This window comes from Desmodus rotundus, chromosome 3, assembly GCF_022682495.2.
Source record: "Desmodus rotundus isolate HL8 chromosome 3, HLdesRot8A.1, whole genome shotgun sequence".
Classification (NCBI taxonomy): domain Eukaryota; kingdom Metazoa; phylum Chordata; class Mammalia; order Chiroptera; family Phyllostomidae; genus Desmodus; species Desmodus rotundus.
In genome coordinates this window covers 187,362,726-187,506,904 of record NC_071389.1, presented here as the reverse complement: position 1 = coordinate 187,506,904, position 144,179 = coordinate 187,362,726, and the positions used below count along the sequence as shown (strand labels likewise).

The window sequence follows — 144,179 nt, the reverse complement described above, 5'->3', positions numbered from 1 at the left end:
CTTCTCTCATTCCCTACCTTATCCTCAACATTTTTCTTCCTCCCTCCATCCATTCTGTCCTCTCTGTCCCTTCTTTCCCCTTCTTCCCAAATCTTTTTCTCTCCCTCATCTCTCTCTTCCCCACTTCCCCTCTCACCTCCTACCTCTTCCTTCTTTTCACACCACTCCCCTCCAGGGCCGGTGCCCACGCCTCCTCCCACTACCCTCGCGCCACCCCTGCGGTCAGGTAGCTCGCCGAGGCCCGGCGAGACGCGCGCAGCTGACAGCGGACGCATGCCTGCAGCCAATCAACGCTGGGATGCGCTGCAGCTTGAATAAATCATTAAACCTGACACGCGCTCCAGGCCCGCGTCTGCGCCGCAACTTGCTTCCTGCCATTAACCTATACACCCTCTTTTGTGACAACCTAATCTTGCATACAAAGGAAGAAAGGATATAACTTGGACCCGTGCTAGAACCCAACCCTTTGCCTTGGCAGACGCAAGAGAACTTTAGTGTCAACGAATCCACTTCCCTCCCTACCTTTGACCCCGGACAACCTGGAGTTTCTGGGGAAACACGAAAATGAATCATTTCTCGGCCCAGGAGTGAAGAGAGAGAGGGAAAAAAGTTCAGACTTCTCAACAGTAGGATAAGGGAAACAGGAATGAGGATATTAGTACATCAGAGAAGTATCCGCAGTGTTTTTAAAAGAGGTTGCAATAAAACAAGCTTCTTGGAGCTCACTCTAGAAGATACAAATGAAGACAATTAGATCCTAGAAATGTTGAGTAACTTTCAGCATGTTCCCTCCCTTTTTAAAATGAGTGCATAGACGGCTGAGTGAACGAATGAATGAAGGCGTCAATGACTTCTCAGCAGCAGCATGGTCTTTGTTTATCTTGGTGGCAAGTCCCCAGCACCACCTCTTATCTGGTTCTGGAAGGTCGTGAGAAGCAATTACCTCTTGCACTGATATAGTCATTGACAGCTCTAAGGCTCTTTCCTCTTCAATTTATCAGTGGACCTATAAAAGGGAAGCTAATCCTCATTTTCCAGAAGAGAAAAACGTAACTGACTTCTTTTGCAAACGTGCAGGTAAGTCATTCTCTGCTCAAAAAGATGGAAGTGATTTTCCAGAGCTAGGTTTTGAACAGAACTAGGTTCCCCTCTGCCCTAGGAAATTTCTTCCTGCCACGAGTCCCTGAAAATCTTAGCCAAAGCTAATACATCCCTGAGCACCTGGGGGAGAATAGCCTGTGTACCAGCCAGGGTCAGCAGGAGCAGATGGCACACTTGAAATGGTCGATGAAGAGAGGTTCACAGAGAGACAGATGTGCGTGGGGCTAAGGGCATCAGAATGATGAAGCAGCCAGAGACGGAATGAGGCAGAGCCCTTGCTACCTCTGGAATTGAAGGAACAGGAAGAGGAAGCTGTTGCTGCATCTGTAGCAGCTGCAGTAACAAGAGCTGGTGCCATGGGAGAGAAGCCTCCTGACCAAGCTGTGGCCTTACACTAAGGAGCAGAGCCACAGCCAAAGCAACTGAGCCCAAGCAATGAGGAGCAGGGATATAAAGGTCCCACCTACCTCCCCTCCTACCTCACAATCTCCTATTGGTGGCTTCCAGTGGCCAAACTCAACAGAAATCCAGAAGGCAAGGAAGCCCTAGTGATGAAGTGCATGGGGATCAACCTTGGAGATGCAGAGCAGAGCAGAGAGGGCAGATAGTGGATCTGGAGAGAGAAAGGAAGGACAGGGAACACAGCTACCAATGCATCAGGGCAGACCACCCATTCAGTTAACAAATACCTATCTCCCCAAGGGCTAGGGAGATACCAGTGAACAAGACAGGTAAGGCCACAGTCCCCATGTAGTTTATCACCTAGTAGGGGCTACTGACAGCAACTGCAATGTCTTTTTCAGATAGGGGTAAATGCCAAGAAGGAGAAAGCACATAACGGATGGAGAGTGACTGTGGCCTATATAGAGCTCTGCTTTAGACAGAGTGGACAAGTAAAGCTTCTTGGAGAAGGTGGAGTTTGAAGTACGGTGACCTGGGCTTCCCAGGAAAGTCTAACTTGACTCCACTTCTACTCCCAGACTTCTATGTGGTTTGTGGGAAAACCTCAAAGCTAGTCTGTGATTTAGAGGCATCAACTCTCCAGTTCCCTGGAAAATGAGAGATAGAACTGTAAGAATACAGATAAGGAGACAGATAAGAATAACAATGGGCACTCACATTTACATATAGCTTGTAACCTCCCCCACAAGGCCATGTGCTAACTCCTTTACATTGTCTCCCCTTGCTGCTGTGGGTACCATCGAGCCCATGTTACAAACAAGAATACTGAAGGTCAGGAGGAATCAGGCCCTTGATTCTGTGTTCTAACATCCCCAGCCCTGGAAGAACTGCAAAGCAGAAAAGCACCTTCTACTCCCTCTTCCTTGCTACATCTCAGTCCTATTCTTTTGATGCCCAATGTGGAGAGCAGATGGGCTTCTTCTCTCTTCCTTGGTGGGCCCCGCCTGATGTGAACAGGAGAGAGATTCTTCTCCATACACACCCTCTTACTTCCAATTTAAAAAAACACTGAAGGCTGTAAGGCTGACAGGGAGGTGCTACGTGTGTCCCAGTAGCTCCTGCCCAGCCTCAGATAATACTCGCATTCAATGGTTCTGCGGTCTGTTTATTCTTTTTCTTCTGCACTCCCCCGCTCCTCCTCGTCAATTTCATGCGTGTCTCCAGTCTTAACTCGGTGGTCTTCGGGTCATTTGTTGAATAGGTAAGATTTCTCAGTCAATAAAGTCAGGGCAGTTTTCTTCCCCAGCACCCCCCCCCAAGAAAGTGGGGTGGGGGTAGACCGGGAAGAGGCCATGATTGCTAGCCGCTGGGGTCTACATTTTGTATTTCGCTGACAGCCCAGGGCCGCTGCAAAGCCCGCCGCGCAGCCAATGGGCAGCGGTGATTTATGGAGCTGACTAATGCTGGCTGAATGCGGCCTGTCACAGCGCCGTGAATGGCTTCCCTTTGCCGCACAAGCCCCGGCTTTGTGTTGCTAAGCGATTAGAGCAGATGTAATGAGATTTTGCCCAATCCCCGCTTTGCCCTTTCCTAGCTTCGGCAAAATTGTGTGTGTTTTTGTGAATTTTTAGAGTTTGCCTTCGCATTGTGGCAAACAACGGCTAACTTTGCCTCGAGTTTAACGAGACTGGGTATTTCCCATTCAGAAGGGAGTAAAAGAACACCTGTCTTCACAAGGAGAAGGGGGGTAAAATCCCCTTTGTGGGGGCTGAAACATTATCCTAATGTTATATTCATAGCAATAAACTTGCTACACTTTCTTTACCTGCCTTACCTGAAAACTTGCAAAGGAGCTCAGTTAAAAGAAAAAGAAATGAGCGGGGGAGCCCAGCTCTGGTCCTTTAAATGAGAAGATAAAAATAAAAGCAGGCATCACAAAAGCATTACTTCCCTCAAGTAAGCTCTAAATTGGCCCACTGCTGGCAGAAAGTCCGATTATTTATGGCGATGAGGAATTTACTGATTTTTTTCCCCTTAATTACGCTCATCTCTTTGAAAGGGACTGAAGCCTCAATGTGCATTCTATAGAGGGTCATTTAGCAAAATGACATGAGACGCTGTGGCGTGCTCCGCGCATCGCAGCTTTAAAAAATGATTATTCTGTGCCTCTAAATGGTATAGATGTACCAACACAGACTAGATTTTTAACTCTGGAAGACGTGCTGGCTCCCCGTTCTTTGTTGGGTTTTGTAAGACGCATTTTGCGCTCGGCTTTCCGCTTGGCTGGAGACACGCAAACTGAATGTGCAAGGAACGCAGGAGGCGAGCGAGGCGCCGGCGAGAGGCGGAGTGGCATTCTGATCACGTCCTTGCTAACTGACAAGAAGCAAGCCAGCCAAAAACCCCACCAATTTCTTTTTGAATCTTGGTAATTGGGTACTTTTACACGCAGCTCACGCTATCGGGATAGAGTCACCAGCTTAGATGGGCCAGTGTCTCTGAAGCAACCACACATTTCTAAGGCTTTTATTTCTTTCCATCTAATTCCTTCCTCAAGGAATTCATCTCATACGTGCCCTTCACTTAAAATCAATATGGAAAGTGTGCATCCTGGGGAAAAGAAGTAGAAAGTGTGTGCCTGGAAATGAAGGGGGAACACGCCCGTCACTGGGAGTGCGGAGAGGGCTACTTCTGCTGGCCAGCCCTGCATAACCCAGCACCACCATCCTTCCTCCCACCCCTGAGCCTGTCATTTCATCCAGCCCGTCTGCAATCTCACAGTAAGCAACTCAGAGATGCTGGTAAGGGCTAGAACGTGGAGTGAGGGCCCTCTTTTTGCCAGTTCACTTTTGGGGGCATTTTTAAAAATATAAGTCATTTTATCAAAAGACAATGCAGCCATCAATCACCACCTCTTCTCTTGGTGTATGAGTATATCTGCACCTTAAAAGGGGAAGAAAACATTCGTCATAGAGCCACCTCAGGTAGGACGGGTCTTAGCTCTCATCCTTGTCATGCCTTCCAGTTACCATGCTTTGTACTCCCCTCTCCTCCCTCACCCACCCCTTCCCTTTGGCATTTCGATAACTTGGACAAGGCAGGGGAGTCAAAGAAGACTTTTTCACTTGTTTTAAAAAAAAAGAAACATGTTTTATTACGAAACTAGTTTGTATAAAACAGGGTTATACATGTTTTTTTGTAAGTTTGTAATAAAACAGTAAGAAAAAAAAGGCAGTGATAGAAATTTCCCAAAAGGCAACCTATCAAAAACACTGGCTGCCACTTTGCGTTTGGACAGTAGCTGCATAAACTTTGTTCTGGAACAGTATTTAATAACATCATTAATACATTAACAAAGTTTCTATAAAGTAAGACACATTGGTGCTTAAGTACATCTGGTGGCCTTTTGATCTCACCTATGAGGAGAGTTCTTTACAAAACCACATAGGGAAAATGGCAGTTGTAAGGTGAGCTACACATCTAAAATATGAAGAGGTAATATCATTACATGTTAAAGTATCAAGATATACACATTTTAAACCATTTGTACAAAACTCTATAAATTTTTTCTTTCTCTCTTATATACAAAAATATTTTAATATATCCCCAAACTGGTTAGGATAGATACAAATAGATTTTTTATAATAAAAAAAATTCACAAAGATTGGAAGCATCCTATGATGAAAATGGTAGGAAAGGTGGAGTGAGGGAGCGGGGCTTGGGGCAGGGGCCCGAGGATGGGGTGTCAAAGGACTGAGCATAGAGCATAGTTTCACTGCAGACAAATGTCCACAGCTTATTGAGATGGAGGATACTGAGAGGAAAGACACCAACCCATTGCTAGAGGGTTAAGCATTGCGCTTTCAAAGAGGGCGGGGAGGTGAGGACACCCAGCAAGCGCTCTCAGCTCTGCTTGTTAGTTTGGGTGGGAGTTCCTAGGGGAAGTGTGCTGCTCTCTTCTGCCGGGAGCCCACTGCTTTTGCACACAAGCAGCATTTTGCACATTGACTCAGGTCCTAGTCACTCTTCTTATCTCCATGAATGACTGGAGTGCAAAGATACGGTTCTGAACGCATCCCTGTTTTGTGAGAGCCTCGCTTAGCAGGCCAGGGTCGGTTGGTTGGTATTGAAGTTGGTTGCCTTTTTTTTTTTTCCCTTCTCTTTTTTCGTTTTCCTCCCTTCCAGCATCACTGGCGAGAAAGCACTAAAGATGCAGGTTGTGCAGTCACCCTATAACATAAGGAGAAGAACGGGAGAGGTTAAAGTGAACTTGGTAGCCAGCGTTAGGGGGAATGGGGGGTTAGGGAGTGGGGGTACAGCTCCTCTTTTGACAGGTCTTAGGACTCGGTTCTTCAGCGTCTGCCCACCTCACCCCTATCTCCAGTCCTTGCAGACCTGGGCAAAGCCACTCTCAGAGGTCAATGCTGAAAGTAACAGACCGGGATTTCAAATCGACTAACTTGAGCAAGTCCTTGAAATCAATCCCTGCCCCCCCCTCCCCCGTCTCCGTGGAGACAGTCCCCCTCCTACAGACACTAAGGGGAAGGAAAAAAGATGAAGACAAGGAAACCCCTTTCACCCCCTTCACTCCAAATTGCAACCTACCTGCTTCGAAAGTCCATCGCACCAGGGCCTGAGCAGGCCAAGCCCCTCAGAACCAGTTGGTGAAATCGAGCAGCTCTTGCTCCTCGGGACTGAGGGGGTCGTAAGAGCCCTCGTCCGACGAGTAGGATGAGACCGGCGAGCCGGCCATGGAGTTCATGTCGTTGGAGTAGTTGGGGGAGATGGTGGGTGACAGGACGCCAGCCTGGAAGGCAGCGCTCACCGCGTCGTGCTCGTCCAGCAACTGCTGCAGCGCGCGGATGTACTCGACCGCGGAGCGCAGCGTCTCCACCTTGCTCATCTTCTTGTTGGCGGCGCCGTTGGGGACGTGCTCCCGAAGGGTGGCAAAGCCCAGGTTGACCAGCTTAACGCGGTTGCGCTCGCGCTCGTTGCGGCGCGCTACCGCGGCCGGCTGCTGCTGCGGCAGGCTGTAGCCAAAGCCGCTGAAGTTGAGCCGGCGTTTGCAGCGCATCAGTTCGGGCGAGGACGAGCGCTGTCGCTTGACCTGCTTGGGCACGGACTTGTGACCGCCCCCTGAGGGCTGGCCGTCCGCCGCCGGGCTCAGCTGCGGCGCCTGCGGCTGCTGCTGCGCGCTGTGCGCCGCGGCCGCCGCCGCCGCTGCCGCCGCCGCGGCCGTGGCGAAGAAGCAGGCTGCGGGCGGCAGGAAGGGCTGCTGGGGCTGCGGCTGGGGCTGCTGGCCGGCGCCGCCGCTCTCCATCTTGGCAGAGCTCTCCATGCGCAGCGGCTGCCAAGGAGTCGCGGGATCGGAGCGAGCGGGGGCGCGAGGTGCGGGGCGCGTGAGGGAGACGCAGACAGGACTGGGGTGCACGAACAGAGAAGGAAAGGAGAGGTGAAGAGGGGGTCCGCAGGGGCGTTTAAAATATTACAGAATCCCCGGGAGACTTCGTAGGATGGGAGCAAAGAAAGTGCAAATGCTTTTCCTCCTCCCTCCACTCCTCCTCACTCCCCTCCTCCCTTCGCGGGTTGGCTTCGGGAGCCTCGCGTGGCGCTCGCGTGTGAGGCTGCCGCTAGCGCCTTCTTGTTTTAAAAGAAAAAAGCAGAAGAAGCAAAAGTCAGTGATGAGCGCGCTCTGCGGAGTCTCCCGTTCCTCTCCCCCTAGGGCTGCGCTTTCTTGCGCCGGGTCTCGATCTCTCCAGCCGTGGGGCAGGCAGTTTTTATTATTTTGTTAACCTCCTTTCTTTCTTATTTCCTTCTTTCGCTCGCCCTCCCTGGCCGGCTCCCTGTCGGTGCGCCGTCCACGTTCCCTGGCCAGAAGTGAGAATGCTGGGCGGCCGGAGTGCGGCTCCCTTTTCAATGGGACACCCAGCCCCACGCGCAGCCCTGGCCCCGCCTTGCCCCCCACTCCCCGCTGCTGCGGCGAGCGGCTGCAGCCCCCACTCCCCCCCCTCTTACCTCCTCCTCCCACCCACTCCCTAACCCCCCCCTCCTCCCCTTCCCTCCCCCCCTCCCGTTCCCTGCGGCCGCTCCTTGCAAACTCTCCATTCAGCAGGGTTTGTTGTTGCAGTGCGTGCGCCTGGCGCGTGCCGGACTCCCGGCTGAATAAACAGGCAGCGCGCTCGGGGCGGGCCGCAGCCGGGGGTGGCTCTAGAAAGGGGGGGGGGCGGCGTCACAGGAGGGGCAAAAATGCTCTGGGAGTTGGGGTGTAAGGGTTGACAGTTTGGGGTGAGGTGCCCTGGGATCCTCCTAAAACTTGGAGCTAAGCACAGGGGAGGATTTGGGCGGAAAAAGCGGCACGGGCTGTGTGAAAGTTAGAGAGGAGTGGGGCTTCATGTTTCCTGTTTTCTTCTACCCACTGCTCTTCGGGGCGGGGGGCTCTTCACTGTCTTTGGGAGCTAATGCGAATTTGCGATTGAAGTTCAGAAAGATGGGGGCAACACCTCCCGAAGTACTGGACTCTTAAAACCAAAAGTACTCCTAAGACTTCTGTTCCAGTCCCAAAGCGCTCTCACTAGCTCTGTGGCCCTCGGTAAGTGGCATCCTCTCTGAGCCTCAGTGTTCTTGTCTAACGACAGAGGTTGGATTAGATGGTCTGTAATGTGCCATCCAGGTCTAAAAACTGGGAGGTGCTCCCCACAACTGAGCCGTTGTGGAAGCCTCCGAGGAGAAGGAAGTGATGGCACTGCGGGCTGGTTGTTGCCAGCGCCCCTGGGTAGGTGTGTACACATCAAGGATGCCCGCCCCCCGCCCCCAGGATGACCTCCGGCTGCATGTATCATTGCCCCTCCGAAGGATAATTTCCGATCCGGTTGGGGTGGTGGTGCATAAAGGGGGTTCTCTGGGATATTCGCGGCTGGATCTGATGGAAAAGATGTGGGGCACGGGGTGCAGGGGAGGGCAATGAACCTCATTGAGGGGCTGGAGGAGCTTCCTTCGTTGTTCGGTGCCGCCGCAGGCACCTCGGCGGCCTTGGCGCAGCCTCCATCCCGCCCCAGGCGTGTGCCGGGCGGGCTGGTGGCAGGCGACTGGGAGCTGAGCCCGGGTGAGCCGCGTGTTGGCCCCGCGAGGGAGGGGGAGGCGCTTGCAGCAGTCTCTCGGCCGCTTGGACAGCGCCCGCCCAGGCGCCCTTCCTGGGCCCTCGGCCCTGTGGCGCTCTGGCCGGAGCCTGGTCCAACTTCGGGGCGCCTTGGGACAAGGCGCTTCGGGGAAAAGCGGACCGAGCAACGGGTCCCATCTCCTACCGCTCTGCCGTGGAAGGAGGCTGGGGCGCGTCTCAAGTCGCGTCTACGTAGGCAGAAGGAAGCAGAGGGTAACCATCTGGGTGCAGGGGTGATTGCGGTGAATTATTTAGATAATGACTTCTCATTGGACTTCCCTTTGTGGAGTTGGGCCTTTCTAAAGGATGCGTGGGGGTGCCTCAGATTGCCGCCCTTGGTATGTGTGGCTGGCTCTGAGTGTCGGGGGAACAAGAATGGTGGCGATGCGATGGGCGGCAAGGACGGATGGCTCCCGAGGTGAATCACCTCCGGTCCCTGCTACAGTTTTCTCTTTTAAAATAGATGGGTTTGGGGTCTGTAGCACTGAATCATGCCCAAAGACTTCAGTTCTGTAAATCTCCCCACCCACACAGCCCCTTCCCATACGGTTACTTGCTTGCTGACCCCACAGGACTTTGCTGACCCAGTGGGATTTACACCCCCACGCCCCACCCCAGGAAAGGAGCTAAGGGGTCTCCAAATTCACATTGTCTCCATTTCCGGGAACAGTAGGAGGCGTTAAGGCCTAAAGTAGAACTACACCACCTGCTTTCCAACCTGAGAAAGGCTCACCACCTGGCGAAACAGGGTATTCAGGCACTTCCTGCGGCTCAGCTCTGATCTCTGGGTGCTGGCCGCTAGGAGGCGCCCAGGAAAGGCCTCCCGTGTCCCATCCACTCCTCTAGCAAAACTGTGTGTTGGGGTGGGGGGAGGCACTAACATCGAGGCATCTAAGTGCGTTTTCTTTCACATTGGGCTGAACCACGCGCCCTGAGCTCTCTTCCAACTCACACTCTAAGCATTCCATACTTAACGGTCCATAGTTCTGGCTCCGACCCCTATTTTGAGTTGTGACCATGAACAAGTCCCTCTTCCTCTGCTGCCCTTAATTTTCGGATATGTGCCTGAGGGGCGTACACCCGCTAATTTCGAAATGTATCTGGGAGCAGGGAAAATCTTCAGATAGCCTCCAAGTGTTCTCAGTTTCCTTTTTGGGTGCAGACTCTTGTGCATGGAGGCCCTAATTATCGTGGACTTCAAGGCCAGAACCTACTTGCAACCACCACCAGCAACACACACACACACACACACACACACACACACACACACACACACACACACACACACACACACCGGCCGTGCCATGTAACCCGCAGTCAAATAAAAGTGCCAAGCAATGAAGCTGCGCACTGTAGCGGCCCTAGGCGTTGGCCTCCGCCCAGGAGAAAAGACAGCGGACGCTGGGATCCTTCCGGCCAAAGCCACCGAAACATTTGTCCCTATTCTCCCCGCTCCAGCTCCGAGCCAAAATTCTGGCCTCACGCTCCGGATTCCCGCATCCTAAGCTTACTTCCTTATATGTTTGCAAAGCTCTCCAAGAACCCAGGCGTTCTCCTCCGACCCGAGTAAACAAAAGCAAAGAACGTTCCCCAGCACCATCCCAGCCCAGCACTGTGGGCTCCACCTTGTCCTCCAACCAGAAAGTCGAGCGTTCTAGAATCTCTTTTGGGGAGTTTGCACCTCTGCCTTTAGGATTGTGTATTACCAAGGGGAGTTTTCCACTGAAATTGACTTTCTGGTTGTTTTCACTGGTTTGGAGCAAAGGACTGAGGCTCAAGAGCCAATTAGAGCCCTGCCTCAGATCCTGTGACCTAGAGTATGACATCTACCCGCCCCCCCCCTACACACCTGAGAGAATTACCACAGGCTCTCTTGTGCCCAAGGAGCTCCAGATCTTGGGGGAGGGGGTACGTGAAGTAGTTGGGCTTGATTTGACATCCAGGCTTTTTAAACAGCAGTGTGACCCTGAACAGACAGCCTGCACTCTGAACCTGTTTCCTCACCTGCCATGCCCACAGGTAGAACATCTACTTCCAGCTTCTGTGAGATTTCAGAGAGGTATGTGGAGCACTACAAATCATGTCTAGATAGGAAGGGGTTAATAAGAATAGCCTTTCTAAAACAACAAGGAAGCCTGCTGCTGCTCACACAGCCCCCCCAGTAAAGGGTTCACAGGAGGTGGAGGACCAGTTCTTTGCCTTTCCTGGAACCACACTGATAGTTGCTATAGCCATTGGGGATCCAGTGTCCCCTGTCTCACTGTCCCAGGACCTGGGCATGGCTAATTCCCGTCAGTTTTGAGGAATGGTGGTGATGCTTTCAAGTCGAGGTGATGGGAGAGAGCAACCAAGTTTTTAACAGAAACAGTAGAGGGCCAGATGAAATGCAGACATGCACCACGGCTGGCACATGGAACGGACTTCAGCAGAGTCCCTGGTTCTGACCTCCCTTGCCACCAGTGGGCCTGACTCTGAGCAAGACCCCAGGATGTACTTGACCAGGACACTCAAGGTTCCATTTATCTAGACGCGAAGGGAAAAAGAATAACTCACAAAGGAGTGTTGGATGGCCTCATCCCTGATGGAGTAGTGGTACTCTCTCTGTTCACCCGTCAAGGCTGTCAGGAGAATTAAATCGGATGTTGTTGGATGTTGTTTGCGAATTTGCTTTGCAAATCCCTCCATACACATCAGGGACTGTCTCTCTTGTGAAGAGGAGGCAGGGCACTGCCCCCCTTTGGTATGTTCCATTACCTGGAACATAGACATCCTAGAAAACTGGGAAGGGTTCTCATTCTCCTGCAATACAATAAGGGCCTTAATTTCTGTACCTGCAGGCCCCTCTTCTATTTAGGGAATCCTGGAGCTACACCACACTTTAGACAAAACCTTATCTACATTCAACATCAAGATCTAAATGGAGAATTGGCTTTCCTGGTGATGCATAGGGCTCTCGCCTTGGAGACACGAGAGTCTGGTGTCCTGAGTCTCCTGCCACCCTAATTTCCACTCATAATGGAAGGCCAGGCCAGGGCCACCTCTGCTCACACACTCTCCTCATGCTCCAGAATTGCAGCGCTCCTCTCTGCAGAAAGGAGATACGCTTCACTCTTGTTTATAAGTTTCCTCTGTGCTTTTTTTTTTTAAAGGAAAGTGAAGTTAATATAAAAAGTGAAATAAGGTTTTTCATTGAACAAGTAAAATTATATTTATAGTGGATCCTGAATAAGAGGCAAGGAGAGTACAAAGCTGAACACAGGCCTTAGATTTTTGAGTGGACACAAGAGTTTTAGTGCAGCCCTCAATTTTGGTGAGTTTGAAACCCCAGCATCCATGGGTGCTTCAAGAAAAATGAGTGTGCTGGGTATTCTGGTATTTGGGTTCCAGTAGCTATAGCACAGGGCCTCTGCTCTGGATGTATGCTGCTCTAAGCCTGTGCTTGATTGACACTGTCCTACCCAAGGAAATGAAAAGCACATTACTGTACAATCTACTGGCTCCAGGGCACCCTTCCCAAGGTAACTTCAGAAACAGCTGCTGCCCAGCCTGAGTTCAGTCTGATTAGGCTGGGATGGCCTGTTCACGGGGGCAGAACAGCACAAAGTACAGATTTGGCTCAGCTTCTTGGTCACAGCAGCCAGGCCTGCACCTGCATTAAGGAATCCAGGCTTCTAACAAATATATTTACTTTTTTTCAATACGCCTGAAAAAGAAAAAAAAAGCTGGAAAACAAAACAAAAAAAAGCACAAAGTATTATTTTACTGTGGCTTTTTGGTTAGGGAGTGGAGGTAGGGGCAGAGGGAGGGGGTAATATGCAGCCACCCTCCCCAGTCCTTTTGAAGTTCTCCAAATAAGGAGAAGTAACGCGAAGTCTTTATTTTTTTCTAAAGCCCCATTTACATTATGATTAAATACCTTCCTCGGTTAAGCATAAAGAAAGTCGTTAATCTATATAGCTCTCCAAAGAATCAATACATTCTAAACTTTTGTAGGATTTGTTACACTCTATTTTGTTACAGTAGGCCAGCTCCTCTCTGTCTAGGCACATGGCTTCCCTTCCCTCCCTCCTCCCCACCTCCTCCAAGAATGAAAATAAAGTAAAGGTCTTTCACGGTAAACAAAACCAGCTGATTCTTCACAGAGATCCCATGAATAGCTGGGGAAGAAAAAAAAAAACTTACAATAAATGGTGCATTTTTTTCTCTGCTGGGTATAGTATTCAAGGATCAGGGCAGTATTCAAACAGAGGTCCATTTTTTGCTCACAAGAGAGTTTAGAAAAGAAGCGTGGGGTCCATTCAGCGCTTTCCCCCTTCACAATCGCGGGGCTCTATGAAACCTATCTTCCATGCCTTGTCGGAGTGTTTCTGGGGACCAATTAGTGCTTTGTTGCACGGCTTCTTTGCTGAATCTTTGAGCAGCAAGAAAAAGCGCTCTCGAGTCTCCCCTTATTTTGACCATTTCAGTCATTACTCAGTGTAATAATTAATATGACAACTGGACGCTCGAGTTTGTATAGAAACACCTCAGCTACAGGAGCGAGTGTGCAGTGGGTGGTAAGGAGCCGCGTATCAGCCGGAGAAGCCACACACACAAAAAGGAATGAATGGCCAGAGAGAAAGAGAAGGAATAAAGATAAAATAGTTGGCACAACGCAGAGGAACATAAAACAGACTCGAATGGAGAGAGGGAGGGGAAGGGGGACAATTAGAAGGGGAGGGAAAAACACGCTACAGAGGTTAACTTATTTTGAAACTGTTTTCTGAAAAGACCCGTGGGCGTGATTGGCCGGCTTTCAGCCCAGGGCGGTCCGCAATCTCCCCCCAGCCCCAACTTTATGAACTCTCTTGGAACGCGGCGTGGCGGTGGGGGAGGGGGAGGGAAGGCAGCCCTAAGGTTCTCCCCAGGGTCTCCCGGGATGGTGCACTCAGCATGCAGCCCAGCCCAAGTTCTCAGCTCCTTGTTTGGCTTCCATTTTTGCATTTTCGCAAAAATCCTGGTCCTGTTTGCTCCAACTTCGGAGCTGGCGATAGGGAAGATCGGCACAAATGTAGACCATGGAGATGAGTACTGCACTACCTCCCTGGGGGTGAGTGTTGGGGAGAGGGCGCGTCTCATGCACCCCAACAACTCTGCAACCTTGCCTTGAGGAATAGGGTTCTGCCTCGCTCGGGGCGGAAAGGTCTCCCCTGGCAGCGGGCAGCCTGACTGGGCGCTGCGCCCCAGCCCCCCGCGCTGTGCCGGCTTCTGCCTTTCCTCGCCAGTGCGCCCGGGGGTGGTGACCCGCTCCGTGACGGCATAATAAATAATTAGAGAGTTTAAGCGCGTTAGCCACAGCTCATGCTAATGAGCTAGATAAGGGCTCACGCTAACCCGAAGTGACAGTTTGCATATAGGAGGGAAGGAAAAAAAACAACAACACAGCCTTCTATTTTCCCTCAACTTGATTGCTCCTTCTCGAATTCCCTTCCCCCATTCCTCTGGATTTCCCTCTTTTCATATTCCTCTACCTCCCACCTCACACACACACACACACACACACACACACACACACACACACACGCCCGCACACTTCTTTGACCCTTCTTCCTCAGTCTGTCCCCCTGCCCACTGCGCTGTGACGTCACAGTCCCGGGTGCCTACGTGTGACCTTCAGCAATGTTCACTGCGGGTGCGTCCTGGACTGTCTCAGCGCCCAGGCGGTTCCTGTGCCTTTCTTTACACAGTGTGCAGCGCACCAAGGCCCCATTCTTCGGAAATAACTTTGAAGCTCAGGTCAGGGGCCTCTGAGAGCTCCAGGGCCCCGCCGCGCCCTCGGGTGCTCTCGGTGTGCTCACCGCGGAGAGCAGAGCTGATCCCTGGGGCGAGGACCGCAGTCCCCGGAGCCCAGGAGCTCCTAAAACGCTCCTGCCGCCTGCCGAAGGCAGGGGCAGTTTGCCGAAGTGACTGAGGTCAGTCGTGTGTCCCCATTGTGTGGCCACGTGTCCCGTGTCCATCATCACCTCCCCGAAATCCGAGCTCAGCCCGACTCCTGGCGGCGCGGCCTGGGAATGCTCTGGCCTGTAAATCAGCCGGCGGCTGGCGGCCAGTTCTCCCTCCGCCTCGGGGCAGACCTGAGCGCGGGCTGCGGGGCGGACGAGGAAGTTTGCGGGAACCAAGTTAGGAGGGAGCAGCCTGCCACGGCTTGTTGTCGAAGTGGAAAACTGCGCGCCTCGGGGTCGTCGCATTAGTTCCCGCCCCTTCCCCAGGTCTAGTGTGCACCACCGTTGGGGGCTTTTTTTTTTTTTTTGAAAAGTAGGGGAAGGAAGAAGGTGATTGCTCATACATGGATATTTCTTGACATGGAATCTTAAAGAAACAGCAACAAACCCAAAATTAAATGCTTTGATATTTGTAAGATGCGGAGAACAGTGTCTAGCGCACAGTAAACACTGTATTTGTGTTCGTTAATAAATGCAAGAGAACTGAGTGCATGAAAGGAGGTATATGCTGTCCATGTCAGTCAGCAATTTTCAACCCATGCGCCACAAGAATTTTAAACATGCAATACCTGACTATTAAGTCAGGGGCATGACTGACCTCTTTCCCTTTAGACTGTCAAAAAAATTGACAACAGCCCTGACTGGGGGGGCTCAGTGGGGTGGGCGTCCTCCCTCCAACCGAAAGGCAGATAGTTACAGATTCCCTGGCAGGGCGCACGCCTGGGTTTGGGGCCAGGTCCCTGGGTGGTGGCCAGCGAGAGGCAGCCACTCCTTGTTTCTCCCGCACATGGGTTTCTTTCCTCTCTTTCTCCCTCCTTTCCCCTTTCTCTAAAACAAAATATTATTTTTTAAATGACAACAGCTAACACAACAATAGTCATCTGGTATGAATGATAAAAAGTTATGCCCATTTTTTGTCAGATTGGCAAAAAATTTTTGGAGGGAGGGTGCCACAGAATTTTAGTAATTAGTTTATGTGTGCCATAAGATGGAAAAGATTGAAAATTGCTGATGTACGATGTTAGAAAACACCAATTAGATGTTAAATGATCAAGGTTGATAATGCTCATTGATTCACCCAAAACTATTGAGTATAATCTGACGTAAACAAGGTAACTGTTGCCTTTGACAGGTTTGCAGGGCAGAAAAGGAAGTGTGTAAGAAAAGAAGGTCCATGAACACACAGCAGGGGGCAACTGTGTGTTAGTCCTTGGACTCCCACTTTCCCCCATCTGCCAGGTCACCCCCAAATAAATATACAACCTACATTAAAAGGTAGACTTCTTACACAGACACATCCTAAAGTCATCCAGCCCCTCTTCCCCAACCACATGGTCCTCCCTAAGCTTCTGCTATATGACAATTCCTGAGCAAACACTAATGAGCTACACACACTTTAAACACCTATTAGTGTTAGGTGCCGTGAAAAGGCAGGCCATTTGAAATTAAGACAGACTCCATGTCTGAGAACTCTCTCGCTATGTGTCTCAGGGCAAACTGCTCACTTCTCCCAGGCTCTCTGTCTACAAAATGAGGGGCTGTAGTCTCCAGCTCTGACTACACAGATAATACAGACACAACCACATGACCCTCTAGTGGCTACGGTTTTCCCTCTTCAAGCAAACATCTTATGTTCTCTGCTTCTCCTGCCCCCACCCACCCCCCATCCCAAGAACCGTTAGCAGGTAACATCTACAGACGGCTTCCCGAGGTAGACCAGTCCTTGCTGGTGCCAGGATTTGGGCTCCTGACGGCCCGAAGGCGGTGTTAGGGTTCAGCATGGATTTAGCCTCAGGGGACTGGGGTAAGAGGTGGGCCATTGGCTCATCGGAATTCACATGCCAGGGAAGACACTCACTACTCTTGCTAACAACTTTGCTTGGGAAACAGGATTCCTCACTACTGACCTGAGCAGTTTTAAATTTGAGATTTGGGGCCATAAATGCTTGAAAATTCTCCTCTGCTCATTGTGTGAGTCGCTTGCCACCTGCCGGTCGTTCCTCAAACTGCTGTGGGATTTGTGCAAACACCTAATACTTAACACAAGTTAGTTACCTATTCCACACAATTCAGTTCGACTGTGAAGCACCGGGCTGCCCTTATCACACATCCTACAAAATACCCACAGTAGGAGTATATGAGGTGCCTGTTAGTATTCAGATTCATCATCTTCATCCCAGACCCACCAAATCAGAATCTGGCCAGTCTGGCTTTATAACAAGTTAGAGTAGTTCTTTTGTACACTGAAGACGAAGAACTGGTACTCTGGAGGTATTTGGGGGTGATAAGACACAGTTTCCATTATTTGGACCTGTGAAGAACAAATCTCTTCTGATACAGAAGTTGCACTAGTCCCATAAAGATACTTTCTTTGGGTGAACGGGTGCCCTGGTGACTTCTAAAGGGGGCGAAGAGAATTGGTAAGTTATTACACAGGTGGTCTTTGGAGGTGTGCGGTTAGAAATTCTCAGTGGAAAGAAAACAGTCATGGGAACAGCTTACTCAGCCTGGAGCGTTTTGCTTCCTGCCTTTGAGACTCCAACAGCCTTAACCTCACTGCCCTTTGACCGCCCCTTTCAAGGCCACACCTTGGGGATTTTTCTGCACCCAGAACAGCTCCACCTTGGAAATGTTAACTGTCCATCCTCCACTGTGATTCCTTCTCATTCTCACTTCTGCCGTACCTCTCTCTAACGTCCTTTCCCAAGCTCTGTTTCTTACCAACCTGGCCTCTCCCCCAAATTCAGTTTGGGACGTGTGACTGATTATTCCACCTGTAACCTATAAAATTCTTACCTTTCCATCCAAAAAACCAAAACAGAACAGCCAACTAATTCCTCCATCTTATGACCTTCACTCAGTCATATGTTTAACTTCAACCCTCCGCTCTGAAGGTCGTCACTGCTGGAGTTCCTAACTGTAATGGTTACACTTATGTGCCATTTTGACTGGGCCCACAGTGTCCATTTGGTTAAGCAGTTTTCTGAGCATGGCTCTGAGTGTTCTAGTTAACACTTGGACTGTGGACTGTGTAGAGCAGACTGACCTCCCCAATATGGCATGGCCTCATTCAATCTGTTGAAGGCAAGAATAGACCCAAAAAGATGAGTGAGGGGGAATCCACACACTCTTTCTCTCTTTCATTGTCTTCCAGCTGGGACATGGGTCGTCTCCTGCCTTCAGACTCGGACTCAGGCTGGAACTACACCATCTACTCTCCTGTGTCTCCAGCTTGTTGACTGAAGATTTTGGTACTTCTCAGCTGTTAAGACCACTTGAGCCATTTCTTATAATCCCTTGATAGATGAATAGATGATATATAGATAGTGATAGATCTCCAATCGGTTCTGTTTCTCTGAAGAATCCAAACTAACACACTCACCAGTGACTCCATTTTGCCATAGGTAATAGCTACTTCTGGTCCTACTTTATTCATTTTCCCAATGCATTTGGCCTTGGTGACTGCTCACCTCTTACTGATGTCTTCCTCTTCACTGCCTACCATGATTCTTATCCCTTGGATATGTTCTTCTCAGTATTAGCTTTTAGTTTCCCATTTCCTGCATAAAGTCATCCAATGACACACGTCTTTACATTTTAGCTTCTACTTTTTTTTTTTTTTTTTTTTGCTGATGATTCCTTATTTCTAGTCTGGACCTCTCCTTGGGGTCTCAAACTGCGTGACCAGCATCCCTCTTAGGGTGTTCCACTGGGTAGCAAGTGCAACGCATTAGAAACTGGGCTCCTTATTCTAACTCCCTCGAATCTTTACCTCCTATGTGTTCTTTAATTCAGCCCTTGGCATCATCTGCCCACACTTTCAAAACAAAATCCTGGGAGTTATCTTACACTCTTTCTATCTCTCATACTTCTCCACAATGACCAAGTCTTAAAACATATAAAATACACACATATATACACAATGTGCGTGTATCATTTCCCTCCTGTCTATCACTCATATCACTGCCCTATTTCAATAGTCTAATGGTTTCACCTCCCTGAAAAACTCCCTCAAATCTTCTCCTCACTGACACCAGAATGATCTAACTAAATGACACGGTCAATATAAAAGGCATCAGGGTGTAAATAAATGGTGCTTTACATCATTTACAGCCCAGGCAACACTGTCTTTTCAAAGTATAACATAATCTATTGCTCCTCTATTCAAACCTATCAATGTCATCCCATTCTCTTATGAGTCCACTGCCCTTGAAGCTCCATAATAGCAGGGATTCCACTTTGCCGCATTTTGTGTGTCCAGTGCTCAGTGTGGAGTCTGGAACAAGGCAGGTGCTCAGTGAACACTTGTTGTTTGAGTGAATAGTCTTGGTGGAACTAACATTATTCTGATGGTGTAAGATGCACCTGTGATACAGAAAGTGGCACTCAAAAAGCTTTTAATGAAGAATTTAAAAACTTAGAAAAAATATTCTAAGGGGGACACCCCTCTGGGCATGTCCCCCTCATTTACCATAGGCATTGGCATTTACCATTTGGCACAGGCTCTCCAAGATTAGTAGAGATCTTTCCATGTGTATCTTCCCAACCTCAAGGTCTTCTCTTCAAGGAACATTCAAAGCCTAGTATATAGCAGGTACTTAATCAATATTAATTCTAGTTGATACTGATGGCATCATACAATGAGTGTTATTAACTTGTCAGAACTCTGTGTATATTTTTACAAATGTGTGAAAGAAGCACAATGGGAGGAGCAGGGGCCACGTGTTGGTGAGTGCACTCTGGTGGATGTCTCGGTCCTTCAAGAGCAGAGATGAAGCCATCTCTGAGAATGGCGCTGTCTCCATCTACTCAGTAACCTATGGACCATCTTTGACCTGTTTCTCCCCTCACCTACCACATCTGAATCAATTCCTTTTTTCAACCTCAGTGAGTAATGACTGCAGCCACCTGGATGACTAATGACTGCAGAACTTAGCTTTCAAATACTCAAACCTACCATGGCTCGGCAGGTGCCAGGAGTCTGAGTGGGCAGGGTTGTTTATTCCACCCTCTCCTTCAGGAGAGGGCTCTGCTCTCTTTCAAGAGCCAGAGGGAAAGGATGATGGTGCTTTTCCCACCCCTAAAATCACTGTCCCAGGTCTTTTGCCTCCTTTCCCACAAGACCACAATTTTTCTGATTTCTCATCTATACAATGGGGATAGTAAAATTTTATCTCATTAGATTTTATAGTGGAGTAAATAAGATGGCCTCAGCAATATGCCTGGTACTCAGTGAATATTTTAATGTTGAATAAATATTTGTCCTTCTTTCCTGCCAGAGAGGATGATGGAAAAAATAAGGCTGAGGAATAGCCCATTTATATTTCATAGAAGTTTAGTATGGTTTTGGGCAAATTCTCTAGGCAAGCTACTTTTTTTTTCAACTTTCCTTCCTTATGTGCATTTAAATGGAAAAATAAAATATGACAAAAATAATCTCTTCTAATCCCACTGTCTATAGAAAATGACTCTCATTCTTTGTTATTGTTGTATGACTCAACATATCTGCACAATGGGAAACACAAGATTTTGCGTGTTATTTTAATCAATAACTAGTGTGATCATGTACATTTAAGATATAATAATTTTTATGATTCAAAAATAATTTTTCTCTGCATGTATAATGTGAATGAGCTGTTATTAATTTAATTGTTCCCCTATTGCTGAGATTTGTCTAAACTTTTTGAATAATGTTGCTTTGAACACTTTTGTGAATATTTTTCTACATATCTGATTAAAGTAATATGAACTGAGTACCATGTATCAGTCACAAGGGTGAGTTTTGGAAATCAGAAGGACCAATATTGTAGTTGCTGGTCTGAGAGCTCTTAATCCAGGAGATGAAAGAGTGAAAACCAAACCAAAAGAAGGTTGGTGAGTCTGGTTATAGAGTTTAGTTCAAGATGCTATGTGAGCCAAGGTAGGGTGACCCCATCTGACTGGGGCCAGTGAGTCAGAGAAGTGCTTTCAGATGATGTGGTACTTGGGTTGACCAATTGAGTACCAGCCCTAACTCCTAAGCCTCACCATTCTGGTGGGCTCCCCTAGCACTGACCTTGGATTTTCCTTTAGACAAACTCTCACCCTGATCTACTTGGATTTGATGCTGGTGCTCTGTTGACCAGTAGCTGAACCCCCTCTGCTCCAAAATGTCTTCAGTCCTTGGGTGACATTGTTTTCCTTCCCTCTGAGGCACATGGTTTTACCTTTGGTTTGCAGGCCAGTGTTCAAGCCACTGAGCTACACCAGCCAGGGCTAAGGCACATGGTGTTAATTCAGTCCTATTTATGGCTTTGCAGGCATAGTTATAGTAGGTGGGATGATGATATATGTTTAGCAACCCACTGACTTCATAGTTTTAGGGTTTGATGATGTCCATGGTGTAAATATTCCTCTTGTGGCAGATTTCAAGCTCACAATGTGAAAAAGGAGTTGAGAGGAGATACGCAGTATCATATTACTGTGTAATAGTTATACCACTCAAATGTAATGGGTGTAAACAACCTTAGGAACATGCATAATGAAATTCAGTAAAATAATTACAAAATGAATTTTGAGTATTATCTTTCTTTTTAATGTCACTTGTTTAATTGTAAGTTTACATAGAGTAGTTAATAATTATAGAAGTGTTTAGCAACAAGCTCACTGAACTCCTGAAAGATCAACCCTAGGTCTTCCCTATAAATCTAACTTAAATTCACCTCCCCAAAGCAGTTTATCTTTTTTTAACACATCTTTTTAAAACTTTATTTCTTACAACCACATCAAAAATACAACTAAAATATAGAATAATCAACAATCAGAACCATCAGAAATCAAATTGTATGGAAGTCTGACAACTACGGAATAAAACCACATCCACCCAGACTAGAAAGAGGGGCAGAGTTGTAGAATGGGCTGGTCCTATATCCATGCATAGTGGATACAAATTCGGGAGGGATAGGTCAGGAGTGAAGACTCCCAGCCCCACAACAGCCCCCACTTCCAGCCTAGGGTTCCAGTGTCAGGAAAATAAGTCCCAACCCTTCCTGGATGCAAAACCCAGTGGGGATGAGTCAGTGAAAGAAACTTCTAGAGTTCCAAGCAGTTTCTCATAAAGAACCCACACACAGACATACTCAGACTCACTCCCTCTGAGCTCCAGCACCAGGGTATCAGCTTGAAAGGCACCAGTGGCATACAGGGCAGAACTGAAGTGTTTGGCATCAAGGTGAGAGCTGGGGAACAGCTTTTTCCCCAGACAGAAAGGCAGGCAGAGGCCCTTGTCCCTTTTCTGAGCCCTACCTTCACAGAGCCACAGAACTGGCAGGTGAGTACCATATCTGAGACTCCATCAAACTGGCTAACACTGTTGGCCCTTCCCCGGAGATCCCCTGAGACTCTTTCCTACCCAAATTACAAGCCCACCCAAGATGTTAACCATGACTTTCCCATATGAATGACTGGTCTTGGCTCATGCTTCACAACTTCTTAAATCCTATTAAACAAGCAACAACAGCCTCAGTAAGTCCCCAGCCACCACAATTCTTGCTCAGTGACCACTGGCCCAGCAGTAGAACCAACCAGCCTAGATTCACAGCTTGGCTCTGCCTGGGAATCTCCAAGCCAAGCACTAGTAGCAGTCATTTCAGATTGCTTTATAGCTCATGCAGGGTGGCCTCAGGCAGGACACAGGTGGGGGCTGACCTTGGCCTGCACCACCGAGGAAACCCCAGAACCCGCGCATCCCAGTGGACAGCTACAGAACAAGTCGGAGCACCATCACCCTGCCCCTGAATAGCTGATCCTCCACAGAGGGTGGACATTGGTGGTTAATGGGCACAGCCAGTCCATACAGCTGATTGGCCTGGATAAATCCCTCCCATTAACCTGCCAACAGCAATCAAGTCTCAACTACAAGAAGAGGGTATACTCACCCTACAGGAAGGGCACATCTCAAATACCCAGTTCAGGTGATAGGGGAGGCTGTGCTACTGGATCCTGCAGGACACCTACTGTATTAGTCCACACTACCAAGGCAGAGAGTCATAGCGGCTCTACCTAATACATAGAAACAGACACAGGGAGGCTGACAAAATGAGGAGACAAAGAAACATGGCTCAAATAAAAGAACAGATCCAAACTCCAGAAAAAGAACTAAACAAAATGGAGATAAGCAATCTATCAGATGCAGAGTTCAAAACACTGGTTATAAGGATATTCAAGGAACTTAGTGAGGACCTCAACAGCATAAAAAAGATCCAGTCAGAAATGAAGGGTACACTAATTGACATAAAGAACAATTTACAAGAAAACAACAGTAGAGTGGATGAAGCCTAGAATTAAATCAGTGATTTGGAACATAAGAAAGCAAAAACCAACCAATCAGAACAACAAGACAAAAAATAATCAAGAAACAATTGAGGATAGTGTAAGCAGCCTCTGGGACAACTTCAAGTGGTGCAACATTTGCATCATCAGGGTGCCAGAAGGAGAAGAGAAAGAGCAAGAAATTGGAAATCTATTTTAAAAAATAATGAAAGAAAATTCTCCTAATTTGGTGAAGGAAATAGACATACAAATTCAGGAAGCACAGAGAGTCCCAAATAAGATGGGTGCAAAGAGGCCCACTCCAAGACACATCATAATTAAAATGCCAAAGGTTAAAGATAGAATCTTAAAAGCAGTAAGAGAAAAGAAGTTAGTCAGCTATAAGGGAGTTCTCATAAGACCGTCAGCTGATTTCTCAAAAGAAACTGTGCCAGCTTGCCCTGGGTGGTGTGGCTCAGTGGACTGAGTACCAGCCTATGAAATGAAATGTTGCCTGTTCAATTCCCAGTCAGGACACATGCCTGGGCTGCAGGCTAGGCCCTTAGTTGGGGGCATGTAAGAGGCAACTGATTGATGTATCCCTCACACAATGATGTTTCCCTCCCTCTCTTTCTCCCTCCCTTACCCTCTCTCTAAAGGTACATAAATAAAATCTTAAAAAAAAAACACAACAACTTTGCAGGCTAGAAGGGACTGGCAAGAAATATTCAAAGTCATGAAAAGCTCAGACCTACAGCCAAGATTGCTCTACCCAGCAAAGCTATTATTTAGAATGGAAGGGAAGATAAGGAGCTTCCCAGACAAAAAAAAAAACTGAAGGAGTTCATCATCACCAAACCATTATTATATGGGATGTTAAAGGCATTATTTAAGAAAAAGATCAAAACTTTATTGTGAACAATAAAATGGCAATAACTATATATCTATCAACCACTGAATCTAAAAAACAAACTAAGTAAATACATGGATACAGAGAACATTTTGGTGTTTGCCAGATGGGAGGAGGATGTGGGGAAATAAGTGAAGAGGTGAGGGGATTAAGAAATACAAATAGGTAGTTACAGAGTAACCACGGGGATGTAAAGTACAGTGTAGGAAATGGACTTATATGCATGACCCATGGACATGAACAATGGTGTCGGTGTTGCCTGAGGCTGTAGGAGGTACTGGGTGGAGGGGGGCAGAGGGGGAAAAACTGGGACAACTGCAATAACATATCAATAAATGTAATTAAAAAATAAAACTTTATTTCTTGGCTATTATCAGAACTGAGTGTATGTTGGGTTTTTTTTGTCTCCCTGTTAACTAGCCATGTCCCCTAATGGAATGTGAGATCAATGACTGCTCTGCTTATCAGAGCCTAGAACAGTGTCTGACACATGGTTTTTACACAACAAACATTTGTTGAATGAGTGAGTATTTGAGTGATAATACTCAGTGCCTCACCGTGATATTGTCCAAGAGGGATGATAATGAAATAGCTCCAGAGTCTTGAGAGTTTATATGTATGCTTCATTTAATAAACCTGTGACCAAATGTACTTCATTTACAAACTGATTTTATTATGGCCCAAAGAAATGTCTAAGTTCTGCTAAGAATTCCTGGAAAAGCCTGCTATAAATCTTACTTTGATATAAACCACGTCTTCAGAGAATAATTGTGTTTAGTTTGCGTGGGCGCTGTTTGGTAGTGATCTTCAGATATGTGGGTTGTCTGTGTAGGAAAAGTGAGACTAAAAAGAAATATAAGAGAGAGGAGGCTCTGAAGACGCTCACAGCCAGCTGGTTTTGTAGGTGGAAATGTCCTAAGTTTTTGCAATGAGATATGCATTGTCCTCTAAATTCTGATGAGAAAAGTGTAGTTCTTAGACAGATAAACCCATCTTAAATACCATTCCCATGTTCCTTATATTGTTAGAACTAGATTTGGCTGTGAGTGACAGACATTTCAAAATAATAGAGGCTTAAGCAAATTTTTCTCCTAAATCAAGTCAGCAGCCCAAGGCTGCTGGAGTAATGCTCTATGGTGTCCAAAAACTGGGCTCCTTCTAGCTTGATTCTTTTTGCTCTGAAAAGCATGGCTCCCATTCCTAAAGCTACCTCGTAATCCAATATGGCTGCTCCAGCTGCAGTCAGCATGTCTATATTCTGACCTAAAGAAGGAGAATGTAGAAAGACTAGGGTGTACTTGCCTTTAGGACACTTCTTAGATGTTGCACAGACTTCTTGTATTTCTTTGGTCAAATATTAGACCTTTAGTTATACCTAGTTGCAAAAAATGCTGGGAAATGTAGTTTTCATTCTGGGAAGCCTTGGGACTAGACAACTAACATTCAGAGCTTCTATTTCCAGGAGAGAGAAAGAAAGAAAACAAGGTGATGAACCATATATGCCACACCCATTTCTTCTTCATCAGGTGGGCCAAGCAATTCCTCAACATCAGTGAAACAACTAGGCTGATTCACCACACTTCTATGAAATTGGCCAGTAAGGAAAAACCAAGCTCAGATGGATTTAGACAGTTTGTGGCTCAGAGCACAATAGGCAATGTGAGTTTCAGGTAAGCAATGGTTCCCCTTGTCCACCAAGTCCCGTGGGTGTCAGTGTCAGCTGACTTCGCAGGGTGGGAAAGAGTGAATCCAGGTAGATGGATTCGGTGCACATCGAATCGGTGTCACAGCTGAATCGGTGTCACAGCTGAGGAACATTGGGCTTAGGGGACTCTGATCTTGTATAGGGACTATCGCAAGCTCTCCATCCTTCTCTCCAAAGGAGGCATTATCTTTACCTTGAAGTGTCAGCAAATTTTTCCTGGAGAGAGAAGACATTATCATGGAGCATCTTCAGAGACGGAGATGTTCCCTGTCATATTGATCAAGAAACAAATCTGAACTTTGACCAAGGTTGTTGTGCAAACCCCAGACAAAATTCTTGAAAAGGTAGTCCAAGTGCCATGGGAATTACCTCCCTGCACACCCCATTTCTAAATTCTGCATAAACGCATAGACCCAGTTAAATATTTAAGGGAATGTCTCAACATTTTTGAAACCCATACATTTAGTTTCCTACTCTAAGAGTGTGTTAAATTCTCACACAGGTCTATAAGGGGACAAGGATCAGGATGTTTAGCTCATCACTATTTGTCTTTAACTAGAACTTAAAGACAGCTTAGGTGTCCATCACTGGGTAATGGAGACATCAAATGGGGTGGATACACACTAAGGAATACTCTATGCCAGTAAAAAAAAAAAAAAATCAAAGAACTACATGTACAGTTAGCAAAGATCCTAAGAACATAGTTGAAAGAAAAAAGTTAGAAATTATGAAATCTGTAGTAACTCTATATACTATAATAAACCTGTACTACAGCATCACTCATATCCATGAAAAAATACATACATGCACCAAGATATCCATGCATTTTAAAAATAGAAACCATATTGGGGACACTGACTCTGGAGGATGGGAATGGGAGTGGGGAATAAGATAAAAGAGAATAAATCCAGAGAGGGGCCTTGAAGATTTCATGCGCTATGAACTCACGGGTTATGATTAACTCAGCCCTCCACAAAGGAGGTTAAATGAAGAGGGACTGAGGGCCAGCAGTAGTTTGGAAATCTTTAACTTCCAAATCAGTGACGGCCAGCTTCAAGTTTACTAGGTTCACAACCACACATCTTGCGACATGGTGCCACCTCTTCATGGCCATTGACAATATCTCATTGGTTTATGAGCTGAGTTCTTGGATCCCTTCTAGACTTACCCTGTCAATACAGTCTTAGGGCCCAGTACCACCCTTGTCAGTAACAGCAACACATGGGATTCCATTCAAATTAACTAAAAAGAGTTCAAAAACCATCTACAAGTTTTATGTTACAACTTCATCTTAAGTGAAGTTTCGTCTTAGCGTGTGAATACATTTCATCTTTTCTCTCTCTCTCTTTTTTTTTTTTTACCAGAATAAAACATTTCAAAGAAACTGTTAGTGTTTTTCTCTGAGTAGCGGACAATTAAGTATGCTCTCCTCCCAGCCCAGATCTGGGGCTTTTTTTGGTCCGAGGTGGGGTTTTAAATTCCATTTGTAGCTGATGTGAGGAGAAAGAGAAGTGCTATTATTTTGTTGTCCTAAAAAGAAATCACTATTTCAAAAAAGGAAAGAAAGCGTATTTAAGAGCCACCCTTTTGGAATCAGGTGAAATGTAGTGTGACTTTGGACTACTTATTTAAACTTCCTGGGCCTCAGTTTCTTTATCTATAAAGTGGGGAGGCATAATTCATAGAGATGTTGATAAAAAAATGAAATTATGCTCATGGAGAGCTTGGCACAGTGTCTAACATTCAATGTTCATGGAAATAGGTAGGTGTTTTGCTTGCTTATTTATTGCATGCTTTTATTGGTGGTGGTCACATTTATTTCTCTCCTTTGTGTACCAGCCACATCGAGGGAGGAAATGATGTTTGAAACTCTTCATTTTATGTCTGCCACACTAAAAGAATCCTGGAGTCAGATAAAGGATACAGATTCTTCTGAGGGTGAAAGTCAAGGTCTCGCCCTTCCTGTTCGACAATACTGAACATTTAATTTACATATGAAATATCAATCAGACACCCAAGGGCTCTTGGACAGAAATTATACTTACAAAATTATGTCTGAATTTTCAGCAGGCTGTAGAAAACCTGGCACATTAGAGATGCTCAAGAAATCCTAAATAACAATCCTTAAGACCCCCATTTTAAAGACAAAGCGAAGGCAATGACCTGACCAAAGCCACACAGATAATCGATCAGTGGTGAAATCCATTTGCTTTGAATCTCACATCTGAGATTTTCTTTTTTCTTTTTTGGCAGATGCTTGGTCATTCCGTCAAAGCATTGTGGGAGGGGAGGGGTGGATGTCTAGCAACCTCTATTATTGGCTTGTTTTCTTGCAGTCCATTACCCCTCCCGGGTAAATATTAGGCAGCCTCTGAAGGCCTTGCTGTCCCTGATTTTTCACATCCTTCTAGAAGTTTCAAGTGTGCGGCGTTCTTTTATTTTTTGTTTTGCTCCCATTGGAAACGACTGCCTCCTCTCAGTTTGCTGATCTGAAAAAGATGGGGTGAATGACACCCTCTTGCACACTCGGAAGAGTCCACTCTCCAACACTCAACAGCTCACTCCTAGCCCTTTTCTTCATTTTCTTTGGTAAGCTTAGCTCTGCCTAAACTTATTTAATTTGTGCCTCCTCCCCAAGAAATGGCATCTTACCATGAAGGAGGCAGGATCCTCTGTTCATTCACTGCCTATCCCCAATGCCTACTGGCCCACAGTACACCCCCTCAATAATTATTGTGTTCACATACTTTTCAACAATATTGGCCATTTACTGTGTTTAACATATGGCAAGAACTGTACTGAACATTTAATGCATCGCCTTACTATTCTTATTATTCATATTCTAAAAACACCCTGCAAGGGGCCCTGCTGTCCTCTTTCGGGTGCTCCCAGCAGTTAGGCAAACAGATCCAGGGCACATGACCGGATTTCAATCCAGGTCGCTCTCTCCTTTGCTCTTACCTTTGCTCTTTAGCAACTGTGCTCAGCGTTCACAGCGTCATCTTGTATGTCTGAAGTCAAAGTCTAGAAAGGCAGTGTGCTTAGTGGTTAATACAAAGGCCAAAAAAATATCTAAATTAGAGGTCCTGGCTCTGCTTCCGTGGGCGGGGGGCGGGGCGGAGAAAGGATGGTTTCCCATAACTGTGATTATCAGGAGGTCACAGGTTTACTCCAATGCAGAGAATCTGCTTCCATGCTTCTGAGGGTCTTGGAAAGGCCAATCTGTCTAACCACCAGCTCACGGGTGGCCCCGCGCCTTTCTGGTGGAGCTGCTTCCTCCAGCGAGGGCAGGCAGCCAAGGGTGGCCTCCCCGCCCCGGGGCGGTGACCTGGAGCTCCCTGCGTCAGAACAACGCCCACCGGGGGCGTTACTGTGGTCGGTGCTGGGCACCAGACACCTGTGCAACCCGTCCTCCCCTCCCTAACCTCAGGTTAAAAACCTCAGCACCACGTGCTGTTGGCAAACCTGCCTGTGACTGACAGCCGGGAGCTACAGACCTCACTCGCAGGAGCTAGCATGTCTGCTGTGGTCCTGGAGGGAGGAGGAGGCTTGACCAGGAAACTCTCCGACTTTGGCCAGGTGAGCCAGCTGTGCAGAGAGGGGACTTTGGCCCCCGTGAAAGAAGCAGGAGGAATGTCGGTGTTTCCTACTTCCATAAGCACACCAGGAAGTCTGAATCCACTTGAAGATGATGAAATTGTCCAGGAAGTCATCAGATAACGCAGGTCCTCAACAATTGTTGCCCAGGGTGGACATCTGCCCTGTGTAGATTTCAGGGGAAAGGGCATCGCTTTACAAGTTGGGGATCTGGCTTCCAGAGCTGCCACTAATTAGCTATGTGTCTCTGGAGAGGTCACTCTTCCTCTACGTTGCCTGCTTTCCCTTCTGTACATTGAAGGGGCTGTTCCTTAACCATCTGGAATGGGAGATGAGATCCTTCTTTTCCTGCTTTTCTGTGATGTTTATAAAATGCTTTCAGCCATGTATTGAAATGACACAACTGTGAAAAATTGCATTCTCTTGTTACCTTGGGAGAAAATGAGGCATCGAAAAAGTCTCAGGCTTACTCAGACCTGGGGAAGGAGAAAATAAACAGAAAGGAAAATGAACAAGAGTTAGCCTTGGACTTGGAATGTGAGAGACCCCTAAATGTGACTTGGGGATAATGCCCATGGTATGTCCCATTGTCTGGGATGTGTTGCATTTCTTTTGAGGTGAACAATTGCAGAATACCTTTTTTGACTTATTATACCCTTGGACTCTGTGGTTCTCAAGTAAAGCCCCGCTCAGGGAGATAACATCACTCTGCAGGCACCTGTCATCTGTAGGTTTAGTGAGAACCACCTAGAGAACAGGAAGGCTGGAGAGGATGGTTGCTTGCTATTTTAGTATAACTAGAGAAACTGCAGAACTTTGCACTAACTTTTTCTGAGTCCTGAGAAGAAGACTTCCTTTGAAAATGACATATGTTGCTGGGGAGACAGGAGAACTCGCATTGGAAGAGGGACGGTGTGGCAGTCAGACAGATCCCAGGACAGATCCTGACTTTACCATCGTCTAGTTTCTGTATTGCTGGGTGCAGGACCCCCACAACCATGGGGGGAAGACAGGGGCAGTCATCTGGTTAGGGGGCCATAGAGTGTAAAGTTTTATAAGACGGAGATCCGCACATTGTCACTCTTGATGACTAGGGGTAAAGAGCAGGGTCTGGAGCATGCCCTGGTACCTCCTGTGCGTGGAAAGCAGGGTGTTTCACTTTACAGAGCCTCAGCTTTATTCATTTGAAAAACTGGAATAGAAATACCCATGTCCTAGTGTTAGTATGAAAATTAGATGAAATAATGTCTATAAAGCTCTTCGCACAGTTCCTGGACCATAGGAAAGTGCCAGTGATGTCTAGCTGTAATTAATTTAGTTTTTCAACAAAATATGCCTGGAACATTGGTTGGAGGGACAAGCACTGAGTCAGGCACAATGACTGGTACAGATTTGTCATGAATGATGCTGGACATGAAGTCAGGAAAACTGGACTCTCCTCTTACTTAAGCTATGTGTTGGGAAAGTAACCCAATTGGGGTGAGGAGGGGCTCAGTTTGGTATCTGTAAAATTGTTGGGGGTAGGGGGTTTGAACTAGAATAAACTTAAGGATCCCTTCCAGCTCTGACAATCTGCAAAAGAAACATGGTTTATGCCTTTGCAGAACTCACAGCTCAGGTGAAAAGCATACACTGTGCATAATTCTGACACAGGCTGGAAGGCATACGGTATGGCAAGTGCTCTACACGTGCCACAAGCACACAATGCTGGAAGAGATGCTGACACATTCGTTCACCCAACGAAGACTTACTGAGCACCTACTATGTGCCAGGCACAGCAGAGTTCCTGCCCTGGAGAAACTTACATTCCAGTGTAGGAGACAGACAAAAATAACCACATGAACATATAATTTCATGTAGAGATAAGTGCTGTGAAGAAAAGTAGAGCAGGGAATGGAATAGAAGATCAGCGGAACTCAGAAAACACACTATGAATGGTGAAGTCAGTGTTCAAAACCAGATCTGACTCTGACCCCCTTCATGCCTCTCTCCCTTGCTGCTTCCTCCTGTAGATAAATGCTGGAATGTGGTATAGTGTGTCTCCGGCAGGGCGTTTGCAGCTTGCTTTCAGTCGTCTCACCACTGTAGCTATGTGTGTGCTTAACCACCCAGGCAAATAAATGCCTCCTCCTGTAGTTCCCCCCACCCCAAACACTAATTATTGTATTTGAACATCAATAAAAAAAGTAAAAAAAAAACCCACTAAGATTAAAAGGCAATGCCCCCTGGGATATTCTTGCTAAAGAATATGACTGTTTGTAATTTGGAAAAGTGCTCTTTTCCAAAGATAATGAATATATTCCTTAGACACAGCTGAACACAATATATTTCTATTGTTAAATGTATTGCCCAGTGTTCAAAATAACTTTTTCTGGTTCCCAGTAAAGTTCTTTCCCCTTGCCCTATTTCTTCTTATTTAGTTTCTGAGCTACTCTTCTCTATCTCTACCCATCCTGGAGGTAACTGTGTTTCTAAGTCAACTCGTGTGTTTATTGGAAAGAAATAAGGAATAGATTATGAGCCAATAAAAACATATTCTAGAAGAGATTTTCCTAAGGTCCCACACCAGGTCAACACAGTAAAGTTGAAATCAGTATCTACCCAAGACCACACCATTTCACAAACTTCCATAAGCTTCCTTTCATTTAAAGTCTCTCAGGCCTTGAAAAGGGGAGCTGTAGTCTCAGTTGAGTCTGCCACCGGGAGGCAGAATAAAGACTTTGGAGTTGCTGGACCTGAGTTCAAGTCCAGACTCTGGCACTTAGGAGCCGGGTGTGCACTTAACCTCGCTGAGTCTGTTTCCTCACTTGCAGCACTACTGCACCCACTTCACGGGGCTGTCGTGAAGACATGTAAACTCTCAGAACAGTGCTAGTTGCTGCCAGTGACGATAGTCATTACCTGTGAAAAGTACCAAGTGGCTCCTGGCACAGAGGGGATACTCAGTCAGTGGCAGGTGCTACTGTTCACGTTACTAACACTAAACAGTAGTGACTTATCATAGGGTAAATGTGAATTTGCAGACACATTTGAGAAAAGTCATGATTTTTAAAAGTAAGCTGTGTATTTTTGTCAGCGGTTTAAAAATATTCCATGGCTAAGTATCATCTGGGATGCTTTTGAAAATGCAGATTCTAAGATCCTACCCCAGATACTCTGATTTGATTGTCTTGGGAGAAGCCCAGGAACCTGCATTTAAACAAGGACTCGCCAGGTAATTTTGGAATGGAGATCCAAGGAACACTCAGAGGAACCCCGATTTAGAAAGTTGGTGGGGGAGGATGGGGAGATAAAAGGGCACCGGCACAGGGAAGGAGAGGTATTGAATAAACTAGCAGTTAGACCAGAGAAGAGCCCTTGCTCTGCAAGAAACCTAGGCCTTAATGGGGACATTATGCTCATAGCAGAGTGAGTTGTATAGAATGACTGATACTTAGGAGCTGAGTTCTTGACCTGGGACCACTATCTGTGTGACCCCAGGCAAGTCACTTTCTTTGGCCCATAGTTTCTCCATCTGAAAAATGAGGGCTTGAACTACATGAACTCAATTATTATCAATCTCCATGTGGACATCTGAAGCCAAAGAAATGCACACACTGAAGAGGGATTGCTTCTGAGAGAAGGGAGACCCAGGAGGGCTTTTGAGGAAGGGTGAGTTATTTGAAAGGGTGAGAGAAAGAGGGGTGCAGTGCATTTACCACAGTGAGGAGCTGAGAGAGCAAGAAAAAAAACCAGTTTGATGGTGCGGAGGGGGGCGTTTCTTGTTGGGGACCTCAGGTGACTCTGGAATATCAGAAGGAGATATTTGATCCTAATGGCCATGGGGAGCCTTGGAAGAACTCTGAGTTGAAGGAGGATGCAAGCAAAATTCTGTTAGGGCTGGACCAATGAGCTGGGTCAGCACCATGGCAGTGGGAACAAGAGAAGGATCTGAGGCTGAAAACCACGTCTGCTGCAGAAGGGCAGGTTGGACTTGGTGATTGGCTGGCTGTGCACAGGCATGGGAAGTGGGTGGTGATGGAGTTTTGAGCATGGTGCATTCATGTCTGCATTGAAAGGTTACATCTGTGGAGATGCACCAGCAGTATGTTATTAGGTTGGCTAAAAAGCTTCTTTGATTTTTCCCATAAGAGGGCTCTAGTAACAGTCATCTTTAACTTCATTCAAAACAATGTTGTTAGATTGTATTGTGACAGCTGTCATATCAGGGTGCATTAAAAAAAAGTTTATCAACATTAGTTGATTTTTTGTGCAGCCATTTAATATGGAAGATAGAAGAAAATATGCAACATTTTTGGTGTATTATGCCTTATTATTTCAAGAAAGGTAAAAATGTAAAAACAGATTTGTGCAGTGTATGGAGAAGGAGCTATGACTGATCAAATGTGTCAAAAGTGGTTTGTGAAGTTTCGTGCTGGAGATTTCTGCCATGATTGGATAGACCAGCTGAAGTTGATTGTGATCAAATCGAGATAGTAATTTAGAACGATCAGTGTTATACCGTGCAGGAGATAGCCGACATACTCAAAATATCCAAATCAATGAAGTTATTGGTGAAAATGAAAAATGTGTCTTTTATTTTATGGCAAAAAACTAAACGGACGTTTTGGCCGACCTAGTACTTTTCTTGGAGGCCAACAGGATAAGAGAATGTTGCCAAGGGAACTAGAAACAGGGAAAGTCTTTGTCATTTCAAGGAAACCAGAAAGGACTAAGGGCTCAGTGTTCTCCTGTAGGAAGAAGAAGGCTGACGTCAGAAATTCATCTGCATATCTTTGGCAGGGCTTAAGAGAGGGACAAGGCAGGGTAGAGTCTGCAAAGAGTCCTGATTCATAGACAGTATCCTGGGATCAGATAGCTTGGGTTCTTATTCTTGTTACACTGTGTAACTACGGGTAAACTACTAAACTTCTCTAAGCCTTAATTTTGTCATCAGTAAAACGAGGTGCTTGGAAATTAATCAAACCTACCTTCTCAATCAGCAATTTTTAACCTTTTTCATCTCATGGCACACATAAACTAATTACTAAATTCCGTGGCAACCAAAAAATATCTTTTTTGCAGATTTGACAAAAAAAAAGGTATAATTTTGATTCATTCACACCAGACGGCTATTGTGTTGGCTATTGTCATTTTTTAATGTGACAATCTAAGGGAAATTGGTCAGTGCCCCTGACTAAATAGTCAGGTATTACATGTTTTCAAAACTCTTGCAGCTCACAGGGTGAAAATCACTGTTCTAGACTGTTGCAAAAATTAGATAAGATCATCTAAATCGAGTACTGTTAATGCCTGTAACATTACAGGCTGTTAATAAATGAGGGATTCGACATTTTTTAGAAAGATTACATCTTCATCCCTGTAGAGATATGTAACAGCTCTTTGAATTCATTTGAAACTCCCTCTAATCACAGTAGCTGATAATTCAGGTTCTTTCTCCACCCCTCTGTTTTAGGTGAGGTTCTGGGAAAACGTGAATTTTCTGCATTAAAAGGAGTTCATCCGAAGGGTCACCAGTGTTTGTGCAGGGCTTACTGTGCCGGGTCACTGACAGAACCCGCCCAGCACAGCCTTCCCCTTGGGATAATGTAGCATCCATTCCTCTAGTTTCTTCGCCTTGCTGATAAGAGAGTAAATTTCTGCACATTTTCTTCTTCCTGGTTTTAGGTATATGCTGTTTATTTGTGGGCACACATGGGATTTCATATATTATTATAAAACTTAATTTTAAAAATTTAAGAGATCTCAGCAAACTCTTTCTGCAATGCCGACCCTATTCCCACCTTAATTTGCTGTCACATGCATGTAGAAAGTGCTAGATCCTTGACATCCTTTCCTGTTTTAAGACATCCACCTTCCGATGGATTATTTGTGTACTTCTACATGTTTTGTAGCTATTTTTCTACAACTAGATATCCAAGGTCCCAGTATATAAAAACAAGTCAGTGCTTCCCTGAAATCTTTGTCAAAGGCCACGAGGGCATTCTTGTATATTTAAAATATTTCCATCATTTTATAGACTCCTCTTAATATTCTGTTTAAACTATTTTTATCTTCTTCTTCTTTCATCATTGGAATACTGTTTAGACAGGGCCTACTGTTAGCATGATTTTTACGGATGAGAAACTCCGAAGGCTGCGTGATTTGCCCCAAGTAGTCCGTCTGAGGGGATCCCAACCCAGGTCTTCAGACTCGAAAGCCTACGTGAGTTCTATTTTTAGAACTTTCTACCCTGTCTTTTTCAATGTTTTCCTGGGACACTTTTTGAACCACCTCTGAGGAGCTTTTTTCCCAGTTATTTGGTTTGTTGTGTGTCTATTAAGCCAAATTTTGAGCTTCTTCATCTTTGTATGTAGATCTCAGCGCCCTATTACCTGGCACTTGGTGGGCGCTCATTAAAATGTATTGGATCTATAGGGTGACTGGTGACATCAGTGAATAACTGAAGGCCCTAAAGTGGAAATCTGACCTAGAGCATTATTGAAAATATCACTGCCCTTGACTGACTGACTTTCCACCATGCTATGTCCTTCTGTATAGAATATACATAGTTCATTGTATCCCAAGGCTTAATTAGAAGAAACAGTTCCTGATGGCCTGTCCTGGAGATTTCACAGGAATGAATTGCTAAACCATGGAGAACATTTTAACCAAGGGTGTTTAATCCTTTAGGAGACAAGCTATATCGAAGACAACTCCAATCAAAATGGTGCCATATCCCTGATTTTCTCACTCAAAGAAGAAGTTGGTGCGCTGGCCAAAGTGTTGCGCTTATTTGAGGTAAGGGCTTTATTCGTTTCTGCCTGAGAGACTTGACTTTCAGCGGAGGCTCTTACGTTAACCGACTGTGTGACTTTAGTTGAGTCTTTCATTCTCTCCGAACTTCAGTTGCTGCATTCACAGTCAGGTCATTCAGAATCCCTGGTTGCGTATCCAGGAAACCAGCCCTGGCCTCAGAAATCTTCAACCAAATTTTTCTTGAATTAATCGCTTCTGAGAATGTTCTCAAAACACTTTTTACTTTAAAGAGTAGCACTTATTTGCCTTACATGTATACATTTCTATCTGGCCCTGAGGGTGGCTTCAACCTTGGCTCACTCATCTTATGTTCTCTACAGAGGAAAATCTCATTGTAGTATATGTGGAATCACATTTTTATATATTAAGTGTTCAATTAAGAACAAAATTAAATTTAAATATAGTCAAAGGAAATTGACTTTCATTTTACTCTTTTGCCCGGGGATTTAAGAAGGAATATTTTTGAAGCAATTCACTTTTACCTCAAGTTCTTTAATAGAATTAAATTGGGTGAGTTATCAGTGGGGAGAGGGAGTAGGGAGAATGGGGGGAAAGGTACAGGGAATAAGAAGCATAAATGATAAGTATAAAATAGACAGGGGGACGTTAAGAATAGTATAGGAAATGCAGAAGCCAAAGAACTTATATGTAGGACCCATGGACATGATCTAAGGGGGGAGAATGTGGGTGGGAGGGAGGGTGCAGAGTGGAGGGGAATAAAGGGGGTGGGGAATAGGACAACTGTAATAGCAGAATCAATAAAACACATGAAAAAAGTAAATCTGGTGACTGCATACATAACTAAATGGAGACCACACAAAGCTACCACGCAGAGGAATTCTAAATCATTTAGGTAGATACTCTACTCAGAGAAGGAGAGCAGGACTCCGCTTTTCTTTAGGTAGGTGGCACAGAGTGACTTCCAAAGCAAACAATAGGAACGGGAGAGGAAAGAGTAACTTCAGTGGAGAACCCAACAAACAGTAGCTCAGCCAGGTGATCAAGGTCAACATCAGTGGTCACGATGGTACTTTATCTCTGTGATCTTTGTCCCCCAAGCCCATAACCTCAGTCCAACCATGAGGGAAACATCTGACAAATTCCAATTAAGGGACATTATACAAAATGCTTGACCCATGCTCCTTAAACCTGTCAAGGTCGCCAAACACCAGGAATATCTGAGAAATTGTCCGAGCCAAGAGGAGCCTCAAGGGATGTAATGATTAATGGAATATGGTGTTCTTAATGGAATCCTAGAACAGAAAAAGACATTTGATATAAACCAAAGAAACTCAGATTCGGCATTGTCTTTGGTTTGTGATAATGCACTAATGTTGGTTCATCAATATAAGATGTTAATAGTAGGGGAAACCGGGTACAGAGTATATTGGAATTTTCTGTACTCTCCTTTTGATTTTTCTGTAAATTTAAAATTGATCTAGAAATAGTTTATTGAAAAGAAGAAAACTTGGCTCTTCAAAAAGGGGGTTGAGGGTTGGGGAAATGCCTGCTTGGGTGAGAGCAAGCCGTAAGAGGAGAAGAGAGATACAGTGCTTTCTCAATGGCAACCTGCTTAAGGGAAGTAATACGCCTGTAAAATGCTCCTTTGTAACAATGTAGCATTTTCCCCTTGAGAGGTCCAGACTTGGAGTTAATTAACTAATAGTAAATTAATAGGATATTTTCAACTTAATAAATAAACCACAACTAAATCATGTGGTCTGGGTGAAATGTATGCACCCAAGGAGTGTGTGTGTGTTTGGGCATTTATGTTCTCTGAATAAACTTTTTAAAATTAAATTTATTGGGGTGACATTGGTTATTAAAGTCACATAAGTTTCAAGTACACAATTCCATAATACATCATCTGTATATTACATTATGTGCTCACCACCTAGTTGAACTTTTTAAAGCATTCTCCAAAATCTCCACTGCCCTGGTCAATAAGTCGTGTTATTATACGCATGTACACAGAAGAAAAAAGGGGTTAATGTACTGGCTGATTGGTGAAAGGGTTGGTGTTAGTATGTATTGGTTTTTTTCCAGACGTATGTCAGCTGCCCTAAACATAGCATAGGCCAGCCTGCCTTCTGCCCTTCTTACCAGCCTAGCAAGTGCAGAGTTAAGTTATGATTGTCCAAAGTGCCAAGGCAGTGAGGAAAATCTCATTGTAGTAGATGGGGAACCACACCAGGTGATAAGCCAGGCATGGATGATGCTTGATTGAGTTCTCATTCAGCTTGGTGAAAAAGGTGTTACTCCATTTCATGGATGAGGAAACCGATGTTCTGTGAGGTGACCCCCACAGCTAACGTGTGGTGCAGGTGGGATTGAACTCGGGGTCTCAGTTCCAAAGCCCACCGGCTTTTTCCGAACCCCCACCCCTCTGCCAAATACAGCTATCTCTGCACATCTGAGCACCTCTGGGGTTGTTTAAAAGTGCAGGTATTCTGGCCCCACCCTCTGCTTTTATGGGGTGAGGAGGATCTCTTACCAGGCATTCTTTCTTTTTTCCAAGTTGAAAAAGGTGTCAAAATACAAGAAAACTAATGCCCACAATTCCACCGTCCACGAGAAACCCCAGTCAGCACTGTGACACGTTTATTTCTTTTTTTTAAGTGTGATAATGGTTTCCAAAATTACAAATTGACATAATGTTCTTTAAAATCCACATAGGCCATTCAAGGTACAGCTATAGTCCTTTCCGACAATGCTGTCACCCTGCCAACTTTCCGCCAAAGCAACATTGTTATCAGTTTAGTATATTTCCTTCCAGTCCCTGAAAAAGCTCTGTGGGTATTGACAGGCACCATGCTACGCACACAGTTCTGCAGCCTCTTTGAGTCAGTTCAGTAGAGTGGTCAAGAGCGCAGACTCTGGGGAGACAGTGCTGTGGCTTCGGGAGAGTTGTTCGATTTCTCTGTGCTTCAGTTCCTCATCTGCAGAATGGGAATACCAACAGTGTCTGCTTCAAAGGGTAGTTCTGAGGATTAAATTATTGCATACGTGTAAAATCCTCAGAGTAGTTACATATTAAGTGTTCAGTAAGAATTACTATGTACTTTTTTTTCTGAATGCAGTGTTTTCGAGATATATACTTGTTAATACAAAATTCATGACCTTTAAATTCTGAAGAGCAGCTCTTGCTGTGTGTCCTCCACGTGGTGGAAGCTTTCTTCACCCCAATCCACCTGAAGTATGTACAAGACATCCTAGCTCCTCAGAGAAAAAGCAAGGTCTGTAGAGGAGGGCAGACTTCTCCCAGCATGGCCAGGCTTCATTTCCTTCCTGAAAGCCCATCCCTTCCTCAGATGAGTAGCACCCAAGTCATCCTCCCATTAAGAGATGCTGTTGCTTGCCGAAGGGGCTTGTAGCTTTGTCGACCTCAGCTAGTAGCAACATCAGAAGGCAACACAACAGGTCTGATATTTATAACAGAGATACAGAGGCACTGTGTTTGCCTGTCTTGTGCGGGTGACGGGGGGCAAAGAAGCAGATGTCTTAGAGAATTGGAGCCACATGATTAGGAATACGCCAAACCCTGTACCTGCTAACCCACAAATGTCCCACTGTCCTCAGAAATTTGTTCTGCCAATTCTTCATGCATTTATTTTGATATTTCCCACAGCGCTCGAGTTTTTAGCCTCTACTACCTCATGTCCCATGCCTTCTTTAAAAAAAATAGTCTCCTGCAAGTCTTTACAGCAAGTGGTTTAGTAAAGGGCTAACAAACTAGAAGCAGGCTTTTTGGGGAAGTGGCGCCCAAGCGGTCTCTCCGCCTCCACCAGCCCTCCACTAGTCACCTTCCTGCATGTCCTCTAGGGAAGGGAACACAAAATCAGCAGCTACACAAAGCTCATAAGTGGTGGATGTGCTCCTTTGCATCGTTTCATTGATGGAGACACAGCGGCTCAGACGAAGCTGCCCAAGCCTAGACACTTGGAGATAAAAATTGCTTCAGATGTCACCCTCCTTTTCCACAGGAGATCGGTCCTTTGAAAACAAATGGAAAAGGCACAGTCTTTGTCCCATTCACTTTCTGTACCCAATCCACTTCTGTCCAGATGGCCCATGCCTTCCCTTCAGCAGATATTCAGGGTGGTCGTACTCTACCATGTATGCATTCAGCTATATTTTCTGAGTATCTGCTGTTCAGAGGTATACAGGTGCTGGGAGACTGGGATGAGTCAGACGGTCGTTCTGTGGCCCTGTCAACCTTAGGAGAGCTCAAGGTTCCATGAGCGTCCTTAACCCATCCTTGAGACCGAGTTAGACAGGGAAGGTTTCTTGCAGATACAGTGTTTAAGCTGAAACGTGAAGGGGTGGGCCAGGGGAGAGGCAGGGGAAATGAGTTCCAGAACACAGAAACAAGTGGTTTGAAGTAAGAGATTAAACAAATGATCGGGTTGCGAAGTCCTCAAATCCTTTACGGTCTGCCAACCTTAGCATTCTTGGGGACAAGAGCTGGGTTGCAGAGCGGGCATCCAGGCAGATAAGTGATTTATTACTCTAAAGTTTGGACTTTAAGTCCTGCCTGTGACCCCTGGGCCTGGTAGGCAGGACAAGATCGATAGTAAATCACAAGGGATTGCTTTCACCCCACGGAGGACTTAGGTCCAAGGCAGTTGTTAGCAGTAAAATGCTTACCGGAAACCTTTCTTCTTTAATAACAATAAAAAGAGCTGTGAGTATTACGGGAGGAAAGGAAAGTTCTTAGAATCCAGATGACACTTTCACTTTATTTAAATGCCCCAACACAGATATAGATGTAAAGAACACCCATGGAACTCACTTCCAGCTTGAGAAGTAAAGCATCGTGTAAATGGCATTATAATGTCCTTTTGCACCCCTTCCCCATGCACTCCCTCCTTCGAGGTAGCTATTAGTCTGAGTTTGACATGTACGATTCCCATGCATGTTGTTATACTTTGTTTATATGGATAACCATGGGTGATACATGGCATAGGTTTTCAAGCTTTTAATCTTCATAAAAGTGTAAAACTCTCCTTCTGCAGGTTTATTCCTTGAGGAGAGGTGGTGAACATTGTTTCTGAGAGTTGTTCCCAGGATTCTTACTCTTTCACTTTCCCCTCCGAATATCCCGTCATGTGGCTATACTTCCTTCATTTCCTGTTGGGGGTACTTAGCTGGCTTCCACTGTCTGTCCATACAAATGGTGCTGCACTAAACATTTTATTCAAGGCTGATGACCCGTTTATTGGAGAGAAGAACCTCAAATGGAAAACCGGCACGGCTTTTAGCTACCAAACAGGTCAGAGCTGGACACACTTGAGAAATAGCCACACGGAGTTTACTTTTAAAACTTTCATTATGAAGTTAGACCTCTCATGAAGCAGACAGTGCTGTGGCCCGTGGCTGACAAACACGTTGTCATCGTTCTTCAGTAGCCTGGACTGGAACAGACCACTGTGTCTTTTTGATCTTATCGCTCTAGTGGCAAGAAAAGGTGGAGGGAGAGGAATAAAAGGAAAAGACAGCCCTTTTTCTCAAAAGCCTTGAAAAGCCCCTAGATGAAGCTGGTACCTCAGCTCTCCCCAGGAAGGGGCCTCCCCCGAGTCGGATGCAACTCCAACTACATGGAGGTGAAGGTGGGGGAGAAATAATGTAACAAAGAGGGAAAAGACTCAGGGAAGAAAAGGCCAAAAGATTACCAGACACACTTGCAGAGGAAGCAAGAGTAGAACACCGAAAGATGATCTCCGGGGTATGAATTCTACTGAAAATCCAGCATGAACCTGCGCGAGAACGCTCCCCCAAGTTAGAGTGTGTGTGCCCATGTACGGGAGTGGGTGGTAACTTAGCTCCCACTAGAATTTAATTGTGCTGCTCATGCTTTTCCGAATGCTTTTGGTTTCCTGGTAATCCAGTGGGTTGAATTTCTGGACCCTTGGTCATTCGGGGCTATTGCTGGCCCTTTCACGAGAGGAGACCGGTGAAATATATAAGCCCTGCCTGCACCTGTCTCAAGTCTGGGCCAAGTAACCTCGATCTTTGCAACTGTCGGTTCTCACCCGCGTCCCCTTGTGGTAGCCTCCAGACTGTGTCTGCCCCCGCCCTGAGTGCTCCTTTTAAAACAGGAGTCACAGGATATCTCTCCTCTTCCTGATTACCAAGCTAGCTTCTCCTATCACTCAGAGTGAAAACCAAACTCCAAGTAATGGCCAACCATGCCTTACAGGGTCTACTGACAGTTACTTCTCTGCCTCGTGTTCTACCACCCTCCCTCTTGCTCACTCTGCCCCAGTCACACTGGCTCCCTCCACGGCTGTCCGGCATAGCGCACACCACCTTACCCCAGGGCCCTTGCATTTACTGTTCGCCCACGCCCTGCCCCCTCACTGACTCCTGGTTGGTGCTTAAGTGTCACCTGCTTATTTTTCAAGGCCTTCCTGACCACTTTGTTTAAAATGGCACTTCCGTTGCGCCCCTGGAATAACTAATCTCTCTTTCCTGCCTGACTTTTCTCCATCCCATCTGAAGACTACATTATTTTTTTATAGTTACTGTTTGTCTCCTCTTTCAAGAATGTAAGCTCCAGAAGGGCAGGGATTTTTCCTGCTTCATTCCCTGTTGTACCCCAGCACCAACAACGGTGTCTGGCACATGACAAGTTCACGACTGGATGAGCTATTGGAAGCTCCTGGGGGTTTTTTTGAGGCCAATGATTTGGGGCATTCTTTGTGAATGTCTTTGACGTTACCTCCAAACTAAGCAAGGACATAGCTTCATGTACGCTTACTCCGAGGCCACAGCATGTGGTGGTTCAAGAAGCTCTCCCTTTTCAGTCTCGTCTCCTCTGAAAATATGCTCAGCTTTTCCTTCTCCCTTTTTGAAACGTGCTCTGAGGAAAGGTGCTGAGAAAAATTTAGGGTAAAGCAAATATTTCAGGAGAAAGGACTCATGACACTGAATGCATTTTGATGCCCAGGGAAATGCACACCCGCACCAAGACGAGAGAGACAGAGTGCAGTGCGTTCTTACTGAATACCCGTGAATGAAGCCAAAATCGTGCCTCTTCTCCTCTAATTCTCACTGAGCTGCCAGTTAATATTATTATCCGTATTTTAATCACGACGAATCCAAAGCTCAAGGCCAACCGGCACACTCAAAGTCAGGGAGCAGCAGAACAGGATTTGAACTCAGATTGTTCCAAATCCCACTCTCTTTTCACTATATTCTTTCCCAAAAGGTGCAATGGAGGGGGAGAGGAAGGGGCCCTGAGTTTGAGGTCGAGGAAAGATCCAGAAACACAAATCTCTTTTTCACCATTGTGAGTCCTGTGTTTTCATAGTTTTATCCACTTGTGACCAGTTCCCCCTGAGAAAGATTTTCGTCAAGGTTGGGAACAGAGTGGGATTTCTAGTCAATCTCTATTAATATAAACTATGCATGTCATTTTGCTGTTCTGTGGGACCCACACTTTCTGCTCCAGGGTCCCGACTAATCAAGTATTACACTGCTATCGTTTATGTGTAAATGAACTATTGGACAGATCATGAAATTGTCTTTAAAATATTTGACTCTAACCATTTCTTACCTCCACCTGGATGTCCACATAGAGTAACAGAAAGTTCTTTCTTTATCCGTCACCCAGAGGGGTGGCCAGTGTGTAGGATCAATGTGTAAACCTGTATAGAGCCCTTGGTTAAAAGTAAACAATTATTTACTAAAAGGTAATTATGATCAGAATCAGGTTTGGCACAATCATTTCTAAAGCCATGCTTAGCAACCAAAATTATCTAAGTATCCATATGGATCCGCCAGAAAAACCTCAACCCAGAAATCGCATGCCAGACTAGATAGCTAATTACTAAGAGACTGATTCAAATGGGAAAGAAATAGTTCAAAGAATTAGGCTGTGTGCTTGCAGCCAGAAACTTCTCTCACATTTAAAAGATACATTTTTCCTTTCATTATGTGGGTAACATAATAAGACTTTTGGCAAATAAATAGAAGTTACGTATAATCTTGTCATAACTCATTTTGATGCATTTCATCCTAGTCATTTATTTATTTATTTACTTATTTACTTATTCATGTATTTATTTATTGCCTGGCCATATTTTTAAAGGTATGTTTTAATTATCACATACCTATATCCATCATAAGTATTTTCCCAAGGGCTTGTCATTATAACCCTGTAAGACATTAAGTGAATTTTTCATTATGAAAGCAACAAGTGTTGTTTTAGAAAAGCTGAACCATAACAAACATGAAAAAAGAAAGGAGGAGACAAAAGCACCTCCAGGCCCATCATCTAGAGGCCACCTCTGCTGACATAGGGTGCCACGATCAGTGACACTCTGTTTTACGTAAGGTGTCGTGGCTACTTGCTTTTCCATAGATGCGCCCTCTCCACTGAGCGATTATACTGCCGTCTATCCACCCATTCCTCTGGAGTGGAAACTTAGCTTACAAATTCTGGTTAAAAAGTTTCCCTGTAACATAGGTCTCTAGAATAGTAAAAACTGAGTTTGGGGGTATAAGTTGTTTTGTGGCTCTTCCCAAAAGAAGTGCTGCTCCCAGGGGTGGAGTGTGGGTGGTGATCACTAACAGCCTATGGTCAGCCTTCCAGCCCTTCCTCCCCCTTCCCTCCCCCACTCACCTCCCCCTTCCCTCTGCACTACGTTGGCCGGAGGTGTGGCTTGGTCCTGGCTCTAGGCCTGGCCGTATTCTCTAGCCTCCACGAGGCAGAAATCGGTTCCTTCTTCTTTCAAAGTTTTGACGTATGTAAATAGGAGGTGGAACTTGCCCGCCCTGTCTCTTTCCTTCTGAGCCAAAAATGATGATTCTTTGCTTTGTTTAGGAAGTTAACCTTTCTTTGCTTAAAAAGCTTCAGAGCCGCCACTCTGTCTCTGGCCTTCCCTCCTCCACCATCTGTCCCTCTGGTCCGTGTCCTCCCGGTGGGTAATATGGTGGTGACACTGTCAGGACTGCGTTCCCTGCAGACGGAGCCACCAGCAAGAACTCCATGACAATGACCCTGAAGTTACCAAAGACTGGGCCCCTATCTCCTACCATTTTGGGCAAATCCCCTTTATCTTTGATTTCATTGTTTTACATCTGTTTTAACTTTCTCAAATGCTTGTTGGGAAGATCACAGAAAATAATTCTAAAGTGTGAAGCGATAATCATAATATCGTAATTACCATGTTCTTGTCACCCACGTACCATTAACCACCAAGGGAAAAAATATACTTCTTGAACTACAAAGTTGATGAATTTTGTTCTTTAAAATTGTTGAGTTATTCAAGTTAAAATTATTTTTCCAGGGTGTATTTTGTCTCTGTAAATGTTTGGAGTAACCCCGGTTATCTGGTTATTTTAACAAAGGGTAGAGGGTGTGCCTTAGTTTTCTTCACAACGCACTGCCAACGAAATCACACTTTCTGATAGAGAAGCAGATGACTCGCCGTGCATTGAAATTTGAGGGCCAATTTAAATAAACGACTCTTCTAATGACAGATCCAGGCTAGCTAAAATATCGCCCGGGGAAGACACTGAATTTGAGTAGGCACAAAAGTAGTTATTATTTTTGTGGCGTTTAGTAAAAGCAGCCGGTGCACAACTCTGCCCTTCACAACAAGGCCGTGGGTGCCCACCCTGTCAAATGCTGTGATCGCCCACACTGCGCCCCGGGGCTGCCTACCCCCTTCACCCTGCTCTGCCTTGTATTTTCCCCTTAGCCCCCATCGTTGTAAAATAATATATAAATTCGTTCTCTTTCCGTTTGTTGCTTATTTCCCTACAGCTTGAATGTGAGCTTTTGTAAAGGGAAGTGTCTTTGTTTTGGTCACTGATGCATCCCAACCACCTGGAAGAGTAATCGGTACCTGGTGGAGGCTACATACACATTGGTTGTGTATGTGAGTAAAAAGTGATTACGCAAAAATCTGAGCAGTAGTTATACTAAATAATTATTACTGAACATTTACCATGTACCTGGCAGTGTACATGTGTCATTTCATTCAGTGCTCCCAAAACATGTCTGAAGCAGGTGTCGCAGTTATCACCAAATTGGAGATGGGGAAACTAAAGGTTCGAAACGTGAAGGTCAATTGTTGCAGGTCTCATCGCCCATATGATTAAGAACTTGGATTTAATCCAGTAAGCTTGACTCCTGTGGGCCCTGTTCAAGCAGAAATCTGTTGCTTCTGTGTATTTATTTGTCGAGATATTATTATTCAGATTCTATGGAGTTTCACTTGGAAAAGGGCTTTTTTTTTTCCCTGTGTAAGTACTGTCCTGGACATTAGGACCAGATCAACATTTTACCCTTGCAACTCTGGCATTCATCCGATTTCCATGTGGTTAAATTCTGCGGCATTGGAACTGTATCCCCAGCGGGAACTTTGACCACCTCTTGCCGTTTGTTATTGGGACTTGGAAAAAAAAAATAGAGTGGAGGTGGGCAAAGCCGGGGGAGGGGGTACTGGAGACATCTGTAATAGTGTCGATAGTAAAAATAAAGGAAAAAAAAAGTAAAAATAATGTGCAATTTTAAGGACTTTCTTCTACTCTAATTTAAAAAATCCTGCTTCTCAACCTTCAGCATGTCGTGTGCTGTGCGTTTTGCTCTGTTTTTGCCTGTTTGGTCTGTGTTCGTGCCATTGACTGTCCCCTTCACATGTCCAACTCTGCTTTCTAGGAGAATGAGATCAATCTGACCCACATTGAATCAAGACCTTCACGTTTAAAGAAAGATGAGTATGAATTTTTCACCAATCTGGGTAATGGCAGCGTGCCTGCTCTGGCCAACATCATCAAGACCTTGAAACACGAGATCGGTGCCACGGTGCACGAACTTTCCCGAGACAAGAAGGAAGACACAGGTAAGAAGGAGAGGAATTTTGCAACCCTGGCCACTCTACATTCTGTTTACAAAATAATGGCAAAAATAATATGCACCCTGGAAGATCACTGGGGCATTAAGCGAGAGGATACAGGTTAGAGACTTAGATGCGTGCCTAGCCTATTTTAGACATTTAATAAATGTTAGCTCTTTTCCTCCTTCCGCAGGATAGCTATTTCTCCTGCTAGTTGTTATTGTTCTGTTGTTGCAGTTTGTATATATTTTTCCTTCTTGGGTTGTGATGCTCTCGACCTCCTCCCTCCAGAGGCAGGATGGTTAGGGTGTCTGGGGTGCTTTCTATGTAAATACAACTTGAAGACAAATTCTATGCTTATCTCCACTCCAGCCAGAGGGTGTCCGCACATTCTTCGCGTAGTTTGTCAGCTCCTTCGCTGGAGGCCGCCTGCCCCCTTGTCCTAGTGCTTCCATTGTCATTGTCCACCTCCCTATCTGTCTCTCCCACCACAGTATGAGTTTCTTATAGGCAGGGGGGTCTTTTATATGTATGTCCTAGGAGTTTAACCCCCAGCGTGTAGGACACAAGTGCTGAGCAAATATTTGGGAGTGGGTGATTAAATCAAGGTAGTTGTGAAGACTTGCTCTCTCTGCTTCCTTATGGAGGTACTGAAAGGCTTCCTGTTGATGTCCCCGGAACAGTAAGGCAGTGACATGGGGCCATAAAGTGCAGGCATTATTAGTGGGTTGGGGTTGAACAGACTTCAGTTCAAGTCCTACCTCTTCTACTTAATGACTTTGAGACCCCTGACACGTCCTTTTAACTGCTCTGACCTCATAGGGTTTTTGTGAGGGTTAAATGGGATCATACCTAAACAGTGCTTAGGCTGGAGAAATGATAGTATGTGGTTGCTGTTACTATTATATTTATCCTAAAAAGAATACAGAGGAACAAAAAGTGATAGTTTTTTTAGGATGCAAAGTATATTCAGATAAACTATTTTTAATAGACTTTTTATTTGTAAAAGCAGTTTCAGGCTTACGGAAAAAAAAATGTGCAGAAAGTACAGAGTTCCCACATGCCCTTTCTTCTCCCCCTACCCAACTCCAATTTCTCCTGTTATTAACATCCTGCATTAGTCTGCTACATTTTTTATAATTGATGAGCCATAGTGTTATGTTATGATTAACTAAAGTCCATTGTTTACATTAGAGATCATGCTTTGTATTGTACGGTTCTTTCCATTTTGATAAATGCGGGTAATGACATGGTGACTGGCAATGATGGATAATATCACGTGTGCATCATTACAGCCTCATGTAGACAGTTCAATTGCCTCCCAGATGCCCCGTACTCCACTGATTCCTGTCTCTTTCCTTACTTGGTCCCTCTGGCAACCGCTCATCTTTTTACTGTCTTCATGATTTTGACTTTTCCAGAATGTCATATCATTGGAATCAGGGTATGTAGCTTTTTTAGACTGGTTTCTTTACTTTATTTAATTTTATTTTGTTAGAGAAGGGAAGGGAGAGAGAAAGAGAGGGAGAGAAACATCAATGTATGGTTGCCTCTCATGCGCCCCCTACTGGGGACCTGGTCTACTGAGGACCCAGGCATGTGCCCTAGACTGGGAATCGAAACAGTGATCTTTTGGTTCGCAGGTCGGTACTCAACTACTGAGCCACACCAGCCAGGGCTAGAATGGTTTCTTTCACTTCCATGTCTTTTTGTGACTCAATAGCTCATTTCCTTTTAGTGCTGAATAATGTTCCATTGTAAGGATGTACCACAATTTGTTTATCCATTCGCTTGTTGAAGGACATTTTGGTGGCTTCCAAATTGTGGCGATTATGAATAACGCTGCTATAAGCATTCACATGCCGGTTTCTGTGTGCAGCTGAGTTTTCAGCTCATTTGGATGAATACTTAGGAGAGCGATTGCTGAGATGAAATATTTTTTCCTAAATAATTTAAAAATTGTTTTATTATAAAATCAAAGGTTTTTTTTTTTTTTAATAAAAACACTAAAGACTTCAGGTCACCAGGATTTCAGGCTCTATAACTGGAAGTAGTGTTTTCATAGGCAGAGATGCTTTAAAATGAGGCAAGACCCACCTCTTAGCACAAGCCGTTGAAAGAGTTAGTAAGAGATACCTCCGAGGCCTTCCTGGGAGATCTCGCTTCTTTTTCTGCCCTTGTCCTCCTGTGGCCATCACGCAGACAAGAAAGTCCATCCAGCACTCTGCCCATGCCAAGGGTGTACAGCCACACTCGTGGGCTCAGGTCACTGGGGGTGGGCACTTGGAATTCCTCCTCAGATCAACCCTGTCTGCCTGCCCCCCTTCCACCTTCCAAGCTGCTTCCCAGATGATCATCTTCTTTTGCTTTTCCGGCCACCTGCTCCCCACAGGAGCTTCAGGCTCTCAGGACAAAGGCCCTGCTGGACCCGGGGCCAAGCTGTGCTTCTGCTTGGAGCAGGTGGAGGCCTGGCCAGCTGGGGCCCTGGGGTAGGAAATCAAAGCAATTGACAGGCAGGCCCATGGCCCCCTGGGGAGCCAGGGAAGATGTATGTTGATCAGATGAAGGGCTGGCAGCCTGAACTGGAGGCTCAGAAAGGAGGTTCTTAATGGGCCATGGAAGAATAGTAAGGAGCCTAGACTTGGAAACCAGGGCACACCATAGTTAGTGTAACTTTGGGCAAATTGCTGACCTTTACAATCTCCCAGTGTATCACATGGGAGTAACAAGTGCCTCTGTCTCATAGGATTAATGAAGTAACAGCAGTGGAGCATTGAGAACAGTGCAGAGCGTGTTCAAGGGCTTAATAGATGTCCTCTCTTTGGGCCATTATCACAATTGCTATAAATAACGGCCCGAGCACAGGAGCCACGAAATGCCAGCCTGCACACAACTACTTTTTCAGGGATTCTGAGAACTAGAAAATGACCTCAGAGTTCATGCAGCCCAACAGATGCCTTAATTTTTTATTGTAAAAAACAGAGGCCGTGACTTGCCTTAAGGCACAGAGTGGATGCTGTGCAGTGGTGGGTGAGCGTATGTCAAGTGATGCTTTGGGCCAGGCACCGTGCTGGGAGCTGGGGTGAGAGAGGGTCACACTGTCTGTCCTTAAGGAGCACACAGGCTGCCGGGCCGACAAGTTGCCCAGGTGGATACAGTAGAGGGACAGGTGCTGCGGTGGAGACATGGCTGATGGAATTTGGCCTCTTCTCCACTGTTTCACTTGGGGACCCAGCAAGTGTAAAAATGGAAAAGCCATCCTGCCTGCTGTGGCTCATTTGGTCAGGTGTCATCTCACAAAGTGACAGGTCGCCGGGTTCGATTTCCGATAGAGGCACATGCCTCAGTTGCTGGTTTGGTCCCCCGTTGGGGTGCTTATGAGAGGCAACCCAATCAATGTTTCTCTCTCACATCAATGTTTCTCTCCCTCTCTTTATCCCTCCCACTCCAAAAATAAAACAAAATTTTTAAAGAAGTGAAAAAATCAATGTTTTCACCCAGAGGAATCATGTCGTCAGTGTTGGGCTTATTAGAGGCTGAATGGAGAACAGGTTCGATTCCCTTGCAGGGCTCGAAATAGCAGGGCATTGAGATTTAAAGTTGAGTTTACATTCTACCTAATGGAGGAAAACCTGCTAAGACTAACCATTTAAAATAAGGGTTTGGGGAACCCTTGTTACTGCTGATGCCCGGTCACCCCACCCCACCCTGGCTGCCCCTACTGGACACGGTTTCCAGTGGCTGTGAGGGATGCAGGTGATGCAGAAACAACACAACCTGGCACCTCGGGCATCTGGGATAGTGTTTGTGAAGAAGTCGGGGCCCAGAAACAGGTCTTTTCCAGAGTAAACAATCACCGTTGCTGCATTGCTCTTTCTGTAGAGCTCAGGGGAGGATGGCCAGAGGAAGGAAGGCATCATGGTGGATCTGAACCTTTGAGTCTTTTCACTCCACAGAATGCCCTTTCTGGGGAGGGGCTCGGCTCTCAGGGGCAAGTCTGACCGCAGGTTGAAGTAGGAGATCTGAACCCCTCAAGTCAATTAGGCTAAACCACTTGTCACTCTAGTTTTAAAACCATTCAAAGGGCCATGTGAATGATAGAAAATGAAACTTTTCAGTTTCTTAATTGCTAAAAAGTTCCTCACCCAAAACAGCTTAAGGGAAGGTTAATTACAGTGACAAGTTAAAAATAAACCCCAACCTTCTAAAATGCCTCCTGGAGAAAGTGGTGTGAGTTTAATAGGATTTTAATCCAGAGAGTCTTTTGAATACTTGAGGTCTATTCTCCTGCTACCCTCTCTCCTGATGACCTCAAATCCTTCTTCAACCCAACATAAAAGAGCATTAATATCTGCCATCGATCCATCTCCTAATCCTTTTACCTTCCCCTTTGAGTCTTCTGCATGACATTGCAGTTGGAGGGGGTGGCAAATTCCTATATGGAGACAGATTGCAGCCAGGAGAAACAGACGGACCAAATAGCTTGGCTAGACAGAAGTATAGGGTCATCACCTTTGGAGAAAATGATCTGTTGGGAGTGATTTTCCAAAAGCATTTAGTGGATTTTGTTCAAGTTGTGGGGATTATAATGGCCCTGGTATGGAAGCAAAGGGGAACCAGATTGCTTTGTAGAGGCAGAAGGGCTATTTATTTTATCTCTGTATGTATCTATCTACTTACCTATCTACTCATCTATCTAGCCTTGGGGCAATTGGGATTTTATTTGTCTTTTTCATTTGGGTCAATTCATGAAGCAATGGTCTAAGGGAAGAAATCCTTGTGAAAAAAGAAAGCAACATTGTTACACTCATTTCTTTCCTCTCCGACCCCTCTCCCCACTCCCAGCCCTCTTGGAGTTTTCTCTTTGCTGCTTCAGTGTTGCTGCCCTGAAGAGCAGAACCAGGGTAAGGCCGGAGTTTCAGGTCGCTTGTTGGGAGTGGAAGAATAGGGTTCCTTGGAGGAATCTGAAACGACTCTGAATTCTGGGCAGAACAGTGCCCACGTGACTGCACGCATATTGTTCAGAGAGAAGGCCGTCAAAGCTGCCTTGACGCCCAAAGAGATGACGACGATCTTGACAGAGAAGCTGCTTAAGGCCATCCGGGGGGTCCAGATGTTTGGTGTTGTCTCCATTCCCACCACCCGGGCCCCCTTTCCTCTCTTCCTTCCTCTGCTCCTCTGTTCTGTGTCCCTTCTTTCCTCTGTCCCCTTCTCAGCTCCAGAACTTCCCCTGGGCACTTCAGTTGGCCCGCTGTGTGCCTCTCAGGGCTGTAGATGCCCGTGGCGCCTGGTCTGCAGGAGCCGGGGATCTGAATGTTTGCAGGCTGCCTTCTGCAGCCGGCCCGGATGCTTGTCAGATGTGCTGATATTGCCGTGAGTCCTGGCAGCTGGGATTGGGACTTTCGTTTCAATAGGTCCCATCTTCCCCAACGCCCAGAACTTGCCTCTCCTGGGTCTCATTTCTTTAAGCCTTGACCCAACTCTTCAAGATGACAGCTGGTGAAGTCCTTCTCTTAATCCTTAGGCCTGGCCTGGGCCCTCTGAAGCCGCAGGGCCCACGAAGGGCTCCCGGAGGGAGAGAGGCATTCTCCAGAAGGGGATTCGTGTGTCTTCTCTTTGGCCCAGCGCAGGGGCACCATAAGTCCAGTTGTAAGTGGCAGGTTGTTAGGCCTCAGTGCCACGTGAGTGCGCAGAACACAGAATTCGGTGTAAACACGTCTCTAACATAACGACATTTTACAAAAGGGCATTGGGAGGACAGTCCCAGTTTAGATTGGTGATTGGAATAAATGACCTTGCAGGTCTTTTAAAAAATTTATTATTTCATTCATATGCACTTAGTGATTCCGTTCATTTATTTCAACACATGTTTACTCTGTGCTTCGTGACTAGATCCCCTTTATTCATCTGGTTCGCATTCTCATTTAACGTAAGGGCAGACCGAGAGCAAATGCTTTGCCTGTCCTGCCCGCCAGCGATAGGAGCAGGCGCTGAACCCACCCTGCCCGGCCTTGCCCTGCCCTCCGGGATGAGGAGGGGAAGAGCTGGGCACCGTCAGCCTGCATCGTGCCCAGACTTTCCAGAAGAGCATCTCTTCTCTAGAAACAAAGTAGATGCTCCTTAAAAGAGGAAAATAAAACCATCCAAAGCCTTCATTCTGCAGGATGTTGGTGCGCCACCCCTTCTCTCGTAGGGGGAGACGTGATGAGCACAGCGACTGCTTTTCTTGGGGGTTGGAGGCCATTGCCTCAGAGCAGAGACACCCAGGAGCCGGGGAGGAGGGGGGGAGAGCATCCTTCTATTTTGGGCCAAAGAAATGGAGGATTTATTGCTCTCCCCGAGACAGGCTGGAGGCAGAAGTCTGGGGCAAGCCTGGGTGCCTTGTCAGCTAAACCCTGGGGCTGCTGAGAGTCTGGTGGTGGGAAGGGGTTAGATGGGGCTCAGCCTGTACCTTGAACTGCTATAAATTTAAGTGGCCTGCTCTGACCCGCTGGCCTGGAAGCCGGCTCCAGCCAGGCCTGTGGGGCCCTTTTGCTCAGGAGCACTCCCAAGCCAGCCGCCCCTTGGTTTGAGCTGAGCTGTTGACCCCGACCTAATGAGAACACAACGTGGGTGTCCAGGGCCAGCTTTCCCTCGGGTTGCTTCCCTTGGAACCAAATCAATATTCATTAACGATCTGCCCCCCACACCCCGGGAGCCTCTGGCTTCACAGAGAGCCTCTGTATCACCACGCTGCCCAAGTCATTCATTAACCACTGAGCCCAGCAGCCCGCGAAGCCATGGAGGGGCTCACGGAGGCCAGCCCACCACTGAGGTATTTGCAAAGGTCATTAATGAACTAATCTGATTTAACTTTTCAAAACAGAGGCCTGGGTCACTGGGTTCCCAGCATTGTGAGTGAGACAGGGTGGGGAGAGAGGCCTGTGACCTTCACTGAAGAAGAGAAAATGCGAAGGTGTGTGTGAGGAGCTGAGGACTCAGATACTAAACACTCCCTACCACTAAATCCAGGGAAGCCTGGCATGAAAGGTGGGAAGACCCAGGGCTGCCCTCGGGATGATCCTCAAGAGCCTTTAGATTCCTGGTATACTTTGCTCCCTCCTTGCCCTCTGCTGGTGGGAGAACAGGAATCTCAAACCCAGGACCCCCACGCACCCTACCTTATTCTAAGCCAGCCCAGCAGAGTGGGTAAGTGCCCAAGCTGCAGAGACCTAATTCCAGCTTGGCGAGCCCCGCGATCCTGAGCAAGTCCTTTCATCTCCTTCAGCTTCAGTTGGCTTATCGGTAAAGCAGGAATAATAATAGTACTGCCTAGGATTTCTTTGTGAATTAAAGCGGACAGTGGAAGTAAAAAGTGCTTAGTACAGGATCGGGTGCACTGTAAGCTTTCCAAAAATATAACTTAAAAAAAATGTAGCTGTAATTTTTTGTGGCTGGGAAACTTGGAAGACCCCAGTTGTAGAGGAGGGGGACATAGGTATGAACTCCGGTCCTGCCACCAGTGGCCTATGTGACCTTACTTACCTAGACAGGTGTCTGTGTTTGTGTGTGTGTGGTTCAAGTGTGACACAGATCGACCTACTGTGGGTTGGTTGCTTCTCACCCCAGCCCAGGAGGCCAGTGAGGGACTGGCTGCCTCACCCATGAGATTAGAAGCTTCACAGATGAGAAGCCAGAGGCTCGGGCATCAAGAGACATGCTCAGAGTCACGCAGTTTTTGGCTGGGAGAGAGAAAACGTGAACACAGACCTGCTGGCTGCCAGTGCCGGGCGTGCACACCCGTCAAGGAGCACAAAGCACAGGCACAGACACAAAGGCTTGGTCCTGATTCTGCTGGGGGCCCTCTGCAGTCTTCTCCCTGGAGCACTTGGTGGTCCCCACTACTTGCTTCATGGCCCTGCCCCAGTCAGTCCCTTCCTCAGAAAGCAAGGCATGTCAGGCCCTCCATACTGTATTCCCAACACCCAGAACCTTCCTCTCCTGGGTCTCATTTATTTAAGCCTTGTCTTTGCGCCCCAAGGTGACAACTGGTGAACTCTTCTTAATCATCAGGCCTGGCTTGGGTCCTCTTTCTACCCAGATGATACATAGGCTGTACTCTCTCAGCTTTGCCAACACTTGAATCCTGTGAGTCTTTGCAAACTTCTCAAGTTCACTAATTTTTCTTTTTCCCACCAAGAGGTCTCAGCTAAGTCATGTTGCCCAACTAATGCTTTCCCTTTGAAGGACAAAAAAAACCCAAAATATAACAAACAGACAAACAAAAAACAGAAAAAGGAACCCAAAGCTGAAAAATATACTGGTTTAGCTGCTCTTTGACATTCAGATGAGAAACAGCCAGCACGCAAATCAAGCTGAAAATATGCTGGTTCTGCTGCCCTCTGGCGTTCAGTTGGGAAACAGCCAACACGCCCAGCTTCCATCAGTGAGAGGAGAATGGGAAATGGGAGAAGCAATGGAATTTGGGAACCCAACAGATGTCGTGACTATACTTTCCGAAACAAGCGAGGATGACACACTGAGCTGGAAGTATATTGTCATGTGCCTTGGCCAGGCTCAGCTCTTCGCAGGCATTCCACAGGTCTCAGAACATGAAAGCCCAAAGGGATCGCAGCAACAAGTGAATCCAACAGTCCACATTTTATGGAGAGGGAAACTGAGGCCCAGGATTGGAAAGCCTGTTAATATCAGGGACGAACTGACCACCAGCTTCCTGGCTCTAGTCTCTCCTCCCCCCACATTTTTCTCCTCCCCTTCTTTAAAAAAAATCATCATCATTAAAATTTTGGTCATCCTACGGGTTAACACCGAGCACTTCCTGTGGGTCAGTCGCTGTGCTAAGGTGTGTCACATTTGCTTGTTTAATTCATGCAATAATGCCATAATGCAAGAAGTTTGTGTCCATTTTGTGGCTAAAGAAACTAGGGCTCTGAGAGAGAGAATACTTGATCAATTATATAAAAAACGTAAATGGCAGACCTTCTAGCTTTGCTAGAAGACTTCCTATTCTGTTCTCTGTGCTATGCTGAGCTAAGAGCAGAATAAAAATATTCCCTGGAGCTCACAGCTAAACCCTAACAGAATGGTTGACCCTTGAACAAAGTGGAGGTTAGGGGCACTGACCCCTGTCCTGTGTATAACTTGACTCCCCCAGAACTTAACTACTGGTAGCCTACTGTTGACCAGAAAGTTTACCGATAACATATACAGTCAAGGAACACACATTTTGTATGTTATATCTATCACATACTGTATTCTCACAATTAAGTAAGCTAGAGAAAAGAGAATGCTATTAAGAAAATCCTAAAGAAGAGAAAATACAGTTACCGTGTTTATTGAAAGAACCCACGTGTAAGTGGGCCTTTGCAGGTCAAACTCCTGTTGTTCAAGGGGCAACTGTATTCACTGTGTGCTGGCACTGTGTTCAGCAAAGCACATATATGAACTCGTTTAACCTCCTATTGTTCCCATTAACTATTATTACCCCATTTTGCTGTCAGGAAGACTGACGCACAAAGTTGCTTAATAATTTGTTCTGGGTGCCACAGGTAGTATGTGCAGAGACAGCATCCCAGCCTAGGCTGTCCAGCTCTGTTGCCCAGGCCCTTCACCCTTGCTGACGGACTCTCTTGAGATGGACAGGGCAGCAGCTCTGGACTAACGGACCCTGGCTGTCCCAGATGCCCCTGGGCCACGGCAGGCAGTGTCAAGCCATCAAGCCCCTCACCCTGGGGTCTAGAGCCATGGAATGTCCCATAAAATAGTATCCCCATCCATATCCATCGTCATATGTTACTTTCTTCTTCAAGAACTTCCCGGCATTGTTACGTATTTAAATTTAGTTATCGCTTACTTCTCATGACCCCCACTGGAACACAAGCACAACAGGGGCGAGGGCTCCTCGTGCCCACCCCCAATGCTCAGCTGTTTTCCAGCAGTGTGTGCTTGGCTTTGCCACTCAACCTCCCTGTGCCTTAGTTCCTTCTTGTGTAATATGGGGAGACCAGTAGTACTCACCTCATAGGTAGAATTTTTAGAATAGCCCTCAAGGGTTAGTTTTTATTACTCACATAGACAGTAGAGAGCTTAGCACCTCAGGCCTATGGAAACAAGGCTCTAAATGAACCTTTATTTTTAAAAAATGAACCTTTATTAATGCTGTTGAGATAACCACCTTGTTTTGGTGGCTGGTTCTTGCCTGGTGCTCCCATGTCCAGATCATGGATGATATTTCCCATGTACGGCCACTAGATGGCACACATGTTCTTTCCTGCCCCATCTGAGCCTTTGGGCCAGAATCAGAAATAATCTGCCAGTAATAGAAAGATACCTTTTATGGGCCAGAGACTGGGCTGTGCTCTTTGCCTAAATTCTCATTTACTCCTCACAGCAATGCACCTATTAAAAGAGGCATTCCACCTAAAATGGTAAGCACACAGCCAGGCACATGGTAAGGCCTCCAAAAATGTTTGCTATTTTTCCTACTGTTGTTGCTATTATTCCCATTTTTCCTGTGAGAACTGAGGCACAGAGAGGATAAAGAGCCTGGATTTGAAGCCACACCGGGTTGACTGCAAGTTTAGCATCTTTTCCCCTAAATCTTTTTTCAGGGGAATGAGGGGTGCCGTAGGCTTTCTTCACACCCCCCCATGTCTACTTTTGCTCTCTGATATTTTCTGGATCTACCACTTTTTTATTTCCTGTGTGATCTTAAAAGGTATTTAGGTTTTCAGAGCCTCAGTTTCTCGTCTGTATAATAGGAGTCATAATACTTTCCTAATTTGGGGGATACTTCAGAAATGGCAACTAAACCAGAGCTGACTCTGTGCATGATGGTTAGTTACTAATGCCTCACATGTTAACATGACCAGGCTTCCTTCCTCTCTTCTTTCCTCCCTCCCTTCCTTCCTTCCTTTTTCTTTCTCTCCCGCTCTCCTTTCCTCCTTCTATGCACCTGGAACTCCAGTGTACTCATGGCCCTTGCTCTCAGGGAACCCAAAGTGTTCTAGTCTCTGCTCAGGCCTGGGACAGTTTTACCCCCAGGGTTTCTTCTTCCCTGTAGGCCACAGGCATTTGGGGCCACCATCTGTTCTCCCTGCCAGGGCCCCTCTGTATGCGGGGAAGGTATCTGTAGGCAACACACCTCAGACCCTATCTCGTCCCCTGCTGTGCTGCTTCAAATGCACACAAACCCACGGATTCTTTGGGTTCTGCTGGGCACCTGCTACCTGACTGCACTTGCTTCACCAGTGGCTGTCATGTTGGTTTTGGCATCAAAAGATTCTGCCAGGATGCCTGGGGGCCTTTGCGGGGAGACACATAATAGGAAGAGGGGACCACGTGGGCTCATCCTTGCTGACAATAGAAGAGCTCTGGTTTTTATCTGATTTCTATTCTGGAGTTACATGAAATATTCTGCTGCTAAAAAAGAAAAAACAAAACAAAACAAAAAAACATCAAAAAAAACTCCACTCTCCCATAACAGGTGGGAGGGAGATGAATTTTGCGATAATTCAAAGAAAATCTCCAGGAAAGAGAATACGTTTGTGAATATGTTTTAAAATTAGTTTCCAAGGTGCTAGGTGAAATAAGCCAGACAGAGACAGACAAATACTGCATGGTATCGCTTATGTATGGACCCGGGAAAAAATTAAACCCATAGAGATAGAGAGCAGATAAGCAGTTGCCAGGGGTGAGGGAGGGGGAAATATGGAGAAGGTAGAAGGCACGGCCTTTTAGTTACCCGGTGAAGAAGGTTTGAGGGTCTAACGTACAACACGGTGAGTATAGTTAGTAACACTGTACCGTATAATTGAAATTAGCTCAGAGAGTAGCACGTAAGTGCTCTTACCCCTCCCCACTCCAAAAAGAGAAGTATGTGCGAGACGATGGATGTGTGAATTAGCACATGGAGGGGAACCCGTTCACAGTGTTTGCAGATATCAAATCACAATCACGACACTAAATATCTTACAACTTCGTCAGTTACACTTCGACAAAGCTGAACTAAAAAAGTGAAATTAGTTTTCCAGGAAAATGGGATTTCATGTTTGAATCGGCAATTCGATGGTTATCAGGAACCTTAACTTCCCCCACCGTTGACTAACTGGGCTCATGACACGCCTCTGCCCTCGGTGGCGTCTCTGGCGGTGCGCTGCCGACCCGCCGCTCAGGACTTTGTGCTCTCTGTGTCGCAGTGCCCTGGTTCCCGAGAACCATGAAGGATCTGGACCAATTTGCCAACCAGATTCTCAGCTATGGAGCGGAACTGGACGCAGACCACCCGGTGAGTGCAGGGCCCTTCCCATGCGATTCTTTCGGTCCTCCCCTCCCCCACCTATTCCCATGACCCTCTTTGGAGCCCGGTGTCTTCGTTTGCTTGCTCCTGCAGCAGTCACTCACCGAGGGCCTGCTTAATGGTGATGGTGACGTCATCGTTGTAGGGTAATTGTTGCTGTGGGGGCGACTGTGGGTTACGTCCCAGAAACTATTGTTTCTCTATAATACAGGTGTGTGAGTGTGTGCACACCCACACACACATCTGTAACTCATCTTCGTTCCTCTGACTTCCTCCAATTCCAGAGGGTAACATCAAGTGCTTGGGAAACAGTAAGCTGTTCTAACAGCTCTGCCAGGGCCCCTGGGACATGGGGAGTGGCGAGCTGAGGACAGGGTCTTGGAAACTGAGGGAAGATGCTGGTCAAACAGGGAAAAGGAGGCCTTCCGGTCTGCAGAAACAGGACGTGGGAGGGTCAGGGGCCCGAAAGCGCCCGGGATACTCAGGCGGCTGGTCGGTGTGTGGGGTGTGAAGATCAGAAGTGAAGCGGTCTGAGGCACCCGGTGGAGAACTGAGACGGTGTCCTGTGTCCTGGGGCAGGGGCGGGGGTCCTTTCATGGTTTCTGGGTAGAGGGCCAGGGTGGGGAGATTGTACCCCCTTTTTCCTCTGGGGCGGAGGGTCCGGGGAGCTGCAGCCCAGCCTGGGCTTGAAACCGGTTCTGACAGCCCCTGTAGGTGAGAGGTGCGGCCACCCGGGTGCCTGTCCTTTATTGTCCACCCAGGCAAATGCCTTCATTGATAGATCTGTAAGTGACTTAAGGCTACTTCCGTTTGCAGTGGTTCACTAGGACTTTAACAGAAGGGTCTGCATTCCATCCAGTGTCTGGTTTTCTTTTTTCACATCATGGGGGTCCTTACTATTGAGCACGGACGTTGTGGACGACCCCCTTGGACACATCTCTGTCCAGGGCCTCTGGGCATGGGCCCCGGGAGCCAAGCACCGCCAAAGACATTGTTTTTCTGAAAAGCTGTCCGGTGGCCTCTGACCTGCTCCCGGGATCAGCCCGTCTCGGTCCCGTCTCCTCTCACCGACCTCCAGTCCCCTGCCCTGACCTCGTCTCTTCCGCTGGCCACACTCCTGTCATTTGAGGATGTGGGGGGAGAGGCCAGTCCTCGGGGCTGATCTTAAAACTCTGGAATTAATTTCTCCTCACAGACCCAGCCCACAGCTTTGGCTCCCCGGCCTTTCAGTGTCACGAATTTTCTCATAAAACTGCAATTTATCAGGTACACAGGCCCCCTGACGAGGAGGCCAGGCTCTCTCTGTTCCTTCCTGTGACTTCTCTTCAGAGCGGGGAACGGACTGGCCAAGGACAGAGCAAACCCTCCAGGGTGTGCGGAGAGGGGCAGATGTTCCCCCGGAGGGGACCCTCTGTTCTGTGCGTCCGTGGCGTTCAGGACGTGCTTGTCTTGCCCTAACCCTGCTCTTGGCAGTAGGGGCTGATGCTTGACCCAACACCCCACGCCAGAGCCTCCAACACAGCTGCTCTGAGAAATGAGGCCAGGGGAGGATTGTCCCCCAAACAGAGGTCAAGGGCATCTGCCTTGGGGTGTTTGTGAAGTGGGGAAATGCGCGAGGATAGCTCTCCTCCACTCTGTCCACCCCACCTTCCCTCCATCCCTGTTCTCTCTCCTCTGTCCACATATATTTATTAAGCAAGCGATATGCAGAGCCAATATTTCTTGAGCATAGATGGTATGCTAGGTACTGTGCAAAATGTTTCACCTGCATTTTAAAAATTTAAATGTTCTAACCGGTGGGAGGGTTGTACTCTCTCACTTTCAGATGAGAAATCTCAGCCAGAGAGGGCTGTGTGGCCTCACATGTCTGTGAACAGGGTCCCTGGCCATGTGCAGGGAAGGGGGTTAAAATGATTAATGAAACACGAACCCTGCCCTCCAGGAGCCTCCAGGCACAGGGTCGAGGGAGGAGGGGTGACTAAGGGATCTTCCCGAAGGGATGGCCGAGGGGACGGGGATACCACTGTGAGCCTGGCAATGTGGTGGTAGGGGAAGCATGGTCTGTGTGAAGAATTAAAATAAGACGAATCTGGACAAATTTGGAGATATAAATGTGGGCAGTTCTGGGTCAGCACAGAGTTGGAGTGTAGGCAGGGCAAGAGCACATAAAGCCTTGTGGACTATCTCAAGGGTTTTGGACTAGATCCTAAAAGCAGTGAGAAGCTATTGGAAGTTTTCAAAGAGGGGAGTGATGCCACCAGACTCGCCTTTTGTAAAGTCTGCTTGGGCCGAAGCCATTTCGGAGCGGAGACAAAGCAAGGAGACAAAGCAAGCAGTGACATAGTCCGGCAAGAAATGACGGAGGCCTGAATCAAGGTGTGACAGTGAGGACAAGATAAAAAAAAAAAAAGGACAGACTCAAGATATTTAAAAGGAAAAAATGGACAAAAATTGATTTTTGGATGTGAAGGGAGGGAGGAGGAGAGAAGTAAAACAGGCCTCCCAGGTTACTGGCTTGGGCAACCGAACCGGGTGTGTGAACCCGTTCCAGAACTGGCTTTATCGGCGGCGACCATGGCTAACAGCACAGTGTGGCCAAGAGCAGGGGCCAGGGGCAGCACTGCCTGTCTCCCTTGGTTTGCAGGCCTTTGGCCCGTGTCTGCAGGATGACAGTGGTAGATATTTTTAAAATGTCACTTTGAGAACTTCCTGTCTCCTATGTACTGACCTGCCTCCTGTTCGCTTGGGACCGATAAGAGGCAAGAAGCCTCTCCTAACTGGCCCAGGTGGGATATAAATAGCAAGGGGAGAGTTCTCTAGGTGCTGTTTAAAAAGCCCAAGGATGGGCGATGGGGCTTGGTGACCATTCCAGGGAGTATCCTTTTTGCGTTCTGAGCAAAACGTCTCGGCTCCTGGACTTCCCACCATTGTGCACAAATGCATTGTTTTTTGATTTTCTCCTTTTTAAAAACAAGATTTTATTTATGTATTTTTAGAGAGAGAGAGGAAGGGAGAGAGAGAGAGAGGGAGGGAAACATCAGTGCTAGAGAGAAACATGATTGGTTGCCTCTCACAGGTGCCCTGACTAGGGACAGAACCCACAACCCAATCATGTGCCCTGCCCAGGAATCGAACTGGTGGCCTTTGTCTTGTGGAATAATGCCCAACCAACGGAGCCACACCAGTCGGGGCGATCGTCTTCTTTCTACTCAAGATTTTACTTGATCCAATCCACCCAGCACTGTGAGGTCGCTACCAGGAACTGTCTCATTTTACTGGTGAAGGAACTAAGGCTGCGAGAGGTGAACTGACCAACCTGTGGCCACACCTCCAGCGATCAAATGGGTTAAAAATGCAATCCAGCCTGTGGGACATTTTTTTAGGTTAAAATTTGCCTTTAGTCATCTTATTTTTTTTAATTTTAGTTTTTCAATGAGAGTTGACATTCAATGTTATTTTCTCTTAGTTCCAGCCTGTCTGATTAAAGATGGCATTTCTGAGGTTTAACCTTGGCCATGATATCCAGAAATGATGACATCAAGACCTTTGTCTAGAAAAATACTCAGAAGGCTTTTTCATATAGCTACCCTTTCCCCCAAGCCCCCACAACAGCAAAATCACACTCTTCCACACCCTCAAGTAACAAAAGTCCCGAGAGTAAGGGGAATGATCACAGGTTGACTTTGCATCCTGTAGAACTCTCCCTGCTTTCTTCCATCTGTCCTCCCTCTCCCTCCTCCCCTCAGCACTTCTTCACCACAATATATTTTCCTGTCAAAACATACTTGGCTACCCACGGTGCAACCAAAATTGCTGCTATTAGCTTAATTGAGACAGGGTGATTATAAATAAATTACATGCAGCGCCACTGACATTGCTGCTATTAGCGTAAACTGACACAGGGTGATTAGTCGTCTCCAACTGCAGCTTCGTTCAGAGCGCACGCATGCCACAGGGCTGCGGAGGCCCGTGGTCACCCGGCAGCCCAAAGGATGCAAGGCCCACTCCTGGAGAGGTGGACTTCAAGGGTACATTTCACTGGTAACTGAGAGAGTAAAAGCCCAAAGTCCATGCAGCCTCTTGGTGGAATCCCCTTGCAGGCTAGTAATGAACTTTTTAGCAACTCTGAGCTGAAAAGGACCCTGTTTAGAAACCATCCCATAGAGGAAATCTGTGCAATATAGTACATGTGTGTGTGTTGGTGCATCTCAATGAATGAACCTGCTGCCACTTTCCATAATGATTAAGGTGGATTTTTATTAGTATTTTACTTTTTTCGAACTGTAACCCCCCCCCCACACACACACAATAGAAAACTTCAAAAGCACAAATAGTACGCAAGAATAAAACTGTTACTTTTTTCATTTGCATAACATGGTCAGGGTCTGGTGTATTCCATCATTTCATTTATATCTTTATATATTCCCTCTGACATAGTTGACACCTACTGGGTACACAATTTTATATTAAGCTAGTTTTTTCGCTGATGGAAAGATAGTTAAGCCATACATTACAGATTAAAGATAAAGAGTCCACCAGGAAAGAGAAGGTCACCCCATGGGCGCCCCATTTCTGGAAGCAGCATGAGGATCTGGCAATCCATGAGTGAAGGGAATTTTTCTCTTGTCTTCCTAGTTTTCTGCTGCAACCTTCAAACCTCCACTCATCAGCCTGGGTGGGACCAGAAAGCCAGAGTGGAGGTTCTCGTTCTGTACTTAAGGATTCTTGGGGAAATGACCCTCTGCACCTCACCTGCCTCAGACAGATGTTCTGTTCTCCAAGGCACCATGCAAAGCAAAAGTCTACACTTCTTACTTTGGAGCTGTTGAAAGCCATTTACAACTGACTGTTAAGTAAGATTAGGAGGGGAGGGTGACTGTCAGGACTGAGCCTGCATGACTGACAACCATTAAATTTATATCTTGACTTCAAAGGAGGGAGGTGTGTTCTTCATGAGCCCAGTAGACAGGCTCCAAAAGGATATGCTAATGCTGCTTGGAAGTCAAATCATGGTGCCAGTCTCCTTATCACAGCATCTCAGGCAACTTATCTCCCCCCAGAAGCAGCAGACCCAATGGTAGTTCTAACTTTTCAGATTCCTCAGCTTCTCTACCTGCACTTAATGATTCAAAACCACTCAATGCTCTAAGGAAAATGAGTTATACTTGGTAATAATCACATCATAGAATATTTTCTAAACTGATCATCTTCACTTATTTGGAATTTAGGTTTGGAATGAAAAAAATGTATGGTAATTTTACTTCACTTTTCCAGTGTGAAACATTTGCATTTCCTTATTTCTCAAAATGTACATGTATCAGTGAGATGAAACAGTATTTGTTTTCACTGTCTGACTTTCTTCACTTAGCCTAATACCATCGAAGTCCATCCATACTGTCAGAAGATTTTCCCTTCCTTTTTTATGGCTGAACAATATTCATATATAATGGAAATTACTCATTCACCCTTCAATGGAACCTTACGTTGTTTTCATGTCTTGGCTATTGTGAATTATGCTGCAATTAACATGGGGGGGGGTGCAGATATTTCATTAAAATAGTCTGCCTTACAAGTTCATTGTAAGAGCTATAAAAAAAAAAGTTTCTAGCACACACAGACTGGCCATAGTAGGCAGTGAATAAATGGCATTTTTAAGAATTGCAATGACTGTAAGCGTATACTGTTCGTCAAAAGTTAGGAGGCAATGTTAGACGCCATTAGTCAAGCATTTAGTGGATATTGTATATCTTCATTGTAGTCGTCTTTCCTACCGGCTTGGCCTAATGTAGCAAGTGTCCACTTTAGAAATGCTATGGATGAGATTTCTTTAAAACCTGTAGGCTCTTTGCACTTTGAAACCCCATGGCACAGAGGCTCACACCGAGTTGAAGGTGTTGCTAATAATGTGTCGCTCATCAGGTGGCGGGAGAGCTCACACTCGGATTCACTGAGACTTTATTTTCAGGGAACAATCAGGGCAAGGGAGAGGCGCACTGTCCGAGCTCACGGGCTCCCATTCAGAATGTGCATAGGTATGCAAGGCCTCTCGCTCCAAAGCCTTGAGATTAGCAAGTGTCTCCTTTCTCCTAGGGTTTTAAAGATCCTGTGTACCGAGCAAGACGGAAGCAATTTGCTGACATAGCCTACAACTATCGACAGTAAGTCTGCCATGATTGGTGGGGAGAAGTGAGGGGAGCAGGCTGCTAGCCTGCCTCTCCCTCGGCCAAGGCTGGAAAACACCAGCATGGAGAGCCCCGCTGCACGTGTGCATGTGTGTGCATGTGTGTGTGTCTGTGGGGGGGCATCCCTTTAATAACACCTGTTAAAAAGAGTCCTGCTAGACAAAACAGATTACCCCCTGGCTGGGGCCCAGCTCCCCTCCCAGGCTTTGTTGTGTAATTACGCAATGATGTCTCTAGTAATTATAAAAGGCCTTGGTCCTGAATAAAACAGCCCTTGGCATTCTCCGTATTAAACATGGAAGAAGGAAAAAGAGAATCATTTACATTCAAGAAGCAGTTGGCTGCTTTACTGAAATAACGAATCACGTGAGGTTCCAGGCGAGCCAGCCTCAGCGTTCTCCTTTCATCCGATCCGGCCCAGCTGCGAAGGGCAGTTTTCCGATGAGTGCCTTTTTTCCTCTCTGGGATTCTCTGCTCCACCTCTACCTTCTTTTAGCCAAAGGAAAAGGCGAACATCCAATATGTTATTTGGAAGAGAACTGGTGTGCTTTTTTTGAGTCCTGAGGAACCTCAGAGATGCTACCATAGGAAACTTAGTCTGGAGGTCGGACCCCATTCCTGAGTTCAGGGCACGAGAAAAGATGTGTGTGAGAAGAAACTTAGCAATTGGCCAGGACACTGAGTAATGGTTCTTTAAGAACTTAGACTATGAAGGTGATAATGGAGATGATAGGGCTCTATACTGAAGACAGAGTCACCTTTCAAATGAGAAAATTTCCTTCTCTGAATGACTCCTGGTAGTGGAAGGATCCAGAACTGTGCTAACCTTGGCCTAGCACGTGTGGGTTTTGGCCTGTGGCAAGCAGGAACACAGAATGTGGGGACTTCTCTCTCCTGTCCTTACCTTTGCCCCAGCATGGCAGGTGGATGCCATCAAATCAGGTATAGATAAGAGTCCTTCTTCAGCTAATCAATAATAATAGATCACATTATTATCTTCCTGCTATGTCTGGGGCTTTGCTAAGTGCTTTGTTTATATTATTTCATTTAGTCTTAACAGTAACTCCTCATTTTCCTGATGGGAAAACCAAAGCTTAAAACAGTTAAGTAACTTGTTAAAGACACACTCTAGTAAGTGGCATGCTCCGGTTTTGAACTCAGGCTTGTTTTACCCCAAAGTCGTGCTCAATCACTTCCCCAACTGTCTGGGAACTCTCAAAGTCAGGAGACTGTACTTCTCCATCTGTTTTACTTTCTGCTGGTTTCTCTCCTTCCGTTCTGACGTTTCTTTTCAGTCTCCTCTGGTCAGTTCCTCCCACCCCAGAAGCTGTAACATCTTTCAGGACTCCACTCTGGCCCTCTTCTTTGGCTTCTGCTGCCCTCCCTGCCAACAGCCCCCATACTCGGGTCTCGAGCGCCTTCCCAAAAATTGCTCCCCATGGGGATCAAACCCATGGACAATGAATCATAGAATCTCGGTATATTGATCAGTTGATAAAATGTGTCTCTGCAGAGTTGGCCCATGTAACAGCTGCACAGGCTAGGCTTAGAGAGGTGCTAAATTGCCCAAGGCCACTCCACTCTGAAATGGCCCAGCCGAGTATTGAACCCAACTATGTTCGTTTGCAAAGCTTGTTCTTTTCCTTCATTGCACTTGGCCCTGAAACAATGGTGCATCTTCAGGCAGGGCCTTACCTGATGTTCTTTTTACAATCCCTGCTGGTTGTTACTGAACCATGTCTTGCTTTTAATACTTAAGCAATAATCCGTCTTTCCCCCTGATCTGTGCCCACCTTTCTGTAGAACATAACAGTGACTTTGCTTTCCTGTCCTTGGCTGAGCTACAATTCTGAAAAGGCAGGAGTGACCTAATTTGGAGCCTGACGATGATGAGCTGTTATTCTGAGATAAGCAGTCTCGCCTTGTCCCAGACACTGTGCCTCCTATTAGAAAACAGGCCCACAGCCCACAGAATAATAGTCACTTGTCTTTGAAGTCAGGCTTGCTTTGGTTTTATTTTATTTCACTGTTCAGAACACAGCTCATTCTTCATTTTCAAAAGGACCTTTGAAACTAATGATTCCTAGACTGTAGCATGTCACCTGGGAGCTTATTGGACTCTAGATACCTGGACCCTCCCCTCCTCACAGATTCATGGTCTACAGGGTGGAGCCAACACATGCACTTCAACAAGCTCCCTTAGTTCTGTCATGTCATGGCACAAGATGCTAGGTAAGCAGACTGTATACCTAGCATGCATTTCAATACCTTTGTAACTTCCCAGGGGCAGAAACAACGAATCCAGAAAGTGCAAGCCCACTAAGCAAGGGTCTCAAACTCATGGTGCACGTATTAAATCCACTGTAGCCCGCAGATATAATTGCTGTAGTTGACATAATACAAAACTTTAGTTGAACTCGGATGCCTTTGTTTAGAAAGAGGACGCACTCTTCAGTAGTTTCAACCCCACCCTCCTATTGTCTATACCTACTAGTTTACACATTTACATTACCTGTCTGGCCTCAGAAGGTAAGTGAATTTCCATCTTACCTAAACAACTGGAGAGATGAGAGAGCAGAAAGGCCAAGTGACTTCCCAGTGTGACAGCAAGTGCTTGGTGCAATGGGTGAGGTGAGATCTTGTATCACTGCTTAATCAAATCAGTTGAATGTTTTCTACATCAATAAGTGGAATGTCCCTCTTTCAAATAACTTACGGAGTCCAGGTGGTGGCAGCTCACAGACCCTGGACCATCTCCCTCTGCTGATGCTCCTTCATCCACCACTGTGCACCTGCCCTTCCAGAGACGAATAACTCATGCCTGTATTCTAGTGGGCAGCCCATCCCGCGAGTGGAATACACAGAGGAAGAAAAGAAAACATGGGGGACGGTGTTCAGGAACCTGAAGACCTTGTATAAAACCCACGCTTGCTACGAGCACAATCACATCTTCCCGCTGCTGGAGAAGTACTGCGGCTTCCGTGAAGATAACATTCCCCAGCTGGAAGAGATTTCTCAGTTCCTGCAGTGTGAGTCCACCTCAGGGCCAAGGGTAAAGGGGCAGGAAAGGAAGTGTGTTTGTGGCAATGCACTCGGGTTCATCCTCCCAGGAAAAATAAAATATCACTGCTGAGCTGTGCCTCCCCACAAAGGCACCAGGCATGAATTTTGCCTTATCAATACCCCTGAAAAGTGTTTTATTTTTTCATACTCAAAGCGCAGGTCTCTCGGTCAGGGCTCTCCTCGCACCTCTGCTATGCAGTGAGATGGCTGCAGTGTGCCTCTGTGTAGGAAAGGTGTTACGGTGGGGCAGTGTTAAGAGCCCTGAGCTCTAAGGCTATATACACGCATCTGGAGTGAATCATGCTCTGACTTTCTCCAGCTGGGTGAACTGACCTCAGTTTGTCCTCGGTCCAATGGAGTCTGCCTTTTAGCCTTTCTCCCAGGGCAATTGTGAGAATAAAGTAAGATGTTGCATGGGACAGCACCACCATAGTGATACATCCACGGTAGGTGCTCAGTGCATTTGGACTCCAAGCACCTCAGTGGGGAAATCCATTATTGGGGTGACTGGCCTCTTCACATCATTTCCAGGAAGATAAGTGTTTCCCTCTCTGCCAGGAGGGGTCGTTAATTCAGCACTGAATGTCAGCTCTATTACTGATAAAGCAGCTGAGAGAATGTGGTAGAGATGCTCAGCCCCTGTGGGCTTCCTGGCATTTCACCCCTAGATTAGGGGTACTTACCTGACAGTTCATCGGCACAGTGTATAGTCCACTGCAGGGCCAAGAGCAGGCCAGAGTGTGTTCCTCTACGGACAGACAGGCAATCAAGAGAGAAAGGGAAGACAGTGTGGAACTGACACTATTCATTCCTCTTCCCAAAGCCTCCAATCGGAGAAGTCACCGCCCCTCGCGGGGTGGCCCATGTGAGCTGCAATAGGGAAGCCAGGGTGCTCCTTTTGTATATTCCTCCCTGGGAAGTGTAGTGAAATTTTCCTCCTCGCTCTGGAAGCAAGAGGAGTGGGGAATAAGTGTTTCAACTTAACAAACAATAAACTTATCGGATGTTTTCAAAGTACTAGGTATGTGAAATTACTTTATTAGCTCTGTTGATTCTTAGAATAATCTTAAGAAGTATTCATCCATGTGTTACAGATGAGGAAACTGAGGCTTAGAAAAGTGAACTGACTTGGCCCACATCACGCAGCTAGACAGCATTGGGGCAGACATTTGAAGCCCAGTCTACCTGGCATTGGCACCCGCGCTCCTGGACAGCAGGGTGTATTGCTTCCCTACCTAAAGCTTCAGGCCTCTCTGGCTTTACTGTGATGGGCATTGACTTTTCTTTCTCCCTTGTTCCCTAGCTTGCACTGGTTTCCGCCTCCGACCTGTGGCTGGCCTGCTTTCCTCTCGGGATTTCCTAGGTGGCCTGGCCTTCCGAGTCTTCCACTGTACCCAGTACATCAGACATGGGTCCAAACCCATGTATACACCTGAACCGTGAGTATTGTCCCCCCCCCCCCCACCAGTTGCCAGTTACAGTGTACACCACCTCTCCCTCATTCGGGAATGTGGTTTGGGTTCATTGTGGACCGATCCATAGAACAAGTTGCCTGGATGATTTGAATGTTTGATGCTAAGAGAAAAACTCATCTCTTCTAGGGATTTTCACTGTCCAAATAGAAAGACCATACTGATTGGAAATTTGGGCATCTTGAGAGCCAATGATTCAAACTTCCCTTGGCCATGGGAACGAAAGGTCTCATTTAAATTCCAAAGGGATTGTAGAAGTCAGAGCTATGAAGTTTCAAATGGGAACAGGAAATGGAAAGAGGCAGTAAGCTATCTCAACACCTCTTAAATGCATGCCTCAATGAATCTAAGCTTTCTTTGCCTGATTAAGTTTTAGCAGGAGATGCAGAATGGCTGGCTGCTATGTGCTTACTTTTGAACTTAGCTATCTTCTCAGGCAGCCAGATATTAAGCAATTTATACAAAAAGTCAGCAAGACACCCCAAATAGTCTTTCCCTGCCCTCAAAATTCATTACTATGAATCAGAAAAGATCTGTTCTTAATGGATTGGGCACATAAAGTGTTAAATCAATGTAAGTTTTCTTCCCTGACTGCTGCCAACTCCAGAGTAAGAGAGGAACAGTACTATTAAAATTTAAAAAAAAAAACCCTATGGGGAATAACTGAGCAGATTGGATCTGCCCAGGAATGTCAATGCCAAGGTAAGACTCGGGATGGGAAGTGTTCATGATCCACAGCTCGCTCAGGTGTATGGAAGGATGCCCGCAGGAATATGCGCTCCTCTGCATCTCAGTGGGCACACACCTAAGACTCCCTGGCTGCTGTGCCCTGCCCTGTCTCTTACTTTTCTTTTCCCTTCCTTCTTTTCTCTTCTACCCTGCCTCATCTGATCCCAAGGTTTGCATACCACTTATTCTTGGAAGTGAGGCCATAAACCTGAATGAATTACTTCATTTCTTCCACCCATTCCTCATGTGGAAAGATTGAGTCTAGCTTGCTTTGTAACCCTTCTCTACTCCCAAACTCTGTGATTTCTGTCTTTCAGTGACATCTGCCATGAGCTGCTGGGACACGTGCCCTTGTTTTCAGATCGCAACTTTGCCCAGTTTTCCCAGGTGAGGAGTGAATCTCTTTAGCCTTCTAGATACTGGGGTGAGACCTGGGTTGCTCAAATAAATTGACACCATGGAGGCACGCTCTTATTTTCCGGAAGGTGTGCTCACACCTGAGATGCATGTGTGGTCTCACGGAGATGGCTAAATACCCATTCAAGAGACCACAGTGTGGGATTGGTGAATTGCTTATCCTCTGAATTATATTGTTAATTTGCTAATCTCACTTGTCCTACCAGGTGTAGTTTAAGAGCCTTTTGGTCCGTGAAAGCCTCCCTGATCCACATGTAGAAGTAGCCCCACCTTCTCAAGCAGACATTTGGTGCATGCTTTCATTAAGTAAGACAACATTTGCCAAGAATCCAATGCCAATAGGATCCAAAGCCAACTCAGAATTGCCAAAAAATAAGCTTGTTATCTTTCTACTATAATCAAAATAACAGGCTAGATCTTGATTCATCCATTACAGTGGTGACCAGGTTAAAAAAATGCTTTTGGGGTCAGTGAAAGAATCCCAAAAGCATTCTTTCTCTCATGCTCTGGGCACTTAAAGGCAGCCTAGAACCATGGTTGGGCAGGGGGTGGTCATGAGGTTGTTGAATGATGCACTCATAGGCCCCACTGTGCCACCAATCAGCTTGCCAGGCCACCCTGTGCTCCAGTCTGCACAGATACGGATCAATGAAAAGCCCACCTGACACACACACACTGAGTATCGCAAGGACTGACCCACAAGCAAATGCTGGACTGTTGATGAATTTCACAACAATGGGATCACATGTGAATTTTAAGCAGCTGAAAGAAATAAACATTTCTACTGTTGAATGAAGAGGCTACTCCTTGATATCTAAAACAGATAAACAAAGAGATGAATTAACTGCTTGCTAAGTAAGGGAGAACTGTACGTGCAAGACACAGCCTTCTCCAAGCAAAGGAAACTGTTGCTTTTCTGTAGGGTTCTGGGAATTGTGGAGTACAGAGATCGTTGGGCTTTTAGAAGTGGGAGGGTTTAAAGATTCGTTCAGCCTAACCGTGGAATCGTCAAGACTGGACTGAGGCTACTGCTGACGAGCTGACTTTCAGAAGTGTGGTTCTTGCTGCCAGGATGTCATTGATTGTTTGGGAAGCCTTAAAACTGGGTTTTATTACTATGGCCAAAGATAAATCGATTTTCTTCTCAGAGAATACCCTTTTCTGTGCCACAGTTTACTCATCTTTAAGTGAATACAAAGGACCAATCATTTCTCCCACTCGAGGGATCTGTGATTCTATGATGTGAGGTTAGGGAAGACTTGACAGAACAATCAGGGTCTCTCTGGGCCCTTCTGCGGGCATCTGGCTAACTGTCACCTTTCTGTGGCCCATTACAAGGTTGAAACTGAGGGTAAAGGTTGAAGATAGGCAGACCCCAGTCATGCCAATGACTCTGTTTCTCCACAATTACAGGAAATTGGCCTCGCCTCTTTGGGTGCACCTGATGAGTATGTTGAGAAACTCGCCACAGTAAGTTCCCACTTTCCCTGGTGGGTAGTGGGAGTGTTATGGGCTCTAGCCCTCAAGTTTTTGAAGTTTCTATCCTTCCCTGAAAGACAGGCCATTTGTAAAGAAAATCAAAATGTGCTGGGTTATATTTGCTCAAGTGAAATTTTATATTTGTATTTCTCTTTAATGGTTTGATTTTGCAATTAGCTGCATGCAGATATTTACATGTAATTCTAAACAAAGTGCCTTGAAAACATTAACAAGCTATAATAATCACACTTGGGAATTCTTGGGCATAAAGTGTGTGTGTGGAATCAGTGACTGATGGGGTAATTCAGAAACACCCCAAGTTTAGCACAGTTGAAGGGATGGCCCCTCATTAGTTCTATCACCATCCAATCCTTGCCTCCCACTGCTGAGCCTGATGGCGTTGCCTGGTAGGTTCAACAAACCTGAAGGGAACATCTTACTCTGGTTGACACCACGGAGAAGAAAGCACAAGTGGCGGAGGAGTTCCTGTCCTAGAGAGAGAAATTTGTTAGGGGTATACTTTTGAGTCTCCCTCAGTACTCTTCCCCTCTACCATTGCTTCCTGTTGCATCTTGCATTCAGCCAACTCTTGGTCAACAGCTGATGGCTTAGTGTGAGACACAGGAGACAGAGAGGTAACTCCAGGTCATGCTGATTCCAAGAACAGACCTACACAGACTCTCACTTGGGCAGGCCTGTCCTTGATCCTGGGGCATCTTCTGCCTTCACCTTCCTTGGGGTGTGTTCTCAACTTGACTTTCCATTCCAGATTTACTGGTTTACTGTGGAGTTTGGGCTCTGCAAAGAAGGAGACTCCATAAAGGCATATGGTGCTGGGCTCCTGTCATCTTTTGGTGAATTACAGGTATGGCCCTAACAGGAATCACTGATGGATTTGGAAATGGGGGAAACAGCTGATGATTCTTTTTTCTCTTGGTGCTGTGGAAAACCCATTTATATCCATTTTGTGACTCAACCCTAAGGATTAACCTCAAGTTATTGGCACCTTAGCAGGTGTGATTTGATCATGAGTGTGGGTGTTAAAAACTGAACTGTAGTACACAGGTCTCCAGGACAGAGAGGCTTCCTGATTCCGAGGCTGAACTATGCATACCGATGTATACGAACACATGCCAGAAAGTGTGGTTGGCTCTCACATCATCTGTCGATTGATGGTTGGAGTGAATTATTCCTTTCTATCTTGACTGTAGGTTTTAGATGAACTATAAAGGGTAGGATCTAGTAGATGCAAAATAATGTAGCTTACTGCCCTGGCCTGGGGTGTGGAAGGAATCAGGATGAGATGGGGGCAGGTGTACAAATGGCCCGCAGGATGCAACAGGGGCCACTGGCTCTGATTTAACTCTGAAAACTTTCTACTTGGGGTTTGCAGTATTGCTTGTCTGACAAGCCAAAGCTCCTCCCCCTGGACCTGGAGAAGACAGCTGTCCAGGAGTACACAGTCACAGAGTTCCAGCCCCTGTATTATGTGGCTGAGAGTTTTAATGATGCCAAGGAGAAAGTAAGGTGAGGTGGCGACTAAGGTGGGTCAACAGCTCTTGGGACCTCCTGACTTGGTCTGATGCTGCTGATTTGTGGGTGATGGGGCAAGAGGTGGACCCCAGTGCCCATAGCAACAGCATGCAGCAGACAGAGCCTTCGACTCTTGTCCCTTCTCACCCTCTGTTGGGAAGGGCTCCTTAGTGGGACCCTGTTTCAAAGCTTATTGTCTGGACAAGCTGATCCCTGCAGACTACTTGGCCACCTGATCCTTGTTCAATGCAGCCACCAAGTCCACCCATTGAACCGTCCTATACATAGAGTGGCCACAGAGGTCCTTCCACCCAATCAGCCTATGAAATCCTGTAACCTGGGGAAGCCCTTTGTGCACTTTATTTTCCCAGACACCTGCATAACTCTTCTCCCGATTTCCTTTAAATCTTCACCCACATTTAGCCTTTGTGTGTCTTTTTCTAACCAACATATTCAAAATCACTACTCAGACCCACCCCAGCATTCCTTACCCTCTCCTATGATTTATTTTCCTCTTTATTACTTATTAATGTCTACCACTCATATATTACATTTTTTAAACCCATGAGGATAGGGATTTTGTCATTTCTGTTTTCTGTTCTTCCCCCAGGCCTTAGGGTGTCCAAACTGCAGCCTACAGGCTGCATGTGACCCAACACAAAATCATAAATTTACTTAAAACTTATTTTTTGGCTCATCATTTTTCATTAGTGTTTATGTATTTAATATGTGGCCCAAGACAACTCTTCTTCTTCCAGTGTGGCCCAGAGATGCGAAAAGATTGGACACCCCTGCTTGCCTGACACATCGTAGGCACTCATAAGTAATTAGCAAATTCACCAATCTCAAGTGTTGGCCAGCAGGAAGCTGATGGAGTACTGCAAGGACTCTGAAACTCTCAGCCCGAACTCTCAGCCTGCTGAGCTGATAGCCCCACCACTGACACACCTGAGCAACCCTCTTCCTAGCAGAAGAGAGGCTGGACATGGCTATCCTGATACTCACCATTTGTTACCACATCTTTTTAAAGTAACATTAGTGAGGGATAATAGACATGAGGTATGTAGGCCTCTGGGATCTTATGATGCTGAGGATGTCAGCTTTCAATGTGTTGGATGTAGGTCATGAAAGGTAAAATGCTTGCCATGAGTGTACACATTTGGCCTAAAAGGACGCTCTTTCTCCCTCTCCCTCCAGGTTTTGATGATTTTCCTGACAATCTTTTCCAATTCTCTCCTATGCCTCTACCCCTCACTATGAGCCTAGCCTCCCATGAGCCCCTAAAGGTTCCACTCTGCCATTCTTGTGACCCCTTTAGGGTTATGGGTCTTAGTGGATTAGTGCAACATTTCACCTGGGTAATGATAATGATAATGATAATAACAGCAAGAACAACAGATAAGATGCCTATTATTATTATTGCTAAACACTGTTCTGAGTGCTTTCCATGTATTGATTCATTTAATCTTCAAATAAGGCTACAAAGTTTGCAGATGAGGGTGCAGAAGCATAGAGGGGTGTAAGTAACTCACCCAGGGTCATGCAGCTAGCAAGTGACTTGGCCAGGGTTTGGACCTGGCCAGTGGGGCTCAGAGCCAGTACCTTTCACACTGGGATCACATTGGGATGAGTCCTAGTGGCCAGGACTCCCTCATTCAGGAAGTAATCAGTCCCAGACCCACAGGGAAGGGATTGCCGGGACCTGGGCCTCTCAGGCCTTTGAAACCCCACCTGCTTTGCTAGTGTTCAGGGTCCAGAGGAGACACCCACAAAAGCTCCATGCCACAGAGAGGTATCTTGCAGAGCCAAAGAGAGTTCTAAAAAGAAGACTCAAACAGGAAGGGATCTGGGCATCTCTGGGACTCCCACAGTGCCTTCCAGTTAAGAGAAACCAACATGAACCTCTTTCAGTTTCAAGATTCAACTTCCAGGCAGAGACAAGGATCAGTATGGTCATGTTCTTACTCATTGGCCAAAGGAGGCCTGGGCCTTGAGACTCATTGCTCAACTGAGGTACAGAGGTAGAGCAGAGGTAGATGACCCAAAGCAAAAATGAGGTGCACTGTGGGAATAAGAAGGAAGAGGTGCGGAATAAAGTCAGGTATGCATGACACGGTTCATGTCAGCAGCTGGGCTGAGAAAGCTCTTTCCAGAGAAGAGGTGAAAAGGTATATACTTAACCATTTATTCTTCATGAGTCCCGAGTCACTCATAAATGATCATAGCTAGCATGCATGTAGTACTTGCTTTGTGCTACAACTGCACTCGCTACAGCCCTCTGAGGTAGTTCTACTCATTCCAATTTTACAGAGGAATAAGGAAACAGGAATAGAGGACCCTTTGCCCATGGCCACAGGGGTGGTCATTGGAAGAGGCAGATGTGAGCCCAGTCATTCCGGCTCTGGACCTAGGGTATTCAACCACTGTGCTCCACCACTCTTGCTAAATTTGGAGAGCCCTATTAGCCTCCCTTATAACTGTCTTCTCAGTATGGCAGCTTCTCCTGTTACCAGAAGCCAACTTAGAAATATCATTCGTGATATCTTTGCATTTTATAGTTCATTTTGGAATATCTTGTTAAATATATTGCTTGATGTCCCTCATAAAGCTCTGATGGTGCATTTCTCCCAGACCCAGGAGTAAGGAAGAACACAGGCTTAGTGAAGGATCAGATTATCTGGGTCTCTTCCCAGCTTCACAATTGTCAGTGTGACCTTGGTAGTCACTTTGCCTTCTCAAGCTTCAGTTTTATCACCCGTAAAATGGGAATAATAATAGTACCTTCCTACTAGTGTTTCTATGAAGATTAAAATAGGAATAATAATTATAAAGAGTATAGAACATTGAGAGCTCAACATAGTTCTTGGTACATAGGAGGCACTCGAGCCATGCTAAATTTCATTAATAATAATGTCGTGTTTTCTTCAGCCCTTGAGAGATGTATTTCCCTTCTTGCACTGACTTCCAAGCATCTCAGAGATTATTTTTTTCTGTAACATTCTTTAGCTGGATTTTATTTACTCTTTTTATTTCATTTTTGTAACAATGAGAATTTTGGCCTTATTGTAATCTGTGCTTTTAAGCTGCCTCTTTTTGGAGGTAGTGACCCCCCAAAAATATGTGCATACATGTATTTGTATATTCATACAGACATAAAAACAGCAAAGGGTTCCCAAGAAGACCCCATTAAAACCCCACTTTACTTCTCAGCCTGGCTTCTAAATCCCTGTTCTACTGAGTTTTCAGTGCTACTACTAGAAATGCCACTGAGAAATCTTTCAGAATGACGTTTTCCCCAAACGGTGCCCTTCACTCAGATTTATGGTTTTGGTTTCAGGAGCTTTGCTGCTACAATCCCACGGCCCTTCTCTGTTCATTATGACCCATACACCCAAAGGATGGAGGTCTTGGACAGTACCCAGCAACTTAAGATTTTGGCTGACACCATCAATAGTAAGTAACACACCTTTTGAGGTCACCTTCTTTCCCAGAAATAGAGGGTTATGTTTCTTACCTTCACAGTAGGAATGGCAAGAAATTTATTACATATTGATGTAAGGAGAAAAGCATCTCCATGTCAGAACAAGGCACGAATGGGAGTGGCTTCCTCGTACCTTAACCAGTGGTCTAGGCTGCGTTATCTGCATAGACTGGGCATTCTCAAACCTAGTGTGCGTCAGAATCACTTGAGGTGACAGTTAAAAATGAATAGTCATGAGTCCTAGCCCCAGACTAAATTCACTAAATTTGTGGTGGTGCTTGGGAGTTTGTGTCTGTAATAAGGTCCCAGGTGATTCTGACACAGGAGGTTTTTAAGAACCACTCCTCTGGGTTCAATGCCTTAACTCCTTGCAAGCATCAATAGATGGTCGTGTAAACGAGAAGCAGAACAGCTGGTGATTTTCCTGGGAGAGAAAACTGTTAACTCCTTTGCTGAGAACCAGCCTATGGAAAGAGGAAGTTAATTCCATTAGTAGCTCCAGCACCTCCTAAAATTTGTACCTTCCTGTGCCCTAACTGCCCAAGTTCTAGTGCCATAGCTAAGCCATGAGCTTCTAGAGGGTTGGGGTGGTACCTAGCATCTCCACGCATCGTGATGATTTTCCAGTGCTTTATACATTGTGGACAATTGAAGGGCATTTTTTCAAGATATGAGTGGCTCATCTGGGCTTTTTTTTTTTTTTTTTTTTTTTTTTTTTTTTTTTTCGTAGGTGAAGTTGGAATCCTTTGCAGTGCCCTCCAGAAAATAAAGTGAAGCCATAGACAGAACCGGGTCTGTTAACTGAGAATCCGTTGATGGAAATCCAACTACTTCCCTTATCTGAAAAAGTCTGAAAATGAAACCTCAATTTGAAATGATACCTTAAGTCATTTTTTGAACAAGATGAGGATTAACAAATAAGTCTAAATAATCTGAAATGATTGTATATTAATACATACCCAAAAGCATAAAGGTAGATTTGGGGGGGGTTATCTTTGACTTAGAGATGACAATCACATACTCTCAATTAGTTAAAATTAATAATCTCTCACATTTTATCAAAGTTAATTAAAATTTGTGACCTGCTTCTTCCAAGCTTCATATTTACCATGGAGAATTCCTAAAGGAGTAGATGTCACTCGGTGCAAAACACAAGCCTGTGATTAGAATTGAACTTTTGGATTTAATATAAATCTTAGCCTACAAAGGTCCTTTTCTATTTCAGTAAACTGTGATCCTAATAAGTGCTTTGTTATGTTACCTATGAAGATTTTCTTTAATTCAGGACCCTATTAAGTATTATAAGCATTAAAGCTCATGGTATAATATCCAAGCATTTCTGTGTTTTATTGTAACCATAAATACTGCTGTGGGAGGTAATAGGACTCCCCACCTGACTCCCACCACTTGCACAATCATTTTCCAGTAATTGTAAAATTTGCTTTGGGAGACATTTTGAAGACACTTAAGATAAAACAGATGTTAACTAAAAGCCTGGCTGGTAGATATTCAATAAATATTAATTGAATGACTAAGGGAATATGTTATTGAATAGCAAATCAGAGTTTTTAATTATGTTTAAAAACTTAAGTGGTTACAAAATTCTGCACTTCCAAATATTTCTTGGAATGAAATGTTTCTCTCATTGCCTTAGAAATATATTAGCTGCATAATCTTGTGACATGAAAGAATAATCAAAGTCTCTAATTTCCAACCCATTGCAGAGGCTCATTGTGATCAGCTACGTCATGTCTGAACAGGTCAACAGACTTCGATTTTTGTTGGTTGTGCGTTTTGGACGAACACTGGATATCTGAAAAAGAGTGGGGAGAACAACAATGTCTGAAAAAACGATGCTTTGAAATAATTCTCACACTACTTTAACATTTTATTTTGGAAAGAGTTAAATCTTACAGGGTTCTCATAGCATTTCTTTAAGTGTGATCCTCAGACCAGCTGTGTCGCCATCAACAGTGAATCTTGACATCACCTGAGCTCTACCCAACTAGACTATCTGAGGACGGGGCGCAAAGACCTGCATTTTTAGGTACCCCAGGTAATTTTTATTCCCAGCCAAATCTACTGGGTACATCCGATTTGAGAAAACCTGACTTCCGGTGGTCAGCTCTGCCACTGGCCAATTACGTCACCTTGCACAAATCACTTCCCTTCATTGGTCCTCCGTTTTACTCGAACAATAAGGGAGTTAAGTTGGATGAATTAAGTCCCTCCCTGCCCTGAACTAGAATTCAAATACTAGAATGTGTCTTTAAACAGGTGTCACTAGTTCACTAATAGGGTGTAATAATACCCACCTGAATATGCCAGCTAGGTGGAAAGAGCTATTTGGTTTGAATGTGTCTGCAGTTTCATTGCTTTGAAGTTGGGACTCGCGTGTCTGTATCTTTTTCCTCCTGCCTGTGTAGAACCCATTGACAAGCACCAATTGTGAAAACGGAAATGGACTTTTTCACTGCTGTTCCTTGAGAGCCCATACACCCTGCAAAGGGACTATTTTGATAAATATTTTTTATGTCACATTAATTATAAATTGGATAATTTTTTGACTTTGGAACTAAAATATTTATAGTTTTTTAGACTGGATATCTTATTGTATAGTGACTTTTAGTCCTACTGAAGATAATTTAATGTGTTTGTTGTCAAAGCTTAGGTAGGTTGTAATTTTGTCAGGAAGAAATTAGATACTAAATGAAAGATAACCTTTGAAGTTTTAGTAATGTGCTACTCAGTACTTAGTCTTTTTATCTGGTTATAAAAGCCCAGCCTACAGCAAAGAGATTCACTACATTTCCGTATGATAGTATTATTATCTGTTTAATATCCAGTAAATGAGCAGTTTTTTAGAAATAATAGTAATGTTTTACTGATAGCCAACCCTGCTGTGTCCAAACAAAAGAAATACATGTAAGAACACTATTAATGCATAGTATTAGTGAACAGTAAGTTTCTGAAAGGAGGGACCTAACTTTTAATTCTAGGTTTCTAAAGTTATATAATTTAGTTGTGTTTCACAAAAACAAGAACCTTGACTATCTTTTTCACCTCTGAAAGCCTTGTGCTCAATAATTTCAAAAAAATTCTCTGTGAGTTGAATTACAGGGAATGTAGTGAAGAGTGTCTTTCACAAACTATTTTGCAAGAAAAAGTTGAGAAACAACTTTTTCTAAAGTTGCAGTTTTTCCTTTTGAGAGCTATTGACAATTTTGTGTCTTAGTTTAAGTTATGATTTTTAAAACAAATATATTCCTTTCATTAAGTTTGGACTAGATTATGCCTAGGTAGTTTGTATTTACATTGCTTTAATAATAACTAACATATGGGAGTGCTTAGTAAATATTTGTTAATTAATAAAGGGAAATGCATCAGTGAAACTTCTTCGTTATATATAGTGGGGTTAAAACAGTCAGAAAGTAATTAGTAACTTCCCTCACAATGTCAAAAAAAATCACAGGGAAGACAAAATAAGAAAGTCTATAAAAATGGACTTTGACAAATACCATATGATCTCACCTGTAAATGGAACCTAATCAACAAAACAAACAAGCAAGCAAAATATAACCAGATACATTGAAATTAAGAACAAACTGACTGTAACCAGAGGGGAGATGAGAGGGGATAATGGGGGGAAAGGGGGAAGGGTTTCCAGGGACTATTATAAAGGACACATGGACAAACCCAAGGGGGTTGGTATCAGAGGAGGGAGGTGACGATGGCTGGGTGTGGTGGGGGGAGTGGTGGGGAGAAAATGGAGACAACTGTACTTGAACCACAATTTAAAAAAAGAAAAACAAACAAAAAATGGACTTTGCAAAAAAAGAAAAAGATTGATCAAAGCTTCCTCTTCCCAGTAGAGTGCTCTCTCTCTCAAACGCACACACACACACACCCCTTTCCTTTGAAATCCAAGAGGCCACAGGATGAGTTGGGACTGAGTTGAAGGCTCAGTCAGCAAAGACACAAAGTGGCTGACCCTTTCCTTCAGCCTCCACCTACTGTGTTTGGGGGAGAAAACACTAAAGCTTTCCTATAGGGGGTCTGCAGCTATTGACACCACTCAGAAAAGTAAAGAATTAGCCTGGAAAAACATTACTTACAAAGGGTAACTGTCAGCCTAGGAAGTTTTTTTGAGCTCCTCCAATGTCCAAATACTCCTGGTGGCCACCAGCCTTGCGGCCGTGTGTGGAACTCAATGAGCTCCCCTTCCTTGGTCAAACCAAAATAATGTAATATCTGGATAGACGAGGAGGAAATGTTTCCCAAACTTTTCATTCCCAGAGTGTCACTGGGAAAGCCAGGGAAACACAATAGGCTCCCTGCAGAGCCCCTCGTGAGGAGGTGGATCTATTTTTCAGTGCAGAGGGCAGCCTGGGATTACAAAATAGAGGTTTTATGACCATGACGTGGCTCCTAAAAGAGCGTGCCAGAGGCTGGAGAATGGACCAAACTATTTGTGCCTCCCACATCAAGAGTTTCTCAGCATGGAGGACAGCATCTAAACTCCCCTACCCCCACCCTGGTGGTACTGCTGGCAGGGAAGAGGGTGGTGAAGTCCCAAAGCCTATCCTTTTATAGAGCAGAAGTCAGGAGGGGTAAAGTGTCCACAGGAGTTGATACACGACAAGGAGACATGACTCTGACTCTCACTCACTGCAGACTTGGAATGAACTTTGACTGAATGAAGGCAGAATGGACTGGTGCAACACTTATTCCCTTGGTGATAACATCCGGTGTTTATAAAGATTAAAGCCAGGCACCCTATTTTGGTTAGTGGTGCATTCCCATGTGATACTATTTGAGATAGATGATGTAGCATCTTTGAATAGCACTGCTCTGACAATCTTGATTTAAATGCTGGTTTTCCATCAAGCTGAACTTACTTGCAGAGAGACCTTTAATCTCCCAAGACTCAAATTCCTGTCTGTAAAGTGTGGAAGTGTCATACCTACCTCATAAGATTGTCACAAAGATCAAATAATATCTTGTGTGTATAGAGACCTCTCAATAATTTTTAGTCATATCTAACAATTTAGAATGGATATATGAAAAGGGAGCCAACCATGTGGGAGAACATATTTGCCAATGATACATCAGACAAGGGTTTGATCTCCAAAATATATAAAGAACTCATACAACTCAACACCAGGAAAATAAACAATCCAATTGAAAAATGGGCAAAGGACCTGAATACACATTTCTCCAAGGAGGACATAAAGATGGCCCATAGACATATGAAAAGATGCTCAATATCATTAGCCATCAGAGAGATGCAAATTAAAAGCACAATGAGATAGCATCTCACACCAGTCAGAATGGCCATAATTAATAAATCTACAAAAAAGTATTGGCAACAGTATAGAAAAAAGGAAACTTCAGTGCACTGTTGGTGGGGATATAGACTGGTGCAGCCACTGTGGAAAACAATGTGGAATTTCCTCAGAACGCTAAAAAATGGAACTACTTTTTGATCCAGTGATTCCACTGCTGGGAATATACCCTAAGAATACCGAATCACCAATTCCAAAGAACTTATGCACCACAATGTTCATAGCAGTGCTATGTACAATAGTCAAGTGGTGGAAACAGTTTAAGTGCTCATCAGTATATGAGTGGGTGAAAAAACTGTGGTATATTTACACAATGGAATACTATGCAGCAGAAAGAAAGAAGGAGCTCCTACCTTTCACAACAGCATGGATGGAACTGGAGAATATTATGCTAAGTTAAATAAGCCAGTCAGCGAAAGACAAATACCATACAATCTCACCTATAAGAGGAATCTAATGAACAAAATAGAACTATAGGCATGGAAACATAGAACAGACTGACAGTGACCAAAGTGGAGTGATGCAGCCTCCGGCCATTAGTGTCCACGGTGTTGTGGGTGAGATGAACCAAATTCACATGGACTACCGAAGTCCTATGTAGAAAAAGGGATGGCACGGCCACTCTCTCAGGGGGAGAGTACCTTGGCCACTCTCTCAAGAGGAGAGTGCCTCGACCCTTGTCTTGACAGGCTTTTATTGACTTTCTAATAGTATACATCAAAGAGGGTTCTCATTCATTATGCTTAGGTTTGCTTTAGGTAATTACTTTTTACAGATAACAAAGGAAAGGATGTTACTGATTACTTCCTACAGATTAACAAGGAAAAAATGTTGCAAATGCAAGGGAACAATAAGAGTAATTGGTCTGGTTACACTTCAGTCCTTGGGAGAATTAGCACAGACTTCAGGAAGTTACTTTAAAGATAAGCAGTAAGCATTTGCTGCTTCAACTCAGGGTGAGGGAGTTTTAGCAAGAGCGAGCCTCAAGGCAGCCTAGGTGTAATGCATGCCTGGTTTCCCACGGGAAAGCTGATCCCTGGGTTTGGCGTCTTGCGTGCCAACACACACCTATGGGCTTTCCAATAGGGCTGGGCTACATTTGCCATTCCATGTGGATAGGTTCCCTATAGTGGAAGGGTGGGTGGATAAGGGTGGAAAGAAAGGGAAATGACTAGTTCAAGAGCATTTATGGTTCAGAGTGACCCATGAACATGCACAGCAGTGTGGGAATGGGGAGTGGGATGAGCAGAGGAGGGCAGAGGGGGAAAATTGGGACAAATATAATAGAGTAATAATAAAAAATGATTAAAAATCTTTTTAAAAGATGACTATTAATCTGCTATAAAACACAGATGAGCTCCCACAAGAATTAGTTATTATTATTATGATCATTTTAGTCCAGCAACAGGATCCCAGTTGATCCCTCTTTCCAAAGAGATGGACAGTTGTGTGGCCATCCTACATAAAGACACTCTGGCTTCCATTCAAGAAAAGAGTGGCTAAAGTAGAATGTAAATCTTTCAACACAGTCCAAATATATATACACACAAATTAATGTTGCAAGTGATAAAATAATGACGTTTCAACATGAAGCTAAAACTGTATCTTGAAAAACATAATTTGGGGGGCTGAAGTGAAATTTTGTCTTTGGAGCTAAAGGCAATAGACCTTCACTCCTCTATTATTCCCGTTTCTGACATTCACACCAGTTTGCAGTTTGTTTCTTTCTAGAGCTGCAGCATTACCAGTTTTCAATTCTAAACTACAAAGACTCAGAACCTTGTTGCTAATGGCATTTCTTTCAGCTGGGAATATCATGATAATGATTTAAACATCATCATCATTCCCAGACATCTTATTTGACTGAGGAGCCAACACAAGAAAACATGGCTTCCCTTTCCTACCCAAGTTTAAGGTCGCCTTGGGAAGTGACAGTGGTCCGACCTTTTGTCTTTCAAGGGGCAGGAAGTGGAGAGTAGTTTTAAAAATAAAACCCATTGGTACCGTGGTCAAATCATTTCCCCCTCTGAGCACTGCACTCCAAAGCCAACCTTAGAAAAGGCCAATATAAAAGGCCAAGTGGAAATAATTCTTGCAAAATCAAGCAGGACAAATCGGTCTCTCAACTATGGATGTGAAAAGAAAGCATCTTGTTCCTTTCAGAGTACTGATCTATCCCCACTCATTAAAGGACCATAGAATAAATGTCACAAAATCAGCCATGAGCTCCATAGTGTAACAGAGGAAGAGAGTAACAACAAACATACAATGCTTAAGAATGCAATTTATTGCACTTTTTGAGTTTAATTCAACAAATATTTATTTGATCGTCTACTTCATTGCCAGTGTGGGACCTGGTTCAATACAATGATTACTCTGAGGGCTATGAGGCAGCACCCCTGTGGCCTCACCAAGCCGAGTTGATTCAGCAAGTTCTTGTTTCCATTCATGCATCACCCCATTCCTGAACCTCCTTTCCTCCTCCCTCTCCGGGAGCTATTTGACCTAAAAGGAGGAATATTTCACTTTTTGGTCCTGGCTCAGAATTAGATGGGATGGAACCATGGACACAAGCTCTACTTTAGGAGGCTCAAACCTCCGTGTTCCAAAGATCCAGTTTCTGTTTGATGAAACTATAAGTTCTATCTCCTCGGCATACAGGCCAGGGCAGTGGTTTTAAGCCAATCCCAGTATTAGCCTGCCCTGGACTTATGAGGTCCAGTATGGCAGCTTGGGGATTAGAAGTAAGGCTGAAAATGACCACATCCTATGCAGCCCACACGTGGCACTTTTCCACCTAGATCTGGAGGTGGGGCAGAGAAGGGAGATGGAGGAGAGATAGATTCTGAGAGGGGGAAGGGTGAGAGACATCCAATTAGTTGAAGTGTTTTAAGTCCCAAAAGGGAGATGGCACTGAGGGAGGACATGAAAAGAAACTTTTGTGTTCACCCAGGCAATGACATACACTCTGGAGGGTGTGGAAATGTGGCTCTCAGATCTTGCCAGTGAGTAGGTTAATTACAATCAATTCCAGGTCCATCTGTGCCATTGCAAAGGGTAAAACTTTCTTCTTTTTTACAGCCAAGCAGTAATCTATTGTGTAAGTGTCCCATAATTGTTTTATCCATTTATCTACTGATAGACTCTTGAGCCTCCTCCATACCTTGGCAACTGAAACATAGGGATGCTTATGTTCTTTCAAATTAGTATTGAAATAAGCCAGTCAGAGATAAACAAATACCATATGATTTCACTCATACGTATAATCTAATGAACAAATTGAACAAACAAGGAAAATGGGGACGGACTTGTAGATGGAGAGCAGGATGACAGCTAGTGGGTGGGGGAGGTGAGGAGGTGGAGGGATTGAGCAAAAAGGAAAAAGGACTCATGAAATGAGTGTGGACAACAATGTGGTGATTGCTGGGGGGAGGAGGGTAAAAGGGGACTAAATGGTAATGGAACAATACAATAAAGATTAAATAAATTAAAAAAAATCCTTGAGTATGTTAATTAAAATCAATTCCTGCTCCACAACCCCAGACTCTTCCAACCCTTTAGCAGAGGATGGGCAGGCTGCTCTTGACCTTAATTATTTATGTGTTGACATCAGCCAGAACCACGGACAGCTCCAGCCCCATGTCCTCTGCCCTGCCTGGTTCTGGGCAGTCTCCAGTTCCACCCAGAATGACCAGGAGTGTGGCTGCCTGGATTGGACTCCTGTTGCTCTCTGTCCCCAAATCCCCAGGTGTCTTATTAAGAGCCTGGAGTCCCGTCTTGGTCTAGAATCCCCAAGAACCAAGAAAGGGGTGCCAGATGAAAACCAAGTTCTGCCACTCTCTGGGAACACAGATTCTGCATCTGAAAGGCAGCACCCATGAAGATCACAGTGAGGGGAAGGCAACTGAGAGCCCTGGGAGACTCAGGGCAGAGGTGACCTTGCTTTTCTCTCCGAGAGAGGCTGGCATTGCAAACCAGCCCATCTTGGAGGTACTGCTTTGCTTTGGGTCTGTTTGGCTTCCACGTGAGAGAAAGGGAAAGAGACCTGTCAGAAGCCTCTTTGCACAGTGGAGCTGATATTTCCCAGTACCATAAGCCAAGTCATCCTCCTTTCCCCTTCATATCCCATCTCCAACCCCTCCTAACCTGGCTCTTTGGGGTCAGATTTTGGCCACATATGGAATTTCTTCACCTGTGGTGACCCTATTCCCAGTTTTGCCAACCACTGGGTGGTCCCCACATTCCACACCTCCTCTCTTTCCAGATATGCCAATCTCCAGGTCCTATAGAGGGGGTTCTTGCTTCCTTTTGGAAACTGGGGAGCAAATGTGAGATCCTTCTGCTTCAGGTTGGTCTTCTCTTGTGGCTTCCATTCTAAGTGTAGGGGTAAAAAGCTCAAGGAGAAAAAGTCTTCTTGTTACTCCAAGAAGCTTTTCACAGATACAGTCTTTGTTAAAGGAGCTGGGCCTTTCTGGCTCTGCATGTGCATATGTGTGTGTCTTTGTGTGTGTGTGTATTGGGGGGGTGCTGTGGGGAGCATATTTCAATTCAACTGAACAACGCCTTCTAAGGCTTTGATTTATGTGAACCCAAAAAGGAATCCTTTCCTCAGAGTTTGCCTCTGGGAGGATCCAAATGAAGACAGAGATGTTTAGTGTTTCGTGGTGATCATGATGGTGGTATGTGTTGCTTCTGAATTATTTCCTTCAAAGACTGTCATTCAGAAGGACCATATCATATGAAATTATGAGGTCTTACCTGTTACCTCCTAGTAACCAAGTATGGACCCAATGTGGACCCTTATCAACCTGTAAGTGAAATGACCTTGTTATGCCAAATTCATTTATTAGGTCGAGCAGTTTTTTCATGGAGTTTATAGGATTTTCTATGTACACTACCATGTCATCTGCAAACAATGACAGTTTTGTTTCCTTTTTTCCAATTTGGATGCCTTTTCTTATCATTAATATAGCAACAAGAAAAATAAAACACCTAGGAATAAACCTAACCAATGAGGTAAAATACCTGTACTCAGAAAACTACATGACACTGAAGAAAGAAATCAAGGAAGACACAACAAATGGAAACATATACCGTGTTCATGGATCAGAAGAATTAACATCATCAAAATGTCTATACTACCCAAAGCAATTTATAGAGTCAACACAATAAATATTAAAATACCAAGGCATATTTCACAGATATAGAACAAACACTTCAAAAATTTATATGAAACCATAAACAACCCCGATTAGCTGCTACAATTTTGAGAAAGAAGAGCAAAGTAGGAGGAATCACAATACCTGATATCAAACTGTATTACAAGGCTACTGTAATCAAAACAGCCTAGTACTGGCATAAGAACAGACACATAAAGCAATGGAAAAGAACAGAGAGCCCAGAAATAAACCTAAGTCTCTACAGTCAATTAATACTCAACAAAGGAGGCAGCAGCATAAAATGGAGTAAAAATAGCCTCTTCAACAAATGGTGTTGGGAGAGCTGGACAGCTACATGCAAAAAAATGAAACTTGATTACCGATCACCAACTTACACCATACACAAAAATAAATTCAAGGTGGATAAAAGATTTAAATATAAGTCATGACACCATTAAAGTCCTAGAGGAGAACATAGGCAGGAAAATCTCAGATATTCCATGCAGCAACATCCTCACAGACACGTCCCCTAAAGCAAGGGACATAAAGGAAAGAATAAATAAATGGGACCTCATCAAAATAAAAAGCTTCTGAGCAGCTAAAGAAAACAGCATTAAAATGAAAAGAGAACCAACTGTATGGGAAAACATATTTGCCAATGACACCTCAGACAAAGGTTTGATCTCCAAAATATATAAAGGACTCACACAACTCCACTCTAAGAAGACAAGCAACCCAGTTAAAAAATGGGCAAAGGACTTGAACAGACACTTCTCCAAGGAGGACATACAGAGGGCCTAGAGACACATGAAAAGATGCTCAATATCGCTAGCTATCAGAGAGATGCAAATTAAAACCACAGTGAGTACCACCTCACACTGTTAAGAATGGCCATCATAAACAAAACAACAAACAACAAGTGTTGGAGAGGTTGTGGAGAAAAGGGAGCCTTAGTAAACTGTTGGTGGGATTGTAGATTGGTGCAACCACTGTGGAAAACAGTATGGAATTTCCTCAAAAATGAAAAATGAAAAATTGCTTTTGACCCAGCAATTCCACTGCCAGGATTATATCCTAAGAACCCTGAAACACCAATCCAAAAGACCCTATGCATCCCAATGTTCATAGCAGCACAATTTACAACAGCCAAGTGCTGGAGGCAACCTAAGTGCCCATCAGTAAATGAATGGATAAAAAACTATGGTACATTTACACAATGGAATTCTACACAGCAGAAAGAAAGAAGGAGCTCCTACCCTTTGCAACAGTGTAGATGGAACTGGAGAGCATTATGCTAAGTGAAATGAGCCAGGTGGCAAAAGACAAATACCATATGATCTCACCTTTAACAGGAACCTAATCAACAAAATGACAAGCAAGCAAAATATAACCAAAGATGCTGAAATTGAGAACAGGCTGACAGTGACGAGAGAGGAGAGGGGAGGAGATTAAAGGGAAAAAGGGTGAAGGGTTTGATTCTAAGAAAACAATCGAGTTTCCTGCTTCTGTGACATCTGCATCCTGATATATGAGTAAGGAGGTGAGAGAGGAGACATCAAAAAAAAAAAAGAAAGAATATAATTATTGTGTGATAAAAGCTATGAAGAAAATAAACATCTAATTGTTCATTAAAATAATTTTGATAGACTACTATATACTTTTGGCAAGTAATCTGTTGTTTGAATAATTGAATGGCATTACTATAATAAACCTTATATTCACATTTGTCTATTTTTGTCAATAAGCTTTCTCAGCACCTACAACTATACAACTTTTTCAAAAACACACAAATAAAGTAAATGCTGGGTTTTGACTCATTATGGCAATAAGTAAAGTCTATATGAACTATAGAGGTAAAAAAATCCCCATCTAACTAATTAAGAAATGCATTTCTAATTAATATGAAATTTGTGGTTAATAACTATTTGTAAATTGTGTACTAATAATATTTGTACATTTCACTCAATCCACAGAAACTAACATTTTAACCCTTAAACTATTAAGGATTAATCCTGATAGCTATTCTGGCAGCTGTGAGGTGATACCTGATTGTGGTTTTAATTTGCATCTCTCTGATTGCTAGTGATGTTGAGCATTTTTAAATGTCTATGGACTATCTTTATGTCCTCCTTGGAGTGGTGTCTATTCAGGTCCTTTGCTCATTTTAAAAATTGGATTGTTTGCCTTCCTGGTCATGAGTCATGTGAGTTCTTTACATGTGTTGGAGATTAACCCCTTGTCTGGTGTATCATCGGCAAATGTGTTTTCCCAACAATAGGTTCCTTTTTCATTTTACCTGTGGTTTCTTTAGCTGTGCAGAAGCTTTTTAATTTGATGTAGTCTCATTTGTTTAATTTTTCCCTTTATTTCCCTTACCCTATGAGATATATTGGCAAAAATATTGCTATGTGAGATATCTGAAGTTTTACTGCCTATGTTTTCCTCTAGGATACATCATGACTTATATTTAAGTCTTTTATCCATTTTGAGTTTATTCTGGTGTATGGTGTAAGATGGTTATCTAGTTTCATTTTTTGCATGTACCATTCCAGTTCTCCCATCACTATTTATTGGAGAAACTGTCTTTACTCCAGTGTGTGCTCTTGCCTCCTTTGTCAAATATTAATTGACCATAAGATGTGGCTTTATTTTTGGGCTGTCTATTCTGTTCCATTGATATGTGTCTGTTTGTATGCCACTATCAGACTGTTTTGATTACAGTGGCCTTGTAGTATAGTTTCATATCAGGTATTATGATCACTCCAACTTTGTTCTTTTTTCTCAAGATTTCTGAAACTATTCACAGTCTTTTTTTGATTCCATATAAATTTTTGGAATATTTTTTCTAAGTCTGTGAACTATGCCATTGATATTTTAATAGAAATTGCATTGAATCTATAGATTGCTTTGAATAGTATGAACATTTTAATGATGTTATTCTTCCAATTCATGAACGGGATATATGCTTCTAGTTATTTGTATCATCCTCAATTTTTTTCTTCAGTGTTCTATAGTTTTCTGAGTACAGGTCTTTTACCTCCTTGGTTAAATTTATTCCTAAGTACTTAATTTTTTTGTTGCAATAGTAAATGGGATTGTTTTCTTTGTTTCTTTTTCTGATAGTTCATTTTTAGTATATAAAAATGCCATCAATTTCTAAATATTGACTTTGTATCCCACTACTTTACTGAATTCATTTATCAGGTTGAGTAGTTTCTTGGAGGAGCATAGGGTTTTCTATGTACAATCATGTCATCTGCAAATAATTACAGTTTTACTTTCTCCTTTCCAATTTCAAGGCCTTTTATTTCTTTTTCTTGTCTGATCACTGTGGCTAGAACTTCTAGTACTATGTTGAATAAGAGTGGTGAAAGCAAACATCTGTGTCTTGTTTCTGATCTTAAGGGAAACACATTTTATTTTTGCCAGTTGAGTATGATGTTGGCAGTAAGTTTCTCATATATGGCCTTTATTATTTCGAGGTATGCTCCCTCTACTCCCACTTTGTTGAGTGTTTTTATCATAAATGGGTGCTGGATTTTATCAAATGTTTTTATGCATCTAGTGATATTATCATGTGACTTTTATCTTTCATTTTTGTTTATGTGGTGTATTACATTTATTGATTTGTGGATATTGTACCATCCTTGCATCCCTGGAATAAATACCACTTGACCATGCTGTATGATCTTTTTAAGGTATTGTTGGATCCAGTTTGCTAATATTTTGTTGAGGATTTTAGCATCTATGTTCATCAGAGATACTGGCCTGTAATTTTCTTTCTTTGTTGTTCTTTACGTGGTTTTGGAATTAGGATAATGCTGGTATTATAAAAAGAGTTGGGAAGTCTTCCCTCTTCTTGAACTTTTTGAAATAGTTTGAGAAGGGTAGACGTTATTTCTTCTTTGAATGATTGATAAAATTTGCCTGTGAAGCCATCTGATCCAGGACTTTTGTTTGTTGGGAGATTTTTGATTACTACTTCAATTTCATTAGTTGTTATCATTCTATTCAAGTGTTTGGTTTCTTCTTGATTCAGTATTGGGAGATTGTATGATTCTAGAAATTTGTCTATTTTGCCCAGGTTGTCCAATTTCTTTGTACATAGCTGTCCATAGTATTTTCTTACAATCCTTTGTATTTATGTGCTATGCATTGTTATTTCTCCTCTTTCATTAATGATTTTATTAATTTGGGTTCTCCTTTTTTTCTTGATGAGTCTCATTAAAGGTTCATCAATTTTTAAATGTCTTTTCAAAGAACCAGCTCCTGGATCCATTGACCTTTTGAATTTTTTTTTTTTAGTCTCTATGTCATGTATATCTGCTCTTATGTTGATTATTTCCTCCCTTCTACTCTTTTGGGGCTTTGTCTGTGGTTGTTTTTCTAGGTCTTTTAATTGTAGGGTTAGAACATTTATCTGAGATCTTTTGACCTTCTTGAGGTTTGCCTGTAATGCTATAAACTTCCGTCTCAGGAGTGCTTTTGCTATTTCCCATAGGTTTTGTGTTGTTGTGTGTTCATTTTCATATGTTTCCAGGTAAGTTTTGGTTTCTTCCTTGATCTCATTGATGACACATTCATTATTTAATAACATTCTACTTAGTCTCCATGTATCTGAATGATTTTGAAATGCTTTTCACTGAGACAGATTTCTAGTTTCATGCCATTGTGACCCACGAAAATACTTGATATGATTACAATTTTCCTGAGTTTGTTTAGACTTATTTTGTGTCCTATCATGTGTTCTATCTTTGAGAATGATCCCTGTGCACTTGAGAAGAATGTGTATTTTGATGTTTTGGGATGAAATGTTCTGTAAAAATCAATTAAATCCATTCAATCTAATGTGTCATTTAGGACCTCTATTTTCTTGTTGATTTTTTTTCTGGAAGATCTATTCAATGGTGACAATTGGGTATTAAACTCCCCTACAATGATTGTATTGCTGTTGATCTCTTCCTAAAACCAAGGTTTTATTTATATATTAGATTTATGTAAGATTTACATAAGATTTATATAAGATTTATATAAGATTTATTTATATATGAGAACTAAGATTTTATTTATATATTCAGGTGCTGCTATATTGGGTACATATATGTTTTGCATATATGTTTATAAGGGTTATAGTCTCTAGTTGGATTGTTCCCTTTAGTATTACATCAGGACCTCATTTGTCTCTTTTTGTGGTCTTTGTTTTGAAGTCTACTTTGTCAGATATAAGTATTGCTTCCCCAGCTTTTTTTTTCATCTCCATTTGCATGGAATATTTTTTCCACCCCTTTACTTTCAGCCCATGTAAATCTTTTGTTATGAGGTGTGTCTCTTTTAGATTGCATATATATACACGTCAGGTTTTCTTATCCATTCAGCTACACTGTGTCTTTTGACTGGAGCATTTAATCTATTTACATTTAAGGTTATTATTGATAAGTACTTGTTCATTGCCATTTTATTCCTTTATACCTATGTTCCCCCTACCCCCACCCCATCTTTTTTTCTTCTTAAAGCAGCCTGTTAAACATCTCTTGCAATGATGGTTTGGTGTTCATGATGTCTTTTAGCCATTTTATTTGTCTGGGAAGCTCTTAATTTCACCTTCAGTTTTAAATGATAGCCTTGTTGGATAGAGTTGTCTTGGTTGCAAATTCTTTCTTTTTGTTACTTTGAATATTTCATGCCAATTCCTTCTGGCTTGAAGTGTTTCTGTTGAGAAATCAGATGACAGTCTTATTGGAGCTCCCTTATAGGTAACTGACTGTTTCTCTCTTACTGCCTTTAAGATTCTCTCTTTGTCTTTAAATGTCACCATTTTAATTATGATGTGTCTTGGTGTGGATCCCTTTGGGTTCCTCTTGATTGGGATTCTCTGTGCTTCCTGAGATTGTGTGGCTTTTTCCTTCACTGGGTTAAGGAAGTTTTCTGTCATTATTTCTTCAAGTAGGTTTTCTATCCTTTGCTTACTTTTTTTCTCCTTCTGTTATCTCTATGATGCAAATATTGTTATGTTTCATGTTGTCTCAAAGTTCCCTTAAACCATTTGTGTTAAGTCGTTTTTCTTTAGGTTGCTCTGATTGTTTTTTTTTTTTTTACCTTGTCTTTCTAGTCACTGATTCAATCATTTTCTTCATCTAGCCTGCTTTTAATTCCTTCTAGTGTATTCTTCATTTCAGATATTGCATTCCTCCTTCCCAATTGGTTCTTATTCATAGTTTCTATGTCTTTTTCCATTCTGATGTAGTTACCCCTAAGTTCCTGTAATTCTCACTATGTTCCTTCAGCATCTTTATAACCATTACTTTGAACTCTATATTCAATAAATTGCTTGCCTCAATTTCAATTAGCTCTTTTTCTGGGGATTTCTCTGATGTGGACACCGGCCTGCAGTGTCCGCAACATTGTGGCTGGGATGAGACAAATTCACTACCGAGTCTTGTGGAGGAAAAGGGGCAGCATGGCCACTATCTCAAGAGGAGAGTGCCCAGACCCTTACCTTGACAGGCTTTTATTGCTTTTCTGGGCACATTACATTGAAGATGGTCCTCATTTACTATGCACAGGTTCACTTTAGGTGGTCACTTTTTACAGAAAACAAAGGAGAGGATGTTACTAATTACATCAAAAAGGAAGAATATTTGCAAATGTAAAGGGAAAAGTGGTTGAACTGGTTACACTCATCCTTGGAAGGTTTAGCATAGATTTTAGGAAGTCACTTTAAAGATACGCAGTAAACATTTGCTGCCTCAATTCAGGGTGGGGGAGTTTTAGCAAAAAGCAAGTCTCAAAGCGGCCTAGGTAAAATGCAGGCCTGATTCCCATGGGAGAACCCGTCCATGGGCGTGGGTCCTGTGTGCCTGACCTCGCTTTCCACTGGCCTTTCCGAGTGGGAGCTGGGCCCGTGCCATGCAGAACAGTCTCCTATATTTCTCCTTTTCTTTCTTTTGGGGGCTGTTTCTTTGTCTCCCCATTTTAACTGTTTTTTTTGTTGTTGTTGTTGTTTGTATGTATTAGATAGATCTAGTTTGACTCTGTCTTCATGGGGAGGCCTTATGTGGTAGGAGTCCTGAGTGACTCAGTGGTGCATCCTCCTTGATCTCCTGAACTGGATGCTCTAGGAATGCCCCTTGTGCAGTTTATGTGGGCTCTCCTATTGTATTTGGATCTTGATTGTTTTTGGCCTGTTGTGTTCTTCCCTTTGGCTGGCTGGCTGAGGGGCTCAACCCAATCACGTCTTGTATGTTGTTGTACCAGTACTGACAGAACAAAGTAAAACAATACAGAAAACAAAATACACACAAGCCAAAAAAAAAAAAAAATCCAAACAACAGCAAAATCAATGATAAAAGAGTAAAGAATAATAAAAATGGAAAGGGAAATATAATATTATAAGAAAAACAATAATAAGACCAAAGGAAAGAAAAATGATTATAAGAGGATAGAGGGAAGAGGAACCATAAGAGTAAGGAATAGAAACAGGGAATTGCCACAAAAGAACAAAAAAAGGGGAAAATAAAATTAAAAAAGGTAAGAGAATGAAGGAAAAAGGCAAAATGGAGTAAGAAAAGGGAAGGGTAAAATATAAGATTTGAAAGAAAAAATAGAGAAAAATAAGAAAAAATTGAAGAAAATAAAAATATGGTGAACAGTTATGGGAAGGAAAAATAATGAAAATAATGGAAAAGAACAAAGTGGAATTTGTCTCAGCAGAGTTTAGTACTTGCCTGCTGGGTTTTCCTTCTTGATATGACTCTGGTGTTGTCTGAAGCTGTGCAAGCCTATGTGAGACGCTGTCCATGTCTAGCTCTAGGCAGCCTGTTGGGAGCTACAAACAATCCACAGTTTGTACCGATGCCTCCCAGCTTGGCTGCATCTCGGATGGCCTTGCTGTTCTGTAAGTCTGGCATTTTAGCAGCACAGGGCTCATGGATGGGTCAACTAAAGACTGAAGCCACTGTAGGAAGCGCCTCCACCTGTCTCTGCCTGCTGTCCTGATGTTAGTCTTAGTCTAGCCTCTGACCTGTCTGTTTCTGAGAGGGCTTCTGGTGGAATTCCGGGGATGGAACCTCTAGATCTCCTGTGGGAGGTGCTGTTCAGACTTCAGGGAAGATCGTGGGTGTGTTCTCCCGACCCCGCACCACACATCTGAGCCTGTCCCTGGAACTCGGAAAGGTGAAACCCCTAGTAGGATAGTGGGTGGGCCCTCCAGAGTCCAGAGTTTGGGTCTTCTGGAAACCAGGAGGGTGTTCCTGGCCTCTCCCAAGAGGGGGAAGTGCTGGTCTGGTTCCCAGGAACGTGTAGGAAGTGGCCATGCCCTAAAGGCAGTCTCTAATGCCCCTGAGTCCACTTATGTTTTTAGCTCCTCAGCAGGGGATAAGATGCAGGTTGGGGGAAAGTAAGAAAAAAGTAAAATTTTAAAAAGATGAAGCAGGGTGGGGTAAGTAGTATTCTAAAGGATGAAGCAAGCAGGATTCCAGAGATTGGGGATAGGAGGCTCCAGAAGGTAGGGCGAGCAATTTCAAGAGCGTGGGATACTTGTTTCTACCTTAGGAGGGGTTTGCTTGCCCCATGAGAAACGGCTGCGGTGGTATATCCCAGCACCTGGAACCCAGCATCTGCCCGCCCCCCACCCCACCCCCACTCCCCGGCCTCTCCCTGAAGCTACCTCTCCAGACTCTGCTCGTGCACCTGTAGACCAGGCTGCCCTCCCGCTGCCTGAGCCCAGGATGAGTGGCAGGGAACACAAAACCTATATGCTGGCCCCTTAGAACAAAAGGGGGAAAAAAAATAAAAATGTGGCTTTGTGTCCAGCAGACTCCACTTCTCTCAGCGGTCAAAGTACTTGCACCTTTCACCATGAGGTGCTGCATGGGCGGGTGACCCCAGCACCAGCACCCTTTGCTTGGGAGCCCCGTGGGAGGTCCCAGCTTCACTCCTCTCCCCAGACGGCTCCTGCAGCCCTGTGGAAACCTCAGCCTGAAAGCAGTGTCGGCCCCTTTCGCATTCCTGTCCTCCCTCCTCGTCTCGAGGTGATTTCTGTCCACCCGTGGTTAAGTATCTCCTCTTCAGCTAGTCTTCGGTCATTTATTTCAGGGGGATATTACCCTCTGTTTTTATTTTCAGCTCGGTTCGGGGAGGTAGTGCGAGAAATTCTCCTACTCTGCTGCCATCTTGCTGCTTCCCAGTTTCATTTTAAATGTCAATATTTTAATACACCAGAAATTATATTCTTTGCAAAATTTATAGGGTTAAACTTTCAGATTATACTTACAAAAATATGAGGGGTATAGTTTTATAAAATTCTTTAGGGGGTGTGTGAGCTAGAAGTTTGGATACCCTGTGTGTAATAGGTAGGCTGCACTGTGCTTAGTGGCCCCTAGAGGGAGTCTCTTCTCACACATCGCTCCAGTTTCACTTCAAGGGCAATTTGAAGTGGTGAGCTCTCATTTGCATTGATTGCTCCATTAATTATTAGAAAGCTCACTGGAAGGGAAATGCGGCATGGTGCAAATAGCACTAGATCTAATGTGAGTCCTGAGTTTTCTCTGAAGTAGCTCATTGGCTCTCTAAACCATAGTTGTCTTATTTGATACAGGGGCATAAGAAAACCTGCCCTCCCTAACCCGCGGTGTGGTACAATACAGCGATACAGAACACGGACTCTGGGGTTATTCTACTTGGGTTCAAATTCCAGCCTCGCCACTTAGCGGCTGGGTGACCTAATGTTTTTGATTCTCTGTGCCTTCTGTCTGTCATCTAGTACTAACCATAACAGGAATAATAGTACCTACTGAGTGGAGTTGTGATAACCCAGTTAATATTTACAGAAAAAGTGCTTTCAGTAGTGCCCAGCACATAGCTCTTATTATTACTTACTGCCGTAGCTATTACTATTGTTGTAATCATTCACTTGGCTGTTGAGGAAATCAAATGCATTAGGAATGCTTTAAACACTTTGGCTGCTACAAAAATAAAAGAAAAACTGATAAAACTACATTGGTTATGGTGCTGGCAGCAGCAAATCACACCCCCCCCCCTTAAAAAACTCCACAGAAAAAAAAACTTTACTAAAATTAGCCTAACTTACAAAGAGATTTTTTATATTTCCCATAACAGGAAGTCCATAGTTGCCAGAATCGGGGTTCCAGGGTCACTACCCTGGGCTGTGTCCTATGAGTGTGCTGTCTCTGTCCTCACAGTGACTTCCTTCATGCTCAGAGGGTGGCTAGTGGCAGGAGCCAAAGCTAGGTATTGTCCTTTTGTTATGTAGTTTGTATGCTTGTGCCCCCCTCCAAATTCTTATGTTGAAACCCTCCCCCCTAAAGATGATAGTATTAGGAGCTTTGAGAAGTGCTGGTGTCAGAAATTGGGCTCCCACCAGGACTCAACCCTGCTGATGCCTTAATCTTGAACTTGCTAGCCTCCATCACTGCTGTTTAAAGTCACCCAGCCTGTGGTATTATGTTGTAGCCGCCCAAATGGACTAAGATATCTTCCATCTAATCAGTCTTCTTAAGTCAGGTGCTAACCTCTGGATCAAAAATATTTCTTAAGGAAATACCATCCAGACTGCCTTAATCCTGGGTGTCTAAACTGATTATTGGCAAGTAGCATATTGTGACCAGTTTAATCAGGATCCAGCCCTGAAACTAGGGGTGTGAGTCACATGCTGTCTTAGGGTCCCAGAAAGAAGCAGATGACATATGAAAACTAGTTAAATGAAGAGAGTTGAATAAAGTGACTATACGGAGTTGTGGGCAAAGTTTGGGTCACTCTACAAGGGACGGTGCTGTCCAGGGGTAGTGACAACAAGGAGCTCTCATTACTCGCCCTCACTTGGAGGGTTGGAGGACAGGGAGCTTCTCTTGGAACATATACACTGAGCGTGAGGTGGAGAGGGCTGCCCAAGACGACCTCCATCCAACTCTAGAGAGATGCTGTCAACTGCAACTACTTAGCAATGTGAACGAAGCTAGCAAAATGAATACCCGACCTTACTTTTTAACCACTTGCTGAAAACCTCAGAGCAAGGGAGTCATTAATGCCATCAGTGACCCAGCACCAAGTCAGGCACCCAGGCCCTAGGTCAGAGTGGAGAAAAAAGAAGATGCACTTGGAGCAGGAGCAAATGGGATGGTGAGCACAAACAAATATTGTCACGCCTGGGCTGCACGGGAGAGGGAGTGATACCTAAACAAGACCATGTCCTGGGAAGCAAGGGGAAGGGACTGCTGGATAGGTATCCAACAAAATTCACTGTAGCTATCCTCGTTCAAAATAAAGTTGTTCTGTTTCTCTTTCAAATATAAATGATCTCAAAGTGCAAACATCTCTTATTTGTATGTAAAATCCAACCTCAAGAGAGCTGCACAAGATAACAAAAGGTTGACCTGCCACCACTTGATGAGGGATTCAGGGAAAAGGGGGTGTCCTGATCTTTCAGGGAAAAATGAAGAAATCCATTCCCATGAGGGACTGCGAAGGGAAGTGGCTGTTCCCTTGACAAAGCCAAAGAGAACAAGCCTAATGAGGCCTAAGCCAGTTATGTGGTGTAATTTACTGAATGGCGTTGGCTGCCTCACAATGTTTCAAGGCAATTTTTTTTTTGTAATACATGATTAGTAGGGAAAGATTTGGATGTTGCCATTTTCCAAAAGAAACTTGACTGCACTTAGTAATAGAGAAAAATGTTCTCCTTGGAAAGTCTCATGTTTCTATGCAAAGTGGTATCCTAAGTCCGAGTTTACACAATGTATTATTGCCTAATGTATGAGGATCAGCTAATTAGTTCTGAACCAAATGTCAAGATAAACAAACCCAATCCCTAAAGGACTTCAAGAAGCTCTATGACTAAGTGGCACTGTCAAGGGCAAAGGGAGTCTACCCCTGTGGTTCTCAGCACTGGTTGCATAGTAAAACTATGGGGAGCTTTAAAAAAAAATGCTGTAGACCCAGACTTCACTCAAGAGCAATTAAAAAAATCTTTGAGTGAGGTCCAGGCATGGGTACTCTTTGAAATGCTCCCTAAGCAATTCTACCATCCTACAAGGGTTGAGAATCTCTGGCATAGAGGATACTTACATCTCTGATGGAGGCAGCATGCGGAAATCAAGTGGATCACTTGTGTTGCCGATTAAACTCATCAGCTCAATCCAAATAGCCACTCTGTCAGGTGGGGCCTGGGCTTGGCTTTGCTGTGTCTTTTAGCTGGATATTGAGGCAGCACAATAGAAGGGCTAGGAATGGGGGCTGTGCTGTCAGGCTGCCTGGGTCAAGTTCTGAGTCCACCCATGGGCTACCTACCCTCTTGATGAAGAGTTGCATGATCTGTAAAATGGAGGCAATGGTAAGAATGACAACATAGGTTGTATTGAAGATTAATTTAGCATCAACTTCATGCTTAAAAAGGTCTTCATGTAGTGCCTGGCCCAGAGTGTACTCTCAATAAATGCGAACTCCTATTATGTGTTGAGATTGAAGGCAACTGGAGCTCTCAGAAGAATCCTTACAGTCGGCTCACCTGACTTTGTAGATTTCTCTCTGGCAGGGGGATGAGCAGGTGGGGATGTTTAAGTAGCTGGATCTTCCAGCCCCTTCCAACACAGATCGTGTGGGTCTACGAGACACTTTGCAGTCACTGTACATGGAAGACAGGGGCGTTCCCAACAGGTGGAAAACTCCTGCTACTTCGGCCAATAGTAGCCACTCTTTATTGAGCATGCTGGGCACCATGTTAGACACTTTATATGTCCTCTCACCGAATTTCCGTAAAAGCCCTACAAAATAGGAAGTACCCCCACTTTCATGAGGAGGGTCCTCTAACCCAGAAAGGATGAACAACTTTCCTAAAGTATTCCAGCTAATAGCTGACCGATTTAGGGTTCAAACGGGGTCTCCCTGGCTTCTGCACTCGTGTTTTGTCAACCGAGCCGCGCTGCCTGTCTTCAGTAACAGCCCCCAGCGTGAGCAGCGCTGTAACTTCTCTTGGAGAGAGAAAAAGACAAAACCCTTGCTGAACAAATGCGGCCATGTCCCAGAGGACGGATCCTCCTTAACTAATTATTTTTTTTCTAGGACAACGCAGATTTAGAGTAGAGAAGTTAAGGGAAAATTCATGTTGGCCACATGTCCCCACTCAGCGCAGGGGAAAATGGGGTCGCTATGGCTTTGCTGCACTGCCCAGGAGCAGGTAAGTAGCAGGTTCAGAGTGGCTACATATTGACTCACATTAATGTCTTAAATATGGGGCATGACCAGCTCTTCACCTGGTAATCGTCTCCCACTGCTGAACAGGAGAGTGGGTCCTCAGAAGAGCACCAGAGGCAGATGCTGCTGTTCTTCCTTCCCCAAGAGCGGCATTATCTGCTAGCCCATTTCATGGGATAAAAAAAAAATTTCGATGGGAGAGATAATTCCCCATCAGGGAAGTCTCTGGGCCCCGGAACACTGACTCAGAGGTTTGTTTATTCTCTGCAGCCCAAGGTCAGCCAGAGATCTGTGCTCCAGACCCGTGTTGTCTAGCAGGCAGCCCTTGTCTGCGGGCAGTCCCATCCAGCGTATGCAAATGGAAGGACACTGTCTTTTCCTGGGGAAGATGGGAACCTGAGCTCTTGCTGTTGACTGTCCCTGCTCGTGTCTGTTTTCAGACTCAGTATTTTAATAGGGCTGTTTCTCAAATCATTTTAAAACACATCCTAACAGAAAAATTGTTTTTTCACTGACTCTCTTTCTTGCATTTAAATAAGATTTCTACTTGTGCTTTTGTACAATAATGGGTTGTAACAGTAATCTCAAATCATTTCTCATAACTTTTATTAAGACAACAGACTTAAAATTTTCTTCCACATTAAATTAGACATTAATAGAGGCTTCAAATTAAGGAAATTTAGATTAATAAAAGGTACTGTGTTTTTCTGGTATTTTTGCATAAAGAAGAAAATCATTAGGCTTGAATTAACAAGAGAAATGATTGCCTTGACCTTATTTGTGAGTCGCTTACTCATTTTCCCACGCGCATATTAGGCTAATATGGTCACTTACTTTTACCTGTGTGGAGAGCTTGGCATTTTTGATTCCAGGTTTATGACCAAGACCCTTCTGTCCACCTGGGGGCAGCATAGCCTTATCTACAGAAGCAACTCAAAGGAGGACCAACTGGCTCTGTGAGCTCCTGACTTTCAAACACAAGCGTTTGGACTATTGTTTCCCAAATGATTGACCCCATACATATTAATTGTAAAGAATTACCTTTGAAGAAAGGATTCCACAGTCCAATAAGTTTGGGGAACTCTGGCTTAAGCAAAGTTAAAAGTGTCCTTCCCGCAGGACTTCTCAGAACCTGTAAGACCCGTGTATGATACAAAGTCAGCGTCAGGGCTTGTTAGCGCTGCGCCTGGCACTGTGCTACGTGCTTTACCTGCATTAACCTGGTTAATCCTCACAAAAGCCTGATGCTCTTCTCCAGGTCGCAAGTGAAGAAACAGACGCAGAGCTGGGTTTCAAGCCCAGGCTGTGAAGCTGCAGGACTTGCCTGCTTGACCATTCCACTGTCTAATACTTCGCCCCGCGGGACTCCAAAACAGGGCATTTAATAATCAGTGTTTCTCAAGTACTTTGACTTCGGAACGCTTGTCTTCCTCTGACCGACATAAAAGACTAGTGTCGAATAGAACACGTTGTGAGAAATACCTTCCTAATGCGGTGACGAATGCCATCCCTTTTTAAAATGTAACTGAAAATATAAGTCCGCAGGCCCATTATGTAATTGAATGGTTAACATTCAGTTGAATTCTGATGTGATGGGAAAGAAGGCTCCTGTCACGTTCATCTCTGTTCTCCAAGCTGACGCCACTGAACCCACACTATTCACTCAATTTAAACCGTGTCAAATGCCCGTGTGAATTGGTCCTCTCAGAAATAAAGAAAGAAAAAAAGGTGTGCTGTGGAGAAGTAAGACTAGAAATCTACAGGCTTCAGCAGAGAAGCTAAACATAGTGTGGAGTGTTCTGGAAAAGTAGGGAAATGCTCACCTCTTCATGAGAGTCTGAAAATGAGGCTGAGATTCTAAATACTGTTGCAGAATTAGAACGGAAACAAGAGTGGCACCTCTGGTCAACATCAGGTCTCTTTAGATTGCAGAAAAAACAGCTAAGGGATAATCGTCCAAGAGGTAGGATGCCAGGTAAAGTCTCCTGGTTACTTGAAGCAGGATTTTCTAAACTTTAGTCATTTATATACTAACTTTGTGATTTTTTTCTATCAGGGCATTACTGCTGTTATTTAGCTAGTATTCCTTATAAATTGTCTTCTATCTTTGTGTAAATTTATTTTTAAAGCTTAATATCAGAGAACTTGCGGTTTAGAAGACATAATTGTTCTAATGCATACATTTAAAAACAAAGGAATAATTATCTGTGTTTCATCTAAAAATACTATCAGTACCTTTCTTTGGAAATGCTTTCCTAAATGACAAAAATGTGTCAGTGATGTGAAAAAGAAAATGGTAGGATTGAGACTGGGTTAAACAAGGTGAAAATAAATTTGAAGAATAAGATTAGCAGTGAGAGATGAAATGTATCTCTCTCTACTTAGAGGAACAATTTCAAAATCTTTTTATAGGGTGCTCTAAAAATATCAGTTGTCCTTTTTAAAAAATACAGTGATTGAATAAACAGATTATCTACTTTAATAAATGGATTATCTTTTTCTTAGTTCTATCCAATAACTGCAACAAAAATATCAAATATGCTTTATATGTGTCATCAAACCAAAAGAATGGGCATTATATGGGATATTTTATTTATGACAATTTATATTGCAGCTTTCTGGTTTTTTACATCAATTTTGAATGATTAAAAATTCACCTTTTGCTTCTAGCAAGTTAACAATTTATATATTGTTAATTTACTAGAGGGACTACACTCGAAGTCCACTTCATCAAAAGCATTTCATCAATTCGTAGATTACCCATGGCACCAAACATTCTTCCATACTGGTGTTTGACACAGAAATTGAAACACAGATAATTAAACTTTTTCCAAAAAACTATGAACCAGCAATTATTTGATAAAAACAAGAGACATTCCCTACAGCAATAATATACAATAGAATTTTCTGTGATGATGGAAAAGTTCGGTATCTGCATGTATAACAAGCAGCTATGGAATTGGAATTGGCATAGCCCATACCCGAAACACAAACAATGATAGTCACATACAAAGCACACAATGCTATAACCATAACTACCTGAATAACCTATATATTTTGTGTTATTTTCTGCCTGGACCCCAAATAGATAGAACAAGTGCTAACCTGAGTCTGTCAAAATCACATACCTGTCTTTTAATAATATCACGTTCAGATTTTTCTAATAGACTTAAATTCTATTTATTACCTTTTTTACCACTCAGTCGCAGTACAAATATTGCAAAAGCAACTCAAGTTCATGCATTAGAAAAATATTTTGCAAGCCTACTCATGGCAGGATCCTGGAGATACGGTACCAAACAGGCAGCCATGGTCCCTACCTTCGTGGAACTTAGATGCCAGCTGGGTAAGGCTTGTTGGTATCACAAAGCTTCACCAATGAGACGATAGCCTTGTAAGAGCATTGTCCAGATAATCTAGGAACTAAGGCACACAGAACTCCTTAGACATGTGTACTTAACTCTAGTACCCACATGGGAAAAAACCAATCGAAACCAGAAAATGAGAATCTGTGTGTGAAATGTGTTTTCTCTTTTCTCCTGCTTTCCAAGTAATGACCCCTGTCTAAGAGTGGATTATTTACCCCAGGCTTTCAACCTGGTGAACTAATTTCCTCCCTTCCTTGAAATTTGTGAAGAAACTTTTAAAATCACCATGAATGCATTTTTTAATGTAACTTCTTGTTGATGGCTCTGCTACACAGGTTTGGGGAGTATGTTGCTCTATATCACTTCCCTTGCCGTTTTTAAGCAACTGAATAGAAAAGCTGAGGCTTGAATCGAATCAAACATTTACCCTCGACCACAGTTAGGTAATCTTAAACAATCAAATAGAGCCAGCTGTGCAACTCAGACATACTGGCCAATTCGATGTGCTGGACCAGCGATTTTTCACCTTTTTCATCTCAAGCCACCCATAAACTAATTACTAATACTCTGCAGCACACCAAAAATACATGTTTTGCTTATCTGACCAAAAAAACAGATATAATTTTGATTGATTCCCACTGGATAATTGTTGTTTTGGCTGTTGTCATTTTTTAATTTGACAATCGAAGGGAAAAGAGGTCTGTGCCCCTGGCTGGATGATAGTCAGGGATGTTTCAAAAACTCTTGCAGTACACCAGTGTGCCTCTTCCAAATCGCTGTGCTATACCTATGCTTCGTAGGCAGGGTAGTAATAATTTATAAAGGAATCATACTGAGGGCTGGAAAACATCTTAAAAATCTTCTGGGTAACTGTTCCAGGGATGGACCGTACATAAGACCCCAGAGGTTAAGCTGCTTATATTCCAATCAAGCTAACTTCTGGCTAGTTTTATTGCCTGCAAACATACTCCATTAGCCAAACAAAATTAGGGCAATTTCATCTATTAGGTACTAAAGCTTAGTATATAGAACCTAAAAAAACTTTAGAGCCTATGAATATGTTTGTGACCTGGAAAAAATGTTTTGGCTCTAAAACATAAAAATAAAATTATAAAACAAAAGTAATATTTAACTAAATGCCTACAAAATGTAATATACTAACCAATCAACCACAGTTTGACTATTTTATATCTAATTTAAGCTGTATTTCATTTGGAATGTGGAATATGGTTGTTTTCAACATTCTTGGTAGATTCGATGGAGTGCAGGAGAAAGGGTGCCTACAGCTCTGAAAAAGATGGCAATATCAAACTTCTCTGGAGGCTGCACTGAGCCACCAAGTTGTCAGCTTGCAAGCCCTGCATCGTGTGCTTGTTGCCTAGAGATGAGGAAGCCGTGTTTAGGCAGCTCCAGTGAATCGGGCAAGTTTCCATTGCTGCAGAGTCATGACTCCAACTAGAACTTGTACCCCTTGACTCCTGCCTGAGGCCTTTTGCACCCCATGTCACCTGCATCTGATTCATCAGGGTGCTTGTAAAATGCATGCTCGTGGGCCATACCACAGCTTTACTGAATTAGATTCTTTGGGGTTCAAACCCAGGAATCTGCATTTTGCCCCACATGATCTTGTTATCATTTTACCCTTTTCCAGTGACTTATTTAGCTATTTAGATAGCTAAATGGCCAGTTCATCGAGCCCATTGGTTTCCAGTGAGTTCATGAATTGGATTCAGCTGACCTGTTGATATAATGTGGAAATGATAAGTCCAATAGTGGCTGCTTTTGTTAAGTGACCCCAGAATGGAGAAGAAATAATGCTTAGATTCTTTTCTCAATTATGTCATTGGATAAAGCATTTCAAAGCTCTCTTGAAAGAAAACCCTTGGCCTTTCTGGTCAAATGCCAGCAGACAACTGTGATGAAGGGAAACTGAGGACAGAGGGCAATGCCAGCTTGCAGAAGCTCAAGGATAACAACTGCGGCCACCCGACTGTCCATGTAAGAGCAGCCAGACCCATAGAGAATTTTTATGAGTTCATTTGAGCCACACTGACGACATAGGCTGAGAAGCAAGATCTCAAACATTCCAAAGAATAACAGTTTTCCCACTTCTTGTATCACTTGAAATTAAAGAGGGAACTAAAGGAGATTTAATGGAGGTGAGAGAAGATAAGGTGGGGATTGCATTACAGGGAAGTTAATAGTATTATGTGGTCTCTTGAAGGTGGTAACAATTTATTTCAAAGGTATATTAACCTAGATGTAGAGAAACAATAGACAGGGCTTACTTAAGGCAAAGATAAAACTTTTACTTCCCTGGCTGGTGTGGCTCAGTGGATTGAACGCCGGCCTACAAGCCAAAGGGTCACCAGTTCGATTCCCAGTCAGGGCACATGCCTGGGTTGCATGCTAGGTCCCAGTGGGGGGCACATGAGAGACAACCTCACATTGATGTTTCTCTCCCTCCCTTCCCCTCTCTCTAAAAATAAATAAATAAAATCCTTAGAAATTTTTATTGAAAAGGTATATGTCTGGGGCATGACAACCCACCATGGCTGCCCAGTTAAGAATTTATGATCAGATCACCCTGTCAGGTTACTTTCCATAGAACCTCTTTTCCACCCCCACACAACCTTTTGGTGTCTCTGACTTTTGGACTTCTTTTTTTTCTAAATACATTAGTTCAAAATAATGGACATAAGGGCATGTAGTATGTTCTAAATATGTAAATGCCAGGCACTGTCCTAGGTGCTGAGGAATCCATGGTGAGCAAGTCAGACAGTCCTGGTCCTAAATTTGCTCATGGTCTAGCTTAGAACAGGACAAACGAGAATTTAATTCCAGCTCTGCCACCAATAATCTGGGTGACCTTGGGTAAGGCAGTTCACCTCTCTAGATTTCTATTTTCTTGTTTTAACCACTAGTGCAACATAGCCCCTGTAGAAGAACCAATGGTCTTAGGGAGTGATGCGTAGCATCTGCATTAACATCTCACGGTGATTGTGCCCGTCTTTCTGCCAGTCAATTCTTGTTTAATTCAGTGCCAGGTTGTGCCAAACCAGTGAAAACGTTCTATTCTTTGCATGGCCCCAACCAGGCACCCCTGGGGCCAATTATATCAACCCTTTCTCGAAATTTACTCTCCAAATGAGCTCTTCTGTGCCTGGGCTCTGTGGGAGGATCACATCCATGACCTCATGGGTGTGATGGCTCCAGCAGAGCCCCCAGGGAGCTGCATAGCTCACTGCAACCTCTTCTGAGCGGTTTCAGAGGGGTGGGGGCAGGTGCTCCCCTCTGCACTGCCACTGGCTCATGAAAAGAAAAACTATAACTTCAGAGTCAAAAGATTCACTTCCAAAACAGTCCCAGAGCTAAAACAAACTGTGGTGGCAACTAGTGGAAAGAAGTAGATACAATGGTACCTGCAGGGTGGGGGGTGGGAAACAGTGACATTAGTGAATATTAAGGGAGAATATGCACCCTTCTAATAACAAGCCTAACCCAGGGTCTGGCAAATTCTGAGGAGGGCATTTCTATGAACATTTAGGTTTTAACCTGGGATCCTCCATTACTAAATCAGTCCAGAACACACACTCTGGGCTACATATACAAAATAATAATAACACAACCACAGGTGATTTAACTAATATACAAGTATACTGAGAGACTGATGTGCTTGGCATCATTCAGGCATTTGGGACACAATGATGACCAAAACGGTTTTGCCCTTACGGTACATACATTCTAGTTAGGGAAGACAAAAAAATAAGAACAAGCTAATTAATGGGAATGACACATATGGCAGGATTTCAGGTAATAAGTGTTATGGAAAAAAAGGAAAGTAGGGAAGAGGGTAGAGAATAAAGAGAGAAAAGACTGATTTTTATGACGGGGAAGAGGGAAGACTTCTTGTCTAAGATGACATTTGAGCAGAAACCTAAATGAAAAGAGGGGGTGGTCCAGGGGGATAACTAGAGAAATGACATTCTACCAACAGGAAATGGCCTAGCCAAGTACCTGGCATGGGCTGGTTGTTATGTATTTTACCAGACATTATAATTATTTGCTGAATTAGTTCATAAAATATGAGAGAGGCATATTGATTGACATTTGAGAAAACTGAGGTTCAGAGAGGTTAAGTGATATATCCAAGGCCACACAGCAAATTAAGTTGCAGAGCTGAAAGAACACCTTGGCTCTCTTCATTTCTATAGTTCTTGGCATTAGTCATTCCTAAGCCTCATTTGAATCTGATCCCCTGCTTCCCAGACATAAGGCACACTCACCACCTTCCTAAGCTTCTACCAGGTCTGAGTTCTGGAATGTGACAGAAATCTCTACAGACAGAGCTTGGTATTCAGAACAGATTCCTATGAACATTAGGTGAAGAAACCGTGAGACGCGTGCCGAAAGACGTTTGGCCTGAAAGCACGTGGAGGCATGGACAGAACTGGTCCCGGTGCTGCGGGAGGCTGGCCTCTCCAGGGCGCTCTGGCTGCTGACCCAATTTCTCTCCTTCTGGGGAGAGCTGGGTGAGGGGCGCTGTTAGCTTCACCGACCCTGACTGAGAAAATGTGCAGAATGGAAAGACAGCCATTACCCCAGGCTGGCTATCACCTCCTTAGCAACAACAGCCGTGTACACATTCACACACAAACACTGCACCAAAACAAGCAAAGGTCACTCTCTCTGGGCACTTCCAAGTATGATCTCAATTTTTCATAAAACAATGTTTATAAATTAGATAGAACCCCGGAGCAGTCCGGGAATAGAAATAACCATTTTATGAGGCTTTTTGCCATTACATTATTGCTTGTTTGCTTTGAGTGAGCAAAATACAATGTGCAGCCCACCCCTTTCAGAGCCAAGCAAAGACCTCTTCACAAAGGCCCCAGCCAAGCATGTCTGAATGGGGAGGTATCCTTGGTACTAGCAGGGGCTTCCATCATGGCCTTGAAAAGGCAGGGGCTGCACCCCATTCATCTTTCATCCCAGCACCCAGCACCTAGTTCCTAGCACAACATAAGCATTTAAGAAATTATTTTGATTGTTGAGTGAGTGAACGTGTGACTGAATCAATGAATGAAAGAATGAATGAATAATCTATTCCTGGGACTAGTACTAAAAAAAAAAAAGACAGCAAAGATTACTAGTTTTGAGCCCTTGTTACATATCAGAGCTTTAGATGTGATGGCATTGAAGAAGGCTTCTGTGTTCTTCAACCCTTTTCCAGCTCTCACTGGCTTTTTCTCAGTCCCTTAGGGCCTCCACGCTGCTTGCTATAGCCCCAGACACCGGCTGCTCTCCAACCCTAATTCCAGAATTTACTTTCCCTCTCTACCTATAAAAATTCCCACTATCTCAGTCTCCTGGAATGTAACTGGTTGGCATGAAGGAAAGCATTTGATAAACTAAGTGTCTTAGTTGAGTTCCCTCAGAAGCAGACCCTGAGGCAAGGATTCAAGTTCATGTGGTTTATCTGGAAAGAGAGGCTGGAAGAGAAGACAGCCAATACATGGTGCCTTATTACAGGAGTTACCGCGATGGGCAACTGTACCTTAGCCCCATGTGGAAACTCTGAAAAATGGTGTGGGGAACATGCCACCTGACTCCACGTCCTCCTGCCCAAGAGCAAGGGAGCCGGGGGCTGCATACAGCATCTCAGCAGTCATTGTCGTGGGAGTTGATTCTCTGGCACTTCCCGGCATCCTTGCGCTCGGTCAGATTGGCCCTTTTCAGTTATGGAGAAATCACTCAGGCAAAACAATGCTGATGTCTATGGATGGAAGTAACTGGGAACATTACATTGGTAAAGCTGAAGGAATGTGGGTAGGCCACCAGAAAACAGATTAGCCACTGTAACTCTAACCGGCTGACACGGCTCACCACGTCTACCACAAATACCCTCCTAGAGGGATCTGACTCTCTAAAGAAGAGCTTGGGTGGGATAATGCCTTAACTCAAAGGAATGCCTCTCATATTCAGGCTGGAAGATGAGAAAGGAGGTTGAAATTTGGTGGTGGGAGAGGGCAAATGAGTCTCCACTTAGATACGGCAGATGCATGAGCTTTTCTTGGAATTCTGGCTGTGAGCTCCACTCTCATAGCAACAGCTTCTCTGGGAGAGAAGTCTACTCAGAACTGAGCAGGCTCCGCCATACCCACACCCATAAGCAGTACCCACATGCCTTTCAGCTCCCGGCGAAATTCTGCGGCCACACAGAGGACCACATCCCTGAGCGGCAGGACAAATCTAGATTCTTAAAAGGCAAGCTTTCCTCTCCTCCTCTCCTTTGCTTGCTCACAAACCTGTAAGAGAGTACTGATGGTATCATGGAGTTTTATTGATGTTAAAATCAGAAGGGAGCTTTGAGGTAATTTCCTCCAAACCCTTCATTTTATAGAGCAGAAGCTGCGGCCCACAATGGGGAAGTCACCTTCCCCAAAACACACAATGATGAGTGATGCCATGGACACCGCCCCGCAGTGTCCAGCTGTATGGCTGAGACAAGACAGATTCATACGGACTACTGAGTCCTGTGGAGGAAAAGGGACAGCATGGCCACTATCTCAAGGGGAGAGCACCCTGACCCTTGCCTTGACAGGCTTCTATTGTTTTTCTGGGCACATCACATTGAGGATGGTCTTCATTTACTATGCACAGGTTCACTTTAGGTGCTTACCTTTCACAGAAAACAAAGGAAAGGATGTTGCTAATGTCATCAAAAAGGAAGGATATTTGCAAATGTAAAGGGAAAAGTGGTTGAACTGGTTACACTCATCCTTGGAAGGTTTAGCACAGATTTTAGGAAGTTACTTTTAAAGATATGCAGTAAACGTTTGCTGCCTCAGTTGGGGGGGGGGGGGTTGTAGTTTTAGCAAAAGCAAGCCTCATAATGGCCTAGGTACACTGCAGGCCTGATTCCCCACGGAAGAACCTATCTGTGGGCATGGGTCCTGTGTGCCAGACCCCACTCCCTACTGGCCCTTCTGAGTGGGAGCTGGGCCCATGCCACAGAGAACGGTCTCCTATAAAACTTGTTTTCTCATGCAAAATTCAGAAAATAAAAGAAAATTTACTCTAGATTTGTCAAGCAAGGGATTTAACATGGGGGAAACAAGTACTTACAAACCACTGGAAAGGCTAAAAGGGAAAAAGTAGGACTATCACCAGCTTCTAAGCTGTGGTTTCAAGAGTCGTAGAACTTATGAAGCTGTCCAGAGCCTGGAAACTAGTTCCTTCTACAGACCTGAAGCATACAGATTTCAGATGACCATTTCTCTGGCTTAGACTGGAAATCACATTCAAATAACCCTGAAGACAAAGGATTCCGGGAAATGTAGTTCTCTGGCTTCTAGTTTCAGGGAGAAGATAAAATAGGTGGAAATGAACACTGATGGTCACAAACAAAACAAAACAGTCTCAATCACTGTGGTGAGCCCCAATTTGTAGTACATGTGCAAACCTAGATAGTCGAAGGGACACCTGCTTGGTGGTATGTGTTTCTCTCAAAGAATAAGTGGGGAAGAGGGACCGAACAGAAGACCAGCACTGGCCAGAGTTCTGTACCTGGTCCCACTCTCGGAGACTATTCTAGTGACCTTGACGCAAGAGTATTTCTAACATGATCATTCTGTCCATCATGTCAATCTATAACACCTTGTCATGGCTGTGGGGTGACAGACCCCCGGGGACAACTCAGAGTCTTCAGGACCTGTGGTGGCTCCAGCCTTGGTGGCCCCTGCAGACGCTCATCGGGAACTCTTGCTAGTGCCACAGCGGTGTGAGGGCATTTGGAGTAATGTGGCTTGTTGCTATCCACAGATTTAGGCCAACTTGGTTGGGGTCATGGCTCTTCCGCTGATTTGATGTGTGCTTATGGACAAGTTACCCCAGTTTCCTCATCTCTGGGGGGAATGTTGCTGAGCTACATTATCTGTGTTCCCAGTCCTGACATTCTAGTATCTTGACATCAAAGCATCTGAACTGTAAGGTTGCCACATTGTCCTGAACCCCAAAGTCTGCTGAAGTTTAACTAGAATCTGGAACGTTCTATCTAAAGGGGAAAAATTCTGTATAGATACTTGCCTCCCGATCCCTTAATCAGAGTGAGGACCGGCCCTTTGAGGCCAATAGGGTTACCATAGTGTTTGGTTCACAAACAGGTGTGTGAATTATAGTACACAGTGTAATTCCGCATTACCCATCAGAAACCACCTCCGGGCTTTGAATCCTGTGCTCAGAGCAAGCCTTGTTCAGACAGGCATTTGGGATACCAAGATTTTTACTTCCTTTCAGGAAACTCATGCTTTTTTGTAGTTCCCCTTCTTCAGCTCTTATAGTATGGAGGCACCTCTTGTTCTTAATCTCTTCCTCATGATTCAAAGCATACCAAGTGCCCTCCTTCCTAGGCTGTTGCTCTCTGTTCTCTCTGTGGGTAGCATTCGTCAGATAATCAAACCCATGATATCTTATTATAAAACTAATGTGTTATCTCATCTAATTTATAAAATATTCAAATCAATTTAAAATGTGGCATTGGTGGTGGGTTTACTACTAGTACTATCCTTGTCGTTATTACTAAAAAATAAATTAATTCTGATGATGATGATAGCACTTTATCTTTGCAGAGTATTGTAGTCTTCAAATTGTTTTATTATTAATTTTCTAACAAGGGAATTAAGACAGATTAGTTGAGATTCGTCCAAGACCGCTCAACCAATTAGTGGTAGAGTTGGAAATAAAACCCAAGTCTCTTGGCCTCCAGTTCATGCTTTTTTCATTACGTATTGCACAGCTGGAAGGAAAGGCCTACAAAAGTCCCCAAGTAAGAATGACTGAAGAAGATGTATGAACCAAGTAAAAGGACTGTCACCGTGGTGTGTCCCATGGTGGCAATAGACAGACTTTTAGTTCATCCCAGAAAAATACTCATCCAAGAAGATAACCAAGTGGCTGGTTGATATTTGGTCTGATTTCTGATGTTTGGAGAAACTCAGAAAAATAAGTATTTATTTGTTTCCAAATAAATCAGCCTGGTTTCCCAGCTGGGGCTGCCATCTTTGTATACATTTGACACTGCACGACCCCAGGTGGCAGCCATCCCGTGATAGGCACTGCAAATTTATATATTAATTTTGAAAACTTCCTGGAAGATGACAATAAAAGTTCTTGCTCCAACAAAATCATTGCATTATGATAATTTTCTGAAAGATGGAAGTGAAGAGTCTTCAGGAGAAGAGATCTTTTTTATAATTCACTCAAAGCCAGACATGTAAGTGAGTATTATGGACCTAGTCTAGGGTGTAGATAAATGGAAGGCATCGAATAAAAATTTGACTTTCATTTGCTTACTTATTGATTTATTCATAGTTTATTCATTCATGCATTATGCATTTAGAACCGAGACTTTGGGGGAGGATCTGTGCTAGACACTGTGTGGGACACTGGGTTGCTTAAGACCAAATTCCTACTCTCAGAGAACTCAGTCTAATGAGAAAGTCAGACAAGTAAATAAGTGTAGGGTTTCATGGGAACCAAGAGGCAGGCAAGAAACGTAACCCAGCCTTGCATGGGAGCACACACAGACAGGATAGGGAGCGTCAACAAAATAATTTGTTTACCCTAGTGGTATGAGGGTAATCAAAGCTGAAGGAGCAGCATGTGCTAAACCCTGGAGGTAATAGACTGTGTCCTTAGCACTTGACATTGGCTAATTGAAACCTCAGAACAACACCTATTAGGCAAGCACTATTATTATCCCCATTTAATAGATGAGGAAACAAAACCATAGAGAGATTGGGTGACTTGTTCAAATAAAGAACAGACATAGCATTTGAACCCAGAGAATTGAGCTACCAAGCTCACCTACTTACTGTCTGCCTCTCCAGAGAGAGCATGTTGCTTTAGGAGAACCCAGTTTGGCCCCTGAGTGTACGTTCAGGAAGCCTTAGTGTCTGGGGTGGTCTGATTCAGGACTGGTTGTAAGAACATACCCCTGTCTCTTCTTTAGCTCTAGCTGGTGACTCCACCTTTTCCTCTGGCTGCTTCCCAAAATCCACTGCCCAGGCCCCCAGGGGGCATATACCTTACAAACCGTGGGGATCCCAGGAAATTATTCATCTTCCCCATTCCAAGTCTGTACTGATTCTAGAGATATTTTCCAGGAGTTGCTTTGTCAATTTTTAAACTAAATTTCCATTCACTTGTTTTGTTGCTGTGAGATGCTTTTCCCTAAATGTTGAGTGTTGGGAAGGGTATACCCAGAAACTGAATTTCAGGTATTTGAGGGCTCTGGTTCAGGTTGATTCCAGTTAATCGTGAGCTTACTCTACTGTGTAATTGTGTTATTTAAGTTCCAAACTAGCTTGAAGGACTGTATACATTTCATAAAGTCTGTTACGTACTCTCTCAGAACTTTTGGTTTATTTGGTCAAAGTCAAAATTTATCCTTGAGAGATTATTAGAAGAAATTAAATTAAAACCCAGCTTAAAAATAACTTATTCTGTATGTGTCATAAGTGTAGCAGCCCATTAAAGTCACTGTGCTAATTCTTGCCACTGTTCATAGCATTTGATCAAATGTGCAGAGAGCCCTATTTTTTTTGGGGGGGGGCTCTATTCTGGGTTCCACAATTATTTAACCATTAGATACAATACTCAACCATTAAACTACCAGCTCATTGCACACACAAGTAACAAAATGTGTCTTAGCAAATGCTAGAGTATTTCCATGCAAAACATAGCGAGAAGATCTTAATAAAATGTCCTTGCCGAAAACCAGTTCATGGGGTATTTTGCTTTTGATCTTGGAGGGCAGGGGCCCATCATTTTGGTTCACTTGCTGTGTGGATGAGCTCCTTTGCTGGAGAGGCAGCTGGTATGGTGGAAAGGGTGCTGGCCTGGGAGGCAGAGGGGTGAGGAGGGAAAACTACTACTGCAGTTAACTAACCCTGGACGAGGACTGTGCTTTTAGTTTTTTCCTGTCTAAGAGCTGACTCTCTGATCTCTGAAGACATTTGTTCACCCAATTCTGTGGTGAAACAAGACCAAAGCTTTGGTACTGATATAGACAGGTAAGCCTCGAGGAACCTTCCGTTTTATTTAACTAGGGATCTCAAGACTTTTCGTGTAAAGGACTAAGTGGTAAATAATGTTAGGCTTTGTGGGCCATGCTCTCCTAGTCACAAGCACTCAACCCTAAACTAGTAGGAAAGCAGCCCTAGGTGGTACATAGGGGAACCGGCGTGGCCATGTCCCGGCAGCGCCTGGCTTACAAAAATAGGCCACGAGCAGGATCGGAGCAGTGGCCTCCCGTGTGCAGCCCCTGATGGAGAAGATGGCTGCATTGCAGGGGCGGGGTGAGCATGGGGACAGAGTCTTGGCCCATCTCAGGGATCTGACTGGGACAGGAAAGGCCAGGTGAACTTACTCCAGGCTCACCTTGCAGAGGCCCCCAAAGCCGCTCCCCTGACTCCACCTCGGGGGGGGGGGGGGGTGTCCAGAGAACAGGCGTGTGTCTGTTTCTCCCTCAGGGGTGAAAGAGTTAAGGAGGCAGGGGCAGGCACAATTGTTTCTTTCTAGGGAAACTATTTGGACTTGGGAATTTGCTCTGCCACACAGCTGGAACTCATTACTGCTGAAGTTTTTTAAGTTAAAAAGTTTTATTTAGGCCCCTGCGAAGGTTTTCTCAGGCCAAGAGTGAGAGCCTATGCTCCCCCCATAGCTGGCCACAGCCAACAGCTTCGGTCACTCTTGCCCTTGGGCCACCATTCCTGGGCCCTCCTTGCCCTCCTGCCGACCCTCCGGCTGCCTCGTCTCTCTCCTTCTTTCCTTCTTCTAGCCTTTTTCACACACCATCCATCCGCACAGATCCTCTCTGGCTCGTGGGACAAGCCTGTGCCAGCAATATGGAAAGTTTCATACCCAAACAATAGAAACATTCACCTTTCTGTTAGCTGGGATCCAAAAATGCTCATATTTTAGGTGGACTCTAGAATCTGTCACCCACAGCCTTCGGTACAGACACAGAGGGCGGGGTTCACAGGCCAACAGAAGTCAGGTCAACGTACCTCTTGAAAATCAAGTGGAAAAAATAGACTTTTTTTTTCTTATTTCAGGTCAATTCAGACAAAGGAGACAAAGCAGTGGTTAGCGTGATATGAATGACAGTAAACCTCTTACTTAAGTAGAATCTAATAAGCAATAGCCCTTAGTTAACTAGGCACCTTCTCTCCATTTATTTATTTATTTACTTACTTACTTATTTTTACTTTTAGGCTAAAGAAAGAAGGGTCAGGAAGCACGGGTGTCAGGGCTTGGTGAACAGCACGTTTAGAGGTAAGCTCCTGGCGTCATTTTTCTGGGGTCTGTCTACAGGTCCTTCTCAGCACCAGTTGGGTAGAATGGTAGTAATTTGCGTTCAGGGTGACCCCCTTCGGTCACCCTGGATGTTCAGTTGAATTCCCCACCCTGTGTGTCACCAAAGCAGGGAGGGGTACCCCCAGACTCTTAGCAGGATTGTCCATGAGACTCCGGACACAGGTTTTGTCTGGTGAACCTCCTAATTCATCAGAAAACTGCTAAAAGGAGCAGTCCTTTCTCCCAGCACTGTATTAAAATTTACTAACTTTACATACCTTGGGTAACCCTGGTCAAGTCAGTCGTCCTTTTGGAAGTTCAGTGTCAAGGTTACATGTGGCCAGAGTAAAAACAAGGAATAGAAGATTGAGAGGCAAAGACTTGGGTCTGGGCTATCACTGAATCCATTCAGCATTCAGGATGTAAATTTGAGGTCAGCCAACCCAAACAGTCCATCCAGAGCTAGGGAGGAGATAATGGCAGTACCTTGTATCTTAGTGATGACTAACATTCCCTAAGTCCTTGCAACTTGTCAGGCGCTGTGCTAAGCACTTTCCAAACATTACGTGAGGCAGATACAGCTGCATCTCTTTTACAGATGAGGAAACAGAGGCTCAGAGAGATGAAGCAGTTTGCTCAATGACACATCAGAGCAAGGGTTAGGGCCAAGATCCGGCTGGTTGCAAAGCCCGTGCTCCTGATTGCCATGCTCTGGATGGAGAAGAGAGGACACCTGAGTTACAGCTGGAACCTGGATTCTACCTGAAGCTCTGCCACTCAGGGGCTGGGTGAACACCATAGCAGGCTGCGTTCCAGGTGCCAGGGAAACCGCAATGAATGAGAGGACGTCCCCTCAAATAAGAGCTTCTTTACTTGTTGGGAAAGACAGACAATAAACGTGAAACAACTATGTGAACACATGGCAGAGAGGGGTGGATGTGATGAAAAAAATTAAAAGCGGGTTAGGGAATGATTGGGGGTGGGGGAGGGCACTTGAAGCTTAGGCTGTGCGAGCACAACCTCTCTGAGGATGTGGCATTTGAAATGGGACTTATCAGGAGTCAGCCAGGTGAAGGTCTGGTGGAAGTCAGAGGAGCAGGGGGGCACTAGGGGTGTCCCTCAATGCCGCTAGGGCCCAATGGAGGAGCAAATAACTCTGCCTGGGTGCCAGGACCCCAAAGGTGGCACAGAAGCGGTGGCATGCACTTGGACTATGTCTTAGAGGATGGACTGAGTTCACCAGGAAGAGTACTGAAGGGTTTGGGGCTTGGTGAGGGTCAGCAGAGAGCAGAACAGGAAGGCAGAGCCTGGAAGCATGTCATCATATGGGGTGTTGTACCGGGTGAGTGGGAGCCCCCATTCCTCCTTAGGAGTGATAATATCACTCTTAAATTCACACCAAAGGATGCATTAGTGGTATTAGCTTAACTGGAAGTACTTTTTTTTATAATAAAAAAGAGCATTTCAAGCATTTTGTGGTGTTTGTGTGTGAGGGGTGCTGAGCGGGAGAAGGGAATGAGGTGTTAGAGAAGAAAGGGAGACCCAGAGGTGCCATAATCAAGTGACCATCCTCTCAAGTCGTCCTGCTGAGCCCCATGCAGCCCTTGCCCAGGACACCGCTGCAGGCCAGGCCACTCTGCACACAGCTGTGTCTTGTCTGGCACACTTGGAGGCTGGGAGGAGACTCAACCTCATGTGCTTAGTCATTGAAGAGTTCACAATTTTTCCCTCTTTAAGGTCTCAAAAATCATTGAACAGTCTCCTACCCCAGAAGGGAAAACAAGCACAGAGAGGTGAAGCCACTTGCCCAAGATCACAGAGCCCAGCTTTCGGGTCTCTTCCCAACTCCACCCCCTACCCCAGCCCTAATAGCCCTCCAAGCCATTTGTTACTCAAACTATAGGTTCGCTGTTGAAAGCTGTTGTTCTTAGTCTTTCTCCTGCCAAAGCACACGTGGTGAGTGTCCCTTACTTTTCTGACAGATGCCCTGGGATGTGCCAAGATCAAGCACCGAGAGATAGACGAGTGCACTGTGGGTTGTGTGTAATGTATGTGTGATTCAAGGCTGAGACTCAGCCTCCACTCCTTCCACACTCCAGTAAGCACATTGCTATGCAAGTAAGTGAGAGGAAGGCTATTATAAAAGGGGCCAATTATGAAATTATTAATGTGCTTTTTCTTTGCATTCTAATTGCAGCATTCCTAATTTCTCCTAACTGCAGATGGACATGCTGAGCCATGTACTGGGACAAACAAGAGGAAAGCGTATTATTATTTTCAAAACAGTACCCCCATCTCATATGTCCTCGGTCAAGTTTTGCATACCCATAAATAAATGTTACTTACATCGAAGGGCCGCTCTATTCAGGTTGGCTGGGCCCAGGTCTCTAAATTCTGTTCTTTCTACCCTCCAACTCCTTCAATCCTGCCAGCATGCTGCTAGCTTCTAATGCTAACCATTCTTTGACCTGGGCAGTGTCCGAGGGGAAGACTTGTCCATTTCCTTCTTTGCTAACATGGCTTTCTCTTGCTGCGCTGGTCAAAAGGCCCACCCAGCTTCTGCTACAGGATCATTTCACCCACCAACCATAGAAAAGACCCTACCACTGGACTGTTGGCTCTGAGCTCCACATATACCCCAAATGGGAACAGAAGGAAGCTTCGAAAAAATCTCAACTCAAGGCCATCTTCAGCCTGGCCACACCACCTTGTCCTACCTATTTCGATGTGGCCCAGACTCAGAATGATATAGAGAAGTCTGTGACTTGGTGCCTTCCCAGAACCTCAAACGGGCAGTTAGGGACAGGAGATGCCCTCTGCTTCACTTTCTGCCTCTACTTTGTCTTTTCCCTGAGACGGGTGTCTGGGTAGATGGAGACAGAGATGTGACTTTTATTTGGAGCATATTGTATTACTGTGAATTGGCAAGCTCCTGTCACACGTAGGAGGCGTATATGTACCATGCTACAGGGGAAGTCTTAGAACTGGGTCTTCCAGGAATGGCCTATGCTAAAAGCGAGACCAAAGGATTAGAAAACCTCCTAAATAAAAACTCCAATTTAACATTTTTCTTGCTTTGAAATCTTGTTTTGAATGACCATCGCCCTCATCTTTATCTGTGGACTCCTTTGAAATATCCCTACTTCTCTGCAAATGGATGAACAGGTCAAGTAGAGTGAAGGTCAAATATGTAGAAGGGAAAAAGTAAAAACACATTAAATTTTAAAAAATTATTATCTTTTGTTATTATAAAGATGCTCTTGTATCCACCTTCAATATCTCAACTGTTATTAGTAACTGATGATTGTTAACTGATAGTGTCTAGCAATGAGACTGTCACGCCAGGGGAAAGTGTCACAGAAGTTTGTAGTCTGGCCTTGTAAAATCGCATCGACTTCCCTGTTATCTCAAGATATGATGTAAAGTTCTCAATAATAAACTGTTTCTATTAACTTCCTAAAATGCGTGAGGAGTTGGTGCGTGCCTGGATCGCTGGTGCCTCTGCATCATTCTGAGCCACGGTTGCTATTGTATCAATTGCACTGAACGCTGAAAGATCAGAAGCCTGGGGTGAAAGGGTGTTTGACCCTGGGTACTCCCTGCAAGAATTCCTTTTCCTCTTATGAATTTTTTTATGTCACTTGGTTTTTTAAATCAGTTTTTCTCTTCTTTTTTAAAAACGTAAGATAAAAAATGTCTAATTGAAAGGTCTTGTTACTTTTGTTCTAGTTAACTGAAATGTGGCTGTAATTCAAATATAAGCACTCTACTTATTCCAAAATTTGAAGCAAACCTCCTGTACTTTGCTTATAAAAGCTGGTCAGGACTATTGCTCAAAATCTGGCTGTAGACGAAGCCTGCTTGAAAACTGCTGAAAGTCGCAGGGCCAGCTCCAGGAAATATTGGGCAGAAAGCCCCATTGTCATCTTTGAGGCTCCATATTCACAAAAGTCACTTCACTGCTGCTTGATTGTAGCTTTCATAACACTGGTGCTCCAAAGAGTGCCCAGTTCAGTTGATAATCTTAGGGGATTTTTTTTTTTTTTTTCTTCTCTCTGGTTATCATGCCCTGATTCCAGAGGGGAGCTTGAGGAAGAGGGGCAGCTGGTTGCTCCTGACTGTGAATTTGATCTGATCATTTCTATTAAAGAAAGACCTCAAGTGCCTGGGTTTCCAAAGCAGATTTCCTGTTCTAACAGCGTTTTCCTCCATGTCTTTGGGCAACCTGATAGGTAGAGCACGGACACAAACCCATGCGCTGGCTGGGACTGTGCTGCAAGCCTCCCCTCGGTAAATGTTTCTTGGCGACAGGTAAAGAACACCACTGGGCAAGGCAAGGCCTAGGAGAACAAGTTTTAAGTCGACAGACTTCCTGCATTCTAAAAATTCCTGAGATTTTAGCGGTCTGTAGGAAACATAGATTTTTTTTTCAAGACCACCTAACTTGGGATGAGTATTGCCTTTCTTGACAGCTGCCTACTTCCAGACACCAGGAAAGTGTACTCGTCCGCTCAGCCGGATACCACATTCTATTTTTGTAATGTGCAAAGGCACAGTCTGGGATACAACTGGGGTATATTTTTACTACCTATCCATTTCCTTTTGTAAATATTGGAATTATTCAATAAATATTTTTTGAATGCTAACTATGACAACACTGATTCTATGCTGAAGATTCTCAAACTTTTTGGTCTGAGGATTGCCTTACACTCTTAAAATTGTTGAGGACCCCAAAGAACTTTTGTTTATGAGGGTTATATCTAGCAATATTCATCAACTTATAAATGAAAACTAAGAAATTCAAAAAATATTGATCAATTGATTTTAAATTAAGAATAGTAAATCCATTGCATAATAACACAAATGGCATTTATAAATATTATAAAATAGCTTTATTTTATTTTTAAAAAGAACAAAAATTAGTGAGAAAAGTGACATTATTTTACATTTTTGCAATGTTTTTTTAGTAAGTGGCTTCATTCAACAGCTGGATTATGATTGCATTTAATCTGTGATAATATATGTTTTGATTAAAGTATATAAAGAAAATCTGTTGTTTATATAGCTATGTATTTGGAAAAGGAGAAATATTTTAATTATCTATTAAAATATTTTAGATAATTGTAGATAATCTTCTTTGATGCTTAAAGAAAACTCAATTAGCAGTGAGTTCTTAAACGTTAGTTACAATTAGAAATTCAAAACCATATTAATTAACTCTGTTACATTAAAATCTACTGGTCTATCTAGCATTTGGAATGGATCCTTTAGCCACGCACAATTTTGTAACTTCATGCTTTGTTCACTTGCAAAGTGGTAGTTCACATAGTCATTCAGGTAGCCTAAGATAGGTGACATGTTACATTACACTGTATACACTGTATTTTAAAAATCACACATTTGTTAATGTCACCATCAATTTCATCAGGAAAGTCTTTAAATATTGTGAAGCTGTCAAAATGATGGTGGCAGATGCAAGTTTTCTAAAATTCTAATTTTCACTTGAAATTTTTAATTTTATCATGGGCAACTGTACTGTTAGCTATATTTTCCTCAAAGTGACATTTTCACTCATTTAGTAGTGTTTTATGAAACATGCTGCTAGTGCAGCTCATAACCAAACAATTGCATGAATGCTTTTCCTTGAGATAATCAGCATACCTCGTTATGCAGTGGGAGAGCTTTATGGGTGCTCTCCTTTCATACCAAGGAGTGTTAAGTGGATGTGTACCCAAGGGTTACAATTTTAAAACAATATTTTTGGCTACAAGAGGACCTTCTTTAATGAAACTGGCTTTTTTTCTGCAAGGATATGACAGTGAGGAATGCAATGGTTTCTGTCCAGTTTGATGTCACTGCTGGATTCATGCTAAGGATCCAGCAGTTTTACCCACCATCCCTTCCACACAATCATCTCAAAATGCCAACACAGTGAAAAAGACATCTAATGTCTTAGTATTATTGTGTAAATCATTTAGTCAGGGGTCCATGTAGGTCCACTTTGAGAACCACTGCTAAAGCACTGAGAATACTCACAAAGTCCCTGCTCTCAAGCACTGCGGGAAAGGAAAACACACAAAGAAATGACTAAATTTCATTTCAGCAGCCTACAGTTTTGGCTGGAGGAAGGGGAGCCTTGGTGCTATCAGGAATCTGGGGACGACATCACGACACCCACTATGCTTAGCCTCTCCAAATTTTCTTTTCATTATCTATAAGCTGGAGATAAGAATCAGAATAGTTGAGTGACTAAAATATGAGAATGTACAAGGAAGGACTTTGTTGGCAAAATGGTTATGCAAATGGTGATTGTTGCTATTGCAGGGAATTTACGTGGCTAGTGCATGTGCCACGAATCCTGTATAATATCTGAAACTAAATAAACAATTGCAGTCATATTTATGTTATATAGGAATTTATCTTCAGAATAGCTGAACTTTCTGAGATCACTTTTTTTTAAGGAGCTAGCAGGTGAGCTACCCTGGAATCATTTCTGAATGTCAAAGCATAAATCATGTGTAGTTTTTTCCACAGCTGCCCCTCCATATAGCCTTTCCTGTGTGACTATAAATCATATTTATCACCTCCTGTTTTCTTCCTCTAGAGACTTCTGCCATGAATCACTGAATTATGTTCCTGTGTTAGCAGATAAGGAATCTGCCTCATTCATATAGGTAATTATTCTTTCATTTTTCATTCACTGTTATCTCACTTATAAGTTTAGAAAACTAGGCTAGCAAATTCTTGGGAGAGAAGAAACAATTACATAATAAAATAAGTTTGGGCAACAGCTATGTATGGAAAATTTACTTACTAGAAGACTTCTTGGGGCTTTTAACAAGCTAAAATATTGTGATCTCTAAGTATGAGATACACTGTGAGGCATAAGGCCATGTCTAGTGCAAGAATGCATCGACTTCTTTCTCCTAGTGACTAGAATTCTGAAAACCTGACTCTGAGTCATTTTGGTTAAAACTGAATCAAGTGATTCTAGGGTTTCCATGTGTCCCGAAGTTCATCCTCTCATCGAGCTCACCACACCTATTTCGCCACCCTAATGTTATAGATGGACAAGGAAGGTATACCCAAGAGTTTAATACAGTGAGATAATTTTGTTTCCAGGAAGTACTTTCTAGAGAAACATATCTGTATCCTAGACTGATCAGCATCCAGCATCCAGCCCATCACACCTTCAGGCCCATCATCACCTCCTGGTCCAAGCGAATAACACTCCCATGTGGTTCCCGGGATGTGTGGAGGGACCACAATTTCGCTATCAATTTATTATTTGGCTCCTCTCAATACAACATGTAGAAGTTTAAGTTTTATTTCAAGATGCGAATTGTAAAAACAAATTTTATTCCAATCAGGGCCCAATCAATTCTAGTTTCTTAAGGAAACGCTTGGCTGTTGGCAAGTCAGGCTCAACCTGGTGTGTACAGAGCCTGGGATAAGAACTTCTGATTGAATAATGAGTGAGGGGAAGAAGTGGAATTTCAAGGGAAAGTGGAGCAAGTATGAAAGCAAAGCAGGTTTTATATAATTTCAGGCTATTACAAAAGCCCATCTTTTCCTCGCTAGAACATTGGACTGAATTCTTTAGATCATCTAATGCTGATATTGAAATTTAGCAACAGTAGCCCTGGCTGGAGTGATTCAATTGGTGGAGCATAGTCCCATCACCGAAAGCCTGTGGGTTTGATTCCTAGTCAGGGTACATACCGAGGTTGCAGGTTTGATCTCTGATCTGGGCATGTAGGATCCCCAGTCCGGGCACGTATGGGAGGCAACCAATTGATGCTTCCCTCACATCGATGTTTCTCTCTCTCCCTTCCTCTCTCTCTAAAAGCAATGAAAAAGTGTCCTTGGGTGAGGATAAAAATAATTAAAATTTAGCAACAGTAAGTGTACATTGCACATTCATGGTTAATTCACATGTAAGGAAGTGGGATAAAAGATATGAGACTTATTTGGTTTTATGACCCATAAAATTAATCATGGGTCTGCTGTCATTTTATAAAGATGGGATGGTAGAGAGAATAACAGCCTAGGAGTCACAGCCCTGAGTTGAAGTCTTGGTTTGGTGATGGGTCAACTAATCTCTTGGGCAAGTCATTTCCTCTCTCTGGACCTCTGTTTCTTCCTTAGTCCCCTGTGGAGGCTCAACTACAAAAGGTACCGTCCAGGTCCGACAGTCCAGATTCTCTGACTCTACTTCATTCTTATGTTCTTAAACTCTGACCCACTCCCCCAGTTCTTGCAGGACCACGGCCAAAGTTTTTTAACTGTTATTCAAGGCCTCCTCCTTCCTAACTCTGTCTCTCCTTTTCAGCCTCACCTTTCAAGATCACCTGTTTCTCCAATGACACATCCAGTTCACATGTAAGGCCAGCCCCAAGTGTCAGCTCCCTCCGAGTCCTCCATGATTACTTTTCTGAGAAAGCTTTCTCCTCCGATCTTGACAGCCATTGCTGCGTCTGTGGCCCCACCCACTGACCATAGACTACCCTTAGTTCTTCTTTTCTGTGTAAATGTTTATCTCAACAAATATATTATTAATATACTGGTAAGATACATGGGGACCTTTTTATTATTAGTTTTTAAATATCAGGACATTGTAATGAAAAGAACATAGTGGAAGTTTGTTAACTAGTATTTTTGATTGATGAGTTCTCTTTGTCTGTAACTACAGTGATAAACTGATTCACACATTTTTACTTGGGCCAATCTATCAACAGTGGACTTATTTATTAGATAGGTTTTCTGGCATCACGAGTGTGGTTGTGACTGTAGAGTGCTGACAAGTCACTCAGCTCACGTGGGCCACTTCAGATGCCCACTCTCAGCAATCATGCTAACGTCTTTTCATTATATCTAAATATTCTTTGCCAGGGTGGTCTAACCTGCAGCCTGTGGGCCACATGCAGCCCAGGGTGGCTTTGAATGTGGCCCAACACACAATCATAAATTTACTTAAAATATTATGAGATTTTTTGTGTGATTACATGTCACAATGTATTTAATGTGTGGCCTAAGACAACTCCTCTTCCAGTGTGGGGTAGAGACGCCAAAACATTGGACACCCCTGTTTCTCATCATACTCACCAATGCTTCATGAACGTAATCTCATTCACTCCCTACAATCACCCCCTGCAGTAGGAACTATTTTATAAATTAGGAAATCTTGCCAAAGAGATATTTAAGTAGGTTGCTCTTGGTCACACAGAGAGCACGCAGGAGAGTTTGTCTGTACACTAGGACTTTTTGAGTCAGGGGTTAAAATGCTTACCTAGAGTGGCCAGGAAGAACACATAATAAGAAAGCTTTGTAAAGTACATTCCCTATCCAATATGCTATAGAAAGTCTACTTCAAATGTTCTAATTATTAGGGTTTCTTTTCAGTACTTGACTAGACTGGGCTAAAGAAGACCTCCTTATCTCATTGGCTCACTCTGGGCAGAGAGCGAGTTAGAATGTGGAGAAGCATGGCTCTCTGCTTTGGAAGTCCTAAGAGAAATCATGGTGGGAATGCTGATAACTTCGGTCTGTAGAAATTGGTGTGGAAGGGGCTGGAGATTATTAGAGATAGTAGGATGATGCATTATTATAGCAGGAGAACTATAATGGTGCTCTCCACTAACAGGTCCGGCCAAAGACACAGCAGTGGACATCAGTATGTGGGCAAGTTACCTAATGTCTCTAAGCCCTATTTTCTTCATCTCCAAAATGGACGTAGAGGAATCTGCTTCACCAGTTGTTGAGAGGATTAAATGATATAATTCACTTACTAAATACATATTTGCTGAGTGCTTATCTTGTGTCAGACATACTTTAGATCTTGGGGGCTCAACAGGGAACAAGTCTCTGCTTTCAGAGATTGTTTATCCAGAAGAGGCAAACAGTAAAGGTGATACATAAGTAGACCTTGTGGTCTGTTTGACATTGACAAATGCCAGGAAGAAAAATCAGGCAAGAAGTAGAGGAAGGGGTGCTAAGAGGTTAGGAGGAGTTAGAGGCAATCTTGCCAAGAAGATTCTATTAGAGCAAATCTAGAGGCTATTAAGGAGGTAAGTCCTGTAGTTTGGCAAATACAAAGTAAGTGCAAGGACCCTGAGGCAGAAATGTGCCTGAGGAAGAGCGAGGAGGCCAGTGTGGCTGAGCAGAGTGGGAAAAAGAGCAAAGTAATACGAAACGAAGTTAGAGCCAATAAGGCCTATAGGTTTTCATAAAGACGTTGACCTTGAATTTACTCTGAGTGAGTCATGAAGACTTGGAAGGTTCTGAGCAGGGCAGCGACATGATGGGACTTAGATCTGAATGGCAGGACTTTGGCTATTGTGTTGAGAACAGTCTGAGGGGACACCATTAGGAGACCATGGAAATATTTCAAACCAGAGACAGGGAAGAGCATCCAAGCAATTGCTCTGCAAAATCACATACTTTTCCCCACTGTCTTCTGTGAACACCTTTCCAGTACACCCTAATTCCCCTGTGCATCAAGGCACGCTGGGCAGCTGTGGAGACAGACTTCCTTTGTGATTTGGAATCCCAAATGCCAATCCCCACAGGCCAAATAAAGAAAGTTCTATGAGCCACCTAGCCACTTTCAAGACATGTTGGTAGTTTCAGAAGCATCCATCCAAAGCAGGGAAGGTTTACTTTGCTGAGTGAAGGAGCCACACCCAGACAGATGCCAACCCAAGCCTTTCTCACACTGGGACAATGGGAGGGCCTTCTGTTTGTTCTAGCAATCAAGCAGATCACATTATAGCCCAAAGGTTTCAGATTCTCTGGGGATCCAGGTTGGCACTGGCATCAGTGTTGTAGTTTGTCTTGGGATGTCTCAGCCTGAAATCTCTTGGGAGCATAGTTACCTGGACCACAGAAGAAAACTATGTGTGCAAGCCAGCTTCTGCTGTAATGAATTCTCCCTAGTTACGTCGACTTGGCTTCTCTGCTATTTAGCATCAGGTGAAAAGTTTTTTTTAAAGAAGTTATTATTAAAAAGTGTTTCAGATTACCTTAAACAAGGATTGGTAGACGTCTGGCTCCCTCCCATGCTGAGCAGTCATCTGGACATACCTTGCATGAGGTCTTTGACATGGCAGCTATGTAGCCGCCTTTGCCAACCCCGACAGAAAAGCCAGGCGAGCTCACCCTGTGTTCTGTTGCTGAAGCACTTTATTTAAGGATTTGGTGAGCAATGCAGCCTGCCCCAGGTTATCCCAGACCTAGCAACCCACAACCATGCAAAAACACAGAGGCTCCCCCAGAGGCCTTCTGCAACAATTTTCATGGCCAAGTGCATTTTTGGCACCTGGAAACACAGCCTTCTACTGGAAAAGTTTGCTTGCTACTCACCCTTTAAGAGCTAAGAAATAGGGCCAAGGTTGCAGAGAGGCTGTATCTCAATTCTCTCCCAAAGGGGTGAATATCCAGGAACTGAAGTTCATATGGCACAGCCACTAGTCTGTCTTTCCATTGGGAGCCGATAGTCTCATACATCACTATGAAATGGTTCTCATGTTGCTTGGCCCTCTGTAGCCTCCGTAGGATGGGGTGAAGAATGCAGTTCTAGGGCAGCAACTCTTAAGAGAAAGGAGCTGGATTTCTTATGTGCCCATGGATATGGCTGGAGAGGTCCTGTGGTTAAAGAGAGGACATTACTGTGTTACTCACCCAGTAGGAGCAAGACAGTGAGTTACAGTGGTCGCAGCTGCAGGATTGGGGGATTTATCTGGACAACATTTATTTCTTCTTCCTATGGAATTGTGCCACAATTAAAGACCACTGATAAGCTCATTTTAAATTCTGCTTTCTGGCTTGGCACATCAACCTTTAGAGTTATCATTCTAAGGTGCAAAATTAAAGTTTACACCCCTCCTAATGTTGCTGTCTGCTCCTAGCTTCCACAATGAGACTCCTCACAAGGTCCAAGAATGCTTCATCTTCACTTCTCTATGAGCCTCTCTTCTATGCAGATTATGTGACTAAGGCTTTCAGTGTTTCCAAATCAAAGCCCTCAGCAGCGGATTTCATATTTTCCTAAGATAGCTGTTATGTATTAGCTTGGCAAATGCCAGCACTCTACCAAGCAAACACCAAAGCAGTCATGTCTATCTGTTCAATACCATTTTCCATTCTGAGCCTGCAATCTTAGAATGCAAATGGGTTGTGCTTTGATGTCAGACACACCTGAGTTTGAATTTTAGCTTCTCTACCTACTAGCTGGTTTACTGTGATGGTTTTATGACCTTTTAAGAACTTCCCTGTATTTTAAGGACATAAAACCTACCATCATGAGCACGAGGTCTTTTATTTGGTTTAGACATGGAACCTCAAATGCCAGTTTCCACTATATTAAAAAATGATCACTATATATCAAGTATTTGATACTATGAATGGATAACTAGGTACTCAACAAACTTTATTTTAACTTTAGAGGTAAATAATGTTTAAAGAATTCTTTAAGAATCTTTCAACAATCAAATCTGTCCACATGGAGCAGTATTTAAGTATGACGAAAGTAATTAATTACCATAGTATTATGTAGGCCATATTAAATGGCAGAAATCACTAGCGGATTAATGACGGAGAAACTTGGATTAGATTATAGACACTAGTTACTAAAGCGAGGAGATCGATGGATTATTATCAACCTAGAAACAGGTTTCTAGGTTCATATGCTTGTCAGTGATTTGGATGAAGATACAGAATACGTGTTTATCAAATCTGTAGGTAGCTGTAGGCTGGAAGAGAGAGTGGATATTTTAATTAACACATTAAAACGATTATAGTTAACAACACTGATATACCTGAAAGTAGCTAAAAGACTAGATCTGAAGTGTTCTTACCACAAAAAATATTTAATTATGTGTGATGGTTGAAGGTATTAACTAACATTACTGTGGTAATTATTTGGCAATTTATAAGGGTATCAAATCAACACACTGTATACCTTAAACTCACACAATGTTTTGCATTAGTTATAGCTCAATAAATCTGTAAAAAAAAAAAAAAGAGAAAGAACAAGGTGGGAAAGGATGGGACAACATTGGTGCAGATAAAAAAAGATTTAAAGGTGTTAGGGACCAGTGAATTCTTTAGAAATGCATATAGTAGCTTGACTGCCGAGAAAACATGAAAATACAGATTGTATTAATAAAATCAGAGCATCTCTATTGAGGAAATTATACTTGAGACTACCCATACAAGCTAAATAAGGATATAGACAAATAAATTGGAGGCAAATAACCAGAGTAGTGATTAATTTTGCATAATGTAAATATGATTGAAAGTACCGGGTGTGTTTGTCCTAATGAAGTTAGCTGTGGTTCTTTTCAAGTACTGTCTACGAAGGAGGGACATGTGTGGTGTTTCCCCAAATGGGGTAGCCACCCCACCATGGATAAATTAATAATACATTAAGAATAATGCTAATTATTAAAACATCAATATAAATAATATCTGCAGTTAATAACACATTGATAATAGAATTAATACGTATTAGAAAAACATAAATGAATACATCAACCGTATGAGTTCACAGATATTATTACTCAGTTTTGAGATTACATAGGTGTTTAAGTTACAGCGAATTGAAAGACAAAACCATTAAGTATATAATGGTATAAATGTGTGGTAGTACAGTATCATGCACGCAATATTGAAGCACCAACCATGTGCAAAGCAGATCAGATCTCTGGGTGACCCTATGGGAGGAAATTAAAACCAGTGAGCAGAAATTTCTGAAGCAGATCTCAGCTCAACACAGATCAGGCTTTCCAATCAACTCATTGCAGTGATAAAATGGGCCACCCCAGGCATGAAGTTCTCCAGCCCCAGGGGAGTGAGAGCTCAGGCTAGACAGCCCTTGGTGGGGACAGAGTAAAGGGGATGCAGGCATCAAGCAAACAGTCGGACTGGGTGACTTTCAGGCCCCCTCTGGCCCTGTTACTGTGAGACTGGGTTTTGCATCAAGTCTCACTCAGCACAGAGACTCCCGGCCTTTTCGTGTTGAGAAATCTGTCCTTTGTTTCACTTTATCCGGAAAATGTTGCTAGAAGACCAACACTGCATTATCAGAGATGCCCTGGGTTTCTATTAGGTTGGGGCTGGTAATAATTGCCTCCAAGGAATTAATGTCAGCTAGTAGCCATGGTCCCTATCTCCAGCTGTGACACATTAGGTAGAACTCATCGCCTCGTCCATTCTCACTTAGTTTTTCTGTGAAAGAAGACCGTGTTCCCCAATAATAAAAATTGGATCTAGGGAAAGAATGAAAATTGCCCTTCAAGGAGAAGGAAAATGTAAGTGTGCCTCAGGCCACTGGGTCCTTTACTGTATGTGCTTATAGTTTTGAAGCCCTGCACAAGTTACTTAATATTCCGGCACTGGCTTCTTTCCCTCCTCATTTCTCAAATGGCAGTATAATAACAACGCATGGTTGCGAGGAGGACAATGATTGTAAAGTACATAATATCATATTTATCACGTAACAGGAGTTCATTAACTCACATGTATTCGTACTGACCCATTTCTTTTCACCATGATTACTGCTTGGGTAGCAGATGGAATTTCAGTAACAATGCTTCTAATTAATTTCTCCACTCATTAATTTGTTCGGCAGACACTTCTGAAAGTGCCTATGAAACCAGGCACAGGGCCAGGTAAGCATGTGACAGCCTCCGTTCCAGAGACTGGAGGCCAAGCGTGGCAATAGAGCTTAAGTTACTATAATACTCTACATTTTCCCATCCCTACATCTCAAAAAATACATTCACATAACATAATACCATTTAAATTATCTCCCCTACCTGGGATAAAGCAAGCTCCAGGAGACAGAGACCGTATCTGTCTTGTTTATCACTAAATTCCCCCTGCCGAGCACATGGGCTGGCACATAATGGGGATCCATCCATATTAGTCGTACGAATAAAGGAAGGAATTGATGAATCAATGAAATTAGCCAAAGGACAGTCATGGATTGCATCATTTTACAGGCGGAGAAATATAGTGTCATTGGTTTGGTAGTTACCAGTCATTAACTAAAGAAATACTTTCACCAACTACACCACTTTTGGAGGAGATGGCCTCTTACCCTCCAATTTTCTTGGGCAGAAAAATGAGAATAAAGTAATGGAACACAAACGTAACGTATAACAGCAGTGGCAGTAACAACAACAACAAAACAAGCGAGTATCCATAGCGTGTTTACCCGGAGCCCAGCCTTGTCCCGGGCACTCCCTGCAATCATGGTGAGAGCCCTGTTGGATGTGCTCTACAAGCAAACATGTTTGCAACTTCCTGTATCTTCATCAGCTGCGGTCTTTCTTGGAGCGGAGCCTGTGCTGTTTCCTCTTCACATCTCCCTCCAGTGGTAGGAACTGCGAGCTCCTGAGGGGAGGCTCTTCGCCTTTTCTTGATCTGTGTTCCCAGCACTGTGTTGTGCATGTAGCGGGTATTGAATGCGTCTTTGATGAATAAATAATAGGACGATCTAATTGAAGGTCAGAAAAGGAAATGCTCAATGGGGCCTAGAGTCAGGAGGAAATTTGAAGAAGGGGACACTTGAACGGAGCCTCGGATGAACTTTGATACACATAGAGTGAGTGTGACGCATGAGGAGGACTGTAAGTAGGTTATGTGTCCTGTTTAAAGACTGGACTGGGCTGGCTGTGGGGTGGGGCAGGACTGGATTAGCCCTCAGCCTCCTGTGGAATCTCCCGTCCTTGGCACTATGGACCAGATATTTGGCATCAGTCATCATCCCGTTCTTCTGCTTTTTGCTTTGGTCAGCTCTATTGATTTCCTTTTGAGCTAGATTTTTGCAAGAAAAGTGGAGCCACCAACACCTGTGGGACAGGCCTTCTTTCATCATATGGGGAGCTTAAGGTAAGAGCCTTGTGTTTTTTCCCTCTAGCCTGGTCCAAATCATGCTCCACGAGCAGTCGTCCCAGGGGAATGGCATGGAGGTATGAGAAAAAAATTAGAAAAAGTTCAGTGGTCAAAAATGTGTGGGAAATGGAATTTCATCACTGCATAACTTTCCAGAGCCTTTACTCTTCCAGCCCTTACGAAACACTGATTTTGTGACAGGGGGTTGAGGAACATGGTGTGCAGAGGACACCTAACTTATGTAACCAAGGCCCTTAGAGAGGCTGGGGGAAGAGAAGACCATACAGGACCGGTGCTTTGTAGCACATTCTAATCTGTGGGAAGTACCGTCTTAGAACTTTTTTTTATTATCATGGAAAGATTTGTCTGTTTCTTAGGACACTTAAATATTTATAAATTCATGGACCTTCTGCAGATACGAGAGCGTTTCTTTCCTCTCACCTTCTCCAGTCTACCTAGCTGGCTTTGTCACGAAAGCTCTCTCATCCTCACGTCTTCCCATTTCGCACACTAGAGGGAAGTGTTGAGCCAGTTTAGAATTTCCCGCACTTGAGAAAAAGCAGGATGAAATTGCTCTTCCTTTTTACATAAACCAGGGGGACGAAGTACCTAGCAGCTGTTGCTCTTACGGTAAAACCCATTGTGATGGGCAGCATTCTGTTCAAAACTCTTTAATTCAGAAGTTCTCAAAAACCACAGGCCAATTCTCCTCGGAAATTGCTGCCTGGACTTTCAGTGCCTAGGAGGTTCGAGTCCTCACCAGGGTCCTCTAGGGGTTTGTGAATGGGTGCAAAATAATGACAGAGTACGCAGAACTTTAAACAAAAAGGACATTTTCCTGTGCCGTCCTATGTAGAGTATGATAAAAGTTGGAATGGAGTTGAAACACCGAGTTCAGTCACAAAGACCCTCCTGAGTCTCTCTTTAATTTCCGAGTGAACTCTTTGTCTTTTTTTGAAGCTATCCACAACTCTAGCCTTTCCATCTTATACTCAGTCTTCAAGACTCAGTGTGAGCCTCATTCACCCTTAGAAATTGAAAACCTGAGAGAGAGACCGTCTCTGGACTCCTGGGCTCAGCCCAGATTGTTCAGACTTTGCATGACCTTTTAAGAGTTTTCATTTATGTTCTTCGTTTCCCTATCAATTGTATTATGAGTTCTTCAAGAATCAGGGCTCTAGGCTATCCTTGAGTATATTCCCCAGCTGAACTTGACTGAAGGAAACAGACATGTGTTGAGTTCCTACCAAGGAGCAGGCACTGAGCAAAGTCCTATTTGCTTCAGCTCAGTTAAGCCAGAGTGTGGCTGCAAAGTCAGTGTCCTTTTCCTGAAATTGCAGACCACTCAAAGAGTACGTTTGGAGTGGAAGAAGATGCAGGGAGGCCTTAGGTCCTGGTTGGCCTACAATAGTTGTGGTTTACATCTGTTGTCCTGGTATTGTTATTAACAGTATCTCCTTTCACTTTTGAAAGTGTGCCAACCTAGTCGGTAAGTGTATGATACACAGACGCTGGAATCAGGCATTTTGACTTTGGATTCTGGCTCTTCCACTTGCTAACTGCATGATCTTGGGCAAGTTACTTAACTTCATTCCCTTATGTACAAATTGTGAATGATAATGCCTTTCTAATAGGGTTGTGGTGAAGATTAAAGTTAGTACAGCAAAGTGCTTAGACAAAAGCCTTTGGTTTTCCCAGAAAGGGGAGGGGATGGCAGAGAAGCTGCAACCAGTGACAGAACAACTTATTCAACCAGGGAGGTTCAGGGGCAAGTGCCTAAGAATCCTCACGCCGAAGGCAACCCTACAGAGCTCTTGTCCAGAGGTTGCACAAGTGGACTCACAGCCTGAATGTTCCCCACACGTGTATTTTGTTTGGCCTGTTACAAGAAATTAACCAGTTAAAAGAAATCAGACACACTTACAAAAAAAATCCAGATTTATGGCTTCTCTTAAAAATTCAGATCTGGCATTTCTGGAGGGCACACCCACCCAGTCCCAATGGACTGTGATAGAGCAGCCGCTTCTCTGCTCAGTCAGAGCCTGCAGCCTCCAGTCTCCCCTGTGCCGCCATGCCAGTTGCCTTCTGGTACAGAGGTTACCTGTCCTGTCCCTGTGGCCATTCATGGCCTAGATGCCATCTTCTGCCTCTGGATGAGAAAGCATAGGGCTGGAGAATTTAAGTGACTTATGGAAAGTGTATGGCCCAGGCTCTGGACCTTCCACTGTGTGTTGAAGTAGGGCGGTCTCTGATCTTCTGAGCAGGGTCTTGAAGAAGAAAGAATTTGGGAAGTCTGCAGGGCTGGTCCTGCTGAGATTCTCAAACTTTCCTTTTTATCAGAATCATGTGGGTCAAGGATTAAAAATGCAGCTTTCGAAAGTCATTCCCCCGCCCCAGTCTGATTTTATAGAGTTGAGGTGACTGGGCCCAGGTCTCTGTATGTAAAAATTATCTTCCTCCTCTGCTACTTGCACCCCCTCTCCCCCAATTCTGAAGCAGATGGTTCAGGGAACACACTTTGGGAAGCACTGGGCTATTTGTACCTTTGCAGGTGGGATCTATACCATGGATGCAGTGAGGTGTGGGAAGCACAGCATGAGACTGACCACAGGCTGCGTGCAGAGGGGAGAGCCCAAGGCATGTGGGGAAGTTGAGTAAAGAGATTCAAGTGTGATGGGTAAAATAAAGTTGGGTTCTAAAAGCCTGAGAAAGCTTTTCTTTTAATTGAGGTTTGTTTGAAGCATAACGTTGTATATATCTAAGGTGTAAAATGTGGATTTCATACATGAATATATTGTAATACGATTGCCATTGTGATAATTGGCACCTCTGTCACGTCACACAGAATTATCATTTCTTTTTAGCCAAACTTGTAGAAACAGAGTAAAACGGTGGTTACCAGGGGATGCAGGGGCAGGTGGGGCGGGGGTAGGACAGATGTTGTCTGAGGGTAAACCTGAGACAAGTAGTAAATACATCCTAGAGAGCTAACACACAGAATAGTAAGTATAGACAACGATATTATATTATAATCATCAAACTTGCTATGAGGCTAGGTCTTAATGATTTCAGTAAAAAGTAAAAAAAGTTTTCACTCGTAAAATGTAAATCCCCCTGAGCCAGACAGCCTAGCCTTGGACAGAAAGTGAAAGCCTGATGGTGGCAGAAAAAGATAGAGTGAGAGTCCATGGTGAGAGGCGGCAGGTTGTCAGGGCTGAAGGGTGAGCCCCCAAATGTTGTGCCTCTTGTCGGGCTTAATAGACAAACTATATAAGTACCTTTGAAGGACAGGTTGGCCATCCTTGAGAACAAAGAACCAAAATGGAGGCGGAACTCAACCTGGGATCCTCCCACCCTCCATCCTTGTCTGATGTCCCTGCTCTTTCCCATGTGTTCTTTCTCTTCCCCCCTCTATCTCTTTGTCTCTGTGTGTCTCTCCTTGTCTCTTGCTCTCTGCTCTGTCTCTCTACTCCTTTCTCTCTCCTGAAGCCCTCTCAATATGTAACTCACAAACCACACAAAGAGTCACAGCATCAAAAAGTATTCGGGGGGGAAAAACATCCATCACCACGTGAGGAGAATCCAGGGGAAGAAACCAGAGCCTTGAAAAAAGTTCCTAAAGTAATAAGTCCTTGTCAGATTCCAACCAGCCTGGGCCTCCAAACGGACAGGCAGAGGCATTTTTCTCCTGTTCCAAAGGCATGAGCAACGTCCCCCAGAGCAGTTCCGCTCCCGCTGCGCTTTTGCTTTTGACCGTTCCTGTCAACTGTGCTTTATCATGTCATTTTAGCACCAGGCCTGGCGCATTTCTCTGTATAGTAAAAGCTAATGACCCGTATGGTTTTTGGCAGCGCTGGGCAATATACATGCTCCATTTGGAGCGGACTAAGTCCTTGGAGTCTATAGCTGTGTGAACAACCTCTGTGCTTCATGGGTCTGTAAATATCATAGCTGTGGTCATTGCTCTGAATTATTAATATTCCAGAGCCCTGCTTTGACCCTACCCCCTACAGAGCAGGCTTGGGTAGTACACAGCTTCGCATTGGACCCCATCCAACTGGAATTTATGACTGGAAGTGGCAGAGGGCCCTCATTATAGCAATGTCTCACCTTCGACTGGCTCCACAGCTTGGGCCCTGAGGACATCATGGTATTTATTCAATTCAAAACCCATTTATTGTGCTCCTAATGTGCTGAGCACTGCGTTTTGATGCTAGAGGTGGAGAGATGACAGAGTCTCAGTCACTGCCCTGAAGAGAGTGATCTGGTAAGGGAACAAGGCATATAAATAAGGTCCCTGTATGTGAACAGATTTCAGGCACCACACTTGGCAGATTTGAGAGAAAGCCCCTCGTTCTTTCACTTGCGTCTCCTGAAGCCTCCTGGACATGTGATCCTCAGGCAGCCATGGCACCTTGGAACTTGTGAAGAAAGGCAGACTCTCAGGCCCCACTCCAGACTGAGTCAGTTTAAAGTTTGGGGTGCCCTCATCTAAATCTAGTCTCAGTAAACCTGGATAGCTTCAAAAATCACCTAGTGCTTCATTTTTGTTTTGTGTCTCAGGAGAATTTTCAAGGGCCCGTTCTTGGGCCTCATCCTTAGGAATCCTGTCATGCTAGGTCTCCTCTTAGGGGCTGGAAATCTCCTTATAAACCCTCCAGGTACTTCTGATACAGCTGATCTGTGGACCGGCATTTGGGAACTAGCTTCTCAAACCGTGGTTCTCAAACTTGGTTGAACATTAGAATCAGTTTGGGAGCTTTTCAAGGTCTTGATGCTCAATCTGCACTCTGAGCAATGAAATCAGAGGCCATGGGTGTGGGGCTAAGGCAGCAGCACTGTAATACTCCTCCAGGTTACTCAAATGTGCAGCTAAGGTTGAAGACCACAGCTCTGAACCAGAGCCACAAACAGTTTTAACCCAAGAACCACCGGAGGCACAATTACAGAGGGCCAGCAGAGCCCCGGTGGGTCCTAGTTGAAAAAGAGGTAGAACAAGGGCTTAAACCCAATTCCCTTGGCCCGTAATCAGGGTACCTGTTACCTGAAAATCTGCTAGGCAGTATACTGAGGCTCGAATGGGACTACCTGCATTCCTAGTGAGGGTCAAGTTGAGGAAGCTCAGACCTGCAGTTCAATAGGCTTAATCTTTCTGGTCTTAGCTTAGACATAAGTTAGCACAGCTTGGTCCCTGTTGTGTCGTTCAAGGTACAAGCCCCACTCATAACTCCTGCCCAGAGCCCTCGCTGTTCCCAGACAGAGGTATTTTTTCTCAACATACTGGGGTCTATACATATTGGCATTCTTTCATTTTTTCAAATGCATCCTCTTCCTTCCACCTCAGGGCCTTTGCATAAGCTGTTTCCTCTGCCAGGAAGGTTCACTCTCCTTCCCTTCCTCTGTGTATCCCCCCAAATAAGATCAGATTCCCCTATTGTTTACTTGTGTAGCACCTTGTAGCTTTCCTTTATCACACTGGCCACAGTTTCAAATTGTGTATTATGTTAATATTTGAAAAATTTCGCTAAACAATTCCAGTTAAGAAAGACATCACATCCCTTTGGCTCAGAACTGAATTCTAGCCTCTTGTGTTGTGCCTAGAACACAGCAGGGACTCAACGAATACTTTAGGAATCACGTGCCACTTTTCCTAGGCATTAGAGGGCCCAAGTCCCTTATGTATTCTTCCCGCTCCACCCAAGATGATCGCCATTTGCCTCAAACAGACGGGCATTATTGCCGTTCCATTTGCCTAGACAAACACTTCAGTTCCTGCTAATCTTCTGGGCATATACCACCTGCTTCCTAGATCTCCACCTACTCCCAAGTTCTAGGCACTGTCAGTCTACCTGAGACCCCTCCTCCACATCCAGATACAGGTATTAGCTTTTCCCTCACCCCCACCCACACGTTCCGAGCCTGCATGGGCCTGTTGTTTTGGTGCCCCTCTGGCACAGGCCTGGCAGAGCCCCCTAGGTGTCCAGTCTTCATCACAGTATTAAACAGAAAATACTATCAGTGTTCTAGAAGCTGCTCCTCACGTGTACAATGGGAATAATAGCACCTACCTCAAAGGGTTGGTGGAGAATTAAATGAGATCATCTGCATCCACAATACACTGCCAAGTTAATAAATAGTTAGAATTTTTATTACTGTTAATAACTTGAAAAATCCCACTGGCCCCCACAAAATATATCAGTGCTGCTATGTGTACTTATTAAGTAAGAGGATGGGAAGCCAATATGGATTTGATGATAATTGTAAGTGAACTCATGTTTTATCAGTTATGAGAGCATTACCACCCAACAGCACATCTAGGAGTGAAGAATAACGCTGATTTCACTTTTCAGAAAATGTGCGATCTGTCTAAGGATTTCAGGGTCCTTGCGACAATTCCATGCCTTACTCCCTCCACACTGGGCCCTCGGCCTGAAGGCTGGGAGGTAGCTTGAGATGGTAACCTGAAGGGACACACTTCAAGAAATGTGACACATACACGTCTCTCCTCTGATTTTATTTTCCTGTAAGCACGCTCTGTCAAACAAGCCAGAATACAAGCTCTTTCATGCAGAAGTTGATTCTGATCAGCCATATGAAGTTCAGGGCTTTCAGCCCCTCCATTCTGTAGCAGAGAACTTAGAAGAGGTCAAGACCGAGCTTCAGTAAATATTGGGTGCAGGGTGGGGAACAGGCGAAGGGAATCTCAGTGTGGTTTCAGTCTCAGAGAGCGTGTGAACAGATTGAAAAGGAAAGCAACCCATGCATTTATTCTTTCACTCAACAAATCTTTATTAAACACCCTACAATGTGCTGGGAACTGAAGTGGGTAATAAGGACTCCCTAGCAGTGTGACCTAGGCAAGTTAATTAATTTTCCCATCCTCAGATTGTCCCTTGTGAAATGGAGATGATGAGAGGGTTGGAATAGGTATTAGCTAAGCCAATAGGCAGAGGGGTGACACGCGGCCAGTGTGTGATGCAATGAATGAGAACTGCTTCTTCGGCTGTTTTCAGGATGAACAAGGTGGAGGCTGTGTTGCCATCACGACATTTTGAGTCAAATGGGACGTGGAGAAAAGTACGCAGAAAATTGTAATAGTGATTCATAGGAGGAGTGGAGAGGAGCGCTGTGAGCACAGAGGAGGGCACCTAATTCAGGCTTCTTAGTGGAAACAAAATTTAAGGGTTTAAGTGAGACATTAAGGGTGAGTAGTAGTGTTAAAAGTATGTTGGCACTTGTGAGATGGTGAGGAAGACTTTTTCAAAGAGAGACTTTGGTATAAAGGAGAGAGATCAGGCTCAACTCTGAACACCCAAGAGAGAGAGATTTATAGCCAAGAAGCTGGGTGGAGGGTTGGTGGATGGAAAATTATTAAGAGGGTGAGGAATTACGGCTAAATCTACTCGAGAGGATTCTTGCTAAACGTGACTCTACAAGACTAGCCCACGTTTAGGCCTCCCTCAGCAGAGGACTCAGAGGGCTCGAATAAAGCTTGGTCAAGGACAGAATCTTTGTCAGAGGTGACACAAGAGAAGAAGGTCGGTGTAGGAACATTATGTCATGGGAAAGGCTCAAAGCAAACAGAAGCATATCCACTCCTCCCCAGCAACAAACAGCTTATTTCCAAGAGAGGGATTAACCTTTGCGGCACTTTGGAATCACCTCAAGGTCTTTAAAAATGCTTATGCCCTGGATCCCACCCTTTCAGATTCTGAACTAATTGCTTTGGTAAGCAGCCTGGGCTCTGGGTTTTTCAAATTTATGTTCCAACTTGATTGAGATATAATTGACACATACCATTGTGTTGTATGTGTAAGCAGTACAATGTGATGATTTGAAACACATATCTGTTGTGAAATGTTTGTCACAATAAGGTTAGTTAGCACCTCCTTCACCTCGCATAATTACCATTTTCTTGTTGTTATGGTGAGAACATTTAACATTTACTTCTTAGCACCTTTCAATTCTACAATACAGGATTGCTAACTAGAGTCACAAAGCTGTACATTAGATGCCCAGAACTTATTTATCTTGTAGTTTCCCCCACCCCCAGCCCCAGGAAACCCCCATTCTGCCGTTCCTACAAGTCCAGCTTTCTTCAGATTCCGCATGTAAATGGGATCACGCAGTGTTTGTCTTTCTCCCTCTGACTTATTTCACTAGAATAATGTGTTCATGGTTCATCCATGTTGTGGCAAGTGGCAGAATCTCCTTCTTCTTAAAGGCTGAGTAATATTTCATTGTACATATATATCTCATCTTCTATATCCGTTTACCTGGCAGTGAACACACAGGTTGTCTCCATGTCCTGACTATTGTGAATAATGCCGCAATGAACATGGGGTGCAGACCTCTCTATGAGATAGTGATTTCATTTCCTCTGGGCAAGTAGCCAGAAGTAAGATTTCTGGATCAAGTGGTAGTTCCACTTTAGATTTTGGGAGCAGTCTCCACACTGTTTTCCACAGTTGCTACATTTTACCAAAGCTACCAGGGTTTTCCTCTTTCTTCAAATCCTCTCTGGCATTCGTTGTCTCCTGTGGTTTTGGTGACAGCCATTCTAACAGGTGTGAGGTGATCCCTCACGGTGATTGCGATTTGTGTTCCATGACGGTTTGTGCCGTTGAGCACTTTGTCATGTACTTACTGGCCATTTGATATCTTCTTTGGAAAATGTCTATTCAGTTCCTTTGTCCATTTTAAATCAGGTTATTATTATAATTAATAACAATTAGTTATAATTGCTATTGAGTTAAGTTCCTCCTACATTTTGGATATTAACCCCTTACTAGATGAATGACTTGCAAATATTTTCTCCTATCCCATAGATTGCCTTTATGTTTGGTTGGCTGTTTCTTTGGCTGTGCAGAAGCTTTTGAGTTTCATGTAGTCTCATTTGTTGATTTTTACTTCTGTTGCTTGTGCTTTTGTTGTCAAATCCAAAAATACCTTTGCCAATATCAATGTCAAGGAGTTTTCTTCTAGGAGTTCTATAATTTTAGGTCTTATTTTTAAGTCCTTAATCTATTTCAAATTATTTTTTGTGACTGTTGTAAGACAGGGGTCCACTTTTACTCTTTTTTAGGTGAATATCCAGTTTCCCAACATCATTATCGAAGAGAGTTAAGCATTTGTTAACTGTATATCCACAGGTTTATTTCTGGGCTCTCAATTCTGTCCATTGGAACATGTCTGTTTTTATGCCAGAACTGTACTTTTTTGATCAAGGTGGATCTGCAGTATAGTTTAAAATCAGGAAGTGTTACGTGTCCAGCTTTGGTCTTTCTCAAGTTATATTCATGGGATTTATCCTTTGCCCCCATGGAGGCAAGGGGGGCTCAAAATATTCAAGTCAATGAATGTAATACCCCACATAAACAGAATGAAAGGTAAAAATCATATGATTAGATCAATAAATATAGAAAAAGCACTTAAAAATTCAACATCATTTTATAATAATAATAAAGAACCTCTCGACAAATCAGGTAGAGAAGAAACGTACTTAAACATAATGAAGGGCTCAATGACAAGCCCCCAGCTAACATCCATCTCAACGGTTGAAAGTTGGAAGCTTCTCCGAACGTCAGGAATGAGACAAGCGTGTTCACCCTCCTCTTCCCTCAACATTGTACTGAAAGTCCAAGCCAGAGCAATGCGAAAGAAAAAGAAATAAAAGACATCCGAATTTGAAAAGAAGAAAAATTATCTCTGCAATGGCAGAGATATAGAAAATGCTAGAGACTCCACTAAAAAATGGTTAGAACTAATAAATAAATTAAGTAAAGCTTCAGGATTCAAAATCAATATACAAAAATCACCTGTGTTTGTCTAAACTAACACTTAACTATCTGAAAAAATAAAGAGCCATTGATAGATTCAAGGGAATCCTATCAAAATTTCAATGACATTTTTTACAGAAATAAAAAAGCTAATCTTAAAATTTGTATAAAACCCCCAAAACCCCTGAACAGAGCTGGGGTTTGTAGAAACTCCCCAGGTGACTCTATTGTCCATTATGCATGTACTCAGGATGTGAACCATTAGCTCTTTTTTTTTCTTTTTATTGAATTTATTGAGGGGACACTGTTTAACAAAATTATTCAGGTTTCCGGTGCACAGTTCCACAACACATCATGTGCGCACTGTGTTGTGTGTTCTCCACCTCCAGCCACGTCTCCTTCCATCTCCATTTATCCCCCCAGACCCTCCTCCACCTCCCGCCCCACCCCCACCCCGGCAATCACCACACCGGTGTCCATGTCCGTGAGTTTTTTCTTTCTTTTTTCCCAGCTGTCGAGGAAGAGTTTGGTATTGGCAGCTGCTTGGGAGAGGGGGTAGAGGAGTTGAGCAAAAAAGACCACTAGGCCTTTTCACAGCTAGGATGGAACCTCCTCCCAGCATATCAAAGTTTTATCAGCTTGACCCTCATGGCCTCTTAACCAGAGGTACAAATTACTATTCCTTTGGGGGAGTCAGTGATGCTTCTGTAGCATCAGAGTCCATGCTCCTCAGACTTTAAACTCCCAAGCGATGCTGATGCGGCTGGACCTCAGAGTGGAGTTTAAGTAGAAAGGATCTATAGCTAAACCTTTTCTAGTTTTTACAGATTTGAAATAATATATTTTTAATTACATAGAAAGCATAATGAAGATAGAAAAATCCCTGAAGAATGCTGGAAATCCAAAGACAATAGAGTATGTAGACAATAGACTATCCCTGTTCAAATAATATGCTTTCTTTTACAGAAGCCAGTTGCTCTCCTAAGTTGGTTGTAAAATGAACAACTGTCCAAAAAAACTAGGTTTGGTTTTGAGTGTTCTATAGAAATGCAGACACACACATCAGGTTACAGCTCCCCATAGAATGTCTCGAAAACTACCAAGGAAACCAATATAGTATCATTATTATTATAAGTTTTTATCTCTGGATTCAAACTCCTTGGGTTTAAAACCTCCTACTTATGAAATAAAGAGAATAACCTATTTCTTTGAGTTCTTGTGATTTGGAAGAAGCTGAGCAGAGTGTTGATGCGGATCCTGGCCAGCGGGATCCATGTGTTATGGCAGCCGTGGACAAATTCACACGGACTACAGAAATCTTGTGGAGAAAAGGGGTAGCATGGCCACTCTCTCAAGAAGAGAGCACGGACCCTTGCCTTGACAGGCTATTATTGCTTTTCTGCGCACATTACATTGAGGACGGTCCTCATTTACTATGCACAGGTTCACTTTAGGTGGTTACCGTTTACAGAAAACAAAGGAGAGGATGTTGCTAATTACATAAAAAAGGAAGGATATTTGCAAATGTAAAGGGGAAAGTGGTTGAACTGGTTACACTCGTCCTTGGAAGGTTTAGCAAAGATTTTAGGAAGTCACTTTAAAGATACGCAGTAAACATTTGCTGC

General features: G+C 44.0%; 2 protein-coding genes across 3 annotated transcripts; one reads left to right on the top strand and one right to left on the bottom strand.

Moving 5' to 3' along the window:
• Nucleotides 1-4,632: 4,632 nt before the first annotated feature.
• Nucleotides 4,633-7,397, bottom strand: ASCL1 (achaete-scute family bHLH transcription factor 1). The gene is made up of 2 exons (XM_053920524.1): nt 6,109-7,397; nt 4,633-5,733 (listed from the first exon to the last, which is right to left on the bottom strand). Exon 1 carries the CDS (start codon nt 6,839-6,841, stop codon nt 6,155-6,157), a length of 687 nt encoding a protein of 228 aa, XP_053776499.1. The 5' UTR covers nt 6,842-7,397; the 3' UTR covers nt 4,633-5,733; nt 6,109-6,154.
• A 21,568-nt stretch (nt 7,398-28,965) lies between these two features.
• On the top strand, nt 28,966-78,773 carry PAH (phenylalanine hydroxylase). Of its 2 annotated transcripts, none has more exons than XM_024579271.3 (13): nt 28,966-29,123; nt 35,814-35,921; nt 46,609-46,792; nt 58,984-59,072; nt 65,175-65,242; nt 68,099-68,295; nt 69,633-69,768; nt 70,848-70,917; nt 72,361-72,417; nt 73,196-73,291; nt 73,820-73,953; nt 77,297-77,412; nt 78,171-78,773. In XM_024579271.3, the coding sequence occupies exons 1-13, from the start codon at nt 29,061-29,063 to the stop codon at nt 78,212-78,214; spliced, it is 1,362 nt and encodes a 453-aa protein (XP_024435039.1). In that variant the 5' UTR covers nt 28,966-29,060; the 3' UTR covers nt 78,215-78,773. The 2 variants fall into 2 exon arrangements, with proteins under 2 accessions (XP_024435039.1, XP_053777942.1); XM_053921967.2 differs by lacking the exon at nt 28,966-29,123 and adding an exon at nt 35,222-35,345.
• Nucleotides 78,774-144,179: the final 65,406 nt, after the last annotated feature.

What these genes read in the sequence shown, in the direction of transcription:
- ASCL1 (XM_053920524.1), bottom strand. Translation starts at nt 6,841, where the DNA reads ATGGAGAGCTCTGCCAAGATGGAGAGCGGCGGCGCCGGCCAGCAGCCC.
- PAH (XM_053921967.2), top strand. Translation starts at nt 35,247, where the DNA reads ATGATTTTTACGGATGAGAAACTCCGAAGGCTGCGTGATTTGCCCCAA. An exon ending in ATAGCCTACAACTATCGACA is followed by an intron (nt 65,243 to 68,098) that starts GTAAGTCTGCCA and finishes CCTGTATTCTAG; the next exon opens with TGGGCAGCCCATCCCGCGAG. An exon ending in TTTGGCTGACACCATCAATA is followed by an intron (nt 77,413 to 78,170) that starts GTAAGTAACACA and finishes TTTTTTTCGTAG; the next exon opens with GTGAAGTTGGAATCCTTTGC.